Source organism: Syzygium oleosum, unplaced genomic scaffold, assembly GCF_021117445.2.
Source record: "Syzygium oleosum isolate NSW1041296 unplaced genomic scaffold, Sole_v2.1 Sole_v2.25, whole genome shotgun sequence".
NCBI classification, from domain to species: Eukaryota; Viridiplantae; Streptophyta; class Magnoliopsida; order Myrtales; family Myrtaceae; genus Syzygium; species Syzygium oleosum.
The window spans coordinates 4,730,693-4,867,780 of NW_026607509.1; the positions used below are offsets into that span (position 1 = coordinate 4,730,693).

At 41.8% G+C, this 137,088-nt stretch overlaps 19 protein-coding genes and 1 pseudogene across 34 annotated transcripts; 10 read left to right on the forward strand and 10 right to left on the reverse strand.

Moving 5' to 3' along the window:
* Positions 1-3,014: 3,014 nt before the first annotated feature.
* Positions 3,015-5,205, reverse strand: LOC115690929 (uncharacterized; annotated as a pseudogene).
* Positions 5,206-6,944: 1,739 nt separating this feature from the next.
* On the reverse strand, positions 6,945-8,283 carry LOC115690930 (embryo-specific protein ATS3B-like). Its single transcript, XM_030617430.2, has 3 exons — positions 8,064-8,283; positions 7,853-7,960; positions 6,945-7,462 (listed from the first exon to the last, which is right to left on the reverse strand). The coding sequence occupies exons 1-3, from the start codon at positions 8,184-8,186 to the stop codon at positions 7,127-7,129; spliced, it is 567 nt and encodes a 188-aa protein (XP_030473290.1). The 5' UTR covers positions 8,187-8,283; the 3' UTR covers positions 6,945-7,126.
* Positions 8,284-10,175: 1,892 nt separating this feature from the next.
* LOC115690967 (xyloglucan galactosyltransferase XLT2) lies at positions 10,176-12,442 on the reverse strand. The gene is made up of 2 exons (XM_030617487.2): positions 11,921-12,442; positions 10,176-11,732 (listed from the first exon to the last, which is right to left on the reverse strand). Exons 1-2 carry the CDS (start codon positions 12,270-12,272, stop codon positions 10,537-10,539), a joined length of 1,548 nt encoding a protein of 515 aa, XP_030473347.1. The 5' UTR covers positions 12,273-12,442; the 3' UTR covers positions 10,176-10,536.
* Positions 12,443-16,247: 3,805 nt separating this feature from the next.
* Positions 16,248-23,415, forward strand: LOC115690959 (K(+) efflux antiporter 5). Of its 2 annotated transcripts, XM_030617474.2 has the most exons (20): positions 16,248-16,609; positions 17,155-17,198; positions 17,690-17,757; positions 17,868-17,952; positions 18,048-18,109; positions 18,290-18,365; positions 18,470-18,544; positions 19,366-19,437; positions 19,547-19,630; positions 19,716-19,784; positions 19,867-19,944; positions 20,046-20,134; positions 20,406-20,502; positions 20,624-20,677; positions 20,834-20,929; positions 21,261-21,449; positions 21,525-21,602; positions 21,977-22,021; positions 22,713-22,808; positions 23,016-23,415. In XM_030617474.2, the coding sequence occupies exons 1-20, from the start codon at positions 16,381-16,383 to the stop codon at positions 23,037-23,039; spliced, it is 1,710 nt and encodes a 569-aa protein (XP_030473334.1). In that variant the 5' UTR covers positions 16,248-16,380; the 3' UTR covers positions 23,040-23,415. The 2 variants fall into 2 exon arrangements, with proteins under 2 accessions (XP_030473334.1, XP_056158812.1); XM_056302837.1 differs by lacking the exon at positions 19,547-19,630.
* Positions 23,416-24,799: 1,384 nt separating this feature from the next.
* LOC115690976 (cysteine and histidine-rich domain-containing protein RAR1) lies at positions 24,800-27,933 on the forward strand. 2 transcript variants are annotated; one of them, XM_056302838.1, is made up of 6 exons: positions 24,953-25,047; positions 25,125-25,446; positions 25,582-25,664; positions 26,555-26,712; positions 27,292-27,527; positions 27,636-27,933. In XM_056302838.1, exons 2-6 carry the CDS (start codon positions 25,294-25,296, stop codon positions 27,729-27,731), a joined length of 726 nt encoding a protein of 241 aa, XP_056158813.1. In that variant the 5' UTR covers positions 24,953-25,047; positions 25,125-25,293; the 3' UTR covers positions 27,732-27,933. The 2 variants fall into 2 exon arrangements, with proteins under 2 accessions (XP_056158814.1, XP_056158813.1); XM_056302839.1 differs by lacking the exon at positions 25,125-25,446 and having other exon boundaries at positions 24,800-25,047.
* Positions 27,934-29,929: 1,996 nt separating this feature from the next.
* On the reverse strand, positions 29,930-31,941 carry LOC115690973 (uncharacterized). The gene has a single exon (XM_030617493.2). The coding sequence runs from the start codon at positions 31,697-31,699 to the stop codon at positions 30,224-30,226; it is 1,476 nt and encodes a 491-aa protein (XP_030473353.1). The 5' UTR covers positions 31,700-31,941; the 3' UTR covers positions 29,930-30,223.
* A 5,615-nt stretch (positions 31,942-37,556) lies between these two features.
* On the reverse strand, positions 37,557-41,564 carry LOC115690970 (ATP-dependent Clp protease ATP-binding subunit CLPT1, chloroplastic). Its single transcript, XM_030617489.2, has 6 exons — positions 41,165-41,564; positions 41,038-41,073; positions 40,808-40,917; positions 39,618-39,797; positions 38,127-38,254; positions 37,557-38,047 (listed from the first exon to the last, which is right to left on the reverse strand). Exons 1-6 carry the CDS (start codon positions 41,389-41,391, stop codon positions 38,015-38,017), a joined length of 714 nt encoding a protein of 237 aa, XP_030473349.2. The 5' UTR covers positions 41,392-41,564; the 3' UTR covers positions 37,557-38,014.
* A 2,514-nt stretch (positions 41,565-44,078) lies between these two features.
* LOC115690923 (65-kDa microtubule-associated protein 3-like) lies at positions 44,079-49,801 on the forward strand. 4 transcript variants are annotated; one of them, XM_056302684.1, is made up of 13 exons: positions 44,079-44,328; positions 45,201-45,318; positions 45,426-45,632; positions 46,397-46,648; positions 46,729-46,938; positions 47,013-47,168; positions 47,272-47,431; positions 47,514-47,665; positions 47,772-47,859; positions 48,009-48,082; positions 48,185-48,259; positions 48,405-48,696; positions 49,144-49,801. In XM_056302684.1, exons 2-13 carry the CDS (start codon positions 45,247-45,249, stop codon positions 49,614-49,616), a joined length of 2,211 nt encoding a protein of 736 aa, XP_056158659.1. In that variant the 5' UTR covers positions 44,079-44,328; positions 45,201-45,246; the 3' UTR covers positions 49,617-49,801. The 4 variants fall into 4 exon arrangements, with proteins under 4 accessions (XP_056158659.1, XP_056158661.1, XP_030473282.2 ...); XM_056302686.1 differs by having other exon boundaries at positions 49,264-49,801; XM_030617422.2 differs by having other exon boundaries at positions 45,237-45,318.
* A 1,223-nt stretch (positions 49,802-51,024) lies between these two features.
* On the forward strand, positions 51,025-56,031 carry LOC115690925 (AT-hook motif nuclear-localized protein 6-like). The gene is made up of 5 exons (XM_030617424.2): positions 51,025-52,014; positions 52,660-52,727; positions 53,651-53,782; positions 54,739-54,900; positions 55,432-56,031. Exons 1-5 carry the CDS (start codon positions 51,657-51,659, stop codon positions 55,696-55,698), a joined length of 987 nt encoding a protein of 328 aa, XP_030473284.2. The 5' UTR covers positions 51,025-51,656; the 3' UTR covers positions 55,699-56,031.
* Positions 56,032-62,825: 6,794 nt separating this feature from the next.
* Positions 62,826-64,507, forward strand: LOC115690924 (protein EXORDIUM-like 3). The gene has a single exon (XM_030617423.2). The coding sequence runs from the start codon at positions 62,845-62,847 to the stop codon at positions 63,874-63,876; it is 1,032 nt and encodes a 343-aa protein (XP_030473283.1). The 5' UTR covers positions 62,826-62,844; the 3' UTR covers positions 63,877-64,507.
* A 3,776-nt stretch (positions 64,508-68,283) lies between these two features.
* Positions 68,284-70,876, reverse strand: LOC115690918 (protein LPA2). Its single transcript, XM_030617414.2, has 2 exons — positions 70,400-70,876; positions 68,284-68,620 (listed from the first exon to the last, which is right to left on the reverse strand). Exons 1-2 carry the CDS (start codon positions 70,842-70,844, stop codon positions 68,475-68,477), a joined length of 591 nt encoding a protein of 196 aa, XP_030473274.2. The 5' UTR covers positions 70,845-70,876; the 3' UTR covers positions 68,284-68,474.
* Positions 70,877-71,586: 710 nt separating this feature from the next.
* LOC115690915 (probable serine/threonine protein kinase IRE) lies at positions 71,587-80,817 on the forward strand. The gene is made up of 17 exons (XM_030617413.2): positions 71,587-72,302; positions 72,492-72,559; positions 72,666-72,842; positions 72,989-74,353; positions 74,607-74,779; positions 74,954-75,197; positions 75,852-75,944; positions 76,037-76,177; positions 76,266-76,358; positions 77,326-77,527; positions 77,617-77,702; positions 78,391-78,479; positions 78,931-78,982; positions 79,073-79,129; positions 79,206-79,376; positions 79,803-79,883; positions 80,222-80,817. Exons 1-17 carry the CDS (start codon positions 71,900-71,902, stop codon positions 80,309-80,311), a joined length of 3,585 nt encoding a protein of 1,194 aa, XP_030473273.2. The 5' UTR covers positions 71,587-71,899; the 3' UTR covers positions 80,312-80,817.
* Positions 80,818-81,701: 884 nt separating this feature from the next.
* Positions 81,702-85,660, forward strand: LOC115690958 (UMP-CMP kinase). Of its 8 annotated transcripts, none has more exons than XM_030617470.2 (9): positions 81,702-81,887; positions 82,507-82,560; positions 83,050-83,101; positions 83,505-83,622; positions 83,939-84,095; positions 84,323-84,403; positions 84,483-84,590; positions 84,897-84,962; positions 85,376-85,660. In XM_030617470.2, exons 1-9 carry the CDS (start codon positions 81,822-81,824, stop codon positions 85,385-85,387), a joined length of 714 nt encoding a protein of 237 aa, XP_030473330.1. In that variant the 5' UTR covers positions 81,702-81,821; the 3' UTR covers positions 85,388-85,660. The 8 variants fall into 8 exon arrangements, with proteins under 8 accessions (XP_030473330.1, XP_030473332.1, XP_056158766.1 ...); XM_030617472.2 differs by having other exon boundaries at positions 82,510-82,560; XM_056302793.1 differs by lacking the exon at positions 83,050-83,101 and adding an exon at positions 82,215-82,289 and having other exon boundaries at positions 81,837-81,886; positions 82,510-82,560.
* Positions 85,661-86,986: 1,326 nt separating this feature from the next.
* LOC115690961 (21 kDa protein-like) lies at positions 86,987-87,965 on the forward strand. The gene has a single exon (XM_030617476.2). It carries the CDS (start codon positions 87,044-87,046, stop codon positions 87,650-87,652), a length of 609 nt encoding a protein of 202 aa, XP_030473336.1. The 5' UTR covers positions 86,987-87,043; the 3' UTR covers positions 87,653-87,965.
* Positions 87,966-94,803: 6,838 nt separating this feature from the next.
* LOC115690972 (pectinesterase inhibitor 10-like) lies at positions 94,804-95,520 on the reverse strand. Its single transcript, XM_030617492.2, has one exon. It carries the CDS (start codon positions 95,489-95,491, stop codon positions 94,871-94,873), a length of 621 nt encoding a protein of 206 aa, XP_030473352.1. The 5' UTR covers positions 95,492-95,520; the 3' UTR covers positions 94,804-94,870.
* An 11,018-nt stretch (positions 95,521-106,538) lies between these two features.
* On the forward strand, positions 106,539-107,445 carry LOC115690965 (21 kDa protein-like). Its single transcript, XM_030617483.2, has one exon. It carries the CDS (start codon positions 106,611-106,613, stop codon positions 107,214-107,216), a length of 606 nt encoding a protein of 201 aa, XP_030473343.1. The 5' UTR covers positions 106,539-106,610; the 3' UTR covers positions 107,217-107,445.
* A 205-nt stretch (positions 107,446-107,650) lies between these two features.
* LOC115690966 (uncharacterized) lies at positions 107,651-110,583 on the reverse strand. 3 transcript variants are annotated; one of them, XM_030617486.2, is made up of 7 exons: positions 110,442-110,583; positions 109,656-109,788; positions 109,431-109,486; positions 108,876-108,999; positions 108,672-108,778; positions 108,094-108,163; positions 107,651-108,002 (listed from the first exon to the last, which is right to left on the reverse strand). In XM_030617486.2, exons 2-7 carry the CDS (start codon positions 109,735-109,737, stop codon positions 107,923-107,925), a joined length of 519 nt encoding a protein of 172 aa, XP_030473346.1. In that variant the 5' UTR covers positions 109,738-109,788; positions 110,442-110,583; the 3' UTR covers positions 107,651-107,922. The 3 variants fall into 3 exon arrangements, with proteins under 3 accessions (XP_030473346.1, XP_056158949.1, XP_056158947.1); XM_056302974.1 differs by lacking the exon at positions 110,442-110,583 and adding an exon at positions 110,357-110,426 and having other exon boundaries at positions 107,651-107,988; XM_056302972.1 differs by lacking the exon at positions 110,442-110,583 and adding an exon at positions 110,357-110,420.
* A 2,205-nt stretch (positions 110,584-112,788) lies between these two features.
* Positions 112,789-116,873, reverse strand: LOC115690922 (endoglucanase 4-like). Its single transcript, XM_030617421.2, has 7 exons — positions 116,351-116,873; positions 114,658-115,065; positions 114,457-114,549; positions 114,171-114,368; positions 113,950-114,058; positions 113,592-113,755; positions 112,789-113,316 (listed from the first exon to the last, which is right to left on the reverse strand). The coding sequence occupies exons 1-7, from the start codon at positions 116,582-116,584 to the stop codon at positions 112,987-112,989; spliced, it is 1,536 nt and encodes a 511-aa protein (XP_030473281.1). The 5' UTR covers positions 116,585-116,873; the 3' UTR covers positions 112,789-112,986.
* A 2,516-nt stretch (positions 116,874-119,389) lies between these two features.
* LOC115690945 (endoglucanase 4-like) lies at positions 119,390-122,355 on the reverse strand. Its single transcript, XM_056302909.1, has 7 exons — positions 122,176-122,355; positions 121,111-121,518; positions 120,922-121,014; positions 120,577-120,774; positions 120,357-120,468; positions 120,004-120,162; positions 119,390-119,760 (listed from the first exon to the last, which is right to left on the reverse strand). Exons 1-7 carry the CDS (start codon positions 122,344-122,346, stop codon positions 119,426-119,428), a joined length of 1,476 nt encoding a protein of 491 aa, XP_056158884.1. The 5' UTR covers positions 122,347-122,355; the 3' UTR covers positions 119,390-119,425.
* Positions 122,356-132,929: 10,574 nt separating this feature from the next.
* On the forward strand, positions 132,930-135,033 carry LOC115690953 (probable pectinesterase/pectinesterase inhibitor 33). Of its 2 annotated transcripts, none has more exons than XM_056302949.1 (2): positions 132,930-133,963; positions 134,285-135,033. In XM_056302949.1, exons 1-2 carry the CDS (start codon positions 133,027-133,029, stop codon positions 134,971-134,973), a joined length of 1,626 nt encoding a protein of 541 aa, XP_056158924.1. In that variant the 5' UTR covers positions 132,930-133,026; the 3' UTR covers positions 134,974-135,033. The 2 variants fall into 2 exon arrangements, with proteins under 2 accessions (XP_056158924.1, XP_030473318.2); XM_030617458.2 differs by having other exon boundaries at positions 132,931-133,963; positions 134,279-135,033.
* Positions 135,034-137,088: the final 2,055 nt, after the last annotated feature.

Consider the following 137,088-nt stretch of genomic DNA (forward strand, 5'->3'; position numbering starts at 1 on the left):
AAAATAATTTCTAAGCATTTGAAGGTGTTTGGTAACAACCCAAAATTTCCATTCCTGAAATTGAAAAAGAACAAATGCGTTTGGTAACTGTACAAAAAAAAATTATTAATAATATTTTTAAATATTTTAATATTTCTTTCTTTTTTTTCTTTCTTTTTTTTCTTTTTTTCTTCTTCTCCTTCTTGGCCATGGCCAAGTCGCCGGCCACAGGCCAGGGCAGGCGAGGGCGTCGTGGCGACAGGCGAGGGCAAGGGTTGGACCCTCGCAGCCTAGGCAAGGGCCACCCTTGCCGGATCCTTCACCGAATTCAATGAGGGCTAGACCCTCGCTGGCCTTTTCCAGCCCTCGCTCGAGCTAGCGAGCGCCGCCCTTGAGGCTCGCAGCCTAGGTGAGGGTCGCCCTCACCAGATCTGGTGAGGGCTGGATTATCGCTGCCGCCCTCGCCCAGGCCGTGAGGGTCCGCTTGTGGCCGGCGAGGGCTGCGATGCCCTCGCCGGCCTTGGCCTGTGGCCGATTGCCGATGGCCGGCCAGGAAAGAAGAACAACAAGAAAGAAGAGTAGAAAAGAAAAAAAAGAAAAAAAAATTTCTCTTCTATTTATGATTATTGTTCTTAGAATCAAGAAGCAACTTTTTTTTGCTTCTTGATTCTACTTCAGAACTAATTTTGGGAACAAATTTGTGCAAAATTGTGTCCGAGAACAAAAAATTTACCAAACAAATTTTTGTCCTTTTTTTGTTCCACGGATTAAAAGAATAGAATCAGTCACTATTTAGCAAGTTATCAAACGCACCCTTAGAGGCTTTGATGGTCCTCTCGGTACATTGCCGATGAGCCGACATTGGGGGAGGTTATCGATCCTTAGATGTTGGATCGATGTTGTAAAAGCAAGCTTTTGAGCGAAGACGAGTGGCGTGGCGATAGGTCACCCCAACCCCTTCCCAGGTCTTATATGTTTTATGGTAGTTTTTGGGATGATGTATTAAGAAAGTAATATTGATGTGAATATAATGACATATGTATAATATTTAACTCGCGCGACTTCATATATTCGATTTTGGTGATGTTTCATTTCGCTTTCCGCATGCCAATAGAAAACATAAATCAAACTTGAAAATGACATGTGTAGCATGCAACGCACCTAGGGCGTTATAGTAGACCTATCAAAATGAGTCAATGGATCCATTTCCTAACCCATATTTGATAGACCGAGCCATTATATAGGTTATAGGTTACCAACGAAGTTTATAATGAAAAAACCTAAAATTATATGGATATTAAATAGGTCCACAGTTTACCCAAGCCTAATCCACCTTTATGGCTTCTCTTCAGCCTTCTATTAGAAAATAATGGACTTCTCGGACTGTTCCAAATTCATAAAAGTCTTGGAGGGCCCGCAAGATGAGTTGAACTTCACCCTTTTTTCCCCATTATGTTTTAGTTTACTAATCTCGTAAGTTTCGTCTATTACTTATTGAAGTATATCTTCATTGGTTGCATTTGGTGTTGTTATTTTACGTATTAATCTAATTTTAGTTCTTATCATTACAATTCATGGTCAGCATAAATCATTTTCTTCAATATCTTTCATTTCTTATAATTAAAATTTCAATTCCTCCACATTATTTATTGCTGTAATTTTATAAATTTACTACCAAGTACTAACTTTATCTTATTCTTCATTGTGAATCAATAACAAAATTAAAAATTTTACGCAATATTGAAAGCCAATACTTTAGCATCTTATAGCCGAGATGGAATAGACACATGAAGACCGTAAAGTGGATTAATTAGATGGATACAGATTTTCATAGGTTGGATTAAATATGAAAATATTTTAGTAAATTGTTCGGATCAAGTATGGATTTGGTACGAGCTACTAGATTTGTATTGCATATAAATTGATCAATTTGGGTCATGCCATTTTCGACCCACCCATTTGACGATCATATGCCACTGTCATTAATAGGTATGGTCATCAACAAACAATTAATGTCAATGACCATATAGTCATTGATGCTTAGTTACATGCTTATTTGAATTGGCATCATGTCGATGGTAAAGACTTGGCCATTTTTTAATGTAAACACATGTTAACCAATGTGACGAGAGTACCAACCAACTTCATAATGTGATTATTGAAGAGGATCGACTGAGCATAAAGCAAATCATGTCGTCTTGTCTTTTTGCATGAGCTTCACGAGAAACTCTACCCATCTTCAAAAAAGGGTTATTGATCAACCGTTTAATAGTGTTAAAGACCCTTGCCTCGGCTATTAAAGAACTACCGCGACCTTGTCAAGGTGTTTCCATAAGCACTACCCAAAAGCTAAAGCACCTCATAAATGAAGAAGAATTTGGCAACTCACATTGCTAATACTCAACACACATTAAACGAAAAAAACAATGAAAGAAGAATTGAAAGTGACCATTAAACAGAAAAGTTCAAAACTTTCGAAGCAGAAAATTTTTAATTGGGCCGAAATGCGTATGATGAATTGGCGACTCAAATGACTGGACCCAAATGTGTTCTTAGGTAATTTTGGCCCATTTTGCTCTGCCTTTGCTCTGCCTCTTTAGGCCCATTTTTATGCCCAAAGAAAGAAAAAGAAAAGGAGATTATTGTCAGGTTCACCGTAAGCGTCATGTTTAATCGATGAAAGAATGATAGTGCACATGGAATTAATTTTGTAACTAAATTCTTTCACGTGTCAACAATCCAACGGAGAGCGCGTAAGTCACTTTTTTACATCGGCAATGGACGTAAAAAGGAAAAAAAAATCAAGACCGCTGTGGAGAAATGAATAGGAAAAAGGAATGAAACATAGAAGGAAAAAGAAATGCCGAAAGTAATGTTTTCTTTCAGCACATCACATGGATGGTCGAACCAATAAATTGGAGCATCCACACCTAGTAAAAGAAAAAAAATTGATGGATAAAAAAAATTAAAGCAGAGGAAGTAAAACGGTCATGTCATTTTTTGGGGAAGAGGCTAAAGATGTTAGACTCATATTATTATTGTTGATGCGAAGAACCGTCTTGCAACTTTCACTTGTATGCGTGTCCGTTGCTTGGGGTTACAATTCCTATACAAAGTGAGAGCTTCTTTCAAGACAGGCGCTCTCTCTTTCCCGCATGGATGAAGAGAAAGATTGCGACAGCCTTCCCCCGCCGCCGCCGCCAGCTCGGCATAACCATTCACCTTATCCAACTCCTCATATACTTTCGGCGCCACCCAAGGATCATACCCAGCGGAAGCCATTAGCAGCAACCCAATATGATCTGCTTCGATCTCCAACCTAACGAATTCGGAAGAAGGAAAAGTCTTCAGAAAATTAAGCATCAAGAGCTAACAAATCCAGTATGTCAGTGGCCTTGTGTGCAGAACTTTGATGTCTCGATTCTAGCAGGAATTTTAAACAATCAAAGGAGGTCCATACATGTTGCATGTGGCCATCCAAAACCCGACTATTGAAGAGCAGGTTCACACATGAAATTTATTATCATGCAAAATCCGAACAAGAGACTTACCACCCATCCAGAGAAGAAGAGAAGAATGCGTTTGCAAAAAGAAAGAGGGAGGGGGAAGAGAGAGAGAGAGACTCTGGCTAAACGGCCAATAGAAAAGAGAGGATCGATGGTGAATACGTACTTCCTATTCAATGGATGCCACAGATGATGAGACGACATTGTATCGGCACGGTCGGGCTTGGCGAACATACCAAGTATCCGCTCTAAAAACGTAAACCAAAGATCTTTTGTAACCTTCTCGGCCACGTGTCTAGCCACCACATGCGCCATCTGATACAGCAACAAAGATCTCAGCTTTTCGATGGGATACTGCGAATTCAATCTACCCAGGGGGAGATTCACTGTTCCATGAATCAAGTTGGTACCTCATGTGCAATTACGGTTGCTACCTCTGCATCTTTTCTGAAATGCTCCATTAGTCCTGTGAACACAGCAATCTTCCCATCTAGAAAGGCGCGTGCATTAACAACAGGCTCGTGCACCACCAAGACCTCCCAATTAAAGCCATCCGGATGTGAGGTGGTGGGGCTGCGATCCGCGCTCACGACCCTTGTTCCTGCTTTGGTCGACCCGCCTATCATCAAGATCCTCCTCAGGGGACCGAGTCTCCTCTAGCTTTTCATATATTTGGCCGCTCGGTGCCATCACAGTATCATGAGCACCTCTCTCGCTTCCCTCAAAAGTGTCCTGCATCGATTTATATACCAAAGTTTCACCGGGAAACAAAGTCGAAGAGCAACCAGCAGTCATAGGAAATAACATCTGGCATCTGTCACAGGATACACTAACGAAAGTTATTGTAGTACCACATCTGCACTGACCGCGAAAAGGTGAGAGCTTCCTGTTCAGTAACATTCTCATGGAACCACTAAGGCAAATTAACCCACAGAACTTCACCGACCGTCTCCCAAATCCCATCGGATATCTACAAAGACACAACTTTCCTGATCATCATTAACATCCGAATATTTGCCCGTCTCCTCGATCATACAACTACAATGAAAATCTGGATCTTCTAACAGAAGATAGGGAATACAGTAAAGGAGGACGGCGAAGAGACTAAGGAGTGTATTAAAATGTTTCAGTTCAGTCAATTAGTAGTCCTTTCTGGACAAACCTGTTCATTCCTTAAACCTCTCCGCGGCGCATCAATGATATCTTCGGCGATCGATCTGGCCCCGACGCTCCCCGGGTGCATCGGCGGCAATATTTTGCCCTCGTAACGAGCCTTGATCTCCTCGAAGTGCTTCCCCCCGAGTATCCTCTCGGTGTCTCTGGACAAGAGAACGAAATGCCTCCGCTTCGTGTACGGCACGTCCTCCAAGAACTCGAAGTACACCATGCCTACGAGGAAAACCGCATGACCCACCGAGACCACGATCGGCACGTTCCTAGGGTTCCGAAGCCACCGGTTCTGCCCTCGCGGCTCGAAATGCTGCGCCTGGTATCGATCCACGGAGCAGAATCGCTTCGCCCCGTTCGAAAATGGATCGCACCGGTTCCTGCCGATCACACCGTAACGGCCGAATCGGTGAAAAACCAGAGGACACGGAGCGACTCCGAGAGCACGTTTGGATAGGCCGGAAGCGAGAATGGACGATCCGGCTTCGATCCGGCTTGGCGCATCAAAGTTAACTGACTCTACCAGGATTTGATTCGGCGGAGACGGCGGAGGTCAGTTGTTTGTGAGCTGCAACTGAAGGAAGGAAGGAAGGAAGAGGTGGGAGTGAGGTTTTTGCCTTTGCAAAGCGATCACCCGCTTGTTTCGCGTTGCAGAAAAATTGATCAGGTTTTCATTTTGTTGCTTTTTCGGGTGACCATACCAGAATCGATCCTCAAACTTGAAGTTCGATCGTCAAGGTCAAAATCTTTTCATTCATGCTCTTTTGATTCGAATCAATTCGGTTGGTTTAACGACATGACAATCCAACTTAAGCCAATGGCTGGGCCAACACGTTCAAAATTTGGTCACCTGAATTGATTTAGCGGCCCTTGGAGAAAATTCAGTAAAGCCAGCATTTTTGCCCTTGGCTTTTCGCATTTTCGGAAGACAAGTCGCTCGCCTCTCCTCAGTCCAGTCGCTCCCCTCTTTCCAGGTTTTGGATCTGTTCCGCATTTGACAGAATATTTCTTGCGTGTGAGCGCTCTTGATTAGGTGAAAAGAGCACACTTGATGCGTGCATTGATGGCGTATCCAAAAGCTTCTGGCATTTGCTGTCCAAAATTTACTACCCTCGTGGACATATCATATGGACAAAAGGAAGTGCAGTTTTTTGTCAATTTTTGGGCACAAAGAAATGTCTATAATAATTCTAAATCACGCAAAGAATAGATTAATATATTGATTCGTAAGTCGTCTTTCTTTCTTTCTTTCTTTCTTTTTTGCAGCGAGGTTTGTAAGTCTAATTAATTGTGCATCTTTTCAAGCATACTCGCGCATGAGAATGATATTTTTATGATGATAAGATCGATATTATTTCATGGGCACTACATAGGGACATATATGTCCTTAATATTGATATGTAATTTCTACCAAACAATGAATTGGATATAATATAAGAATATCCGACTTTAAATCTGCAATTCACCAAACAGTAGATTGGATATGACAAAATTCTGGATTTCTTATCTTATCATATCATATCCAGTCTTATCCCGACTAGAAATTCGGACGACCAAACATAGCCTTGATGATTTACCAATATAGTCCTTCGGCGATTTTGTGGCCAAAATTATCCGGAATGACTATATTGATAAATTGTTAAAAGGTTTATGACTAAATTGACAAATTGTCAAAATATTTATGACTATTTAAGATTAAATTGGCTAACGTACAATAGGTTTATCACTAAATTGGCACAATTGAAATGTTTAGAATTGAATTTGCTGCCGTACAATAGATTTATGACTTTTTGGATAATTATCCTGATTTGCACCAAAGAAACGCCTATGAAAGGACTTAGCCATATGGTAAGACAATAAGCTTCCATCTTCATTTAAAATACCTTAAAATAATTTCCCATGAACAGCTATCCCATTCACATTAACCTATGGAATAGTTTTGGATTGCCCCTAAATCTGTATTTGAATCCTTAATCGGAATATGAAAGAATGTATCGGACCAAATATGTTTTTGTCAATGAACTTTTCTGTTTCATTGAACATAAGCAAAGACGAAATTGGAGAATAGGATCTAAACCATCCTTGTAGATCATGATTGATGAAGGTTGATCCTTACACAGAGGAGCTAGCAACCCAGATCAATGACAACAAAACCATGAAGAAGTGAAATTTGCCATTAACTACATACATCGAACCAACAAAAGACATCGCAAGAGAACCGCACCCACAATGTCTCGAATGTCGACATTGCAGCCGACGACGAGTCCACGAGCATTGTAACATCTCCTACGGTAAGAGAAGGACCGGCAGCGACTCTCTTATTGGGTTTCAATACCAAAGATGACTAGTTCACCATAATTACTGTACATAACTTCAGTCTAAGATGCCAATTCAGAGGCATGGTTTGCAATTGATTCGTGAACAATACATGGTGATATGCACATCAACAAAGCGCAAAGGGAACACAGAGAAGTCTAACTACAGAAGTACAGGAACGCACTGATTAAGAATCCAAACGCGACATGCATAAAGAATCTGTAGTTAGGTTGTCCACCAGAAGAAGCAGCACTGTTGCAGAGATTGAATCCGTACCAAATGTCACTTGGAATGAAGGTGCGGTAGTAAAACTTAACCGCCTTAGAATTGTCCCCGTAGATCTCCACGCTATCGGGTTTCCAACCGTCCGGTCCGCTCCTGTAGAAATATACGTAGCATATCTGGTACGCGCACGGCCCATTTATCTCAAATGTGTCGGAAGAACATCCTTCAAATGTTCTGGTCGATGGATCGTCCAGCCTCGGGGCATAGATCTAGTCATTCATCCATATATATTTGGGCAAAGTTATCATTTGCAGGGAATTAAGAGCAAGCGAAACGTCGAATTCCAAGGACAAAACAAAATCTCCAGAAAAGAAACAAAACGAATGCAGGAACTTCTTTAGCAATCATGAGTATAAATTACGACTGCTCCATTGGACACCAGAAAAGGCCTAAAGGGCTGAGCCACAGACCAGATAGCCTTCCCCTAATTAGATTTCCATGTAAACAGTTGCCCGGAATACAATTCTTCTCGTCAAGCACGCCATAAAATGGCCTAGAATCCAATTTCTCAATGCACAAAAAGCAATAAAACAGCAAGGTAAGGACTGCCTCACGACGCCACACGCCGCAAATGAACACAGAAACGTCGCGGAGCGAACCTGATTGCCGTAAGCATCGCCAAAGGCTATGCTGATCTGGTCCCGCGTGTACGAGGGAGAAGAGCAGCTCGTGGCGATGACGACCGTGTAAGAGCAGCTTCCCACTTTCTTCATCGACCGAGGAACAGAATCACCCCATCAAAATCGCGAAGGAAGGAAACCGGGGAACGACTCCGAATTTCTCCAATACAAGGTGAACGGAGGATTTTACCTGGATGTAACTCAGATTGAACGACGGCAGCGCGTGAGGTTGCCGCGGGAGGGCGCTCGACCGGGCTTCCGGGAGGACGAAGGAGAAGGCGAGCAGGAGGAGGGAAGGGACGGCGATCGCCATGGCAACCACGGGGATCGCGAAGCGAAAGCAGCTGGATGGATCGACGGCCGCGAGTCGAACACGCAATGGTCGTCAACGGCTCCTGCCAGAACTTGGAGGAGAAGAAATGGGAGAGAACAATATTAAGAGGATTTATGTGCAAAATTACAAAAAAATAATAATAATCATGTGGGGCCCATGGGGGACAAGGACTAGGAGGGACATTGCACGACCTTTTCTCATTTTATTTTTTTAGCGGTTCTGTCGTGCGGAGGTGGGAATCTAAGATTAGGGATATTATTATTCTTCCCGATGCATCAATCTAGCGCACCGTGGATTACGCTAACGAGTTGTTTTTTTTTAAGGGGAGTCTCTTGAATACGTTTAGGTTGCGAACGCTTTTGGGTTTTTTGAGGCACCGGATACATGTGTCCTCGGAATGATTAATTTTCTTGAAGACTAAGTTCTCTGGTTCCGTAGATTCTTGTAATGTTCGGGATTATATATCGTCGAACACACGTGATGGAAGCGGACGATGATGCCGCGACATCACGGTCCATGAAAATATTTTACCCATCTAGAGATCTCTTTGCAGGTTCCAAGAAACAGTTTGACTACGTCCGTTTGTTTTTTTTTTTTGTTGTCAGAAAAAAAATCAGGACTAAAATGTAATTATCTTCTTCTTTTTCCATCTGCAAAACAATATTCGAATGGTGAAGACGGAAATTCTTGTTTTTAGTAATGGGAAGTTGTGAGGAAATGGATGGGAATGCATGCCATCAAAGTCAGAGGCTCCATCACGTCAGGCCATCGTCACAAACCGCGCTGTTACACTCTAGTTCTACTTTTCATCGGACTTTCCTCGACTTCTTTTGGACAATCTTGGCTGTGTATTTTTGGGCTTGCCCTGGTCGGGCTGCTCGATGTCTAGCGCTCGTTCTTATTGGAATCAGGCCGTGTCTCATCAGTAGTAGCTAACGGGCCTTTAAGGCCAGACCCTTCTCTCCCAACATGAGCTTACACACCATGCGCATTCGATTCATTCTATATAAACAACGGTTACGGGATCGTGCCGGGTATGAGCTAGAGTGCTGTTAATTATCGTACAATTAAATCAAGTGACTTGGGATTAGAGACATGTAAAGTTAACAAAACCTCGCCATATGAAGTGAGGAATCAGGTGATTCCGCTCCGATAGAAGCCGGACGCTATGGTTCCCCGTTTGTCTTCTACATATCAACTGCAAAAGCGATTAAACTAATCGATCGCAAACCACGTTCCTCCCAAATCTGTTGAGGAAGCGGACAAGACAGGGGCATAAAAGAAGAAATGCAAGGCGTCGAATCGATCCTCGCAAACATTTTAAAACTGCACTATTATTTTATTTTTCGTCTCATTGCCATACCGTCCTCTGCCGCCTTCTCCCATATCTACAATTTTTGCCTTTGGCACAGTTTTAAAGTCGACCAGCTTTGGGACCGCACGGCGGATATGGTATGCTGTCCCTTCATCGACATCACGGCCATCGTCCCCCTCCCTACAGTCTCTGTAGGCCTCAATTGCAAGTCCGAAATCTTTGCACCACAAATCGGAGCACGTGCATGCTCAATCAAACAATGAATTATTGTTTGTTATTATTGTTACGTAGCCAAACCAGCCGGAATTATTATTGCTTTGTATCCAGACAACTTCAATTCGATTGATCGGATGTTTCCATGGATCGAGATATTCCCACCGCCAAAAGAAAAAATTCCCAGAAACGGATGACTACGTTGCAGCAAAATCATCGCCGGAGTCTCCGAAACGGCCATTAAAAAAAAAAAGAAACAAACCGAAGGAGGCGATGATGATTACGAGTCCGTTCACCAGAAGAAGACAAAACACGTCCATTACCAACTTCGAGACGTTTTACTTGCTTTACCAGATTCCCACGTGCCACAGCGCAAGATGTTCCCAACCACAAAAGATAAAAACCAAAACAATCTTTTTCTCGAAGCAATAAAATATGAATTCATCAACATCCGAGGCTGCATCGCCCAAGTGTGCAGTTTATTCTCTCTACAACAAGCGGCTAAAAAGGATACAGTAGCCTAAGAGAAAGAAAAGCAGAATTGACAGGAAAAGAAGGAAAGAATACATGAACGGTGGTCACTTTCTCACTTTTGCAGGAGAAGAAACAAAAAGAACGGAACAGAGCGGAAGAACCCAGTTGAATTCTTTGAAGATGACTATATATGATCTCTGTAATGTCTAATAATCTATCCTAGTAACAATCGCGAAGCGGGCTTTGAGAAATTTCTTCATACCTCGGCAGATATATGTACGTACTTTCCCTCTTCTCTTCTCTTCTTCTTGTCACTAAGTACAGTACTCACCGCCACTTAAACCCCCACTCTTCTTGCTCCTTAAACCTCCTCAAAACCCCGTCGATGGCCACATCGAAAGCGTCCTTCACGCTCCCCAACCCTTCTTCCGGCAACGCGTACACGAACTTGGGTATGTACTCGATCACTCTCTCTCGCATCCTCCTCACGTCCTCTTCGCTGTACCTCTCCAGGACTTTCCGGATGGACGCCCCGTTTTCCACCTCCTTCCGGTCTATGAAGACCGAGTAGCTCCCCGGTTCGCCCGGCAGGAACCACTCGTACTGGTAATAGGCGGTCCGCCTCCAGAAGAAGACCGGGATCGAGCCGGCCACCATGCAGTCGAAGATGGACCGGCGGGTGAAGCTGTCCCCCCTCGGCTGCAGGCAGAACTTGGAGCCCAGGAAGGTCTCCAGGATTTCGGACGTGCCATTGGAGCACCGTGACCCCGCGCAGTCCACGACCCGGCACGCGTCCGACTCGTTGCGGCACTGGCTCAGCAAGAGGCCCCGGAAGTCGTTCCTGATCGCGCCGCGCTTGGCCCCGGCGAAGCAGAACAGCGCGGGCCGCGGCCGCGCGCGGACGTGGTCCTGCCACTCCGCCACGTCGGACTCGGACCGGGGGTGGAATCCGGTGGGGTAGGGCACGCCGACGTCGAAGTAGTCCCAGGGGTTGCGCTCGATCAGGAGGCGGGTCATGTTCCTCATCCCCGCCATGTAGATGCAGCTGGAGCCCCAGTCGTCGTCCTTGGACCGGCGGAAATCCCAGGTGATGCGCCCCATCGTGATGAAGTGATCCCAGCCGTTGGATCTCTTGTAGGGCTCCTGATCCCGGACCCAGCGCAGCATCATCCCGCAGTGGCGGTCGCGCTCCTTGGCGCTGGAATTAGACCACAGGTACTTGCCCACCGCGAGCCCAGCGTAGAACGGTATGTAGAACGCCGCAGCCGATTCGGGCTCCATCGTCCTGCACCCGTGCTTCAGGATACGGTTGTGGAAGATTATCTCCGAAACGAACTGGTCAGTCCAGAACCACGCCGGCGCCAGCTTCTCCGGCACGATTCCGGCCAAGCGCCCCGCGGCGGGCTGGCCGAACCCTTGGTTGGCTAGCGCGTCGCATCGCGAGCTCCAAGGGTTCAGGTTGTCGCACTGCTTGAGAATCTCCAGGTTGAAGAAACTCGGAAGCTCGTACACGTAAATTTTCCCTGCCCAGACGAAAAGCTACCGCTATTACAAGATCGACATTTATGAGCAGCGCACTATGAAACCCTCGTGTCCAGAGAAATTAAATTTCGCACCGTCTTCATAATTTTGATAAGATACGGACAGAGAGGCGCATCATTTGCATAACCGATGCAATTAGAGCTGGAGACAGCGCAATTCGGAGAACTACCTGAACCGCATTGGTCGGAGTCCGTGGACGGAGGATCGGCCGGCGATGCGGAGGAGGAGGGGAGCCGAGCGGCGGTCATCGGCGCCGGGAAGTGGTGGCGGGCGTGTGGGAAGGAGAGCGGGAGGGGGACGGAGCGAGCCATGAAGAGGATCAAGATCTGGACGGAGATGACGGCGAGGAAGAGCCATGTGCGGGGGTTGTGGAGGGAGAAGTAGGGTTGGAGAGCGGAGGCGAGCGAGCTGAACGAGCTCTTGCGGCCGAGCAACGAGTCGGCGGCGGCGGCTTTGGCGTCGGAGGCGGCGGTCTTCTTCTTGTGCGATTCCGGGGAGGGCTGATCGGAAATGGGAAGCATCCCGGAGGGGAGGGCTCTGAAGCGAACGGAGGGGGGGCTCTTTGCCGGCGACTCGCTCACCGGAAAAAGTGGTGATTCCGTGGCGAACGATGAGGGATGGACGGTGATGGGGAGGGTGCGGATAAAGCGGGGCTATGAGCTTCCTTTCCGTTACTCGGTTTCGATGGGGTTGGGTTTTGTTTCGGTCCTTCAGGTGTGAAGGTAACCGAGGACAGAAGAATCGCCACGTGTAGGTCGGGTCTTACAGTGACAGTCTACGAGAGCAACCGACACTTTACGGTCCCTCCCAGGGCGGACACGTGGCAGTCGGTCCCCCCTTCGCATGTCCTCCCGCCTTGATAAGTCGCGAACCTTAGTACATTAGGATTTATTATGTGGAGAATTTCTTATGGACTACGTACCTTATTTCAATGCGACTCGGGATTGAGCGTACGAGATTGATTTAGATGTCGCGTCCATATATTTGCTGGTTTTATTCCGGGAAAAAATAATTTTTTACATTGACATCGATACTCATCTTTCAATTATTAATAATTTATTGAATGTCCGCTTAATGTACTCTAACCGTGGTGCGTTGTTGGTTTGAATTGACGCGATCCATACATCTTGCAATACGTGCTTTAAAGCTACAACACATTAAAATTTAGGGAGATGATTTCCTAAAAGCTACTATAAATCACTGCAGCCATATGGATTTTGGCAAGCATCTTATATAAGTTGCACACTTTTCCACGGTATTAACCGTCGCAGAAAAATCGTACAAAACAGGCTCTGGGCGATGAAAGGATGCAAAATTAAAATATTTCAAGTTAAAACTGATGTTAATCAAAAACTATATTTCATGCTTATGGACAATTGATTCGGTATTATTTTCTTCATTAATTACCACCGACGAGTGATGATGGGTGGATTCAAAAGGGGTGCAAGGATCGGACACGTAACATGACGCGAAGCCGAAACGCGGGGGCCCTTGAGGACGACGGCGCTTGCACACCCGTTCGTTGCTTTTGTTCGTTTCCCTTTCCTAAAGCCAAAACCGGCGGTGGCCGCCGAGGAGTCAAGTTTGGCGGACGCGATTGCGCGTCGCGAGCTGCCTGTATTTGAATTGCGAGTGCTGGCGTCCACTCCGACCTTAGTTGTCTCTGATTAAGGACGTTTTGATGGGCTCTTGATTAGTGACCGGTCTCGTTCGAGTTTGATGGTTGATTGTGGTAGCTCGCGGGATTGAAACTTTTGCGTAGTCAAAGTACGAAAAGTCGTTACGTTGCTAGGCAAATAAAAATCGAATTCCTAGTCGTACGACTGCGCAAATCATACCTAATGACGAGTCTTGCGAAATACTCTAATCATTCGAATGAGGTCGATGCTAAATTCGGGACGAACCGACATTTCATTAACCATTTTATAGGCGTGCGTCAACTCACGTATAGCTTAAAGTTTGATGGAAACGGAGGTCGCGGTAACTCGAAACCAAGTGCGGTGTACAGATTTGTCTGTGATAATCCGAGTCTGAACTTGCAATCAAGCTCGAGCTGAGCTTGAATTTAACTTCTGAGTCTTGAATATATCTCGTTTGGGCTATAGTGCAAGTAATGGACCATTTCAGATCAGCTGAACTGTGCTTAAATGCGAGCTATCCACTGAAGGACCATCCTCTAGTCTAGCATTGGAGGATTGCCGACACAAACAGTAGTTGGGTTCTGCGGTGAATAGTTGCACTCCGCATGCGATTTTTCGCAACATTAGTTTTCAACGAGGCGAGTATTAACGAGTTCACTAATGTTTATTGTTCCGATTGAGCAGCCCGCCATTACTCACCGAACTTTAGGGCGGATTCGTGTTTAATTGCCGTTGATCACACAGCTCTGATACTGTTTGATTAGTGGAATCGATCCACGCCCTGGAAATTAATGAGGCCATTCGATGATAGGCGCACGCGTGTCCATGATCTCGCAGTTGCTCGTGCCTTCATCGTCCGATGGGACGGCGTGTGATCCCCGCCCCGGCCAGCGCTGCCAAAAAAAATGCGTAAATTACTTGCGCGAGTTATGTTCGCATGCGACGGGTTAACAACGCTTGTTCAAGACGATCATTAGTGGCCAGAAAAATTCCAAGCTCGCCAGCCCACGCTTGGAATAAGTGGGGCGAGGTCTAATCAGACGAGTTATGCTGCGTTTCTTCATCTCCTGGGAATGGAATATCTCGTCAATTCCTCATTGTCTTTTCTTTTCTAAGTGCTCGCAAAAGTGGGGGATTGGGGCTTTAATCATTGTCCTTCCTCACGCTTTGTGGTGTCCAATGATGATTAACTATAGAGCATCTCCATCAAACTTGTCTTTCTCACCCACCTTTTGACTAAAAAACAATCGGGCCAATTTCGAATTTTAAAGGGGGAAGTAACTCAAATCCCAATTTCTCACGTTTGATCAACTCGCTCGAAAGCGTTTGTCCTTCGTGACGCGAAGGATCCGTTTGACCCGAAATTGCATGGCCCAGTGAAGAAGCCCAAGAGAGAAATCTCAATTTTTACTCGGCTTTCTGGTACAATCGGACATGTCTTGGGAGCCGAATCGTGGGACGTGCACTTCCCCATCTATTCGTCAGCCTTGTCATGGAAATAAAAGGCCCAGCCCATCGGCTCGACCGGCCGGATATCGTAAAGGCCTGAGTGAGCCACATAGATGAGATTGGATACCAAGACAAACTCGACCGGCAAGCTATAAGTTACTCCTTAGGACGTGAAAGATAAGATTTTTTTGGGGGTTTAATTTATTTCGCGCGAAAATAATTACTGACTAACATTACAATAATGAAATTCACGGCATCTTCAACATACAGCAATCATGGTCAATTGATTAAGCCATCTTGAAGGGCTTTCGGACGTCTATAGCACAAAAAAGGTAACATGTTTAAGAGAAACTTTCCGGGATATTCATAAGTTTTGCCATCCGTATAAAGGGAGCGCTCGCATTAACTCTGATTGTTATTTGTGGACTCATAAGACAGACATTAGATTTGCAACCCAAAGGATGACTGATCCAAGAGAAAAAAATAGTTCTTCACCAAACTAGTTCGGCTAATTCTCTCCTGAGAATTAGAGATTGGGGCATAAGTCGATCCTTCATATGAACCCATATTTTTGATTCACCCGTCACGTGGCAATTCCACTTATTTCGAGCCACTATATTCGAGCAATTCATTTGCTTAAGTTTTGTAGAGCTCTAATAGAATCTAATATTTAGCTATTCCACTATTCATGTCCACTATTAGTAGCACGCACGAAGACCATAACTATACTATACTTCTCCAGTTCTAGAGACCTATAAACTTAAGGATGAATTTAAAGTCATGTGCTTTTTTGCATGCTTTTTACACTAAGAACAAACGAGAGACCACAATGTCCTCTTTTTGAAGAACCTTCTGCATGACCACAATATCTGTATGACCTTGCGGATGAAGAAAATTTGACTTCGACGGCACGGGGATAACATGTAGTCGTCACCTTTTCCTTTTGGAGTTTGGCGACCTTTATCTTTCACTTTTTAGCATCTATTGTTTAATTACGCAACTCCAATTTCATTCTGTCAAAGGAACGCTGCTTTATTGATAATTCCGATGCACGAAATTACCGGCTAATTTTCTCAATTAGTAGTAGCTTGGATTAAATCAAATCAAATCAAATTAAATTACGTTGGGAAGGTTTGCCGCGATGACGAGTCCCTCTCACTTTTGCCGCAGGTAGGGAAAAAAAGTCATACGAGGGTGGTTAAGGAGCGAGCGGGAGAGACGTCATCGTCGCGCGCACGGATCCCCCCACGTGGACGCGACCGCACCGTATCCTTCCCCCCCCACCCCGCAACGGGACGAGCCCCTCTTGGCAACGAGGCGATCACCTGGTCGACGCCCAGATTTAGGGAAGCCGCACCAGCGCTCGCTCCGCACGTCGGTGTTTTTCCTCTTGTCCTGCTCTCCTGACGATTTCTTCTCCGTCGTCTCCGTCTCTCTGCAATTTTCGGAGGATTCCCGACGTGAATTAAATACGGAGAGACGGAATCAGAGAGAGAGAGACAGGGGGGGAGGGAGGGAGATTGTGGCGTGCCGAGGCGGGATGCGATTCGCGAGCTCGGGGCGGGCAATGCGCGGGCCCTGCCGCTGCATTGCGCTGATTTTGCTCTGCATGGTGGCCTCCGCCGCCGCCAGATCTGAGAAGGAGGTGCGGGAGAGGTTCTACGGCAGCCTCCTCAACTCGACCGCGCCGGAGTCCGGCGAGGGGAGCATCGCCAAGATGTTCGATCGGGTCCTCGAGAAGGAGTTCTCCGACAACGAACAGCCCGAAGGTGCGCCGCTCCTAACCTTTGCTCTGTTTCGAAAATTCGGGTCCTTTTTTGAGCTATCGGATGACTTTTTGCGTCGGTCGCGATGAGGCTTCGGATTGGTTTGATCAACTGAACCTGTTGGTTCACGTGTTTCGACGCCTCGGGTGTTAAAAACGCGTGAAATTAGCGATTGACATGTCTGGGCAGTTCTGCAAACGAAAGCACGGGAGGATACAGTAATCACTTGTCTTCGGGTTGTTGTATTCTTAGTTAGTGATGGGAATGATTTCGTATAGCAATGGATGGCCCTCTAGACGAAGTTTTCCTATCTTTTACTGCAACGTGATGATCTTTCTCCGTAGAGAGGATTGAGTTCAAACATAGGGAATTTTGTCTTTGATTTCTTCCCCCCAGTGCCAGAGGTTAAGCATGTACTATTGCGACTATTTTTGTTGATTTCCTAGAAATTTTTGGTTGATTGGTCACACATCTTTGCTCTTTTATGTTTAGTTTGTTTGCGATATAATGTAGCTGGTTTGTTTCATTGTTCTCTATGTTTTTTCTAGGAACCGAAGAAAGCAGCTTTAACAACAGTGTAGCTGGTCAGCAGGTGAGTTGATTTCTTATATTAAAATCTCTAGTAGTATCTCCCTGCATCAACATTTTCAAATCTTATATACCACAGCCTACTGAAGTCTGTTGTGCTCAAGATCTTTGTTTAGCTTGATGTTGCTCAATATAGGTCGGCCAGAGTAGCTTATGACCGGGAAATTTGTTTTTTTTTTATGAAGCTCAGTTTAGATGAAAAAGGAACACTATTCTTTTTTCTTTGACTGTGCTGTTCTTTTAAGAAGGAAGTAGGTTCGTGCTTTCTGAAGTTTACTGTTTTAGATGGCATCAGTTTGCTCTCGACTTGCAAGAGAAGTGTGCACATCTCTTCGAGCTTTCATGCATGAAATTTCTGAAGCAGTTCAACATAATTCTAGTAGATTGTTCTCATAGTTTTTGTCTGTTGGGCGTTGGGCACTTCTTGTTTGGATGATGTGTGTGCACACCTCTTTTTCTGCTTTCTTACTTCGTATACCAATGATGTTTCTACAGGCAGTGCTGGAGACTGTAGCTAAAATTACTCACGACAAGGTCAAAAGAAATGATACGCGAGAAACGAAGTATGTAAAAGTATTTGAAATCTCATGTAAATTGAATCTTTAAGCAGACTAATGAATAATCTTTGTTTGCCACGCAATACCACTATAATTTTGAATGCCGGTTATATCAGTGGTACAAAGCCATTTCAGCTTCAGGATGTTTTCTCCCTTGAAAGTGAAGATTCTGATGACACTACAACCTTAATTGACAACAAGGTATGCACAAAGTGTAGGAACTCATGGGAAAATTTAACCATCATTCTTCTTTTGGATGTTATTGCAACGAGCTTTCTTATTGTGGGCATTGGCAGGATAACGAGTTTGTGATGTCAAACAAGAAATCCAAATATCCCATACTTCAAGTTGATCTGAGGTTGATATCTTTTTACATCTTACCTGTCTGTTAAGCATGAATTTATGTAATTCTACATGTCTTGTATCGTGATGAGGAGGTAATATTGCAAATTAGGGCTCATAGATTTGGAGATCTCTCGCAAGTTTGATTTGCATGCCTATTGAATTTCTACTTATATTTTGATTGTGCTTTCTGCAGATTAATATCTGATTTGGTGGTTGTCATAGTTTCTGCCGCCATTGGTGGAATCATTAGTTCTTGCCTGGGACAGCCAGTAAGTTTATAAAACAGTATCTTAATATTCCTATTTATTTGCAGCCAATTTGTTCTGCCTCCTACAAATGGCAGAATATCATAATTCAGAATTGCGTGATTTAGGTAATTGTTGGTTATCTTCTTGCTGGTTCAATCATAGGACCTGGTGGTCTCAAATTCATTCACGAGATGGTTCAGGTATGCTATCATGAGTCGCTTAAGTTCTTCTTCCCTCAATCATTATCACTTCCTGAATGATTATCAGTTCTTTTCATTATCTGAGTCATAAGTCTCTTCTTGCTGATTGTGGTGTCCTCATCATCACACTCAGATTCTGAAAGTACGGTTAATGGTTCTCTCGTATCTCTCCATCTCGGCCTCTGGAATTTTGAGTTATCTTAGTTCCGGCTCCCACATTCTGCCTTGTTTTACCATCGGAGATACTTTAAACTCATGACATAATTACAATATATGTTTTTGTGTTGGTTAGGTATTATGCAAAGCAAATTATTTTCGAATAGACCCTTACTCTACTCTATTTGGCATCTCATCAGAGATGAATTTTTTTATGAGTTCATTGGAATAAGTTCTTTTTTATGAAAAGATTTCCATCTTTATTTTGTTTGTTCACTACTTTATATAGGCATTCGTAAAACTAGTATTGCTATGAGCGGCTAATTACAGAACAAAGTGAATTTTTGCAGCAGAGTGCTTTCTCTGGTCGAAATTCTTGAAAGCATTTAAGCTCAATCAGTGAGTTTGTCCATTTGTCCATTGCTGATATTCTAACATATGATGGTGAAACGACATTTCCAATTGTGATAAAGAATGTGAAGTCAATTTGTGGCCTCAATAATTCTACATTTATCTTGGTGTTTGTTTTTATGGTCAATTTCCATCCTTTACATGCATAGTGTCATTCTTCCGTTCCATAGGACTAAACAATTGGTTTGGTACTTCTGTATTTTATTAAGAACGTGACCTGAAATACTTTTTACAGATCGCTTTTCTTTTAATAGGTTGAGACTGTGGCACAATTTGGTGTCGTTTTCCTCCTTTTTGCTTTGGGCCTAGAGTTCTCTTTGACAAAGGTATGGTGCACACGGGTTGGCAGCTTTTGACAACAGTATTTTGCATATGGAATGTAAAACTTCAGTTGTCCTTATTATAAAAGGTTGTTCTACCTTGTTGCTCGTGCAGTTAAAAGCTGTAGGGCCTGTTGCTGTCCTAGGAGGGCTACTTCAAATTGTGATATTCATGTTTTTGTGTGGCATAAGTGCCATGGTACAGTAGCACTATGGTCTTTTTAATAATACCCGTCATTGCATTCTGACGAAATAGATTTTAATCTTATCAGTCAATTTTTCAGGTTTGTGGAGCTCAGTTGTCTGAGGGCATATTTGTGGGTGCTTTCTTATCAATGTCATCAACGGCAGTGGTACTCATCCATACATTGTCTTGATGCTAGTGTCCACATCCATCTAAATCTATGATTATGCATCTAACTGTCCTTTATGCAGGTGGTTAAATTTCTTGTGGAACGAAATAGCAGTAATGCTCTTCACGGTCAGGTGACCATCGGGACTCTAATTTTCCAGGTACTTAATTGTCATCTAATCTGACAAAAGAGTCGAGACCTAAATTTACACATACAGATCGTGGTGCTAATTTCTGTGATTTCTCGCCTATTTTGCTTCAGGATTGTGCTGTTGGGTTACTATTTGCTCTTCTGCCAGTTTTGGGCGGTAATAGTGGCCTACTTCAAGGAATGATATCTATGGGGAAGCTGTAAGTTTGGTTTCATTTCCTTTTTTTAAGTACTTTATGTGGTTCAATTTATGTTCAATACATGATAATTTGACAAATGAAAGTCTACATTGAAAGGGATTTGATGAAACTGAAACTCACATAGTTTTTCTTGGCGCTTTGTGCCCCTGTTGAGAATCATTATTAACATGCGTAACGTATACTTTACTCTGGCAGCTAATATCATTTGCCCCAATTGTCTATTCTTTTTACCAGCACCCTTATGTGGCATCTGTCTCATGTTTGATTGCAGGCTTCTTGTACTGTCCATATTTCTCACTGCTGCATCTGTTTTATCCTGGTCATTTGTACCCCGCTTTCTGAAGCTAATGATACAGTTATCATCACAGGTGAGGTTAAAGGAAATTCACATGTCTCCTTCTGTTGTATTTTGCATCTGAAACAGTATTCTGCTGTTATGCAGCTGTCTCGCTATTTTTGGCTCATATATTATTTTATTTCATGATGTAGACAAACGAACTATACCAGCTTGCTGCCGTTGCTTTCTGCTTATTATCTGCATGGGTAAGTGTTACAATGTCAAGTAACGAGAGGGAGGGAGGGAGTTTCCATTGCTTTACATAGCACATGCCCTGTAGTTCAGTTCTTTGATTTATGAAGATTTAGTAAAAGAAAAGATATCATCGCTTCTCATCCATGTGTTTGCTGCCATTTTCTCAGTGCAGTGATAAATTGGGCCTCAGTCTCGAGCTAGGTTCCTTTGTTGCTGGAGTTATGATATCCACCACTGACTTTGCACAGCATACTCTTGATCAGGTAATTGTCTTCTCGGGCCTGGTTTTTTCAGTTTTTCTGCAAGTGTACATTTCTTCTATTTTTTTCTTCTTTTTGTGCACAAAGGACTATGTCTCTCTCTATCTCTCTCTCTGAAGAAGGGAGCTAGGGATAGTACATCTTCATTACTCTCTGGGCGAGACATGTTCCTGTCGGTCAGAAATTACAGTTCGTCACCGCACCACACGAGTAGAATCATAGTATTTTGGGGTCAGATTGGGTTAGGAAAATCCAAGCTTGCTACCTCATCGGGTTATAAGCTGAGTCATTTACAAGGCAATTTCTTTTAACATTAAACTTTGTTATGTTACAGGTGGAACCTATTCGGAATTTATTTGCTGCTCTCTTTCTCTCCAGCATTGGAATGCTTATAAATGTACACTTTCTTTGGAATCATGTGGACATACTTCTGGCATCTGTTTTGTTGGTTATTGTCATTAAGACGGCAGTTGCTGCAATGGTTACAAAGGCCTTTGGATATAGCGTCAGGACGTCATTTCTTGTAAGGCATTCAGCCTAGCATCAATTTCTTACCAGCATCAAATGACCGTTGCTTACCATGTATAAGGGTTTGTAGGTTGGAGTGTTGCTTGCTCAAATTGGAGAATTTGCCTTTGTTCTCCTCAGCCGTGCCTCAAATCTTAATCTTGTTGAGGTGATTCCTTTCTTTATGATGCATTGTGCTGCTCTCTATGTTTAACTTTTTCCTTGTTAGTGCTGGTTTACCATTAGTACCTCTTTCAAAATAATTAGGAAGCAAAGATGCATATTAATATGAGATGGAAAAGATTTCCTGGTTGTTCCTTCAGAAAAGAACTTTAACCAAATTTTCATCAGTAGCTCTCATATGCTTCTCAAGTGGAATAATGGAATGTTGGCCTCACAATTCTTTAATTGGCTTTTTAACGAGAATCAGCATCATGAACTTCTGCGTTTTATGACATGTCCCGAGTGTCACCTATTCAAGCATCTTTTGCAGAACCGTCATCATTGTGATAATTTTTAAATTAAACATTTCCTGGTATGCAGGGGAAAATGTATCTTCTTCTTCTCGGAACAACAGCCTTTAGTCTGGTAAGTCTCCTTTTTGGCAAATGATTTGAGGGATCTTTTCTACAATGCCATGGCGTAAAAACGCGTGGTGAATTTCCACCATTCAACAACTTTAATGAGTTCATTGAACCGTTGGATCAATGAAATCCACAAACTGGTAACTTGGGGAAGCTATCGTTCGGTAAGCTTCTAGGATGTTAGGAATCGGTCAATTGTATGAGTAACATATGAAAATCCTTTCATCTGTGAAAGTTACAATCTACTTATATTGCTTAAGAAAGTAACTATTAACATGAGGAAATTACTAATATTAACTATTGATATGAGCAATTAGTTTTTCATACGGTAAGTTACTATTGACAACATGGAGAAGTTATTAGTAACTAATAGGTTGTGAATATTACATTTATTATTGCAAAGTTGGAGAAGTTAATTAAGCGCAGCTATAGTATTGGGTACTTTTCATCATGGAGAAGTTACTAACTGTGTGGGAAAAAAATTCTTATTATAGAAAAGTAACTATCAATCAGTTAGCAGCTTTTTACCTGATTAGTAAGGATTGTAAGTATTTCTTGGGCTAGTATTATTAATTGGCAATAATCTGTCATTTAGCCCACAGATTTGAACCGTTTTTAAGCCAACCGATTCGTAGAAATGCCTGATCTCATTGTTTCTGCATACCATGTTTCTGAATCAAGCAATGATCTTGCAGGTGACGACTCCTCTGCTGTTCAGGTTGATACCTGCAGTGATGAACTTGGGTGTACTCATGCATTGGTTCCCTTCAGAAAGCGGCACACAACCTGAGGTCTCTCTCTCTCTCTCTCCTTCTCTCTCTCATGTATATGTCGGGAGCAAGTTACAATTTTAGCTGCTGCGAAATGTTAGTCTTATTTGATGTGATAGGAGTTCACTTTTTTAAAGTGTGACAGTTGAATATTGGTCTGTTTTTCTTGTCAATCTTGTGTAATCGTTTGGTTACTGCAACACTCACTAAAATTGTTTACCCTCACAGGAGAAGGTTTCCAGAGGTGCATAACAGATTTCTGTAATAATTCTAAGGTTAACAAGTATTTTTTCGCGGGAGAACAGCACGTTGATCTCAATCAATTGTGAATACCGGGGCTTCAATGCCACACTTACTTTTCAGATATACATAAGGGTCCAGTTGATACTCCAAGTTCCACAATAGAATCGGAATCAGCTCACAGCTTCTCTGTACATACATAGGGATTTTGTTGGCTATAGTGTACATATTTCCATTCAGTCATGTCTGGGGAGTGGCTTTTGACCTTAATTTGTCGGCTTAAATCGGTCTGATCGTCTTCCATGTCGTAAACGATTGTGCTTGTGTGGAAAGGAAAAGAAGTTTATGGAGAATAGATTGAAATATTGATTATTTACTTTTTACAACATTATTCATAGCAGATGATAATAGTTGATATCCAAAAGCCAAAGAAACAATACTAAGTAGGGAAAAAGACAAATCGTTCTTAAATTTTGATCCAATGTATATTGTGGTTTCTGAAATTTAACCCGTTGCGCAATATCGTCCATGAACTCTTAATTTATTCAATGTAATCTTTAAACTTTTGATACATATTTAAATTAATTTCTGAACTATATGAAAATGTTTAATATTGTCTTTTAACTTAAATTAACGGAAGGATAACATTGGATATTTTCATATAGTCTATTGATTAGTTTGAACAGTTATAAAAAGCCCAGGGACCACATTGGATAAATTAAAAATTGAGAGATCACATTTTACATTAGATTAAAGTTTTGGGACTATTTGTGTTATTAACCCTACTAAGTATTGCGATCATCGAATACCAAGAAAACCATTCCTTCTCAGGATCAGGCATGGGAAATTCGCAAAGCCTAGCAATTTGGGAGACACTGAGTTCATCTAGGATCGTGCAAACGATGTTCAACTAACATCACCATAAAAAAAATGGAAAATGTGCTTCATTGTAACACATATAATTTCACAATTAGTGAGGATTAAGCACAAGCTCGAAATCCAAAATGGTATGTTGTAGATAGTTGAAGAAGAGACTGATTTGCAGAAACTTTCTGTGAAATGGAGGATAAAACAAATGGGCAAAGCAAGCAATTTTCAGGTCTCCAACTAGCCAAGGGTTAGATATGTTAAAATAGGTCATAAAATCATTTATTAACCTATATTTGATGGGCTGAATTGTTATATGAGCTAGTTATATTCAATTAATGAATCATAAATGGATATAATATGGGTGTTAAATAGGTTTGCAATTAATTAGATCAACCTATTTCTATGACTCTCTCTCTCCTTCACTTGATCTCTGACTTGCTCACTCCATGCTTTCACCTTAGTTTGTGTATGGGTTTTTCTAAATTTGGTTAAATATAAAAGTGTATTAGAAATATGAGTCAGGATCGGGTATGTGCCGTGAGATTTGTATTGCATGGAAATGGGTTAAAACCTGCTAAATGGGTCAATTTGAGTCGAACCAAATACAACCCGACTCAAACCTAATCCGATCCACACGTTTAACAGGTTTACTAAGGTGCCCCTCACTTAAAAAAGTTGCCAGCTCCACTCGAGTCGAGAGGCCCAATCGGTGCATCTCCTACGAATGGGCCTGTGCCTCATCACGATGAGGCCCATCGCTTGTTGGGCCTCATCTTCAACCCAGAGCCAATCGAACCAATCCAAATCCAATGGAAAAGAGAAGAAAAAGGTTGCTGCGGGGGGAATCCAATTCCGGGGACCCTGCCCTACCCGACCGAGCTTTTAGATCCTCGAAGCTTTTTACTCGTGGAACCACCTGATTCGACGCTTCCTCCTCACTTCGAGATCGGCGAAGAAGCTTGACTCGCATTGACTTCAACAGCTCCGGCAGCGGCGACGAAGAAGAAGAAGAGAGCGACGACGGAGAGAGAGAGAGGAGGGAGAGAGAGAAAGGGGGAGGATGTCGAAGGTCCGGTGCCAGAGAATCGGCTGCGACGCCTTCTTCTCCGACGACGACAATCCAGAAGGTTCCTGCCGGTACCACGCCGCGGTAATGTTCGGATCGATTCCATTGCCCTTTTGCAGTATGCTTTTAGGTCCCCCTAGGTTTTGATTCTGATATCTTAGCTGAGGCTGACCGGCCGTGAGCGATCGGAGACGAGTGGCTGCATGTTTCCTCTCGCCTTGCTACGATTGCGACGTGTCAAGCGCGTGAAGTCGTGTCCTCCGGCGTGGCGCGGAAATCTTCGTCCCTGAATCGAAGAGATTCGGAATTGCGGTTTGCTGCGAACCGTGCATGGAAACGTGTTTTGCTCTGTTTTGGTGCTTTGAATTTGGGTTATTCATTGTAAAGGGAGCCAGCGTTGTTTCTCTGCTGATTAATCTTTGTTTCTTCGTGCATCGCCGCCGCTGGTTACTCGCGACGGCGTGTTCCCCTCGTCATCAGGGTGTAAGTTTTCTTTTTGTCTCTCGGCTGCTTTTCCTCTGTCTCTCTATTAGTCGCGGCGCAATCTCCTTTGTCGTCCTTTTGTGCCTCCGTTCTTCGTGGCCTTGACTTAGATCGAAATGCTAATGATCTCTGCAGCCTATATTTCATGATGGGATGAAAGAGTGGAGCTGTTGCAAGAAGAGAAGCCATGATTTCAGTGAGTTTCTGGGAATTCCTGGGTATGTACGTGTTTTTACTTGCCTAACTTCGTGAGGCCAATGACTTAGCATGAGCATGTCAACATGCTGTAGAAATGCAATTTAACTGGTATTGGGACTTGATAGGAATGGCGTTTGCCAGTCATCCTCTCGATGCCGAGAGTCTATCAACGTTTGATAGTGTAATTGGGTAATCAGATGTTGGAAAAAGTTCCTCGTGTCTTTAAGTGCGTGAGTACGCGTAAAATAGTCTAATGGGATAACACTTTCCTGTGGAACAAAAAAATCTCTTGGCTTGTTTATTTCGAGAATTAGGATACGTATTACGTATGGTATATTTGTTTATCCCTATAATGTTGGAAGCAAGTTGAAAGCAATATAAATTGGTTCCTTTTCAAGATTAGTTGAGAGCATGAACTAGAACACAATAATGTCTCTGCTGTTTTATGTTTTAAATAGCAAAGAAAGTCAAGCACCTCCAAGTCAGGTCTTTGCTTCCCACTTTATTTGATGTTGAGCAAAGAAATTTGTCACCATTGTGGAAAGAGTACTAATAGTACTGTGATTATTTTACTTGTCCAAGATGGTGTAATGCACATGAGTGAATTACAACATGCCCTCTCATGTTGGTCAATGCATATGCAATTGCTCGAACTCGGACATGCATTCAAAGTTGTTTCTGCCGAATGAAAAAAAGTGGCACTTGCTGAAGCCCGTCTTTATGGCATCAATAAATTTTTTGGACGTATATGTATAGTATTTTTTGGATGTATATGTAAAGTGTGTCCCTTTAGAGAAATGTGATAAATGTAGCGGTTCCATTTGGATGAGTGAACTTTACATAATCGTTTTACTTAGAAGGGTTCCTTGAGCTGGATGTTGACGCCGGGGCATTTTTTCATTGATTTTAGATGTAAGACAGGCAAACACACTACTGAAAAGCCATCAACGAAGGCAGTTAAAGCTGCTAGGACTCCAAGTCCTGCCATCATTGCTGCTCCTGAGACTAATGCATCATCAAAAGAGTCTTGCTCGAGATGTCGGCAGGGTTTCTTCTGTTCTGATCATGGTACCTAATTCATACAGGGTTCCTTCAATTTTAATTGATAATATTATTTTGTTTTTATTGCAGTACATTTTTCACATAGAATTCCCTTTAATTAAATCGATAATATGCAAGTTCTTATGGAATACAACTTCTTGTAGAAGTTGAACCTTTTCGTTTAGAATGCCAATATAGGTAGACCTTACTCCCCAAGATTTTGGATGGAAAATGATAGTTGTCTTGAATAAGTTTGCAGCCCTCAGAATCAGTTCTTTCATATTATGAACAATTTCTAATGCTGTGCCTTAAGCTAAGATTTGATTGTTAAGTATGATGAAATCATATGGTGGGCTATTTAAAGTGAATGATGCAGCTATCTCTTCTAAAGAATGTCCTTGTAATTATTGATCTCATCTTCTTTGGCCTTAGGTTAATATGAGCATCAATAGAGAGATTTCAGAGTGCCATCACTTGTGAGACACATTTATGTATAATATAGATGATTACCAATGAGCTTACCATTTAAAGTTCTGTTAGTGAGAAGCTATTTTAGCCCATGGTACTTTCAGCATTTCATGCATCGAACTAGTGATTTCATCTCAGGTTCGAGAACCGGAAAAACGAACATTAATGTGGCAAATGCAAATGCTGAACCTGTTGATGAAAGAAGTAAGGACGTCAAGATCTCTGCGGTTCCACAAAAGAAAATACTCGACATAAACCAGCCGCAGACCTGCAAAAATAAAGGATGTGGTCAAACTTTCAAAGAGAAGGATAATCATGAGACAGCCTGCTGTTACCATCCTGGACCTGCTGTTTTCCACGACCGGATGAGAGGGGTATGATCTCTTTCTTTAGTGAAAAACTTCTTACTCTACCTATTTATATAGATATTGCTTCTTGTGTCGAATCATATCTTTAACCATTTTTCCATGTTTGCGCCTCAGTGGAAATGCTGTGACGTTCACGCTAAGGAATTTGATGAGTTCATGACAATTCCACCATGTTCCAAGGGATGGCATAATGCAGATCCGGCATCATAGGGAGCACTAAGGTGTAGCAATGAGGTTTTGTGTGCATTGTATTGGGAGTTGATATTGGACTGGAGTTTATTATCCTTTACAGTGAAAATTCCGCTGATTTCCTTGATTGACATGGAATTGGCCATGTCAAGAAGATATCCTGCTTCTAAAATGTGATTAACTTAACTGTCCCCTAATTTTCAGTTAGAATTCCCTTTGATCATTGCTGTGTTGCGAAGCACTATTCTTAGGTTCGGGGAAATCTTCTCTCCAAGCAGTTTTCCCGGGAAAAGTGTTAGAAAAGTCCTAAACTTTTTGCATTAGTACCAATTTAGTCATAAACTTTTTTTTTGTGCCAATTCAATCCTAAACCTTTTGTCTTTGTGCCAATTTAGTCCTTCCGGCTAATTTTAGCCGGATTTTGCTGACGTGGACACCAGCTGGCCTACGTGGCATCGCTGGCGATGACGTGGACAACTTTTAATAATATTTTTTGATTTTTTAATTTCTTTTTTATTTTTATTTTTTTTGCTTACTTCTTCCTCCAGCCGGCGGCAGCGACTGGCTAGAGGCCTCTGGCAAGCCGTGCCGGCCACTGGTGAGCCCCGTCGGCCACTAGTAAGGCTCGCCAGTGGCTGGGCGAGGGTCTAGCCTCACCAGCCAGCGCGAGGCTTGCTGGAGGCCAGGGGGCCTCTGGCGAGCCCTGCCGGCCACTGGCAAGGCTCGCCCTCATCGGATTGGGCAATGCCCGGCAAGGTCGTCGTGGCTTGCTCAAGGGTCGACCTCGCCAGATTTGGCGAGGGGAGCCCTCGCCGAGGCTCACCTAGCCTGGCCTGGGCGAGCCCAGGCCACGCCGGGCCTCACCTCGCCTGGCCGGGCGATGGCGACCCTCGCCGAGTGAGGGCGTCACACGACAAAGGTCACCAACAAAGAAAGAAAAAAAAAAAAAAAAAGAAAGAAAATAGAAAAAATAATTATAAAATATTATGAAAAATTGTCCATGTCAGCGCAGGCAGTGCCACATAGGCCGATCGGTGTTCACGTCAGCAAAACTCGGCCAAAATTAGCCAGAAAGATTGAGAATTGGCATTAGTTCAAAAGGTTTAGGACTAAATTGACACCAAAAAAAGGTTTATAACTAAATTGGCACAAATGCAAAATGTTTAGGATTTTTCTGACACTTCTCTCCATTTTTCCTAATCATTCTGGTTTGGGAACTCCCAAAACGAAGAGTCTTTCATCGGTTCTTGCTTGTCATGATGCAATTGAAAGTAATAATGAGGCATCGGTATGTTATCTTTACCCGAATTGACATGGTGATTGTTGCGGTGCTTCTTGGAGTAAGCATGTGGGAGTGGATTTTTATAACATTTTGATGGTGGTGATGGGAACTGAATTTACGACTGCGATTAATCTGAGCGTACAGCTCTGGAGCAAATGCTCATGCTCTATGCATTTTGCGTGAATAGATTAGTAGCTCATCTATATGGAGGATTCATTTAGTCTTTGAGCAGTAGGGCTTTTAGAGGACCCTTTTCAAACCAACAGGTCAGCTGCATTCTCAAGCAAACCGGAATTGATCATGTTCCACTACAGTTGTCTCATTAAGTACATGTTGCCATGTATCTCACTTGAGATCACACGATTCTAATGTTAAGAACCAGCTTTTCCCTACTTCTCTCTGATCAGATTCATTCGCGTAGTATGATTGATAACTGATAGGACCTTTTTCTAGGTCTGAAAACCGAACCTAATGATGAATAGGACTATAAAATATAGAGCCTTGCGAAAGAACAGAAGCACTGGCCGACAACAATTGTAGATAATGCTTACGAACTTTTTACTTGACCGTGGCGCTCTCTGGGATCATGCACATGGCAAATGTAATCATGTGGAATGGGCACTCTTCCCTGACCCTCGATAAAATAATACTTGGCCACTAGCAACTTGCCAAGCGATGTTCCCATGGACTCAAAAGCTTCCCATGGTGAAGCCCAATGCCCTAGTTCGTCCGGCCAGTGATTAAGCTGGCACTGTTCTCTTTGCCCCCTGGTGGGTATACGAATCAAAGCAAGAGCAACTGCTAATATCTAACCATTCAAAGACAATAATTGCTGTACTCATTTGAAATTATAGTCGATCGTACTTCAACAGAGACAAAACACCCACAATGGACCAAAAAAAATGACTCTTATCTACAAGATTTGACGGCACTGTCGTTTGGGGAACTAAGCTTCATTGGGCAAGCCATGCTCTGATTATATATTGATCCCTCAAAACCAGGTCACTTCTTTACACGGGTCCAATCGTATATCACCCACCACATACGTACAGATGATCAGGGCCGGAAACAAAACAGACCCCCGACGATCTGAACCTCAAAATGAAAGAAAGTAGAAACCAAGACAAACCCAGATCTCTGCGGCAAGTGGAGAGGGGGAGAAGGGATTCTTTTTGCAGCAGCGAGGGGAGGTGAGAATTTGAGAAAAGTTAAGGAGGGATTAAGAGAAAAACTAAGTGTATGCGACTGGAACATTGATCAGACCACCCAAGTTGGTGCACTCGAACAAGGCCTTAGCCGTCATCTCCCTCTCGAACCTCCATATGTAATTCAGCCCCACCAGCAGCTCCGTGATTGCCGCCTCCGTCTTCTCCGTGTTTGCAAAGTAGAGCGTCTGCAGCAGATACACGTTCGTCCTCTGCACCAAGTCGTTGTTCTGCTGCTCGATGCTCCTCTCGCTCTGCCACTTGATCATGTTGTGTGCCAATGGGGCTAACCACCCGAGGATCCTGGTCAGCGCGTCCCGCCACTCTGAGGCCAGCGCCGGATCTCCTGCGCGGCATATTCCGACGCCCCTCAGCCTCGCCCTCAGCGCCAACCTCACGCTGCTCGGCAGCATCGCGTAGAGGTCGTCCCTCGCGTCGGCACCGACCAGCTGCGGTGACTTGATCATCCTCTCCATCACAATGATCAGGTTCGCATAGTGAAGCGCGAGCGCCGCAGCTCCCAGTGTCGTCCCAGGCGGCTTCAGGAGCTTGGAATTCGACTCGAAGAAGGCATTGGCCGAAGAATCGTCAGTATCAGTTTTTAGGTGATCCTCTTGCTTGGTGCTTCTCAACGGTCCTGATATGCAGTGGTTAGGATTTTCGCTAGGATGGACTGCCGCCGAAGCCGACAAGCTGCGCGGTAGAGATGATGGATTGACAATGATGTAACGATTTCCGAGCCCGAAGACGAGCTTGATCCTGGCTAGGTTCGTGAATATACACGTCGCTAACGTCAGAGTCACCGAATCGAAGCTTCGGTTCCACAAAGATTTCTCTCTGAGGCACTTGATCTCCTGCTTCTGAAGCATTATCTTCTGTTGCAGTTCGATGATCTTCTGTTCTTTCACCGACAACGAAAGCGACAACAAAGACGAGTCGTGTTGCTGTTCGTGAAGCTGGAGAGATTTTCGCAAGCTGCTCTCTAGTATCGAGAGCTCCTCCATCTCTCGGTGCAACGTCGTGGTCGCGGTGACGTACCGATCCATCTTCTTCATCAAAATCTCCATGTCCTTGTAGCTCAGGCTCCAATGGTTCGAGTCGCGTCCGGTGTTCGCGAACTCGCCAAGAAACCGTTCAAAGTCCCAGAGGTTTGAATCTTCGCAACGCTTGCCGAGGACGCCGACGGCTCTTGCCACATGCCGGAGGCTCTCGACCATCTCTGCGCAGGCGAGGCCCAGGAGGAAGGCCTCGTCGTTGGAGACAATCTTGCGGACACCTTCAAGAGAGACAGACTCGTTGCAGAGGCGGACAACGTTCTTGTCCGAGAGGGACTGCCACAGGTGGAGGAGCTTCGACATGAGCCCGGCGATCTCGAAGGCCAAGACGCCGACGCTTCGCTTCTTGTTGCCGGCCAGCTTCGGGTGTGGCGCGCCAGACTTGACGGCGTCCAAGCCATGGGATATGGCGGTTTTCACCTTGATCACCCATGTTTCCAGAGCCATGTATGTATGATATGTAAGTACTTGCGTGACTCAAGTTATTATGATAAGAAGAAGAAGAAGAAGAAGAAGAAGAAGATAAGGAAGAGGATAATGGAGGGGGGTTGAAGTTGAGAGAAAGGCAGGTGCGACGCTCGTGGGATGTTTCAGCTTGATGAGACTTTGCGAGCTTCCCTTTTTTTAACATCCATTCCTCATTTTAAATTCTCTCAGAGAGAGAGAGAGAGAGAGAGATGTTACCCTAGATCAAGAAGCGACGCCATGTTTCATGAAACGACAACTCCTAACACACGATTCAAACGATAATCACAAACATAATACATTAACCAAGAATATCTATACATGTATTCTGCTGTCATTTCAGAAACTACTATTACTGGTTGCCAACCAGTGGTTGGCATTGTCACAAGTCCTGTCAGACCATTACACACAATTTCAGTATTCTGAGGAAAACAATCTTCTGATTATTAGATTATCAGATTGGCTTAGATTTCCATACTTGAAGTCTCTATATGATCAGTGCTTGGAATGCCTAGACTCTAATTTTATACTTTTTTTTAAAATTTGAAATGGTGCTTTGATTTCTTTAATAATAAAGGTTCGAGGAATCAAAGCGGCAGGGCACTTATGTTATAGGGTGCAAAGAAGCACTTTTAATCTTTAGATGCTGTTCTTTTCTAAAATGAGGCAGAGGGCCATGCCATTATCGTCCTCTTCCTTTTGATCTTTCGTAATGCCCTTTATGTTTTCTTTATTCGTTTGTGGTCACTAATATGTCATAATGACTCTAGGAGAAAGAACAGGAAAGGAAATTAGATCGCGCACTTCTTTTTTTTTCTTTCTAATCAAATTTGAGACTCTATCTTAAATACAGATGAATGGCCCCCCCTTAGTATTGTGTGGAATGATAGGGTGGACCGTGCATGAAACTCTTAGATTCTTATACAGTTCAAACAGTTTGATACTTTCACTTTATGAGGTCGAGCGCAAAGAACTAAAGAAAGGAAAACGAAAATTCAGAAACATTTGATTATATCAAAAGGAGAACGGCTATGCGGGGCTGATCCATTTAAGTGGTTCTCATGAAACGGGTGTAGCGATTAATCTAATCGAAAAGGGTTTATTGCGCACGGTCAAGGAACGCTTGATCGAGAGTTTGAGATTCTTACATTTTGAGGCTTGATGTTAAGAGATAACAGTCCCAATTGTGGCGCATATTTTCTTGTTCTAGCTAGTAAATGCTGACCGCGCAAGCAAAGAGAAATGAAATGATCTTCTTTGTCCTAAATAATTTTGGGATGTTATCTTGGAATCCATGATTATGACCCTGAGTGTACGAAAGATGGTAGGGTTTCGGCAGATGACAACCCACTAAGGACAATGAAGCCCTTACACACAAATCACGTTCGATTGGGAATCTATCACTTTCGATTTGATTACACAGACTATCCAATTTCCACTACTTCTAAGACCATATAATTTCGCTTGTGGACTAGATTGAACAACGAGTAAAAGTAAAAGTTCAAGACGGATGGTGTCATTACCCCTTTCGTTTATAACATCGTACATCTTTAAACTCTGGGTCATTTCTCATAATCATCTATATCTTTTCTTATTCTTCACAAAATTCACTCTCCCTCAAGCAAAACGCCCAAACAAAAGTTTACATCTTACCGTACTGTTTTTGACGTAGAATGTTGTGACATGTTTTTAATATAGTTTCGACTCATATTCAAGGATGACCTGGCTTAAGGTGATTGAATTTTAGACACAAATAGTGACACTAAATAGAGTTTAAAGAGGGGTTATTTACATGTATCCGGATGCATGCATCTCAATACAATTGGACCATTCAATTATTCGAGGTTTACCCGCATTACACATGAGACTACTTAATTCGGCGGTTCAGATGGATCGACACTGCATACACCCAATTTAAGATTACTTCAAAGCTAGATCATAGCCACGCGAAATACGTTAGAATGAGAAATCTCTTGCCATCGCCACCTTATGTCCTATTCTTGATAACAACCACGGAGGACATGAATGGAGGGCAGTGTCTAGGGTTCGAGGGAACAGTGCCTCATAAAGTTGACAAGAACCGTGTTCTGCAGATTATGTTATTGTGCTGAAAATGATCTACCCACTACAACCAAGAAGAAGAAGAAGAAGAAGAAGAAAAAGAAGAGATGAAAAGAGAACCCCACTCACTCATTCACCTCACATGGACACTGGACATGGACAGTGGAAAGTGGCTTTGTTGGGTTTTCGATAGATTTGGGCGTCATCGAGTGTTCATGCAGCTGTGTGGGAGGGTGATAATCTTCTTTCGACGATTTGACTTTTCGATATTTGGTTAGTTTTTCTTTCGTTTTTCCCTTAATTTTTCTTGCTGAATTTTGCAGCTGCCCTTTCTTTTTAACCTCTAACCTTTGTTTTTCTTCGCCGACCAAATGACTCGGCAATCCGCAAGTGCCCTTGTCTACTTGTCCCAATATGAACAGGCAACCGGTGCTTCACTCCCTTGCCTTTTGACTATCTCTCTCTCTCTCTCTCACACACACACATTTTTTATTTGTGTTTGACTGTACTGATGTGATGCAGTTTGCAACTACACCATTCAACTTTGCTTTCCCTTTCAGATTTCTTTCATGGCCAACGTAGAGAGCTTATACGTGCACGGTACAATCATATTATAGCAAATGTCCGGCGAAAATATTGCGAAAGATGAACGATGACTTGTGCCGATTCGGATGTCAACCTTTGGAGATGTTACATCAGGTTTTTTCCCCGGAGGTTAGCGGAAAGCTTAGAGTGTATCGGTTGTGAAGGTGACCGAAATAAAATTAGCGATCCGATTACAATTGTATCGAAATATAACGATCATTACGGGAATTTATTCCTCTCTTTCACTCCCATATTTGTTCTTTTTCTTTTGTTTTGATACTCTAGCTTTGCTGACCAAGAACTAAGATCAAATCTGAAGTGATGTACCCTGGTGTGAATCCATATAACATAGAAAAAAGGGTGAAAAGATCGGATGATAGACATGGAGGAGAACCCGCAGGCACCGGGATTTGCAGCCACTTGAGCCAGAAGAGCAATCAAACACCGCAATGCTGGTTTCGATGAATCAACAGACCTTGAAACAAATTGTTGGGAACAGAAGCCGGACCACGTCCCTGTTGCCGACCGAGCAGACACCCGCCGATCGCGCGTGCCCACTTGTTGTGTCGCAATTGGCCGAGATCGTGCCAACCAGGGAGGGGTCTAGATCTGAACGGCGATGCGATGCCGCAGTTCCAACTTCCCATCGGTAGCTTCGCATGCACAGCAATGTTTGACCGCAAGATTATTGCCACATAAAGAAACTATGCTTGGATTGACATGTACGATACAAGAAAAAAGAAAAGAAGAGAATCGTAGAAGATGGTACGTCTTTTAGTATAAAATGCAATGAACCCACTTCTCAAATGCCGTGATCTAAGAAGATTTTGATTCACTCCAGTTCATTATATTCATAAACTATATGTTTGTTAAATCTTCCCTTAAGACGAGAATTGGAGAACTCGTGCACACCCTTAACTTACACACTAAACATATCATTATCCCCCCCTAGAAAATACCCAAATTCCACGTGTCCATCCCCGGGGGGGCCACCATGGACTACACGTGTACATAGGGTTTTTTGTTTTCAGGGTCGATTCCAAATTCAACACGCCCGCACAGTTTTGTACGCCACATCCTGTTGTTGCTTCTGTAACAATCTCCATGTGAACTCTGCTCGCTTGCGGACATTGACCACTATGCAATTTGCATCATCTGGTGGAGAGTGGAAAGATGCGTACGCACCAACCTCTGAGAGAACGTGGGACAGTGGCTTCCATTGCCATCTTTTGACTTGGGAACAGATCTCTAGCTACGCTCGAATCCGGGATCCAAGGTCACCCCGGGCGACCCGAGCCGAAGTTGGCCGATACCCACCTAGCCGGGTTAGCCAGCTTCTCCATGAACAAGTACGGCAATCTCATATTTGGGTCCATTCAACTTATCTCGATTGCTTCTCTACGGTGCTCGTCTTGATCGTACATGATATAATCTTGATGAGTCGAAATTCCTTTTAGCATAAGCACGCCCGTTGAATTTTCGCATCGCGTCATACTCAGATTCACGGTGGAGGTCATTGTCATAAAAGTTGGACTATATCCATGAATGAAGATACTCGAGGGCAATGTAAAGGAAACGTGAGGCTCTCTTTCAACGTCAAAGCGCTCTCGATTGCCATGCCTTATCGAGGTCATACGTATGCAGCTGCTCTGGATCCCACTATCACGAGTGCTTCTTTTCCGAAATTTCCAAAGACTCCCCCAATTCGATTGTGGTTGCGCTTTGCAATGTGGAAAGAACTAGTGGGGAAGGAAAAAAAAAAAAAACTTAGTGCGGGGACGATATTGCGCACGAGAGCAGACACCTCATGGCCTCGCATTCATCGAATTAGAGGGGCTCGTGTTCCGCTTTAGCTTGACAGAGCCTTCAGGAAAAGAAATGGTCCCGATTTTAGCAGCTTCCATACATTCATCGTCTCTCAGCTACATTGACAGACCATGTGCACGTGCGTCATCATTATCGTACGTCCGTGGTAGACCAAATTATGTTAATCATCTCGCACGTGCTTGAGGCCCCCCCTCCAGCACACATGCCCGACATCCCAACTAAGATCAGACACAAACTGGCCTGGGGGTAGTAATTGCTCGTTAGATGTCACATGATTAACGGGAATTTCTCCTTTGGAAAAAGAAGGGGAAAAAAAGGAAAGGAAAGCGGTGCTCATGCCTTAGCCCACGCACATCCAAAGGGGTAAATTTGAGCTGTTTCTGGTCAGATCACTTTGGAAAAAGTTGGCCAGAGGTGTCATAATTTCGGAGATGGAGGCCACACACTGGACTGAACAGGGAATGTTCCACTCTTGTGTGTAGATTCTCGGTACAAGGCAGGTTTAATGATTTGGTTGCATGAAAAAGAGAGCTGGTGATATCATGCGAGATTCGGGGGGGCGGGGGGAGTGCTTGAATGTTCCAAAGGAAAAGGGTCTGTGTATTTGAAATTTTGAGCCTCTGAGAAATTCAGTTTCCGCTCTGAAATACTTCAAGGCGCAGCTTCGACCCTGAAGGGAGAAAAGGAAAAGGAAGCAGAGAAACTTTAAGACACTTGTCATTGATTAAGTTGGTGCAGTGATTCGAGGGCTTTAGGTGCCCTGTTTCTTTCGTGCATTACAGGGAGGTCCTCGCTTCCAGTGGACCGAAACCCCACTAATAACAGAAGAGGAATCCGAGTTGGAGCTCTTCCCCTCTAATCAGTCTTTTTAACTACGTGTCCAAAGAAGTGAGAATAACACAATCAATCTAATATTCAGTTAATCGCTTGTGATTGGGCCAATAATCTCCCCCGCTTTAATCGAGTTTCTCACTAGGGTGCCTAGTAAGCGTAAATGCAGTTTTGACTCGGAATGCAGTTCGTATACAATACTCGGCGCGATTGGCCGGAAAGGACTAATGACTACAAGAAGCCTCGAGGCAATCGCATTTTTTTTTCTAGAATTAGCTGAAAGAACATAACTAATTGAAAGTCCCCGTGTCACCTAATGTTCCACTGAGACGGGCTTGGAACAGGATAATCAGCTTCCTCGCTGTAATCAAGCATGAAGCACCCATACATCTTTTTCTAAGACCATGCTTCATGCCAATACCTGCACAATTTGGTCTTTCAGCAGCTAAAAACCATAGCCTCATAGACTGCACATTCTTTTCAGAAAATTCACCAGCATTTGCAATTACTCAATCCAAAAGCTGCACCAGAATGGTTCACAAAGACATAAAACATGCTTCTTAAATGTAATCCCCAATGCCACCCCCAACAACATTCAAGCAAGAGGGCTTAAAAAGAAAAGCAACCAAGTGTGATCCATTCATTTCTGTCCAGATTTTTTACGTGCTCCTAGCACTACTACACTGCGACAGGTCAAATTTTCGTCGGACAAGAAAGATATATGAAATTCATTTCCATTAACAAAAGGTTGTCCCCTTTTTCGCAAAAATGCTCTTGAGAAAAGCAGTTCTGCATCCCTACAAAGAGCCGTTGAGAATTGAACAGGAGACCCGCCAAGAGTGAGATGAGACATGTCTATTAAAAAAGCTTTGGCAGAATCATTTGAACTTCCAAGCATGCCTCAGTCATCTTAAACTTTCTGAACTTAGAAAGCTGACTCCCAGGGATCCCAAGGAAATAATCAAACAGCATCCCTCTTTACCATTTTGAGACTTACTTGTGGCTCAAAATCACATCCTTATCTATCTGCAAGGTACAAAAACAATCCTGTTGGTAATGAACATGATAATGAATGGACTATCAGTCATCAACATGTCTCACTTACAGATTTGGCAAGTTCCTCCGCTTTCTCATCAGTAAAACCCAAGGACAATAGGATCTTGTGACCTGCTGATTCCTTTTCAGACCAAATCCCAAGAAGCAGATGCGTTGTGGTTATTTCTCCAATTTCGCCTGAATTTTCCACAGCACTCAATAAGTACAGCCGGATAAAAACATTTCTTTGCGACAAAGTAGACACGCGAAACCTATTAGAAGAAGCTAAATTATCTAGTAAAACCACATCCGTTCAAGCAGAAAACTGAGTAGAATTATTGACAGCAAGGGTAGTCATGACAGATCGGACAAGCTGAACACCAGAACCCCACTTAGCAGAAGAAGGCTCTCTATTGTTCCATAAATGCTTTGGGGATAAGGATATAGGAGTTGAAATGAGCGGGAGTTTGTCTTCTAAATAGGGAGGATTAGAATCAAATCAACTGGAGTACGGACGCTGGTTTGATTTTGCAAGCGTGAATGCCTCAGGGTTTTGGTTTCTCAATCTAGCTCTTTATGGATCAGTACATAGCTTTGGTTATTGGCATAAGATCTTCAAGTTGGTTTGAATTTCGATGGACTACACTTGGATGGAAGAGAGAACATCGAGCTTAGAGGCAAAGGAGGACTATCAAATGTATCATGGGAAATGAAAAGAAGAACATCCCAATTATCTGGTACTGTTGATCAAATCACTGCTCTGACTTTCCATAATGCCTCTCTTGACAAGCTAAAACTCCACACGATTTGTATGATGAAAATATGCATCCAAATAATCTCAAGCAAAGATGCAGTCGCCTGATAGCAGCAACTAACGGATGATTTTTGATTGCTTCAACATGGAATACACCCAGTTGGGCAAATGCTTGATATGCATATGTGCTTCTTACAGCTTAAATTTTTAGAAGACAAGAACGCTCAATGGGGTATAAAAGCTTTGTCTCAAGATTCCCAATATTGGCATTCCCTCTTTCTATATCTCACCGTTACTCCTTACTATCCTCCACATGTTGTGTGATGTGGTTATGTCAACATCCTATTCTTCACATGTAAGGCCTGGCTTCCAGGTGAGGGGAAGTGTTAAGATATATACTTGATATACATCCTGGGCACGTTTCATAAAAGATTAAACTTTTAGGTAAAATAGGTCTTCAATGCAAAAGAAAAAAGCTGGTAAAGTTAAACATAACCTATCGAAATCACAACATCCATAGATTCATAAGGAGAAAGTACAAGTTCCATAGCATGGCCAGCACCCAGAGGTAGGTTACCAGGAGATGGCTAACAGACACACTGACTGCCTCACTTAGAACTGAGAACTATAAATCTCCACCATGTCTCCTACAATGGAAGCCGAGGAGCTATGCCCTCTTTACCCACCTAAGGGTTGCCATTGCTAAACTCCACCTCGAGGATTCAAATTGACCAAAGATCGTCCAACGGATAAAGCAGCCCATACCATTCTAATATAGCTACAAAAGGTGCATGAAATCGAAAATACCTGACTTTAGTTTTACATCAACAGCCCAATCAAGGGCTCGCTGCGCTTGCTCGGTCAATGGAGGATGCTCAGGGCTGAAAAAGTACATGTCAGATTTCCCTAGCAAGTTCACCGTTTCCTCTCGAACCTTGAAAAGCGTAATTCCATTAGCCCTCAAAAACTTTGCAGCTAGGCTAGTGCCTGAAGTAGGAATTTAATATTCTAGAGTTAGTCCCAAAGTTTCACCAAGGGAACTGCATATTTTAGAAGCATTTACAAGGCAGTGGGAAATATATGAAACTGAAGGGAACGCCCCCTTTTTTGTTATACAGTTTGAAGCAGCAAAGGAGCATGCTTGTACAAATGGCGACATCAATTTTCAGCAACAAGACTGGAAAAACCACGGTATATAGTATGACCAAATTTTTGTTGTGAAATTTGCCAACTTGCATGGCAAAAATGATTATATCACAAAAAAATAATGATAAATGGCATGATTTGATCAATTCAACCTAGGCCACAAGGAGAAATTGACACAATTCCACTATTAGCTAATGGATGGATTACAAAGTCCTAGCGTCTCATACTCGAACAAAGCCCAATAACACCCATCGATACTCATTTTTCAATAGCTCACTGTTTAATCTCTGTGCTCTCACAGAAATTCACCCAATCTCACAGAAAAACTCTCTATACAATCTTGTCAAATCCGAGCAGCCAACATGGGCACGGGTAGACTCCCCTTTCTTGCCTGCTTTATTATAATGGGGGGGGGGGGCGGGGGGCGGTGCGCAATTAACATCTTATGAACCTCCGATTTTGATGAACCAACAGCCAACCCTGAACACAAACATATTTCGAGCCTTCTTCTCCTCTTACCGAGCTTCCATGCACTTTGGTCAAATCAGTTTGTATTCAGGCTCAAAGTCAAGACGCTTACTTAAAATTTTTGTTTACTGCAAAACAAACCTATAGATCCCTCATGGATGAAACATATTATAATTCGTCAATCAAACCAGTTGTCGAGCACAACCTACACCTTTGTGCATGCATATAGATGATATCGCAATTTTGAAGTTTTGGTTCCGCCAACCCGAACTTCAATCAATCGTTCGTGGGTTGCTCAAAAGGATCAAGTTACAAATTCAAAGGTCCACAATTGCTCTTAGAAACCATTCAAAAGAAATACTGTAGCAAGCTTGAACACTAACCCTCGACCAAAATCCCCATGAGAAGAGCTTCAGTGCCGGTATTCGGATACTTGAGCTTCCTCGCCTCCAACTCCGCCATCGCAAACGACTTGATTGCTCTCGCCGACCATCTAAACATCATCACTCCATTCAAGAAACCCCGAAATTATAATCAACGATTGACAATCGCAAGTCAAAGACACACACAACACGCGCGCCGGCGCGCGCGCTCGGAAAGACTGTGAACTCACTTTGGGAGCTTGTCAGCGGATGCTCTCTCGGGTTTCCTGCGGAACCCAAAAGCCGATAAACAAACGCTCGATTCGAACCCAACAAAAACGTCTCCAATCGGAATTACTCGAAAGGTTGAAAATTTACCCGGTGGGGAGGCTCAGCAAGACCGTCGCCACGGCAGAATTGAACCTGCGAACGAGCCGTCTCGAGCGGAGGGGAACGGCGGAGAGCCTGCGCCCGTTGAACGAGCTCGCCAGGCAGCTGGGCCTCCGGCTCCACGCGAGCGAGACGGAGGAGTCGGGCGCGCTTCTAGGGATCGGCTGAGGATTCGAGGGCGAGATTGGGAGCGCGGACAGCGAGCGAGCGGCCATTGATCTTCTTCTTCTTCTTCTTCTTCTTCTTCTGATTCCTAGGACAATGCGAAGCGGAGACTGATGGCGAGTTTCGCTATCGCCGATGATGTTTTTGGCGGTCTGAGATAGCGGTGAGAACTGAGAAGAAGTAGGCTTTGGTTTGGCAAATGTTAGAAGAGCAGGGAGTTCTATCTTCCAGCTTCTTTACTACGGAGTCCGAGGTGTTCTCCACAACCAAAAGTCCACCGTCGAGGCGAGCCTTTGTCGTGCGAAAAATATTTTCTCTCATTTTTCGAAATTTGATTCGTCTAGAAAAATGAGTTAACGAAAAAATATTTTTCTACTTAACGAAAATTTATATTTTAATTCAAGAAAATAATTTTCTCTTTAAAAAATTTATAATCAATTTTCAAAATATCAGTAAGTATGAGCGATTGATCCGAAACTCTATGCTTGGGCACGGAAATCTCAACGTTGATTCTCAAGTCCCTTGCGTCTTGAACCAGGTCTTTGGTGCCCAAGCCTGCGACCTTGGTGGTGGAGCTTGGATCCTCAGCTCTCACACCCGAATCCATCGAGGTCAAGGCGGGGACCCTGGTGCCCGTACCTAGGCCCTCGATGCTCGCACTCGGGTCCATCGCACTCGTGCCCGAAACCCCAACACCCAGGTCTGGGCCCACAAAGGCCAAGTGCAGGATCTCGGTACCCGAGCTCGTATCGCCAATACTCGAGCCCGAGTCCACAAAGGCCATGCCCCGATCCACAAAGGTCATGTTCCCGTCCATCGAGGCCGGGCTCGAAATCCAGGTGCTTGTGCCTCGATCCTCGGCGCCCTGGTCAAGGTCCATCAAGGTCGGACCCATGACTCTAATGCCCTTACCAGTTTCTCGGTTGCTTATACGTAAGTTACTAACGCTCGAATAGTGTATGTTTATTTAGGAAAATCAAATCAAATTTTCCATATCAAACAAAAGAAAATATTTTCCAGTTCATTTTCAAATTTCAATCAAAACACCGAAAAAATTCACAAAAAACATTTTGCAGAGATGTCACATTGTCTAGGAAACGATCGAAGCTTTTGTTTCGCGGAAGATAGATAATTTTAAAAATATTTTTCAAGAACCAATCTCTTGTATCACTTACAAAAATAACTAGGATAAAAATACTTTCATCGTCGCGAAAATGTTGAGACATAAGTCATGTCAATAAACATTTTCTATTAACTAATTAATTCAAGCAACACAATAGATCATTTTTAGGCAAATGTTTTCAAATTATTCATTTTTCGTAAAGCAAACGCACCTACTGTAAAATATATGCAGTACCCTAAGGGTGCGTTTGGTAATCATTCTGTTCCCGGAAATAATTTCTGCTCAGAAATTATTTTTTTTATTCCATTATCGGAAACAATTTATAAGCATTTGAAGGCGTTTGATAACTGTCCAAAATTTCTCTTCTTGGAATAAAAAAAGAATAGAAATTCGTTTGGTAACTACACAAAATTTCTTTTTATTAATAATATTTTGAATTTTTTAGGGAAAATGACACAAACAGTCCCTACACTTTGACTCAATGTGCAATTTGGTCCCTAAACTTTTAATTTGTTCAATGTAGTCCCTGAACTTTAACCCAATGTTCAATATGATCCCTAAACTTTCAATTTGTTCAATGTGGTCCCTGAACTTTTGATACATGTTCAATATAGTCCCTAAACTTTATAAAAATGTTCAATGTAGTCCTTCCATTAATTCAAGTTCAGGGACTATATTGTATATTTTCATATAGTTCGGGGACTAAATTGAACATTTACTAAAAGTTCAAGGACCAAGTTGAACAAATTGAAAGTTCAGGGACCACATTGAACATTGGGTTAAAGTTTAGGACTACATTGAACAAATTAAAAGCTCAGGGACCGAATTACACATTGAGCCAAAGTTCAGGGACTGTTTGTATTATTATCCCAATTTTTTAATATTTCTTTCTATTTTTTTTCCTTTTTTTTTCTTTTCTTTTGTTGTTGTTCTTCTTCTCCTTCCTTGGCCCATGGCTAGGTCGCCAGCGCCAGCGCTAGCGATTAGCCACAGGCTAGGGTCGACGAGCCGTGAGGGTGCTCGCCGGCGAGGGCCTCAACACCCTCGCCGGCCCCGGTGGCTGGCAACCGGCCACAGGGCAAGAAAAATGAAGAAGACCGGCCACGAAGAAGAAGAAGAAAAAAAAATTTCTTTTCCATTTTTTATTCTTGTTCCAAGAATTAAGAATCAAATTTTTTTTTATTCTTGATTCTGTTCCAAAACTGATTCTGGGAACAAATTCGTGCCCGAGAATAAAAAATTTATCAAATGGATTTCCGGAAATAAAAGAACAAAATCAGTCTTTGGCAAGTTACCGAATACATCCTAAATCTGAACCGTCCAGATTCACGTGGAGTTTACTGTTTCTTACGGTTGGCAGAGTTGACACGGAGGCCCATATTTTCACCACGTACGGTGGGCCGTCGGCCCAGGCACGCGGTCCCTTCCTTTTGCTCCTGGACGATAGCGCTTATATACGCTCCATTCCACTCGCCTTCCACTGGAGCCTCGACCCTCCGTTAGCTAGCAGCTTCTCATTGGCCCCATCCTGGACACGCGAAAGGACAAATTCGCCCCCCCCCCTCCCCAAACAAACACCCCAAAAACGGTCACATTACAAACGAGTGGGAGAGACACTTGCCAAATTTTGAAATTTCAAAATCTGTTTCAACACTCGCAGCTCCCCTGCTCAACTTTGCAGTTTTGCTGCTCCTCCCCTCTCCTCAATCGCCATTAAAATACAAATCCCCCTCATCCGCTCCCAACGGTCATTTTTCTCCCCCCCCCCCCCTCCGGAAATCGCTTCGAGCAGTCGGCCGGTCGATTCCTCTCCGGAAAGCCGAGCTCGTTCGCCGGGACGATTCGAAGGAGCCGCGAGGTTCAGGTAATGTCTTCGGATATCACCACTCGCTTCGCCTTCGCCTTCTTGAGGCTCTGTTCGGTCGCGAGAGTAGAGAGGATGAAGCTGACTCGGAGATCGAGTGGGACGAAGTATTCGCCGTTAGGATTCGAATGAAACTCGTTCCGGTCCCGGTCGTAATTGCGTTCCGGATTCCGCTGGAGTCTGGATTCGGAGTTCTAAGTTCAGTCGATGGTTGTTTGCGTGGAAGGCGGATCTGCAGGAACTTAGATAATGGCGTGTCGCGTGAGATTGAGCTGGATAGAATGCTCGTGTTGGCTGTTTTCGTAGTTTTCGTACTTTGTCCAGCTTAGTGATTTCGAGAGATTTAGATGAAGAGCTGGACATTTTTGGTTTCTATCTTTTCGAATTGCGGTACCGGGGATGACGGCAATGATTGGCTGTTAGATGAATATATTAGCGCAATTTATCGGATAAAAAAGGGGGTCGAAAGGAACCGCCTAGCTTGTGCTCTTTGTCGGTAATCGCCGGAGCTTGATCTTCCTCCTTTTGGAGCAATATTACTAGATTAAGTAATAAAATCCGTATTTCCGCTTTTTTTTTTTTTCCTTTTATGATGTTCGTAATTCTGGCGGGCGAATGTGAATTGTCGATTTATAGATACAATGCCTGATTCGGTCCGAGCAGATCCAATCAAATAATCAGGATAGAGACAGAACCAAATGTGATGGAACGCGCGTCTTCATTTATATTTTCGGCAGCATCGAATGGAAGTACTAATGAAGGACTTCTGGATTAAGCTGAAAAATGGATAGTATTGAAAGCTTAGTGCTCAAACTTGTGTTGATGACGTCTACTTCTTGCTGGCTTTTTACCTATCATGATGTTATGTTCAGCTTCAAAGATTCCTGAGACAGCAACTGTGTGTGCAGTTCTTTGGCAATGTCTAACCTCCTAAATGACCCACTGTTCCAAAAGGAGACAACATGTGGAACACTTCTATACGAACTCCAGGTTTGTCAACAATGATGGTCTATTTTCATTCGCTATCTGAGTTCCGAAGATCAAATTGTGTCAAACCACATGCTAGTTCGATTTATTCACTCAACCCCAATGCACAGGTAATCTGGGATGAAATTGGAGAATCTGATGCTGATAGGGATAAAATGCTGCAAGAGCTTGAACAAGAATGTCTAGAAGTATACAGAAGAAAGGTCGACAAGTCAAACAAATCCAGAGCCCGACTAAGACAGGCAATTGCCGACTCTGAAGCAGAACTGGCAGCCATCTGTTCGGCATTGGGGGAGAGACCGTTACATACAAAGCAGGTGCATATCTAGAAATTGTTTACATAGTGTTGTCTCCTCGAGATATTAATTAAAGTGTCTGCATATGGCTAGTTTGTGGTGCTAGGAAGTGCACTCTCTGATGTATGCAAGCTCTTTTCTGTTGTATTGATTGATTTGACACATGTACCGTAGTTTGTCTAACAAGCCAGGGCGTTCAATCTTTCTGTCAGTGAATATATGCCTCTCATAAGTGAAACGCATTGCAAGGATCTGAAGAAAGTTGTAACAGCCTACCTTTTTGTTCATGCAGTTCAATCTCTGAGGCCTAAAACCATACCTTTACCCATACCCCACAGTCCTCCAAAAGTTTTCTTATTATAAGAACCCAACCCTGTGGCACACACCCCTCTCGCCTGTCTCTGCACACAAAACACATAGGAAAGGGATAAGCCAGAGAATTATGTGTTTGAGTAGAATCAGACTATTTGAGAAAATGAGACGACAGAATTTGTGCATGCTTGCGCTTGGATGGAACAACAGAATTCGGAATGTGAGAGTTAGAATAATGTCTGCTGACACGAAAATGATTGAAGAATTTGCAGCAATTACAAAATAATTATCGAGGTCAATTTGCTGATTGTTCCAGCAGAAAATATCTGTCACCCTTTTGATGATGTCTTCATCGGGTATAATCAGAAATTGACTGCAGCTTTTCTAAGATTTTCATCATCGCCAAGCTTTTATTGTGGAATAGAATTTGCTATTATACAAGAGAAATTTCAGTGGCATTCTTTTTCCATCAGCCTGACCAGAATGTTGGAAGCTTGAAAGAAGAATTCAAGAAAATTCTTCCACAATTAGAGGAGATGAGAAGAATGAAATGTGAAAGAAGAAATCAGTTTCTCGATGTTTTGGAGCAAATCCAGAGAACTAAGACTGAAATATGTGGATCCCTCGACCACACTCCTTCGAAAACAAGATTGGATGAGACAGACTTATCATCAAGGAAGCTTGAAGAACTCCATAGAGAGCTTTATGAACTTCAAAAAGAGAAGGTTCGCTGAGTTTATCTTGTCAGTCATTTTCTTAATACGGCGTGAATATACTCTAACTTTCCTCCTTTTCTCTTACGCAGACTGAGCGTTTGAGGCTGGTTCAAGATCATGTGTTTACAGTGAATGCTTTGTGTTTAGTGCTCGATCTGGATTGTAAGCAGATAGTTTCTGAGGTCCATGCCAGTTTAACTGACCCTGAAGGACCCAAGGATATAAGTGACAGTACAATTGAAAAGTTGGCTACAGCAATACACAAACTTCGAGAAATGAAGCTTCAGAGGATGCAGAGGGTAACTATTTATTTGAACTATTAATCTTGTTCATCCCTAGTTTTTGGCTTAAAGAATTTTTGACATTTGGGCAGCTTCAAGATCTTGCAACTACCATGCTGGAGTTATGGAATCTGATGGATACCCCAATTGAAGAGCAGCAGATGTTTCAGAACATTACCAGCAACATAGCTGCATCAGAACATGAAATAACTGAACCCAAAATGCTTTCTGAGGACATCATCAATTTTGTGAGTCACTTTTTTCTATAACATAATACTCCGAATCTTAGGCTTTGCCATTTGTTTAATGTTGCAAGTGGATCTGTTCCTGGATTAATAAGATATTGTGCAGGTTGCAGCAGAAGTAGCTCGTTTGGAGGAGTTTAAGTTGAGCAAAATGAAGGAGCTTGTTTTGAAGAAGAGATCAGAACTGGAGGAGATATGTAGGAAGACTCATTTAATCCCAGAAGCTGATACTGGGATGGAGTATGCTATTGAAGCTGTAGAGTCTGGTAATATGTCATTTTCTTGGATTTAATCCAGGTGCCTTCATTTTGCAATGGCTCATGGCTGTACATATAACATTTGGTGCAGGGGCTGTCGATGCTGGTTGCGTTCTTGAGCAGATTGAACTTCGAATTGCTGAAGTGAAGGAGGAAGCATTGAACCGTAAAGAATTGCTGGAAAAAGTTGAGAAATGGTTGGCTGCTTGTGATGAGGAGTGCTGGCTTGAAGAGTATAACAGGGTGAGGTGTCTTTGAATATCATTTAATTGATTCCTTCAGTTTTTTTGGTCAGTAATTGATTCCTTAAGATGCACTTTCCTAATTGTGACTGTTATTCGACATTCAGGATGAGAATAGGTATAATGCTGGAAGAGGAGCCCATCTTACTCTGAAGCGTGCTGAGAAAGCTCGTTCATTGGTTAACAAATTACCAGGTATCAAGTACAACAATGCTCTTGGCCTCCATCTTCTAGATGTAAATTATAGAGCGTCAAGGATTGACACGAGTCATACTGCATTCATTGCTTAACATATTTTATTCAAACTATCTTCATACTATGCCACTTCTATCATGGTGGAACAGCGATGGTAGAGACACTGATTTCAAAGACAGTGGCTTGGGAGAAGGAGAGTGGCATGGAGTTCTCATATGATGGTGTAAGGATTTCCACTTTAGGCCTTCAGGAATCTGGTCCCAACTACTATTCTCTTCAAACTTTTCTAGATTTTCTTACATCCTTGTTGTATGCTTCTACGCAGATTCGCCTCCTATCTATGCTGGAAGAATATACCATTTTGCGACAAGAGAGAGAGCAAGAACGACGTAGACTACGAGTATGAATTTGAACAATTCCATTGTATAATATAGATTAAGATTTAATCCGAGTCTTAATTGATTGTGGACTCATAAATGGGTTGTTTCAGGCTGAGTGTTCTTCTTGGTGTTTAATGTGATTGCAAATAATTTTTCATTTTTCAGGATCAAAAGAAACTTCAGGGTCAGCTGATTGCGGAACAAGAGGCACTTTATGGGTCAAAGCCAAGCCCCTCAAAGACTCAATTGGTCAAGAAAGCTCCTCGGATGTCGACTGGTGGTGCAAGCAGCAGAAGACTCTCACTTGGAGGAGCAACTATTCATACTCCCAAACCTGATCCATTGCATTCAATGAAAGCTACTCCTAATTCACGCCCACTTCGTAAGAGTGACCGTGTAAGCCAAGTCGACCAACTGAACCACTACAAGGACAATGGCCAAGCAGCATTATCAGCAAGTAAGTATCTTTCTACTGATACACTTGCTGATCAAATGAGATGATTATAATTCTGGAAGGGTAGCAAGTTAATTAATGTGAGTCTGCTGCAACTAGTGTGCTGCCTCCCTGACAATTAGATGAAGGTGACTTTTGAACAGAAAGATATGCAAACTTTGCGCTTTTTCGCAAGTGCATGCATTTGGAAAAATGTTTGCCTCTCGTTTCGTAGCCATCGAACTCAGTAGAATTCTTGCTTTCCGGAGAACTTATTTCTTGAAGAGAAATTTCCATGCTAATCTCATGAGATAAGAGAGCTAGGTAAACAAAGTCATTAACCAAATCAACTTACGCAAGGGTTATTCGTCTTGGAAAAGAAACGAGAGTGTCCGTCTTTTCTGCAAATTTCATCGTCTCCGCGTGATAACATTATTCAGTGCTTTTATATTTTTGTCAATTTTTGTATAGGTAGAAGAGGGTTGGATGTTGCTGGTCTCCCATTAAAAAAGCACTCACTTGATGCTGTAATGGCTAGTGAACCTGATTCACCAATGATAAGGAAACCCTTCTCTCCTGTGTCACCCGCAGTATCAACGAAGTTGAGCTTGGCAAACGTGATGGACAATGCAGCGGTGAGACAGGATGAACCATTGCAGAAAATCTTTTCTAGTAACAATAACGTGTTCAGTACCCCATTGAAGACAACTACCATGAACAATGACGAGAACCGGACTCCAAAAGTCATGGGAATTCCCGTTCCATCTACACCTTCCACAGTTTCAATCCCCATGCAAACAGCAGCTACACCAGCACTGGTGTCGCTGCCCTTGGGTGCAAACTTGGTCAAGGAGATCGCTGAAGAGATAGAGTACTCATTCGAGGAACGAAGAGCTGGGTTTGTGCTTCCTAGAGCGAATATGAAGCCAATGATCCAAGTCTGACCGAAAATACTTGGGGGTTTACTGTAATTAAGGTTGTTCTCTTGCTTTTGCGTTGAACTTGGTTTCTGTTTCTCATTCTTTGGTGTTTGGGATGTTCAGGTCAATTGTAATTGGCTGTACCGTCTGAAAGAAATTGATGTGCACCGAGCTTGTAATTCTTTTTGCATGGGAACTTTTTCGATTTCCATCAGCCTCTGCTATATGCATCGAAAAACTGCTCGATGCATCAAGTAATCGGAGCTCCTTTTTGAGATTAATGTTTATGAAAGTGCTCATATGTTCTTGTATGCCAAAACAAGGTTTTGGAGGGAATGGACTATCCGATCCTCCTTGGACATGAGCAAAGGCGCACTTACCCATCAAGCCATGAAAGTCCCTCGTTGAGAACTTTCACGTCACAAAAAGTGATTGTCATACAAAACTTTTGACACTTAAGTAATCTAAAAAAAAAACCTTTAGCACTTTAGTGTCTTTATGCTTAAAAATTGTAAATGTTAAAACGGATTATCTATGAAAAAAAATCCCGAATTGTATCTTCTTCGTTATCATATGAACTTGATACTTGCTATGTTACAAATTATATCTTGCCATGTTACAAATTAAGGATGACGAGGCGATTTCAATGACATTTTCGTACCTCTGTCCGCAAATTTGCAATAATCACTCCACAGGTTCACGGCAGTAGATTCTCAATTCGGAAACGGGGTACAATCAAAACCCTGACCATTCATATCTTTCAATTTAAGGGCCACTTCTTGCATTATCCAAATCATGATGGACCGGGCGAATATCGGCCGTCGATCATGCTGACCGATCATCCGGTCTCGTTGAAATCAACGGCTGTCTTTGACGCCATCCGTGCAGACGGGCTCCACCCAAGCACGTCCCCCACTCGTTCGCGGCTCTGAAACTGAGAATGGACAACAACAACAACAACAACCTGAGATATGATGCAGGCGCAGATGCAGATGCAGCGCAGCAGCTTGTTGAAAGATTCACAGCATGCTGCTCAACTCCCTGACACACTCCGCAGTGGCATCGACCGTAAATACCGGGGAACTTTGAGGGCCTTTTGGGGCCACCCTCGACCTGGTCAACTTTAGTTTAACTAAAAAGACAAAGAAGATGTCAGTGGTTGGAAAAAAATAGGCATGGCTCTGGCGTTAGCTTTACAGCTTTGTATATATATATTTCTTTAAGCGTACATATCTATATATAAATATAAATAAATGGGGCTGATTTTTTTTAAAAAGAAATGGAAAAAAAGGGAGGGGGGGGTTTTCTTTACCCAATCTGCAAATAGTATTTAATGTTCAAAATTCATTAGCCCTCCCATTTTATTTGATCCACCTTTATTAAACTTCCAAGACGGACGTGAAGCAGTTTCTTAACTGTAGTTTATACTTTTGATTTCGCAATTAAATAAACAATAATAAATTACCAATTTTGTTCACCCTGTTTTTTAATGGATTTTATTTTTTTCCCAAAATTTCTACCTTATTTATTCCTGCTTCTGTTCATGCTGGAAACCCCAAAATTTTTCAGAGCTTCTGGGGAAAATCTGGTTCCATTACAGGGGTCTGAATTTTTTTTCTCAGTATTTTCTGGTACCGTTTTGATAGTTTTTTCGGTGCAGTCAAGCTTCAGGAGGAGAGACCGGTTTTTTGGTTCCAAGAGCTGTGGAGTTTTTGAGTCACAGGACACTGGACAGTGTCTGCTGCAGTGAGTAAAACCCTGTTTTTAGAAACTTTTTTTTGGCAAGCAGGTTCTCCAGGGAGGGGTCTTTTGGGTTAATTTGAAGGTGTGAAAACTTTTTTTACAGCAGAGTGATTCTGTCTTGGTTGCATGGGTTTTGTTAAATCTGTAATTGAGCTTGATCTTTTGATACAAGATCTCTGTTTTCTAATCTGGGTATCTTTTGTGTAATGTGTTATTCTTGTTGTGATCAGACTGAAGGAAAATTCATACTGTAGTAAGTTTAGTTTCAAGCTTTAGGGTTTCTAGGGTTTTAGGTACTTGTCAAGTGTTCCTGTATGTGATATGGAGGGTAAAGAGGATGTTACTTCTGGGGTTACACTGAAGGGTGATAAAGCTCCAGAAAAATTTAGAGCGACTCCCCCAGTAAGTGAAGGTCCGGGACACGTTGATGATGGACCCACAATGGTGGTGGCTCCACCTGCTTCGACCGTGACGCCGGTCAGCACGGCCACTCCAAGTACAGACACAAAGAAGAAAAGAGGGAGGCCTAGGAAATACGGGCCCGACGGGGTGGCGTTGTCGCCTATGCCGATTTCCGCTTCAATTCCGCTGACCGGAGAGTACTCGGCATGGCAACGGGGTAGAGGGCGGCCAATTGACTCCGTCAAGAAGAAGCACAAGTTTGAGTTTGAGAGCCCAGGTAAGTTAATGCAGAGTTTTGAATGTGGACCATTAGTTGAGGATTACTGCTGTCATAAATTCTTTTCTTTGCAACTAAGAACGATTCTGGTTTAGTCTGTTTGAGTGATCCTGACTTTGAGAAAGAATAAGTTTAAAGGAGCAGCGCCCAATATAATGTGCATTTTAAGTTCCTTCTCATTTATGGGGCTGCTAAATAAAATAATAGCAAGCAAGACTCTGGAGGTTTTTTTTGTTTATCGAAAAGACTTAAGAGGTTTTAGCGGTGTTAAATTTCTCTGTCTTTAATGAATGTTTCAGAGTAGAGAGAAAAAATATGGTGTAGGCTACACTTGCCAGTCAAAGCGTATTACAAAACCCTTCGAACTCTTGTAATTTTGTTAATGAGCTAGTTCTGAATTACTGTTGGAGATTGAGGTCAGAATGCATTGGATTTCCATGGTATTCAGAAATAGAAAATCATCTGAGCAAGCCATGTTAATATGAATGAGTAAATAAGTGAATTACGTTAAGGCAGGAGATAGTTTAGCTTATTGTTATGGTGGCAGAAACTGTTTGTAAAATTACTTTTCATATTATGAAATTCCACTATGTAAATATAGTTTATTGATTGATAGCAATTTTTATAAAGCATCTTATTTTGTAGGGGAGAAGATTGCTTACTTTGTTGGTGCCAATTTCACACCGCATGTGCTCACTGTCAATCCTGGGGAGGTACGTTTTGAAAAAAAAAAAGTCTAATAGACTGGAGTGAGCAATAGTATCTGGTTCCACTTCATCGCAGAATGTTGCTTTGTTTAGGTTCTGTAAGAGACATGTGAATTAGATGGCATATTCTCTATCTTCCTAGCAGATGAGAATATACCTTCTGTGTAAGAATCTCTGTACTGTTCTTATGATTTACCTAACATCGATAGGTTTACTAATCTCCAAATCCAATTACAAAGCGGTATTCCCTCTTGGTGCTCCTATGATCGTTAAATGATACAATCGACTACGCCAGATGTACTTTTGTAGAAACCTATTGGTATTGGCTATATTTAAGTTGTGATTCGGCAAAAGGCCAAACATTTGGGTCATCTTTTTTGCTTGAAATGGCAGCAGATCATGCAATGCCTGAGATGGAAGGTGATTGCAGAGGCTTTGCTTCTTCTTTGCTTTATAAATATATATATATATATATATATATATATATATATATGTATATATCTCTTCTGCTTCGGAAGAAAGCAAAGAGCCCTGTGAAGGATAATGATTGGATTATACCTTTGCTTTAATTGCAGCATGTTTAGACACGCAGAAAAATGTAGAGGCTGATTTCATGAGTAAAAGTTTGTTTACTGGACATGTTTACTCAAACTTAAGGTATTCAACCACACAAATCTACGCAGTTAGACAGCATATTACCTTTGTCCTAGAAGAATGACATTCGATAATCCTTCTTTTGAAAACCTTCACAAGTAATAATTCTCAGAGCTTTGAGCATTAAGAGACTAAATCTATTTAGTTTGGTTTTTCACTTTCTTGTGGTTACCCTATTAGTTCAATTCAATAAGAACTTCCAGTAAGAGAACCGGGGATTTTCTTTTGGCTTTGTTTTCATTATCTATTGTCAATGTCTGTATCTACCTCTGCAGGATGTTACTATGAAAGTTATGTCATTCTCTCAGCAAGGATCTCGAGCTATTTGCATTCTTTCTGCAAATGGTACGATATCAAATGTGACACTCCGTCAACCAACTTCCTCCGGGGGCACTTTGACATATGAGGTCTGGTCCACTTACTTTAGCTAGATAAATGGATAGCAGTGAATTGAGATGTGCTTTTCATGCAGCTTACTGTGTAGTTGATTTTCTTGCATTGCCTTTATTGGGTCTAGAGATCTCTTTATAATGGAAAAGGTTGGGCAACGAGTTACTACTCCAATGATGCAAACTATAGACTCAAGATTGTTTGAGAATTTTAAATCGATCAGTTATGGACCAATTTTGAGAGTTTTGCAGAGTTCTAATCAACTAAAATCTCATTCAAGCCCTAGAACAAGGAATTTTTTTTAAAGGAGGTGATTGAGCATCAAGATTCCATTTGCTTTGAAACATCCATATGATCTAATATCCAAAAAGGAACTTATTTAGGAAGGAACATGAATGCTCTCCCCAGCTTGTTTTCTTCCTAACTTCTCTCAAATATAGCTTTATAATCCAAAAGCAGCGCCGTCAGAAAACTGGGGAAAGATAAAGAGGTTTAATAGAGACATTTGGAATGAAAAGGAAGGATAGAAATGGAACTGGCTTCCTGTAACGTGTGCTAAGGAGTAGACACGTAGATTGATGCAACCCACTGATTGGAGGACGGCGGACAGACGCATAGTGAGAGTGAGAGAGAGATTCTAATATTAGGGAAAAGAAAAGAGAATAGAAGTGAATGAATTAAGGGTGTGATCGTGATGTTTCTGACTACAATACGTAGTGTGTAAATATCTTCTTGTCAATCTACATTCACTGTAATGAGCAATCTGTTGGTAATGGTGGGATTTTATATTTCTCCTGAGAAAAACTATTGTTGGGAAGAAAATGAACGAACTGCATATGATGGATCGTTAGAAATAACAATCCTTTCATGGATTTTAACAGCTGAAATTATCTTGCTAGATATTCTAAGTACTGGGATTGAAAATCCAGTCCTTGCTTGACAGAGCTGACAGGCTTTTGTCCTTTACCTGCAGGGGCGGTTTGAGATACTATCGCTTTCTGGGTCATATATGCCAATTGAGAGTGGAGGAACAATGAGCAGATCTGGTGGGATGAGCGTCTCTTTGGCGGGACCAGATGGTCGCGTTGTTGGTGGTGGGCTGGCTGGTTTGTTGGTGGCTGCTGGTCCTGTGCAGGTAAATGCCAGCCCTAGTAAGCGTCTTTGCTGCGCTGCTATAATAATGTGATTCGAAGAGTAGTGAAGGTCTTGATTTTAGTAATCCATTTGATGGTGAGAAACTATAATTTTCTTTCTGGAGATATATGAAAGAGTGACAGGATCACTTAAGAAAGGAAGTAGGGAAAGTATTGGCCTGCACTGGTTTATAAGAGTAGTTTTACAAAAAAGGAAAACGAGAAAAGTTTAACAGAGATATGGACACTTATGAGAGTGCATGTGGAGAATACCCACCCCACCACCAACCCCACCACCAATTCCACCACATAAGCATCGTCTCCAGACATGAATGTACATAGCAAGAGGGATAGATCAAAGTATGAATGCAAAATGTGTGACCTTATCAACTCATGGCTGTTCAAACTTCAAACTACTCCAAAAAACATATTTTTGAGAATGTCTCTAGACATTTAACCAAATAGATGTGTGAGCTCCTTATAGCGAAAGGTTTCTCTGGGAACCAAGTTCACTGATGGTCTCTGATTTTCAGGTTGTTGTGGGCAGCTTCCTTCCAGGTCACCAGCTGGAACAGAAGCCTAAGAAGCAAAGAGTTGAACTCCCGCCAACGCTGACCCCGACTATTACGAATCTTAACAGTAGAGAAGAAATAGTTAAAAGTTATGGTGGAGGTGAGCCGATTGTCACGACAACTGCCGTCTTTAATGGAGAGAATTCGGTTCCTGTCCAAGACTTGAGGAATCCAATGACTGAGAATAGAGTCTCTTTCGCTGTTGAAGAATCTAACGGCCTTAGTTAGCTAATTCCCAGTGGCTCCCTGATCCTTGCCGGTGACTTCTTCACATTGTGTGTCCTCATATCTTCTTTCTTTAATTTCTTTGTGTTGCTCAGCCCTCTGTAGCATTGATGCTGAGCACATATTATCTCTGACAAGTTAGGGCGTGACCCGGTGTAGCTGCGAGTATTAGGTAGGATTTCCATTAGGCTTGTAACTCCTCTTGGTTGTGGTGTTGCTCGGTGTTGACCATTTTATCGGCTTTGTGTTTTTATGTCTTCGACAGATTCATGTAGATCAGGACAAGGATATTAGTTCAACGACCTCTATACATTAATCTGCTTTGTGTTCCGATTTCATTCTAATCCTTATTTCTTTGGGTGGCTGTCGTGTTGCAATGAGATCGTGTGCTGCTAATTTTGATTCTTTTTAGATGCAATTAGCATGATGCTATCAAAAGAGCCCTGAAGGGTTTTGCTATAAATTTGTGAGTAATGCTGACCACTGAAACATTTGCTTTGAATATATTGCGTCTTTGAGGTCTCATCTTTATATCCTCACTGGAATTCCGCAGACAGACTTGAAGCTCTTCATTTGCCATCAAGAATTGATGAGCCCTGAAGAAAAAGGACGAGGGAACACAAAGGTTAGCACTGTGCTTTCATATATGGATCGAGCTCCACCATGCTCCGCTCCGCTCAACCGGTACACGTGATCACGCATCATTGTCGTAGACATAAACATACGAGGTATTTGCAGCCACGAAAGATCAATCTGGGTGCGGTTCTGTCCAAAGATTGGGATCTGTCATCTCGCACGGGCATTTGCCTGGTTCCCACGATAAGCGACATACAAATCCATAAAACCGGGGGGATATGGGAATGTATCTAATAGACTAGAGTGAGCCATGTATAAGCTCGCGCTACTCTGCCGAATGGTCTGTTTAGGCTCTGTAAAGAGACATGAATTTAGATGACGCGTTTTTATCGTCCTAATGGCATGCTAAAGGTACCTCGGAATGCATTCCCAAACGTACTCTTGTCCCTTGACAATGGGGTCGGGACGCAACGCGACGGGACCTCGGTTTGATCCCATGAATTTTTCTCTAGCAAACACAAGAAACTAGGGAATCCTGTCCTGGTGGAGACATGCCCGCTCCGGATCAGAACTCAAAAAGCGGGACGCAATAATGGGACCAATCCCACCAAATCAGAAAAGTGACCAAATCACTCTCCTCACTTTGACCCAGAACATGATAAATGATGTCCCAGGACCAAAACCATAACGCTTGCTTTCAACCCGCTCGATGTCCGGTCGGAAGACCATAAATATCTTAGGGAACAAAAGTGAAAACGAGCACTGTAAAATCGGCGATTCTGCCTATCATATGGATTGGCATTGTTTTGAGTGATGGAGGCACGACATGATGTGTTCTTTCGGTGGCTTTTCTTTCCAAGAATGATCATTAAAGCTCGTCGCAATCACGGCACCAATTCTCGATACGAAAGAATAGTCCAAGCAAGGAAAGATTGCAAGTAAACGTGCCCTCGCAGGCAATGCACATCAAGCGAAACTGCAAATTATCCAAGGAGCAATGAAGGGGCCAGATAAAAAGTGATCAGTTGCCACGCAAATATACGACGTGGCATGTGAATTCGGCACTGTGATGTAGTTGTTTTTCGCATTGATTAGCCGAGCAATTTCATTATTTCCTTCGCCAAAGTCCAATCATGGCATTGAAGGGTGAAAAAGTCGTGTATGCATTGGTCATGAAGGGGGGGTGTACATATAATGGGCGACAGCTTAGACAGGTGCCTGCTGCACTGTACAGCTTTGACGTTTCTCCAACTACTACGCTCGACGACCTTTTTAGGCCCCCTTCTTTCAGACTCTTTTCCTCGGAGGGCCTCCACAAGTTTGGCGGTGTTTGGCTCGGATTGGGTCAAATGCAGAAATGTAAACGCGAAGAGCGTCGTTTGTCAACTCCATAACACAGCTGCCCCTGACGACTCCACAGTAGGCTCGAGGGTCCTCTGCTTTGGCGCGATCGTTGCCTAATAATATATGTCGTGATAGTGCATGCTTTGAGAAGAGCTTTATGTGATAGGAATGCTGCACACACGAAAATGGCAGAAGCCCTTTGTTTTGAGGATGGTCCTGGTGCAGGAGGACACCAGTGAGCCAAGGTCACCGATGTTTTGTCACGCCTCTCTCGCTTTCGTGCTGCAGAAAGATGCCCAAAACGAAGGACATCGATGCAATTCAAGGCAATGCAAAGTTTTAGTAGGGTCATTTTGCTGACAAATCAGGCGGTGCAGCACCGACTACCCTTTTGTCAGAAAAGAAATGCCAGAGAATAAGGGCACCTGCAGATAATTCCCCACGTTTTCGTATGCCTCGGTTTCGAAAAGATGAGAGCTGACTATATTCAAATTGATTTGTAAGATTAGTTCTTGGTTATCGCACATTGTCTGCTTATTTAAGCGCCTAATCACGTTCCTTGATATACTTGTGTTTGTTGATCTGATTTAATGTAACAAGCATCGTTCTTTAGGAAGTAAAATGCATTTGCCTGTGGAACGCGAGATTTCGTGGGATCGAATGGAGTGAGACCGCGTGAATATAAAAGAGCGACATATGACCCGTTGTCAAGTGATGTAAGACAAAATTTCAACACCCCCTTTAATCGGCTTAGGAGTGGCGTGCAAAATTCGATTGATGGGAAATGAACGCGCGTACATCGGTTATGATATTATGTTAAAAAGTCCGAAAGCAAATAAAGGCTTGGAAAATTTTGATATCAGATATCTAGTTCTGATATCACATAAGATTTTATGAAATTTAAAGCTCTAAATTTATAAGTAAAAAAAAGATTACGTGGATATAAAGACCGTGTAAAATTAGTTGTCATGCGCGTTGGATGACGTTTCAAGTGGCAAAAGTCGAAGAGTTTGATTTGTGAACTTTAATTATTGAGAAAGCGGGGGACTGCAGTTGAGATGACTCGTTGCCAATGAACTCCACCTATCTTTTTTGATTGGCTTAATCGTCCTAGCCCCGATCCCTTTAACCTTTGCTTGGGTACGTATCTGTTGATCTGCAATTATTGCTTGTTGCTGTCAAATGCACACTCTCCCAAGTCATGCTCCTCCTCCTCCTCCCTCCTAGGCATCAAAGCAATCGATGAAAAGACGGACAATGATGTTGTGTTGCGTGTGTGTGTGGGGGTAGAGTTTTATCAGAAATTCTACTCAGCTCTAAGTCACTTAAATGAAAGAAGTAATGCGTTTCAAACTTTCAACAGTGATTGGATGTTAAAATCTCATGATGGGAGCAAGCTGAAGCAATTATCGAAGGCTCCTATTAGCCTAGCCTAGGAGGGTAACGTAAAGAAAGTTAATACGAAAATGTACGGCTCAATGTTATAAATTTTTTTCCCGTTTACTATACACTCCAGTAAATCGTGAATTATTTTCTTGATTTTTCATTTCGACGTGAAATTTTTATAAATAAATTGAAATCTAGCGTGAAATTTTTTGTCCAACAAATGACATTGTTTTTACCGTTTCTTTGAAATCTTCCACGATTAGACTATAGCCGTTTTCAAGACTTTCTCTCTTCCTCAAAATGCTGTTTTTTTCTCTCTTTCTCTCTCTTTACGCTTAGTGTATGAAACTCGAACACCACCACAAAATTGCAGCGAGCACTTGGCGAATCGAAGCTCTCTTTCTCTCTCTAAAAATTTAGGGCTTTGTTTGCTCTTCTCTTATGTGCACTCGCTCGCTCAGTGTTGTCCTCTCTCACAAGACAAAGACTAGAAAAGGTGACAAAATAGTGGCAAAAATTAGGGCTATCGACGAATCTTGGAGGACAAAGACTAAAGGTAAGTGATTTGTTGTGTTGCATGAGGTACATTTGTTATTTTGTGTACACTGACTGACAAAATCGACAATTGCTTAGTCAATTTCATGTTATAGTCAAGTAAGGTGTTTGTTATGGTCATTGCTGTTGTATGTCACCTTCTTGCCAATTTTAGTTAATTAACTTATGTCAATTCATTTTGCAGGTTAGAAGAAAATGAAGAGCAATTGATGAGGTTTCTTAAAGTTTGGCACCACAAAAAACACAAGATGCAATTGACAAAAGGCTAAGGGACTATGGCTATGAGTTGTTCGCAGACATGAATACGAGCATGGCAATTTAGTATACATCAATTTATTGATGGTTATAGGGTCGTAGACCAGGAGAAGGTCTAGAGTGCTAATATTTCAAGGAGGACCAAGTCAAGAATCGGCTACATGTGGAACAAGAAATTAAAGACAAGCACAGATAAACCAACCAATGATAACTCGAGCACAATCCAAGAAGAAGCAACCGAGTGCAGCTCTAAAACAGAGAATAGAAAGGGCAGCTCTACAACAGGCACCACAGATGACCCCAACAACAAGTCCTTCTCAATCAATTGCCCTTGAAAATATCACTGTACATCTATCTCAGGCCTACAGCCACAGTACCAAGACCAAACGCCAAAAGACATGAATCTCCAAGCAAAAGAATAGCTGCTCCAAAAGATAAGATTATGGGAAAATGAACGCTGGAGACATGCCTATAGCTCTAGTTAGGGAAGAGCACAATGATCACGAATCAAGTCAAGAGTCCATTAAAAAAAAAAAAAGAGGAAGTGAGAAGGAAAAGGTTGTTCAGCTTGACTAATGGGAGATTTATGTTTTTGTTGTTAGGTGGCCATGTTTGTTTTAGGTTTTTGTTGTTAGGTGTTTGATGTTTTTACTCCATTTTGACTGGTGATGTGTTCAGTGGAAATACTGTTCGGTCTGAATGTTAAGATCAGCGTCTTGTTATTGATGTTAAAACGTCATTATTTTGCTGGTGCAAGGATTATCCTTTGCTGATACCCAGGTTGTGAGATAATGCTTCTTAGAAGCTGTTACAGGATAACGTAGAAGTGAGAGTGACCCATGGAATCTTGATAAGTTATTACAGGTTGTGTGTTAAGAAAGCGAAACCAACAACTTTTGTTTTTTCAAAGTTGAGAAACTTAAGTGGTCACTTTTCAAAAATCGATGAACCCGGGTATTCATTTTAAAAAAATTATGGCACTGAAACGATCATCCGTGAAGTTTTTGTTTTTGGTCGACAATCATTCATGAAGTTATCGAAACTTCTGCTGTCCTTCAACACTATACACAGAAACGACGTCGTTTACGTTCTCAAGTGCTGGCTTCAGCTTTTCGACACGTAACGTCAGATGATGTATTATAAATTAATGTCACGTTGACTTTTCCGTCAAGGCAAATCGCTAATGACACTTAAGTGATTGATTTTTTAAATTTGTAGTATTCAAGCAAGTAAAAAAATAAGTTACGGCACTCAAATGAGTGCCGTGTGAAAGTTATGAAACTCCCAGTGTATTTATCCCGCGAAAGTTCTATTGACAAATTAAATGCATCGAATGTCTAAGGTCGATCATGAACTCGCATGCTCCCTCACAATTTAGTTTGTAATCCACGACGTTAAATTGTTCGAGACATTCAAAATAATCGATCCTTTCAATTGGAACATGGTCAGTGGCATATAGCCAAGAATTGTCTTCTTTGTTTGTCTCGAGACAACTTTTATTGATAAAGCTATTTCTTACTTCATATTTGATGAGTTGGATTATTATATAAGTTAATTATATTCTGTAAATGGATTATAAAAGGGTTTAGAATGGTAAGACTTAAAATAACATGAATGTTAAATGGGTTCATAACTTATTTAAACCTAACCCATCTCAATGATTCTCTCTCGCGCTCGCTTACATCTTACTCTCGCTTTAGTTTGGGTATGAATTTTTCTAAATTAGGTTAGATACAAAAGTATTTTAGCAATATGAGTCGGGTCGGGTCGAGCATGTGTCACTAAATTTTCTTTTTCTTTTTTTGGTCATACATGTCACTAGATTTGAATTGCATAGAAATTGATCAAAGCGGATTAAATATATCAAATTGGGTCGGACCATTTTCGACTCCCCTCCCAAATGCGACCCGTCCGTTTTGACAGGTCAGCTCTTCATCAATGATTCCGATGGCTGATTAATCGCGACATGGATCGGAGAAAAAAAAACTCCCGCAAGCATGCACGCTCAACAATAATCCCAAAGCTAAAGCGACGAGTTACGTAAATCACGGCAACACCACCCCCATCAGTTTCCAGTGCTTGTTTCTACGGCGACTGCGATACCTCAGTATCAAAGCCACGTCTAAAGCAGACAGGAAATCTGCATCCCTCCAAAACTCGGAACACGATCTCTGCAAAAAGGAGGAATCGAAAGGGTTTTGCTCCCCGCATCCTTCCCTCCGTTGCTCGCTCGCTCTCTTCTTTGACCCATTTCCCGATTGGGCTCCCTCGTGCTTCGCCGTCGTTTAAGCAAAAGAACAAAAGCCGGAAGCGCGACTCGTAATTGTCGAAAGGGGGGGGGGGGGGGGAGGAGAAATTACGCAGCCCGCGGAGACGCTCCTCCGTCTTCGAGGCGGCCTTGCGGCCACGGAGGCGCGACAGCGACGCACGAATTCGACAGTGTCGGGCGATCGACCCACATAAAATCGACCCCCCCACCTGCGTCCATCGCCGGCGGTCCCCACGGACCAACCCGAACAACAACAGGAGGGGGCAAAAAATTGGGTCCCCCCCCACCCCCCGGAATTCCCCAAACTGCCCCCGGTCCAGGCCTCAATGACTTTTTCCCGCTCAAACCGAAGCGAAAAAAGGCGACCGCGATCGGACGGATCGTTCGGGTGGGCGACGATTGCCCCAGCCATCACGACCGTCCCTGACCCCACGCCGTAGGCCCCACCGGGCCCCAACCCTTTCGATTTTACTCCCTTTTTTTTTTTTTTTTAAAGGAATCTATCTGTCCTCCATTACCCGCAAATCAATGCCTCCTCAAAGAAAAAAAAAAAAGGAGAAGAAAAAACACACTTGCTTACAAAAAGCAAGTTCGAAATATTTGAAAATCGCGTCGTTCCTAAGATTTTTTTCTCCTACGCTTCCTCCCTTCCCCCCCACATATAAAACCACTGAAGTGGCACTACTCACACCCTCACTCGAACGAGACTCCGCTTTCGCTCATCTCCTTTCTACTTTACCCCCCCCCGAGACCAACCCAAAAACATGCGCATCTCGCGCGATGCCCGGCGACCGGCGGCGCTGCTTCTTCCGGCGGTCCTCGCCCTGCTCCTCCTCCCGGCGCCCTCCGACGCGTGGCGGCCCTGGCCCCACCTGAGGACCAACGCCTCCGACGTCTTCGGCGATTCCAAGAAGTACGAGGGCTCGTCGGAGTTCGTCAAGCTGAAGTACCACATGGGGCCCGTCCTCACCGCCAACATCACCGTCCACACCATCTGGTACGGCGTTTGGGCCCCGGCCCAGAAGAAGGTCATCCGCGAGTTCCTCAGCTCGATCTCCGCGACCGACGTGAAGCGGCCCTCCGTGGCCGGGTGGTGGAGGACGGTCCAGATGTACACGGACCAGACCGGCGACAACATCTCCCGGACCGTCCTGCTCGGCGAGGAGAAGAACGACCGGTTCTATTCCCACGGCAAGTCGCTCACGAGGCTATCGGTGCAGTCGGTGATCAAGAGCGCCGTCACGGCCCGGACCAAGCATCTCCCGATCAACCCCAAGAGCGGGCTGTACCTGGTGCTCACCTCCCCTGACGTGTACGTCCAGGATTTCTGCAACAACGTGTGCGGGTTCCACTACTTCACCTTCCCCTCCATCGTGGGCTACACGCTGCCGTACGCGTGGGTGGGCAACAGCGCGAAGCTGTGCCCGGGCGTGTGCGCCTACCCGTTCGCCGTGCCCGACTACATCCCCGGGCTGAAGCCGCTCAAGACCCCGAACGGCGACGCCGGCGTGGACGGGATGGTGAGCGTGATCGGGCACGAGCTCGCCGAGCTGGCGACGAACCCGCTGGCCAACGCCTGGTACGCGGGTCAGGACCCGAGCTTCCCGGTGGAGATCGCGGACCTGTGCGAGGGGATCTACGGGACCGGGGGCGGCGGGTCCTACACGGGTCAGATGCTGGAGGACGGAGACGGCGCCACGTACAACATGAAAGGGATCCGACGGAGGTTCTTGGTCCAGTGGGTGTGGAACCATGTGGTTAACTACTGCACCGGCCCGAACGCCCTCGATCAGTAATGTCCTCCTCCTCCTCCTCTTCTTTTTGCTTTTGGTCCCTTTTGTTCGTTTGTTTCCTTCTGGGTTTTGGAGGGTTCCTCTTCCTTTCTTTTAAAAATTTGAAAAAAATTCGAAGTGGGTATTTATCCATTTGGTTTGGATTCTTGTGGGGGGAGGGGGTTGCTGGGTCTGGTCGGTTCTTGGTCTGGTCTGGTAATGAATGATTAGCCGTGGTAGTTAAGTCTGTTAAATATGTAATAAGAACCGTATACTGTCCTTGTATACAAAAAGGGAAAGTCTTTTTCTTCTTCGTTCGGACGGTTGTTGTAATGGTTGTGGGTGATTGGGCATTTGAAGAGGGAGACAGTGGAGCGGGTGCAGCAATGAAGAACATTGCACTACAGCTGATGTGGGAAGCACAGCACGGCAAAGCAACGCCCTCCATTCAATTCAATTCAAATTCAATTCAGTTCAATCCCCTTCAGCTTGAATGAATGTTATTGCACGTACCTGGTACCCGCTTCTGCCAGCTCCGAAGGTGGTCTCTGTAAAAAACGTCGTGGTTGGGTTGGGGTGTGTTTAATTAGGCACGTGATATAGCCCTGTGCCACTTTTAATACGTGAAATGGACCTGATGCAAATCCTCCTACAATCCCCCTCTTTTGAGATGTCCAAGCCTTGCGTTTCCCATCTCTTTGCCAACGGCTCTCCAAACTCGTGTGACAAGAGCATCTAAATTTTCTGGATCTATGGTTCTTATAACGAGACTTACATATGAGTTTCGGCCTTGAAATGAGTCACGTTTGGCCGTTATCATAACGGACCCTTTGTTTAGTCGCGTATCCATGTAATATCATCAGCAAACCTCGACATTGGATGATCTTAACAAATTGGGTTTCGGCCGCGAGCTTACGGAACATGACTTGTTCTCTTAAATTGAGCTGAAGGTGTTGCGGATATCTTTCCTCCGTTGTGCCGATATATTTATAAAGTTGCAAAAGCCCTAATGTCATGTAGAAGCGGCAGGCAATGCCAATGGACCGTGACTTTTGCAGTCCCGTGGCCATTTTTATCAGAATTCCGTACTAGACCGATCAGTTCGTCACGAGTTTGGCCAAAAACTGAAAAAGGGCTTACGTCACAGGAAATGTCGCGTGCTGAAAAATGGGCGCCCGGCCACGCCTTAGCTCTGTCAATTATCGATAGACGGAGTCGGTAGTTTTTCTTAGGCAGTAATCGAAGTAGAACAAATCTTGATTAAAGACAGAATCGGATCAAAGAGAAGAAAGGTTGCGTTGACAAGTGAAATTTACGTGGCACGTTAGAACCTACACCAATCTCTCATGCGAAATTGGTACTAATCATCTACGCAGATGTATGAAATTAGCTCTTTCTAAATCTATGCTAATGTGATATCCACAGAAGAAAGGAAAAGAAGGGGGGAAAGAGGAAAGGACGAAGGAGGCTGGTGGGGGGGAGGGGGACGCTACAGGGAGGCTGAATTTTGCAAAACCTTGGGCAGTACGTTCGATTGAAAAATCTGAGAGGATGGACCCATTTGTCAGTACGTCCTTTCCCTTTTCTTCCCTCGGGTCACTTTTTTAGGAAATGCAGCCACGGAAGGACGTGTGATGGCCTCCTTTTGCTTTCCCAAAAACGAAAAAAAAAAAATCAAAGTTCGAAAAAATCCCCCACTCCATGAAATTGTGCTTGCCGAGTGCTCTTACTCGAGCGCAAGAAGAAATGAAAAAAGGAGAAACGAAAAATATGATCATTTATCTTGTGAAGAGAAGATACAGAAAACGAAAACAGCAAACTATTATGGGAACTCGTTTTCACTATTAGATGGAAGTTCTTAAATACGTAATTGAAATATCAAGGGACCTTCGAAGTTTAGGCAAGCATTATTAGTCTAATCCGAATGTTAACTGCAATCTCGCATCGCATCAATACGCAGTCATAATGCGTCTTATATCGTGTTAGCTTCCCTCCGTCGCATTGCTTTAAGTTTTTGAACTGGACATTTTAATTCCAAGAAAAAATTGAAAATATGGCGATATTGCTTGTCGAAATTAGCTCCAACCCCTGTATTTTCAACACCGGCATTGCTTATTGAATTTGGCAGAACTACCTAAGGTGGAAACCCATAGAGTCTTTCATAAAGTGTGGTTCCCTCATATTAAATGAAGACCATTTCGAGGGGAAAGAAGTCCTCGAACGACAGAAACAATATCATGGCTCTTTCTTAAAGCTCCATGAATCTTCAAGCCTAAGCTGCCAACATCGCTGTACCGAAAAATTTCATGCATAAGACCATATGGAGAAAACCGGGGTGAGTGAATTTGGGCATCAAAAGTTGTGCATAAAGCATTGAACTTTTGCTGTTTTAACGTTGCCACTTTTCTATTGTACCGAAGAGGAGAGACAGAGAGAGCATAGAACTATGCCGATTTCATATTGGGAAAGTTGCAAAGCTCATCCAGTCATCACCAGTACCCAAGCTTTGATGCTTTTGGAACCAGATAAGACAATCATAAGCTCCAAAGTTATCTCTCATGCGTGTGTTTCACTTTAGCTTTGCACCAACAAGCATCGAATATCAGAAATAGCATTATGCCGCCTATTGCAAAACAGGGAAGAAGCTCTCCAAGACCTGTTTGTCATAATAAACAAGCGGGTCCAAGAGTGGCTTGTTCCCCAGTATTGTACACGAAGGAAGGAATCCCGCGCCTCAACATTCCCTTAAAGATTGCATAAAGAGAACCCGGTGGTCAGCATCTTCTCGCGAGTTTAATACCAAATTCGAGCAAGACGACACTTAAATTTGACCTTCCAAAGACAATCATCCCTAATGGCGTGGCAGGTGGGATCCCGCTAATCAGGAGTAGGAGGAGTCTTTTCCTTATAATAATTAGCTGTCTTTAGATTATATTAGTTTATCTGCTCTAACGATAGCATAATGTTTACAGTTGGCACCAGCTGAAAATCAGCAGCGGCGCCTGAATATTCGTCTTTTGACCTAGGAAAGCCCCTCCTGTGACTAAACGAATGGCTCGCTTTTTTCCCTCACTGACCCAACATCATTGCCTTGTTAAATCACCTTTTCAGTTCTTTAATCCCACATATGGAAGTGTGTAGGCTTCCCCTTTATATTATTTGTTCAGGCCGAAGGAAACTTCGGCTGGCTTTAGACCGGCAGTCGTAGTCTACTTGTCGGTTTTTCCCGGAATATTGGCGTCGTTCATTTAGCAGCAGTAGCTCTCAGATGTGCTGAGGAAGGTTTGATAATTTGGCTCCAAGTGCTGTCGTTGGTTTGGTATCTTTCGAAGACAGCTAGGATGGGGTGAGGGAGCTATCTCGCTTCTTCTGCTGTATGGAGATTCTCTATGGCATAAGGGCAAATCTCATTCTTCCAGATTTTCGCACGTTTTTTATCGGTCCGGTTACCCCATTCGTGCGACCATTGCGAACAATGTCTCGATTCCGATAGAGACAGAACAGACATGACTGTACCCCGTATAGTGCAGGTATGTCCAAGCAATAAAACGAAATAGCCACTGACTAAGCATAAGATGACTAAACATAAGATGCCGCATTCAGACCCAAAAAAAAAAAAAAAACATAAGATGCCGCATCATCCCCTATAAAGTGGATATAAGTGGGTTCGTATGAGCACCGCCTCGAATGAAAGCTCGGCAAAGGATGTTATAATGTCCTACTACAAATATCAGTGTTACCGATACTGTACCTTTTTAAATGCATTCGAAAAGTGAGTACTGCTAGCACAGGAGCTTCACGCCTTATTGATGCTCGGACTTAAATATGGTCTTTAGACATTTCGAAGCTCTCTGGCTGATATAACTATATGACTGTATAAGTTAGGCATTGTTCGCTAATTTGAGTTCTCAACAATTTCAGCCCCTTGGATTATCTTTTTAGAAAAAGGCATTTAAAATGGGCATCAACAATGGCACGATTAAGTAACAATTACAAGGCTTAGTAACTGGAACATGCTGGACAAAGGGATGATCTGTGCAAAGACACGGGCAGCTGGGTACACCCAATTAATTTGTTTATGCATCGTTCGTTAAGGGTACTTCTATCAGACTGAACAGGTTATACAGTTAACAAAGAGTGTCAACAAAATAACTAGGTGACCCATCTTGCTCGCCAATAATACCCAAATGCTCATGACCCAAGAAGCAGAAGAGTCACTTCAATAAACCCGCATCTTAGATGAGTCCAGCTCCGAAATCTAATTTATGAGAGGCAAATGGACTAGGCCTACCACTCCAAGATTGAGGATATGCACGAGCTGCCTTCCACATTAAAATGAGAGCCACGGACCTTGATTGAGCTAGAGTGAGTTCACGCATCATCAAATAGCATGAATCACAAACACTTAAAACGATGATATGGCTAGGCTAGTGATCAAAATCACTTTATGCAGTACAGTATCCACCGAATGAAATTGCTATCGCGTTGCCCAAAAACTATCTTTGCTCACAAGACTCGTATCCAACATTTTAGAGGGAGGAATTCCAAATAAAATAAGGTGATGCATAGTCATAACTATCTACCGTCAGTCGTTTGTACAACCTGGAAGTATCAATTGGAACTCATTCTTTGGAATCAAGATTTTCATTCTGTAGGTACTTAGAAACGCCATATACAACAGTTCCAGCAACAAACAGGCCAACCGTCGGGGTGAAAGATGGATACAGATACTTCACGAAAAATTTATCCCACTCATCTGGCAAGAAGCCTGTAGAGTCGAGAGAGAAACAAAAGGTTAGATTCATGAACTGCATTTTAATGCTTCAGATCAATATCTTGGTAAGACTGGGAAAGTTGCATGTATCAACTAGAGAGGAAAAGGTTGACCGCTTTTTACATGCAAAAGTCACCCAAGAGCAGCACATTCTTAACTAACCACTTCGCTGAAACACATATTCACGCGAAAATTCTAAGAAAGAAAAGACACCAAAAAGGTGAAACAAGAAATAGGGCAAAGGCGAAGGCAACGTGAAAGGGGCTTTAATGAGTAGCTTGGACTGTCACCGAGTTTCTTCCTTCAGATCTATATCAATGCAAATCCGAAAATCCACTAGTTCCCAAATGCATGGAACAAGCTCACGGGTTAATGAATGAAAAGAACAAAAATATAGAAAAAGAGAAGCTCCAAGAAATGTCCTACTAAAACCTTCCAACCAAGATTATGGCACAGCATACCAAATAAGTCGATGGAAGCATATGATTCAGACCAAGCGCACCAACAGCAATCACTACAAACACCTCATATTCATGAACTTTTAAAGAATTATCAGCATGAACATGATAAATTGCTTCTTTCCTGTCATTCCAACAAAAGCATAATAGTTGAAAAGAAAGATATCCAGAGAAATTTGGAGGATAAACGTGGTCACAGACACTGGCTACTTAAACAGTAGAAAGGGGGTGACACTAAGCTGATGCTAATCAAATCATGATGCCTGGATATTTATCACACACTAATTTGAAAAATGTCTAGTAAGAAGTGCCCTTAAGACAGTAATTAAGGAAAAAAATCTGAAAGTAACAGTCAAGACAACTTGAAAATTGAAATTTGAAGCATTACAAGAAAATCATCCAACTCAGATAGAAAAAGCGACACTTCCAAAAGTGCATTTAATAAGTTTAAACAAGTTCCCTAAGAGCATTCTTTATCATTTTCGAATTGATTAAGCCAATGGAGCCAGTACATGCAGTACACCGGAGCATGTTTGCCGTTGTCCAGCTTCAGCAACACAGGCAAAATAGCATGCGATCGTGCTCATGTCTTGTGTTAATTTTCGCATTTATTGAATAGGCCAAAGCAGATGTAGAGGGGGAAATAATAGGTTATAATCCATGTGTTGCACTTTCGACTCTCTTGTCGGCCATTGAGAGCGGTAGAGCCCTTGAAGAGGACTGCTTCTGGCATATTCACCATGAACTAAGAGATCATTGATTAGCCTTAGCTAGCAGATTCTTAGCACTCAATATTGATAGATAACAATCACTCACTTGCTCACCATCTCTTTCTTTTTCATCAGCTCAACATCTCAGTCAATGTGTTCACTCCTTTCATTCATCTTTGAGGTATTCATTGTATGAAAGTAAATGCTGTATGGCATATGGGTCTGGGGACACTTGATAAATATCCCTAATTTTTCTCATTCATTGAATAAAAGCAAATGCTGTATTCCATTTCCCAAACATTCTCTACACCCCCTTATCAAATGTAAAATCTTTAAGAAGGTCTTCACTTATATAGCGACTCTACTTATTCAATGGGAAACAGAATGTAGCTTTTGAGCACGAATCTAAGGTCAGTTTATGCCAATTGGACTTTATCCAGAAGTGTGCGTTGATACACAAGGCCAGCATGCTTCTTGCTTTGGTGCATCCACTCTAATTTCAACTATATGCCTCTCTCTAACAGGACATCTCACCCAAACTCAAGGTCAATCTACTCGATCAAGTACAAATTAAACGACCGATTGAGCAATTACGAAGAAATTACCCGAAGCCGCGAGAGCAATGCCCTCGACGAGGATGATTCCACCAAGAACTAACCAAGCAAGAAGGAACGCACTCTCGTTCCTCCTCTGCTCCTCCGCTTTTCCCTCGTCCTCCTTCGAAACGAACGAAGGCTTTTCGACCGGCGTCCGCCTGATGATCGACGCTCTCTCTCTCTTCCCTCTCAGTTTTTTCTTGCCAGCAACCGCGGCGGAGCTCGGTTTGCTCGAAGACGAAGGGCTCGAGCCGAATCCCAGCCTCGGCGACGCGGACTTCTGGGGCGGGGCTGCGGTGGGGGACGGCTCGTCGGTCCCGGCGGTCGAGTTCTCGTCGCTCGACGGGCTTTGACATTTGACGGCGAAGCTTCTTCTCGCGGCGGCGGGAGAGAGGCGGAGACGATGATGGAGTTCGCCGGCGAAGCAAGGCGGGGAGTGCAGAGTCATCGCCATTTCTGTTACGGTTTTTCAGTTGGTTTGGGAGTTTTGTTGGGGTGGCTAAGGTTGCAGATAATTACACTGGGCTCCCTCCTAAAGTCCGATAATGACACTAGCCCCACAATTGTGTTGATTTATTTTGATTTTCGTCCATTAATTTGGCGAATTTGTTTAAACTTCCTGATCCTGTTGGCTGTTGACACGTGGGTTGAGCCCATTTGGATATCCCATCAGGCTAATTTTGGTTATTTTTCAAAGGATAAACTGCGGTAACTTATATTAAATAAAAGCCCGATTTTTAATATCTAAAAGCTCGATTTTTAATATCTAAAAGCTCAATAAAAAAAGCACTATTAGCCCTCGAAATTCTATGGTGTGCGCGTTGAGGTTCCAAACAATTTTTTGGCAAATTAAGATCTTGAATTAAAGTATTTCTCATCCTTGATATCAAACTATATACATAAACGATGGCCTGACAATTCATATTTAAATTTGATCGGATCCATAATAATATTAATTCAAATATTATCCTGAATTCAGGATAAATGGATCACAGAATTTTGCTAAAATGGGAATGAGAATTCATAGGGTTGATTCGCTGCATCCGACTTAATTGATTGGATTTGACTATCTGAATGAATTAATTGAAACATGACGTCAATTATCGTGGGCCAAAATTAAAAACTCGAGCTGTTTTTTTTCCCTCGAAAGGAGAAAAATCAAAGGGCCCGAAAGCGAAACGCGATTGGCCGGTCACTCGAGGTCCGGTGACGGGCCCGTCGCTCGAAACCCCCCACCCGGCGCCGCGCGCGCTTCAGTACGGGTTCGCGGGAAGCACGTTACGAAATGGAATCCTTCAAACTGAATAACCGTCGTGTCATCCTCTCAACGCCCCCATTTCTCGAGACCACTTCCTCTCTCTCTTTCCAGATCAAAGATGTCTCGAAGCATCTCCTCCAAGCTCTCCCTCTCTTCTCCTTCTTCTTCTTCTGCAGCATCGTCGTCACTCCCTCCCACTAATAACCTATGATCAATGAAGATCGCGGCCCCGCCGATCCTCCCCGCCTCCCATGTCGTCGACTCTAGAAAGCCAGGAGCCTCCGGCGACGCCGCCGTCGGCGTCCACCCCGCCGTCCGCCGGGGCCAAGCTGAGGAAGATCCCTCCGATCCCCGTCCGCCGCAGGGCGTCCGAGGCCGCCGACGATAGCGGCGGCTGCGGGGACGATCGCGACGGCGAGCCTGATTCGTCAATGCCTGCGCCTCGCGTGCCTAATTCGTCAATAATGCCTGCGCTTCTCCCGTCGTTGCTAGGGTTGAATCAGATCAAGACGAGATCTCCTCCGCCGTCGAACCTCAGGTTCTCGTCGACGTCCGTGGGCAACGAAGGGCGCAAGGAGAAGGGATTCAAAGCGGTTGACGCGAGGCCCAAGAGACCGGTTCTTCCACATCTTAGGACATCTTCCGAGGGCGAAGGTGAGTGCCGAGTAGTTATCGGTGTTTAGATTAGGCTTTGCGGATGGAGGTGTTTGCTGCGATGTTTGTCTATCGGCATTTTTAATGCGATTTTACTCTCGATTGTTCTGTTCGGTCATTGTTCTGATTGACTTGGAGGAAGTTTGTGTCTGTTCCTCATTTGCCTGAGTTGAAGAGTTGCTGTTGTAGGGAAAAAGGTGCTATGGAATCAATCGAAATCGTTTGACAAGCGACCATCTCTTAATCCTGCTTTGGAGGTAAAGAGTCCTCTTAATGATTTGTTTCTCTTTCTTGTTTTATGCCTGTCCTTGGAGAGTAACACGAACTCAACTTTGTCGCGATTTGCTTCGCTGCTTCCGTTAGGCTCATCATGCAGCTTTTGCTAAAGAAATACAGTCTCCTCGTTTCCAAGCCATACTGCGGCTTACAAGCGGCCGTAGGAAGAAGGCACCGCATATCAAGAGCTTCTCTCATGAGCTTAATTCAAAAGGGGTTAAGCCATTCCCTGTTTGGAAGCCTCGTGCATTCGCACACATGGAGGTACCGACACCAGCTTTTGGGTATTCTGTTCTCTTTAGTCCTTCACTTCCCTAAGCATTTCCCGGTCATTACTTCTATAGCCTTTACTTGCCTTGATAGCAGACTTTTTACATATTTATATGATTTATTCCTTATGCTGTCTGCAGGAGATCATGGTTGCAATCCGTGCTAAGTTTGACAAAATGAAGGAAGAGGTTAATTCTGATCTAGGTATTTTTGCTGGAGATTTGGTGGGTATACTCGAAAAGTTTTCAGGAACTCATCCTGAATGGAAAGAGAGTTTGGAGGATTTGTTGGTTATAGCAAGCAGGTGTGCGAAGATGTCGCCCAATGAATTTTGGATTAAGTGCGAAGCCATCGTCCAGAACCTAGATGACCGGCGTCAAGAATTGCCAATGGGGGTCCTTAAGCAAGTCCATACCCGCCTTCTTTTTATCCTCACTCGATGCACAAGGCTCGTGCAGTTTCAGAAGGAAAGTGGCTATGAAGAAGACCACATTTTGGGTCTTCATCAGCTTAGTGATCTTGGAGTCTATCCAGAGCAAGTTTTGGAAGCTTCACAGAATGACTTCAGCGGCCCATTAAGCGCTAAGGAAGGGAAAGGAAAGCAGATGAAGAAGTCACGTGGTCGGGAACAAGGTGTTTTAACTTCAGCACATGTTGAACTAGAAAACAATTTAAGTAACGGGGGTGATGGCATTGAAGTCAGCACCGCTAAAAGCATCGCTTCATCGACTAGTAGCTACAGAATGTCTTCTTGGAAGAAACTTCCTTCTGCTGCTGAGAAAAATCATAAAGGCTCTGATGCTGCTGAAACTCCTTCCAAAGATAAATCTGATCGGTTTGAAGGTAAAAATGAACCGAGAATTGACGGTGATTGTCATATTGACAATCTGGAAGCTCTAGTTGGCCTTCCCGAAAGTTCAGAGGGATTCATCGGAATGAAAAAAGTTTCTTGGGGATTGACATATGAGAATCTGATGATCTGTCGTATTTGTGAGGTAGAAATTCCTACGGTACACGTAGAAGAGCACTCTCGTATATGTACAATAGCTGATAGGTGTGATTTGAAGGGCTTAACTGTAAATGAAAGACTCCAAAGAGTTGCAGAGACACTCGAGAAGATATTAGAATCTCTGACACCTAGAAGCACACCTAGAAGTGCAGTCTCTCCACGAGGAAGTCCCCATGCTGCCAGAGCAGATACATTATGCATGCATGAGGAGCTAGATCAGTTGTCACCCCAAAAGAATGACCTGTCTTCCCGCTACTCTCAAGACATGCTCGAGTGTGTCCCTGACTCTCTTAATGCTTCAGTCATGGATAGTTTGAAAGCTTCACGTGACATGTCCTGTGAAGCTCATTCTTTGATGGTTTCTGGTCTTGGTTCGAAGACTTCCTCAGGGGGAAGCTTGACACCACGCTCGCCATTATTAGCAACATTGACAAGCCAAATTGAAATGCTGCTGAATGGAGGAAAAATCTTGTCAGAACATGAGAATTCTCAGCAGGTATGCAACTATAGACACTTATTTCAGAGTCGAAGCCTCTTTAGCTCTTCATATCTCCTGCTTTATGAAGGAGTTATATCAATAACTTTGCTGGCCACAGCAATGACCCATGAACACCGAGTCACGCCAATTATTCCGCTCTTATGTTCCTTAATCAATAGTTGCACTAGTCTTTCCAGACCAGGTGATTCCCTTCTACTAAATTTGTGTAAACCCAATTCTATATTTCTTTATTTGGGAGATTATTTGACAGATAAACAAGCTTCTGGATATTGCTCGTTCTGTTGCAAATGTGAACACCCTTGAGTACAGTACACTGGAGTATATGCTTGAGCGTCTAGAGGACTTGAAGTACGTCATCCAGGACCGAAAGGTTGATGCTCTTGTTTTGGAGACATTTGGTAGACGGATAGAGAAGTTACTTCAGTGAGTATACACTTAATGTTTCCTTTTGGGTTTCCAGTAATAGCAAAGTTGTGAATTGGTTCAGAAAGTTTGACTGTAACCATCTTGACACAAGCAAAAAGTGTTGTTTTTCTTCTTTTTTAATGCACTCTGAAACCGACTTTAATGTCAGCTACTGTCCTCTAACCTGCGCAGGGAAAAATACGTACATCTTTGTGGACAAATAGAAGATGAAAAAGTGGATAATTGTATGGATGATGAAGAGAGCTCGTTGGAAGATGATCCCGTTCGCAGCCTGCGTGCAAGCCCCATTGGTACAAGTTGTAAGGATAGGACATCCATAGAAGATTTTGAGATTATAAAACCCATTAGCAGAGGTGCATTTGGACGAGTTTTCCTTGCTCGGAAAAGAGCAACTGGTGATTTATTTGCCATAAAGGTCAGGATATATCATCCTTTTGGCAATTTGAAGAGGATATCTATGCATATGTTGCATATATGCCTGTTGAACTGGGCAGATACATCATAAATTTTGTGACAAATAGAATATTGGAGATACCATGCATCATGTGCTGCTGAACTTCTTGTTGTTTCTATGATTTTTGTGAGTCACTTGTTACCGTCTCCTGTGTACTTGGAGTCAAAGAGATTAATCATTTAATGTTATGCGCTCTCTTGCTGTATTCCTTTATCTTGATAGACAGAGAGTGTTCGCCCAAATAATCAGCTTGCTAGTGCATGAAATTGGCTTAATTTTCAATGCATTCCCCCCTGCAATCATTGAGAATGACATCAATCACTAGACATATTCCAAGAAAAACCTTATTTTAATCCACCATAGACATCCTTAAATAAGTTCAGTCCACTAAAGCACCTAAATTTATTATCTTCTTGGTTCATTCGGTACATTCACCACCCTAGTAGATGTAAGAGGTACCTGATAATGACTGAAAGAAAAAAGAAGATACCTGAAATGCACATATGTCTAGTGTTTGCATTTACTTATTTGATTCTCAAAAAGCACTCAATTTGTTAAATGGCTAAAAAGGACAATTAAATTCAGAGACGCCTTTAAACATGTCTATTCTGACAGGTTCTTAAAAAGGCTGACATGATTCGCAAGAATGCTGTCGAAAGCATTTTAGCTGAGCGTGACATCCTCATATCAGTTCGCAATCCTTTTGTGGTGAGCAGTTCTCATAGTGCTGGTTCACACTTTCTGAAAATGCATAGTTTCTGTGTGTAATTTCTAATGTACAAACTGTTTTTCTTGGGCAGGTTCGTTTTTTCTACTCTTTCACATGCAGGGACAATCTTTATTTAGTCATGGAGTATTTAAATGGCGGAGATCTTTACTCTCTGTTGAGAAACTTAGGCTGCTTAGACGAAGATATGGCTCGTATATATATAGCAGAATTAGTAAGAACGTGTTGTTATACAAGCTTCAACTCCTATTCCCCTATGCCTACTGTGTAGGTAATTGTCTCACGAGCAATACACTCTTCAGGTTCTTGCTTTGGAGTATCTGCATTCACTAAATGTCATTCATAGAGACTTGAAGCCTGATAATTTGCTGATCGGTCAAGATGGACATATTAAGGTCAGTATATTTCGATTTTTAATACTGAAGTTTTAAGTCCTTGCCTTGTATTAAAATTTGTTTGTTCTTTGGTTTGCATAGCACAATAAACTGTTAGTCATCTGTGCGTAGTTCCTAAATAGTTCAAATTAGAGCAGGCCACATATGTATAATATCTCAGCTAATTATTCTATTCCCAATCATGCCAATAGATAACTAATGACTTCAAGCAGTAGACTAGAGGAAGTTTGACGAGGTCACATATTCCACTTTTCCAGATGGTGTGATGCTGAGAGCTCACAATCCCATCATTGCCTAAGTTTCATAAAGTTTGTGTTTCTTGTCTCACCTGACTAGGAAAAAATACGTAGCTGAATCCACTTGATTATCATGAAGTGGCATTTTTTTTGCCTCTAGGGATGTTTGTCTCTCTAATCATAGATGCCGGCAAATAAATTTAATGAGAAGTTGTTGTCATGGCTATCTAAATCATGTCTGTTACGAGTTGGAACAGCTGAAAACTGGATTAGTCTTCTTTTCGACTTTGAAAAGATTGATTCTGGTTTCCTTTTACTGCAAAACCACAAACTGTTGGTTTTCTTTGGTCAGAACATGAGCAGCTTCTTCATTGTGCTCTGAAATGCATTAACATTAGTTTACAGAATTTGAATCTACAAGCTCTACATGATTTCGAATATATATGCCTGTCTTTGTCTTTCTGAGATTTAATGCCAGTTTTGAAGTTGCATTCTCTTTTTCCCTCAGCTATGACACACTAAGATGTTTCTCCTGGTCTCATCTAGACATCAAGAAAATATGCTTGTCAATGCTTCCAGATCCCTGTACTATCATTCAATTTACAATCTCCTGTTTGGTCCTTAGAGACTCTGCATATTGTTCCGTTGCTACTTGTTTGGAAACTTTTAACACATCCTCTCAGACTGCCTTGTTCAGTAACAGTCTGCTGTATCTAATCCTTTAATTACAGTTGACAGACTTTGGGCTTTCAAGGGTTGGGCTTATCGATAGCACCGACGACTTCTCAGGTCCACCAGCTTGTAATGCAGTATTTTTTAATGATGATGAGCCAAAATGCCCACATTCAATTAAACGAGAACAGAGGAAGAAACACTCGGTAGTTGGAACACCGGATTATCTAGCTCCAGAGATTCTTTTAGGCATGGGACACGGTATGAGATTATAACTGACTGGTTCAGAATGTATGTCACCAAGTGGGGAAAATTTAATTATTCCTTTGCAAAATTTTCTGTTTATCCAGGTGCAACTGCAGATTGGTGGTCCGTCGGGGTCATTCTTTTTGAGATGCTTGTGGGAATACCACCATTCAATGCAGAACATCCACAAGTATGCTACTAGGCTAAAGGCTTTAGGGAAATCGATGGTTTTGGACTTTGTTTCTTTTGGTATTTCTGTCCAATCCATATGCTGCTGCACAGATCCATCAAGATAATAATTATCAATGCTTTTATTCCCAAGGCATAAGGAAGGAGGGTGATATTTTAATGTTCTTGGATCATGTCCCTTTGATTATTGAGGAACTTCAAATGAATTCGGTAGCTGGTGAGCTGAAGTTGTTATATGGATAGTACATGTGGAATGCTGTAATTGCTTCCGTATAGGCTTTATAACTAAGTTTGTGGATTGCCTCTTAAAGAGAAAGAGTTTGTGAGTTAAGAATATATCTCCATTGCTGCTGAGTCACTTGCATCATTACTTCTGTTTATGACAAGTTTTTAACCCTCTCATTACTTTGAAAACATTCACCTGCATTCATTTTAGTAGGCTTATCTTGTGTTTGTGGACAGTTTTACTGCATTTGTAAGTCATTCCATTTGACAACGTTGTTTACCTGGACATTCACTTTTCCAGTTGCTCTCTTGATTCTATGGTCTTTAAAGAGTAACAGCAATCTATTTTTTAATCATCCTGCTTTTGTTCATGCTTTGATTCTATATTTGGATGCTATTGTAATTACTTGACGTTGACAAACGTATAGTCAATAATTTTGCTCACGGCTTATTTTGTGTTGCAGAAAATTTTTGATAACATCATAAATAGAGACATACCTTGGCCGAAAGTCCCAGAGGAGATCAGTTTTGAAGCATACGATTTGATCAATAAGTAAGATTGCGCGATCCATGTTACAATTTGCTCCATGCTTCTTCTGCTTTTATCTGAAGTGTCAGTCAAATTTTCTTTTGTGAAAGGAAAAGGTCATTGTTTGGAGGGTATCCTGCTCACCATGTCTTCCAACCATTCGAGCACCAAATCTAGATGAGACCCTCCGTTTAAGGACTAAATCTTTAATTATCTCAGATGACTGTCTTCACCTCTATGAGACGGTCATTTCATATAGATTTCTCCCCCACCATGCGTCTAATTAACAAGTTGTGCTGGAATTAGTGTTGGATTTTAAATACTATTCTTTTGGTCCCTTTATTCAAAGTTGCCTTTAGACGCCCTAACTAATGAACTCCATTTTGGTCGCTTTTCAAACAGATATGGATTAGTCTGCATTGGCCATATTTCTACCTCAATGATCAACTGATTTAAGTTTTTAAAAAAATTTCAGATTGCTCATTGAAACTCCAGTTCAGAGACTAGGTGCAACTGGAGCCAGGGAGGTAGTCTTCAGAAACTGTTAATCTAAATTTTCCTTGTACTGCAGTTCTTGTGAGAGGGAACACTGAGTGAATCTGAAACTTTTTCGGCAGGTGAAGAAGCATCCCTTCTTCAAGGATATAAATTGGGATACACTTGCAAGGCAGAAGGTTTTTTCCCTATATCTTATGTACATCAAGAATTCCTAACATGTGGAGGAGTATCACGACTGTTCTTTTACTGCAGGCCATGTTCATACCATCAGCAGAGCCACAAGACACCAGTTATTTTATGAGTCGTTATATATGGAACCTAGAGAGTGAAGATGTTCAAGGAGGTAGTGACTTTGACGAAATGAACGACACCTGCAGCGAATCATGCAGCAGCAGCTCATTCAGTAACATGCCAGATGAAGATGTACTTCTGCTTTCATTTTCATGATATTCCTCTCTGAATCTGCGGAGGCCATCAGTCAATGCACCATAAAAAATTAGCCTAAATTTTCTTTTTGCCCACTAGAAGTAGAAACATAGCCTCATTTTACTCGGGACATTTTCTACTGAAGATATGACTTGGTATAGAGAGGTTTCAACCTGATCAAAGTGCACATGCCAATCCGCACCTGAATTTCTGTGCCAATTCAGTTTGAACTGAGTAAATGGTACTCAACAATATCAATCTAACCTGAAATAATTAGGATTAAACTGTATTACTAGTTTAGCTTCATTGCAAGGATCAAATGTGCAAGAATTGAAAATCAAATAATGTGTTGTTTTCTCTATTTCCCCTGAATATAATTCCACCGGCTTTGATTGTGCCTTTTGTTTTATGCTTGTAAATCAGGGAGACGAATGTGGAAGTTTGGCAGATTTCAAAAGTCCTGCTCTCGCCGTGCAGTACTCATTCAGCAACTTCTCTTTTAAGGTAAGATCTTAACAGTGCTGAAAAAATGTGCAACAGCTCAAGACATCACAAATGTTCGGAATATGCATTTTATGAATGTCAGCAGCAAAAAGGGGAAGTGATATTAATTCGACTTTAACATAAGTTTGCAATTGACAATCCTAAGTTGCTGGCATCAGGGTTTTAGGACTATCATCATCAATATCATTGATATTGTTATCATTGTACTACCTCGAGTTACTTTTTGTATTTATTTTAAATTAAGGCATAATATGGAATATGAACACTATCCAGCTAAAGCTAAAAAATGTTTTCCACATTGACAATTCATCCTTAAAGTTATATGTCTCCACCTGCAGAACTTGTCTCAGCTGGCTTCCATAAACTATGATTTGATGGTGAAGAATAATAAAGATGCGCCAGAAGTTCCCAAACCATGCATTCCTTAAAGCCCTCCTGGGAGAATTAAGGACTACATCAGAGCATGATTTTCCTATGAGGACAATGGTTTTGGCAGAACCACTTGATGAGTTGTTCATCTGAACTGAGGTGATGATTCCTTTTGCGGATGAAACCTAGATATTCTGAAGGGTTAAGTTCAACACTATCTGCCTGGTATTTTTCCTAAAGGCGTAGAGGGACTGAGGATGAATTCTCAATGCTGCTGACAGCAGTACTCATCTCATATTCGAGCCCTGGGATTGTGACGACATCGTGGTTGTGTATATATAGAAGCATGATCCACCGAGTGAGTGAAATTTTGTTCTCCACTAAGTTAAAATGACATCGTTAACATCATATATAGCAGTTGTAGTTTTCCGCTTCTGTTGATACATGTAAAACAACAGAGCTCTGTTAATGTTAATACTTCTTCCTTTTGTACAACGTCAAATTCTTGCCTCGACCGAACCCATCATGGACTGAGTGATAATAACAGTTGGATGATGTGGGTCAATATGGGACCTATAATCACTGGCGTGAATTTCAGTTGGTCTATGGTGGATGGATCAAGTATAGGCAAGAAAATTACCCTACATTAATAAGTTGTGTCCAAACGTTGTCTCGTTCTCTGAGCTGCACAGGACTAAAATTTTGGTATGTTTATGCATTGAAGGACACAAAAAAAGTAGATTCATGCTTTCAGTCACTTTAAATTGGTGGGGATGCGGAATAGTAGGTACTGTTAACTGATAAACTGCCTAATAGTTTCTTTTGTCCAATGACGGATCTGTCTCAGACTAAACGTACGATCAAAATGTGTGGGTAAAGTATTGGGCGAGAAGTTTTGGTTGATCAAGGATTCAAGATCCAATGCAGTTACGGCAATTTCGGCAACTAGATGTGGTTTTCCAATATCGGACTGAAACATAGATACGAGTGAGTGTTCCTGCATAACTGAATCGTGGTCCAGTACTGGTCCGGTCCTGGTCCTTGGGAGTGGGGAGGTCACTTGGAGAATTTTTTTGGTGTAAGCTGAGGCCGGCTGGCCGTCGATATCGCGAAAGATCATCGAAGTAAAGACAATACGGATTAGCTATTCATCAAAGTCATAGCCTATGTGATTATCCCACTTCAGCTTTGGAACCATAACACAAGATTTAGCTGTTTTGACTTCCAAGCTAAAGCTTCTGAGCATGTTTTGGCTGTTGACCTCACACGTTCCTCGTGCATTTACAACACCATCACCGTTCACATCCAAGTTGTTGTCCATCCAACTTTTCGATTATTGGCGTTTATATGCTTGAATTAGGCCCAAAAGCAACCAAAGGCCCGGAGAGACAAGACGAATTGGGCCTCTGGGCCTTTTGCCTTTGTTTAAATGGTGGCACCCGGGACCAAAATGACTCCCGGAGATACACTGCCCAGTGTCCCCCCGTCCCCACCACATGTTCGACGATATTCCTCAGTGAAAAGCAATAACGCCCTTTAACCGCCATTTTCAGCTGCCGAGCCAAGGAGATGTGGAGGCGCGTTGCTTCGCTTTCCTCGTTGATCTTCTCCTCTAGACAGCCTCTCCGTGGCCAGGTACTTCCGTTCCTATGCGACGACGCTTTTTAGTTTTTTTGATCTTTCGCGTCGCCGGTCGGGCCACTTTGTTCGATCTTTCAGCCCCCCGCATGGTGGCTTCAATCTCACGATCCCGAATTGGAAATGATAGTTCGCATGCGCGTACGTACCTGCTCCGACGATGATTATCGTCCCATCTGAAGTGCGTGTTGCGTTGCGTTTTTTTCTTTCTTTTCGCGCCAATTTGACTCGGATTTTGTCACGACGGAGCTTTGGGCGTCGCTCGGCACACGCTTGATCTTAATCCGCAAGCCTAACGTTTGACAATCGCACTGGTGGATTACGGAAATACGTTTTGCTAGAAAGCCTGTGAACTTGAGGAATACGGAGTTTCTGGAATGAATTTGGGTGATACGAACGGTAGGCACGCTCTTGTTTCTAGTGTATTAGCGAGGATTTGATGTGATCCGTGTTTGTAGCAGCAGCAGCAAGCAGCTGATAGCTTGAGATATGCCCGGGCTTCTGGAATTTGGGGGCATAAGCTTTTTCACTTTGTATGCTCACTTTGTTGTTCTCTTGGAATATGGATTCTCCATGTGATTTTTTCTTTTTGGACTTGCCTTTGGCTACCTTTAAGCAGGGAGCATATTCATTGAAGGCCCGGGAATTTTTCTGTGCGGAGCCCTTCAAGGTACTCGTTTACTCTGTCTAATTTGTTTGAGATGTTCAAATACTGGGTACATAAATTCGTTCGGAATTAGCGCCATCATTTTGAGATAATGCTTTGGATTACGTAAAAATTGTCTCCCGGTCAATGTCACTGGGCTGGTTCATCGTTCTTCTCATCTTCACCCTTAACTTCTTTTCATGTATGCGGAACATCTATGGCGTCATTTGTTCGTGCCTAATAGATATGGGACATAGGTATTGAAAAGGATCGACAGAGAATGCTGGTTGAATCAACTGATTCTCTCTCTTTCTTTAAATGCCTGATAGTTGACAGCAGATTACCACAGAATTTGCGGCTATTATATTGTCAATGCATATGCTTGATTTGTTGATTATTGCATTTCCCGTGTGTGTACTCCTCTGAGGTGGATGGGATACGCAAGAATCTTCACATGCTAGACTCAAAACTCATTTGTTCCAATTGTTGATGGCAATTCTTCCTTGGATGCAGGGGGAAGGTTGTCCGTCAAAAGAGAAAAATCTATTTATAACCTTTGTCCTAGGTAAGCTAGTGAAGAGCTCACTTTTATATATGTGCTCTTTTTCCTGATACATGCACATTGTTGAAAGAACAAAAGCGAAAAAGAAAGAAAACAGAGTAAGTAAGAAGAAATCTGAGGTAAGTCATTCTCATTCTGGAGTGGCACACTTTTCAAGCTACAATAAGAAGGAATAACACTGGAGAAGAATCGATAACCATAATAGCAGGACCAGCCTTAGCTAAACCGTATGGCAGCATTTGCAGTGGATTTTCATCTATCGTCCCATAACAATAGAGATGGGTCCCGGTGATTCATCTTGAAAACTTTGGATACTATATCATCTCAATAGCATGGTTGATATCCTGTCAAACCAAATGAAATGCTCAGACATAGTTATTGGATGTGTATGTTTTGTACTGTGTAGGTGGCCCTGGAAGTGGAAAGGGCACTCAATGTGCAAAAATCGTCGAGAACTTTGGATATACACATCTAAGTGCTGGAGAATTGTTAAGACAGGAGATTGCTTCAAACAGTGAAGATGGGTAATGTGTCTTATTCTCTATGTTAAAAATGTAGCGTTGATATTAGAAATGTTCTTGTTAATAAGTGCCCCTAGCTAGTTAAGTTAACTAAAAATCGAAATAACACTCTACAGATGCTTTGAAAATAGAACAATTACACATTTTGGTAAAGTCACTTACCTCAAATAGCAAATTTCAAATTTCCAAAGCAAATTTAATAAGCCTTAACAAAGGGACCAAAGGGGCTGACCACAAAAAAAAAAAAAAAAAAAAAAGGGACCAAGGGGCACACTTTAATATATTCCTATTAGTAATATTTGTACAACTTACTATTCAGGGCCATGATTCTTGACACGATTAAAGAAGGAAAAATCGTTCCTTCAGAAGTGACAGTGAAATTAATTCAGAAAGAGATGGAATCTTGTGATAATGGTAAGTTTCTCATCGATGGCTTCCCACGGAATGAGGAGAACCGCATAGCTTTTGAACAGATTGTAAGTTCTATTGTCCATTTTGTCTCTTAATGTCATCTGCTAAACAAACTTTTTCTTTACTCCTTTCATTGGAATTTTATTTGTCATTGAGACCTCTAAGTCAAATCAGGAGGATCTCCTTGAGTTTGTAGTCCATTCACAAATCTATTATGCAGACTAGAGATTAGGGGTCAAAGTCTTAACTAGGCAGATATAGTTTTAACTATTGACTGCGTCTTGAACTACAGATTGGAGCTGAACCAAACATTGTTCTTTTCTTTGATTGTCCTGAAGAAGAGATGATAGAGCGGGTTTTGAACCGTAATGAGGTGCTTGTGTTTTCTATAGTGATATTTCAGTTTGCAAAGGCAATATGGAATGGCTTTACTGAAAGTTTGCTTTCCGCAGGGCCGAGTGGATGATAATATTGATACAATTAGGAAACGCCTTAAAGTGTTTGCGGCTTCACATCATCCTGTAATCGAGTATTACTTGAAGAAAGGAAAGTTATACAAGGTAGTTATTGAGTTTTTAATCACAACCTTTTGGTTTTGCATAGAACACTAAGGAGCTTGTTTACGTTTTCCTGCACATAGTAAAACAGTATTTTGTCGAAGCATTTCCATTTTCATTTGGTAAATTAATTTCATGGTTGGGTTAGTATTTCTGCAAGATATTATTATTCTAGCACATTCATAGAATTCATTGATAAAGTTGATATAATATTGAGCGCAATGACGTAAAAAAATTCATATAGCCCATTGCACTTTATGGGACAAGGCTACAATTTGTTGTTGCGTTCATGGAATTCATTGCTTGCAGATTGATGCTATTGGAACGGAAGATGAGATTTTTGAACGAGTTCGACCTGTGTTTGCTGCATGTGAGGTGGGTTTTGTTTGGTCTGCTTCGCGAACTGGCTTTTGACATGGTTTATCTTCTTTCTTTTTTCACATTAGCAGTTTTCTTCAATTCCATGCGTCACCAAATGTGATTTTATTGCCCTGGCACCGTGCTTGGAAATTATGTCAGATAATTCTCTTTTACCTTTTTCTTGTTACAATGTCAGAGAATTCTCTGTCGAGCAACTTTGCAACTAACTCGTTCACATTCATTCTCATAAGTTGTTCATATTCCTTTTTTTATGGGACAACTGTATGCTTGCTGTTGGGACTCGTTCACACTTGTTCACACTCATAAATTGCAACGTACGAGTGTCTTGGCGATTGTCTTCAATGTATGATCTCCACGTTATGATTTCTAATGCTGGGATATGATCATTCTCTTTTTATCTGATGCAGGGAGCACAATGAAGCTTTGTCTGTGCTGTTTGCAAAGTTCCCAGCGGAGATCTCAGATTCTAATTTTTGGTTGATAAAGAGGCAGCTTTTGCCTCCAAGGGAGATTCTTCTTTCCTTGAAACTTCTTTCCACCGCATTTGTCACAATGGTTGTATATAGCCCTTGTTTAGACAAACTGCATAACGCTTGCAAGGTGTTTACCTTTGAAACCGGGTTAAAGAACAGTTGCCGGAACCATCCGGTAGTCTATGCAAGATGAATCGAGATACACACCTTTGCTACCAATGCTCACAATTTCTTTCAGATGAATTATGCTCAAATTCGATTCTATTGCCAGAGAAAAGTTTTGTTAGGCCAATTATGGGCCCATGAAGAGCTAGGCTGTTTTCCTTCATAACTTGCAAAAGCTAGCAGCTAAGACGAAAGGAGGACGATTCTTCTGGCCCACTGAATGATTGTCCTTTGTGCTCAATTATACACCCTCATACAGTTGGAGCTGCATGATGACATGGTTGGAGAGAGCTTGGAGCCATCGACCCAGACAGCAGTGTCGGAGCCACTAGATCATCCTATCCATTGCTATTTTGCTTTGCAATGCAGGCCTCGTAAAGTTGAGAAGACCCTTTCAATATGGAGGAGAGAGAGAGAGAGAGGCCACAGTCTGCTTCGGAAACCGGGGGACTACAGCCGCCGTACACATGACAAGTCCACAACAGGTCCGACAACTGTCTGTCTCTAATACGTATAAAATCCAAGCCTGCACTAGGAACAATAATTTTTTAGAAAGAGCCGAATCTAGATCTGTAGCTAATCCGACACAAACACCCCGGTGCTTAATAATGCAGCAAATGGGGCGATGACCCCGCATGAGTCAAATGCAGACAAATGTCTCCGAATTTATTCCGGGTTATGTCGGTAGGCAAATTTAACGGGCTCGCTTGCTCTCTCTCTCTCTCTCTGTTCACAACGTACCCAAAAATAATTGCACGCCATCTAGAAAGTCCGAAACATTTGAACGTCTCGACTCCTCAATTTTGTGCTTTGATTGGGGGCTGGCCAGACAGAAGACATCGTTGAATTTTTTTCTTCCCATTATAATATATTGGCACATCACCCAACACTCGTGCTTATTACTGTTTTTTCTTGGCTCTAGCCGTCGGGTCCTAGCCCATCTATGTTGAAGATTTGGCCCGTTTTTTGAGCCAATGACTTTTCTCAAGCTTTATCTTTTCCTTTATTTAATTTCGTTCCATGGAATCACTCTACTCGGTAGCCACGATAAAAAAAATGATTATAAGGTTGAATTCGAAACACCTTCTCATCTCGCCCCTCCGACTCTGTAGCACTTGGAAAAGTTATCGAGTGTCACATAGGATACGCACTAGCTTGATAAGGCAGAATAGCCAAAAGATATACACATAGTTATCCCATTAATAAAAAAAGTGGCTTTATGTAAAGAAAGACTATGTGAGTAGGTCGTAATTTAATAAATTGTATGCATAGTTTCTTCTTAGCAGGTGACAGTTTACATTACTTTCGTACTTGGTGGGACCACCGTGCGTGAAAGATCATAGACTCCCCGTCCTCTCACTATATATGCAGTGCAACCCTCGACCTCCCCATCTTACTCCAACCTCCAATTTCGCCTAAACAAAGTCATCTGAGAAAATGGCAAGACCCGGCCTTCTCTTCCTCCTCCTGGCCTCGACCTTCGTCGCATACTTCATCTCTTCCACCGCCGCCGCCACCCCGTCTTCCTCCTCCGCCGCCGGCACCAACTTCATCAAGGCGTCGTGCAGCGCCACCAGCTACCCGGCGCTGTGCGTCGAGTCCCTCTCGGCCTACGCCGACACCGTCAAGCTGAGCCACAAGGAGCTGGCCCAGGCCGCGCTGGCCGTGAGCCTGGCCAGGGCCCAGGCCACGAGGGACTTCGTGACCCGGTCGGCGAGGCTGAAGGGTCTCAAGGCCAGGGAGTACGAGGCGGTGAAGGACTGCCTGGAGGAGATGGGGGACACGGTGGACCGGCTGAGCAAGTCGATGACGGAGCTCAAGGGGATGGGGTCGAAATCCAAGGGCCAGGACTTCGTCTGGCACGTCAGCAACGTGGAGACGTGGGTCAGCGCGGCACTCACCGACGAGAGCACCTGCATGGACGGTTTCTCCGGCAAGGCCACGGAAGGGCGGCTCAAGACGTCCTTCCGGACCAGGCTCGTCAACGTGGCTCAGGTCACCAGCAACGCCCTTGCCCTCGTCAACCGCTTCGCCTCCAAGCACTGAGCTTTCTCGGGTCGGAGTCCTAAAGCGCCGTCGTCGCCGTCGTCGTGGTCAATGTTGTTGCTGTTTTAGCTTTGGCTGATGGTGAGAGTGAGAGAGAGTGTGGTAATGTTTTGGTCGTGTGTAAGTAATCGGTGCTCTGATGGTTAATGTAAGGTCACAGAGGGTATAAAATCACTACACTATAGTTTAAAGTGTGTTCTTAAATCCATAATCGTTTCTCGTCCATTCCCCAGCGACGAAAAAGTTAACCAAAATGATTAGCACTGGAGACTTGAATTGGTTGGATACTGGGAGAGATGGATTGAAGTTATTTCTCCGCCATTCTCGCACCAATTTCCGAAGAAGTTGGCTAAATAATGAACTACAAGAAAAGTCCACTTGATATGACGTATGATATGCAGCTTTGGCTGGCCATGCTGGGTCCACCTCACTTAAGAGTTCTCGCGGCTGTTTATGTGTTTGGCTTGCGGACTGATCGACATCATCGTGTCTGTCCAGCTCACCATCTACCCAACTTGAACAATTGACCCGGATTCTCATTTTATGTAATAAATTGAATGTTCACGAGGGTTACTACTGTATTAGGTAATCACCATAGGTGAAGCGAAAACTGATAATGGCAAGCACGTATAAGAATATTTAACCAGGATCTGCTATTCGGACAGTTTGGAATTGCTGGTCTACCGAGAAACTAATGGCCACGCTCAATTATTGATCCAACCAAGGTACAACTTTCAGTCGCACCCAGATAGAAAGATAGATAGAGATGCTTTTCGCGAACCATAAGTAAATATCGATCTTAATACTTTGTCGGTAATAAGAAAATGACGGAGCGGTCCGTGTGAATCACACGACAGTTAAGCCATGGATATTTTGATTTTATATGGTCTGCAAGTGCACTGATTCTATTATAATGTCTAGAGAGCGCCACGCAACGACGGTTACCCATTAAGCAACAACGATATCATCTTTAAACTCGGACCAGAAATCACTTACTATCAACAGAGAGATCATCATGTCATAACCTTAACTACGAATGGCTCGACGTATGATCATACATACAACGCTTGGTATATTGCTCGTGATTCATAACGAGCACTCCAAGTCGCACGTCGGACCGACGTTGGAGACATCATCCCCTCAATCACGGCTGAGGGCCGGGAACTGGTGGGAGTGTGAAAAGAGCGGAGGAGAAGAGAGGTCCACCACGTGGGGGATGACTACCGAATGGTCAGTAGGTCGTTGCCATAAACAGTAAGCCTGTACGACAGAAAGATGAAGTGTCGGGAGAGCAGTTGAGCATGGGGAAAGCAAAAGTCACATGCGTTTCCCTGACATTTTTGGGAATGCCGAGAGCATAGCTCTCGCACTGGCCCCACCCTCTTTGTTTTCTCCAAGACGAAATATCTGCCTTGCCTCCTCATCTTTTTTCCTTGGGTACAGCAAAATCTCTCTCTTTTTCTTTTTCTTTTTTTCTTTTTTTTTTTTTAAATTTTCCCCGAGAGTTGAGGTGAATATTTTCGTATTTAAATCAGTCATCGCCCGCCTTTTCATTTATAACTAAATTTATACGTGGGTGGTGTTTATGTCGGGCAATGGAACTCGTTTTAGTTTTCTTTCGGATTAATACCACGAAAAATCTTAAATTAATATATTCGTGATAAATTTATCTTAAATTAATTTTTTAATTATCAAAAGCCCTAAATTGGTACGCTTGTGATAATTTTATCTTTCACTAGTTTTCGTTAAATTTTACTATCAAAATTTTTGAGTTAGATAACACGTGCCAGTTGACTAGTGTACCAATTTAAGATTTTATCCTCTGTTTGTCACAAGTGTACCGGTTTATAGTTTTTCGTGATATTAATCCAATTTAACGAAGGGTAAATTTATCGTAAATGTACTAATTTGGAGTTTTTGGAGGTCGAAAAATTAGTTTGGAGTAAATCTGTCACAAGTATATTAGTTTGGGATAGATCTATCATAATATATTGATTTGAGGTTCTTCGTGGTATTACCCATTTTCTTTCTTCTAGTTAGCTTGGTTTTTGGCCGACTCCAACCACAAGAAACTTCACATTTTCCCACCACGAACTCTTTATGTTTGAGTTTCAAGTGTGGAAATCAAAGGGAAGTTTCATTTCGTACGGGCACCAAGAAACAGGGCATGCGGATGGTGTGGCTTTTCGTACAGAAATATGAATGGGGATTAGCTTTTTGACTAAGCGCACCATCACTAATCACAACTTTTGCCAAAAGAGCTTACTTTAGGCTATGACATGGTTGGGCGGTTCCGTCGATTTACATTAACTTTGGCCTAACTCTTTGGGTTTGTGATCGGGTCGGAGTTACGAATACAATTACCAATCGGTGGAGTGCGTTGTCCACGTAATTTCATGAAACTTCGTGGGATGTTTCACGATCACAATGTCCAGTTTACCAGCTAAGATATACTTCCTTACGATGGTGAAAAATCAAATCATGGGCATAGTAAGTCATCGCTCCTCAAATGTGTACCTTTGGATGTTTCGTCTTTCGACAGATTGTCTGATTTCTCTCTAGAGCAGGCCCTGGCCCGTCTGAAAAGAGTTCTCTAAAACTCAAAATGGAGGCCCATCGGATTGAACTTTCCCCACCGCCAACGGGGAACATTCCGTCGCCTGTGAACATCCCACCTAATCTAGTCCCACATGTATTAACGTCTCTTTTCTTTGGTTTGATTACATAAACAACTTAACACTAATTTTCTATGCTGTTATTGTATTTACCAGTAGACTAATTATGTCAAGAATGTCGTATTGGGGGAAAAGAAGGCACCAGGGGTCCCCGATTTTTTTTTTCAAATATTTTAATCAGATCGTCGAATTATTTTTTTTTTAGCAATTGAGTCCTTAAAGTATATTTATTTTTTTGTTTGGGTTGGTCGTTCCGTTGATATAAGGACGGAAATGCTGATGTGGACTAACAAGTAAGTGTCACATTAATGTTGACTAGATGAATTGGTGCTTACATGTAAATTGTAGGTGATGAACAGAAATAAATATGAAATATTTTAAATAAAAAAGAAAAACACACCCAAAGATAGAGAGAGGTGGTTGAGGGTGGCTTTGACAATGCCCATGCATCGACAAGGGCCGCCAAGCCTGCGCCGATTGTTGCCGAGATTAGGGTACCCCAGACATGTTTGGTCAGGTTGCATGACCCCGGTGCGGGCCAAATTTGGCCTAGGTTGCACCACTTGAGCCAGATTTGGCCCGGGGTTATGCAATCAAGCCAGGTGACTTGTGATCCTAATCATCAATTGCCGGGGTCACACGATCCTCAGAGTCGCCTAGTTGGGACAGCTTAAACCAGTCGATAAGAGTCTTTTTATTTTTTATTTTTTATATGAGGATAGGTAGAGAAGGGGAGAAGGAAACAATGCTAAAAATTAGGAACCTCTCCATCCCACATAATTGAATCTTAAGTTTAGATTCCTACACCATTCGACCCTTTGAATTTGTTTGATTCGAAGTTTCAAACATTAATTCATTCCTCCTTCAAAAATTTAAAATAGTAGTTTGTTTCTTTGTGAGATAATGATATAAACAGTTTCTGAATTTTGGTTTAATATGTAATGTAGCGCTGAACTTTAACTTAGGCTCCGTTCGTTTGCCGAAAAATATTCTCCTTTTGGAAAATATTCTCCCGGAAGTCATCTTCCTGGAAAATGTTTTCCTGGTTTAATATGTAATGTAGCGCTGAATTTTAACTTAATGTGTAATGTCATCCCTAAACTTTAAATTTCTTCAATATTGTTTCTGAATTTTTGGTACATGTTAAATTTAATCCTTGAATTATATGAAAATATTCAATATTATCCTTTTATTAATTAAAGTTCAGAGATAACATTAAACATTTTTATACAATTCGGGGACTAAATTGGACACGTACAAAAAATTCAGGGATCACATTGAATAAATTAAAAGTTTAGGGACGGTATCACTCATTGGCTTAAAGTTTGGGAAAATTACCAAAACAGTCCTAAACCTATTGTAATTGTGCCAATTCAGTCATAAACCTTTTTTTTGTACCAATTCAGTCCTAAATCTTTTGCATTATGGCATTTCAATCCTACCAATTTTTGCTGATGTTAGGCGGTGTGCGTGACAATTTTTAAATTTTTTTTTTTTGAATTTTTTATTAATTTTTTTCCTTCATCTTCTTCAGCCTCTAGCCAGTCGCCATGCTGATGTGGACTTGGGTGGCCAGCGAACGCTAACGTGGCAATTTTTTTTCGAATTTTTTTATTCATTTTTTTCTTTTTTTTTTCCTTCATCTTCTTCAACCTCCAGCTAGTCGTCGGACTGGCGACTGGCCAGAGGTTGGGGCCGGCGAGGTCAGCCCCACCGGCTGTTGGCGAGGTTGGCCTCGCCCAACAACGGCAAGGACGAGCCTCGCTAGCCGGTTGCTTCAAGTGAGGCCTCGTCCTCGCCAGCAACGGCGAGGTCGAGCGGCCGCCCTTGCCTGACCTCGCTAGTTGCGGGCCAGCACGGCCGCCCGATGACCTCGCCGTCGCTGGCGAGGTCGGCCTCGCTCGAAGCGACCGGCGAGGACGAGACATCACCAGATCTGGCGAGGCTTGTCTTCGCCGGCCGCTGGCAAGGTTAGCCTTTCCTAGGCCGCTGGCGAGGTCGGTCTTGTCTTTGATAGTTTTAGGACTGTTTTGGTAATTTTCCCGTTAAAGTTTAGGGATCACATTGAACAAATTAGAAGTTTGAGGATCAAATTAAACCAAAGTTCTAAGACCATTTGTATCATTTGCCGTTTCTTTATTTGTTTGCAGACGCAGAGTGTGCACTTCCGCTTGAATGTAACTAAGCATCCACGGTGTGTTCTTGAATGAGTAGGGTATATAGATGTTTATGGCCAATGCATGCCTCCTGATGTGCGAAGAAATTGGATTAGCATCCTGATACAGTTTGCCTTGTGGCTGGCATTCCAGCAATGCAGGATCCTTACCGCAATTATCATTGCTGCCGACAAATCTGGTCTGAGATCTTGAACATTAAACTTCTTGAATTTTGTTAATAGCTGGACTTGCACATGAGAGCTCCATCAACTTCAAATCATTGTAATGACACGTATATAGGATTTTCTTTCCATACTGCCAAAACTGCCAAATTTTTATGAGTGTTGGTACGTATCAAAAAATGTTGTTAAAATAATGATTGGTGGCTATTTTTTTTTTCGGGTAACTTGTTAATAAACTTACTAACACTTTTATGAAATAATCAACTTATATTTTAAAGTTTCCAAATTAGTAATATTTGTACTAACTTAGCGATTTTTATTTGCATAACTTGCTAAACCTTTGAATAAACTAACTCTTTTAGAAATTACAAACCTAGAATGATTTACCAACTTTTGTCAGATTAAAATACTAACAAATTTTGAGGTAACAATTTTCATTTGAGTTACCTATTGGCGTTTAAATGTTTTTAATTTACTATTTTTTAGGATTAATATTATGAAAAATCTCAAACTGGTACAGTTGTGACAAATTTACCACAAAATAATTTTTTGACCACCAAAAATCACAAACTGGTACATTTGTGACAAATTTACTCAAAAATAATTTTGTGACTACCAAAAACCCAAAACTGGTACACTTGCGACAAATTTACCCTTTGTTAAATTAGATTAATATAACGAAAAATCACAATTGATAAATCTGTGATAAACGGCAGGAGAGAACCCAAAACTAGTACACCCGTCAACTAACACGTGTCATCAAACTCAGTAATTTGATGATAAAATTTAACGGAAACTAAAAGAGGGTAAATCAGATATACCAGTTTGGGGTTTTTGGTGGTCAAAAAATTAGTTTGAGATAAATTTGTCACATGTGTACCAGTTTGGGGTTTTTTGTGGTATTAACCCTTTTTATTAATTGAGTTACCAAGTTTTATTTGTCTTGGTTAGTAACTCATTGTGGCTACCAACTCTGTTTAGAGATTACACCACCTAAATTAGTGTGATTTACCAACTTTACTACATAATACGAGGTTGCGAATACTCATTGGTGCTACTTATTTTTTACTTTTTCACTATAGTTTATGAACTTTTATGAGTAATTATAACATCCTCTGGTGTAATAAACACAAGTTTACACAAACGATTTTCTAAACCATTGATAGAGAGAGCGTCGGTTGTAATCCTTAAATCAATGATGGATAACTCCGCTTATTTAAAATTTCCTTTACACAGGCAGTGCATGGTCTAATTCTTCCAGCTTTTATTTGCATTTCTTAGTAATGTAATGCCTTAAATTCACCATTTTTTTTAGAAATTACCACATCAATTAAAGTGACTTTCCAACTTTTCTCCAAGTAAGTTACCAACTACTTTTGGATTACAACGTTAGTAAGAAAGATAAATAAAAGATAGTTTAAGATAACGAATATCAATAATTCGTAGGCTGTTAATAAAAGTTAGGAATTTCGTGAACCAATCGGTAAGTTACTAATAGGTTGCCGAAAAATCATGTGGCAATAAATTTTTTTACCAATAATTTTTTTTGACAAGTACCGATTCTTTCATAAATCTATTCGCATGTAAAAAAATTTATTTATTTTTTAGGAACGGAACAATAGAATCATCTATTGGATGCTTCTCACAAACAATGAGAGTTTGAGGTTCTACGGAGCACTCATAATGTATCATTTCCTTGGGATGATCACCAGACTTGGATGGTACTAAGAATCGAGTCATAGGTTAGCAATACTGGGCAACGGTTGGGTTTTCTTTTCATGCACTTAACGTAGCTATTTTAATAGTGGTCATCCCACTTTTTATATCTCTCAAGTTATTTTTACATGCTCGATTTCTTTCAAGAACAGGTCTCTCTTCTCCTTACCAAGCTTTCGATAAGATTAATTACTCTGATTAAAACAGCCTTAGCTAGGAACAAGACAATTCCATTCCATGGTCCCACACACGTTTTCTTTCTTTGATCCACCGTGGATGTACGAGATTGAGAGACACAAAGAGGCGAGCAGTACTCAAGGACAATCAATTCATAGGGCATGATCTACCAGGAAAATGTCGATTGTCAGTTGAATGATTATTGACATTTTCTTGCGAAATGGAAGGGAGCAGTCCTTATGTGATAGAAGATAATTATAGCAAGAGAGGAAGCGACATAAACTTTGTAATATGAAAGACCATCAATAAATATTAATATTTGAGGCTGTTGATGAGGGACAGCGCATTGCTAGTGATCCTGGCAACGTCCACAATGCTGCTCCGAATCTGGCTCTTCACGCCCGCACTCACCTTCCTCCCGGTGGACCCGTCCGTGCACGTGTTCTCGTCCGTGATCGTGGCGCTCACCCACGTCTTCACGTTAGCCATCTGGAACTCCGCCTTGTCCTTTGCCGTTGATGACGATGGCCCTCCGATCCGGGCCATGGCCTTGATCGACTGCTTGAGCTCGTCGATGGAGTCGCCGAGGTTCTCAACGCAGTCTGCGACGATACCGGCCTCGGCCTTGGTGAGGCCTCGTTGCTTGGAGAGGGCGGTGGCGAGGGAGGAAGCATTGCGGGCGGCCTGGAGGGAGACGGAGAGGGCGCAGTTACAGAGCTTCCAGGGGTTGGAGCGGACGACGGAGGCGTAGGAGGAGAGGTACTGGTTGCAGAGCTTAGGGTACGTGGTGGTGCTGCATGAGGTCTTGATGAAGTTGGAATTGTTGTCATTGCTGGAGTAGAAGGAAGAAGAAGAAGCAGCAGATGTGATTGCACTCATGTTGGTGACCAAGAGAAGCAAAATGGCAAGAAAATGGAGGTTGGAGGCTTCCATCTCTCTCTCTCTCTCTCTCTCTCTCTCTCTCTCTCTCTCTCTCTCTCTGCGTTGGGTATGGAGATCAAGATACAGATGTGGGCGGTTCTTATATGAGAGTGCTTCAGGTTGATTTTTGGTGGATTTGCATCTGGAACAACATTCAGTTTTGAAAGTTGTACTGTGAGAGAACGTGCATGTGACAGTGGCCGATAAGTAAGCTCGGTTTTAGATTCTTTGCACATGCTACGGACGATTTTAAATTAGCCTGTGATTCGATTTTAACGGTATGTTTTGCGCCTCGACTAGCACGAAATCTCAAGTTTAATTCTTACTCAACACAATCATTACGGGTTAAGTCATGGTTGTGAATCCTGTGGTCCGTACGTAAGTAAACTATTTTTCACCAAATCAAGAATTATTAATCCGGTGCGAAAACTTATCAGCGTATTACTTGATGGAAGAAAAAAAAATGGGGGGTATCACAATTTGAAGTGTGAAGTCACATGTGATAGTGGGCGATAAGTAAGCTCGGTTATAGATTCTATGCACATGCTACATACAATTTTAAATTAGTCGTGATTGATTTTAGCGGTATGTGTTGTATCTCGACAAGCACGAATCTCAAGTTTGATTCTTACTCAACACAATCATTTCGGGCTAAGTCATGGTTGTGAATCCTCTAGTGCGAACGTGAATAAACTATTTTTCGAAAACTTATCAGCATGTTACTGGATGGAAGGAGAGGAAAAAAAAAAAAGGAATATCACAATTTGAATTGTGAAGGTCAAGAAAATGGATGAATAATAAGTATCCACGCACGTGCCGCCTCATGGTTTCCGGGGTCTACAAGGGGAAATGTGAACGAAAGTGTGAAAATGGGAGTGAATGTCCACTGATCTCATTGTTGATCTCAGCTTTCATATTTTGTGGGGTTGGACAAACGAATGAATTGTTTGCGGCCGAAAATCCCCTTCAAGGAAGGCTAAAAAAATCAATATTTAAGATAGGTCTTAGAATTTACAAGTCATTATTGGAAGACATGATTTTGGTAGCAAAGTAATTTGGTAATTTAGTTCTAAACAGTGATCCGACTTTCAAGTAGCCTATAATTTGACTTAGGAGGGATGCTTTCCGTATGTCGAACTCGGTGTCCTAGACGGGTTCGGAACTATGGTCATGTTGATAGGGTGATCCAAATTTCGAAAAAACGAACGTGATGCATGAAATAGAAGGAAAATCACTCTTTTAAAGTTTGCTAGTTCATCTAGTTGATAATAAGCAGTTTAGGGAAAATCGAGTCATTCACCACCATAGATAAACTTGACGATCCTTCATCGATCATATATTAATGATACAGAATGAAGGTTGAATTCTAAAATTGAGTCGTTATTATTGTAAGTCGAGAGAATCCATGTAATTAAAAGGAATGATAGCCCGAACTAGAAGCTGTATGAATACATTTCACGCACTGTGATTGATTCAATTCAAGGGAGCATACGCAAAGTGAGTGCACACGATATCAATCTTCTTAAAAATGGGAAAGCTACACGTTTGGACACGCTTCAAGTACCGCAACAAGCTGCGAAAGAGAAGGGAATGACAAAGTCAAACGTTTGGAATCGCGGGCAAAGCACCGCACATGCCTCCGTAGATCGCTGCACGAAGGGAGGCCGGTGTTCCCGGTGAATTTATGATAGGTTATGTGGCCATTACGCGTTGGAAAATCTGTTATGAAAAAATATGAATAAATATCCGAGACGTGCAAGTACTGTCTTAAGGCTAATTCCGTTCATCGAAATGTGAAACTCGGTGTGATAGACTCTAGCGGCTATCTCCAAGGATATAACAGATCTTCCTTTTTACTTTGTACCGAATAAATAGATGGAATAACAACAACAAAGTAATATGTAAAACCCAGCAAATAAATGGAAAGAAAAAAGAGAATTTCTTGTTTTTTTATATGTTTTGATTGTGATTTGGAGATTTTCTTTATAGGCAAATGGAAGCAGAAGGTTAATCAAGAAACAAATGAAATTAGATGTTACAAAGCCGTTAAAAAACGATAGCTTTTATATTTTCAAAATTATTGAAATATCTACCAATCCTTCACATATTTCAAAAAATTTTGAAAAATAAGGAAATATAAGAGCTGGGGTTAAACTCAATGAAATGTAATGCATTGAAACTGGTGCCCTTTGGGCTATGAACCATACCTAGAAAGAATGATAATTCACAAAATCATCGGTGAAGTTTGATACTTTTATGAACCAAGAATTTCTTGTGTGAATTATAATATTCACAAATCACATTAAACCCCCATAAATTTTGTTGTTCAACGTGGTCGTATGCTATCAAGCCATGCGCGTGCCTGATTTATTCATAAGTGCTCTAGAAATTTTGTCAAAATTCTCATAGAAGCGACCCCACTTCACATTTACATAAGTGATTTAATCAAGTGTATTAAGCAATTTAATACACCACCAATAATAGCTATGTGTTTTATTAATTGCGTAGCTCAACCTCTCTTCCATTGCAATCTTACACTTTTCTCACCTTACTAGGGACCATAATTTTAAAAGTGCATCATTAGATCAACAAGTGATTTGTTATTACCTATATGAAACTAATTCATGGGATCGCCAATCACATAGGTTGGGTTACCATCACTATTAATTTTCCTCAAGTGGCTTAAGTTACATTCCACTCGATGTATAATCAGAGGATCGACTGAATTCACTTCTAACTTCATATAATCAATGGACATAATTCCATCTTTAAGCAATTGCTTTACCACATCACGTCTTAATTAAATGTGTCTCTTTTTACCATTGAAACTTTCATTCTTTATAATGGCTATTGTCGCTTGGCATTCACAATGTCTAGAGACCTAAGGTGTCAGTTTCATTCTTAAAGGTATATCTGCTAAGAAGTTTCTTAACAACTCAGCCTCATTTCCAGATGTGAGTTTGAGAAAAACTTTCCCTATCCCAAGAATTTGAGCAGTTCTCAAATCACCAAGATAAATAATATCTTCTCCTTCTCGTACTGGAGTGGAGGCGGATAAGGCATTTTATTTGTACACAAAATTGGCTTGAAAACAACACCTAGATTTACCATCTATTCTTTCACATTGACCACAATATTGGCTTGAGAAATGATCGCAACAATTACATCATTAGAATCATTTGTTTTAACCAAGTTGACTTTTGGTTTAACATGATTGTCATTTCCCCCACAATTTTATTGGCAAAAGGACACTAGAAGTGCCATAACTTGTGTACGGCGATCACTTTGGTGCCATAACTTTTTTTCGAATCACTTTGGTGCCAACTTTTTTGAAAAACGATCATTTTAGTGCTAATGCTGACGTGGCTCACCGGAAATCCGATGTGGCGCTGACACGGCTCGCCGGAGAGGTCCAGTCAGCATTAAAAACAAAAAACGACGCCGTTTAGCCCGCTGACGTGTACATTTTTTTTTTAAAAAATAAATTATATTAAATAATAATAATAATAAAACCTGCAGCAGCGGCGAGGGAGCCCTTGCCGCTGCTGCCGCCAACCCACCATCGCCGGAAGGGTGGCGGTGGTGGGCGCGTGGTCGGCGGGTCGCCTGCCCCTGGGGCGGGCCCGGCGACCCTCGTTGAGCCCGGCGAGGGTCGGATCGCGAGGCGAGACCTCGCCGTCGCGACCCGTGACGGCGAGGCGAGGTCTCGCCTCGCCGGATCCGGCCCTCGCCGTCGCGACCCGGGTGATGGCGAGGTCTCGCCTTGCCGAATCCGGCCCTCGCCGTCGCGACCTAGGTGATGGCGAGGTCTCGCCTCGCCGAATCCGGCCCTCGCTGGGCTAGGCGAGGGTCGCCGGGCCCCGGCCAGGGGCGGCGATCCTCTCTGACCATTGCGCCTACCACCGCCGGCCCTTCCCGGCGGTGGTGGGTTGGCGGCAGCAGCGGCGAGGGCTCCCTCGCCGCTGCTGTAGCTTTTTTTTTTTTTAAATTAAAAAATTCGAAAAAAGCCACATAATTTCCACGTGTACAAGTCAGACCATTTTTTTTTAATATAAATGCCATGTTAGCTTTTTGGTCGGAATTTTGGACGGAGTCACTAAAGTGATCTGTTTTCCTCCGACTTGGCACCAAAGTGATCCGAAAAAAAGTTATGGCACCAAAGTGATCGCCGTACACAAGTTATGGCACTTCTGGTGTCCTTTTGCCCAATTTTATTTGGCTGATTTCCAAGTTACAACACCTCCACAAGAGGTGAACATGTATCCAATAGTGGATTTTATCTTGTTTGAATCTAAGATCTAATTAGCATCACCATATTATTCTGATACATCGAGGAATTTGCTATATAAAATGCCATTGTTTTGGTGGTTGCTTTAGACCACTTAAAGATCTAAGGAAGAATACATCCCTCAGGTTACGCTATGTAAATTCTTCTTTTAAATTTCAACCAAAAAAAAAAAATCTTCTTCTAAATCAATACACAGCATTATACATGTCCATCTCATTGAACATGTTTATGCACCTTGAATAACTTGAAAATCCACCCCAACAACCTCTTACTCGGCGTATTTCTAAATCAAAATCGACGTGTTCAAGCTATGAAAATGCAACTATTCAGCAAAGAAGCGATATAAATTCCAACTAACTTCCTCCTACGTGGATATATTTTCTTATATTACCAAAATATTTCCAAATGAGACCAAACCCTCATTATTTGAACAAAAATGCATACGAACAGCAAGCATGAACACCTATCAAACAAATTCAAACCATGGACAACTCAAATGAACATGAATCCAACCAATTCAAGACATGAACATCAATTGTGATGACGAACTCAGCAAGTGCTAATCATGGACAGGATATGTAGCCATGAATCCAATATATTTAGAACATGTACAGCAACAAAACGTAGTAATTTAGTATAATTGAACCATGTACATCACTATTTAATCAAAAGGAGAGTAGTTCGAAGCTTCGAGGATCAACTATATGCAATCTCTGACTACAATTCTCATTGTCACTTATGAAAAAGAACTTGAACGAAATCATTTGAATATGAACGACAAGTATCTTATCAATACAAGTCACGTTTTTAGCCGAGATGACTCGGTGTCAACAACACAACACCAGGTATTCTGGTTAAACAGAGCAGCAACTCAACATAAAGTTGACGAATAGAGAGCAAGAAAGGCAAATCAAAGTCACGATCTAAGTCGAGATGATAACATGTTCCATTTTCTTTTTGATCCCATGTGAAACGGAAAGATAAAATAGTTAATGGTTTTGCTTAAGAAGACACATAGAAGCGAAATATAAAAACAAGGTAGCGAAGAAAATCTGAACATAAAATTGATTCTAAAATTCAATTAAAACAGAAACGACATTATTATTGAGAATCTTAGTTATCCTTAAAATTGTTGGAAAAGATGAAAAAATAAGAACAAATATCCGATGCGTGCAAGCACTATTCTTAAGACTAATTCCGCCCTCTCGGAGTACGAAACTCGGTGCCACAAGCTCTGGTGGATATGCTCAAAGGATATAACAGATCAACAACATTATATGTAAAAACCCAACAAATAAATGGAAAGAAAAGATAGAATTTCTTGTTTTTGGTATATTTGGATTGTGAGTTGGAGATTCTCTTTATAGGCAAATGAAGCCGTTACAAAATGAATGCTTTCAAATTTTCAAAACTGTTGAAATATCTCACATTATGTGCCTTTAATCCTTTCCATTACCATCCACAATCGTGATTTGAGGGAAAGGTTGATGATGGAGTCATCTTTTCATCACTCACAATAGAATATCTCCATGCGATTCGCGAGTTCAATAGAATATCTCCATGCGATTCACGTGGGGTGCGATGAAACTCCTCTTCCCTTGTACCCCGCAATTTGTGTTGTAGCTCCAGACATTCATCTTCTTGGTTTTATAGACTAACCCTCTGATACTTTCCAATCATATCTCAAAGCATACTATATCTTAATGTTGGTGACATATTTATTGGCAACATTTTATCTGTCGCATTAAGCCGTCAGCCATAACATTGGGATATAATAATCACTGTCATTATCGGCGCATCAATGCCGGTTTGTCCAAAAGGCGTGGCGACATGCTTGTTTGGCGATGCCTAACCTTTTTTTCTTTATGTCAAGAACAAGTGAATTTCATTACTTAAGTAATTACTAGATGAGTACAAGAAGAGTGCATCTCGACATGATAAGAACCGAAACAGCTTCATGATAGACTCGCAGTAAACAATCACATCTTTGGCTTTACTGAGGTGGGTCGACATCTACGGTCAAACATGCAATAGGGTCAAAGTTATCTGGCTCTAGATAGATTTTATCGTTGCCTCTCCCTTTCAGAAATTTGAAATATTAAAGCACGCGATAGATTTGGTAACATATATGACCAGAACAGAACGATGTCGATAATCTCTCCAGCTCGTTTGGGTGATTTGGGTAAATAATTGTTGTAGAATGTCCTTCACGCGAATCCGGGGTATATACACTTTGCGAAGTAGAACCCCAAGTGAGAGGTGCATGGACATTTTTCTTGATCTCTCCAACATGTTCACGAGAATGACAGTCCCGTGAGCGTTACGGGGAAATTACAGAAAAAATCCTAAACCTATTGTACGGGTTCCAATTCCATCCTAAACCTTTCAAATTTGATTAATGTAATCCTAAACTTTTTGACAATTCGTCAATTGAGTTATTCAAGCCAATTTTGGCTGGAAATCGTTGACGTGGATGCCGGCTATTCTAAAGCCGGTGCTGACGTGAACGATTTTTAGATAATTTTTTATTGAATTATTGAATTTTTAATTTTTTAATTTTCTTTCTTTTTTATTGTGGCCAGAGAACCTCACTGGCCTAGACACGGGCGAGGGCCTTCGTGGCCGGGGAGGGTTGCTGGCCACAATAAAAAAAAAAGAAAACAATTATAAAAAATTCAATTTTTCAAAAAAGAATTGCAAAAATTGTCTACGTCATTGCTGGCTATGTCACGTAGGAAGACCGGCAACTACATCAGCAATTTCTAGCCAATTTTTTTGGCAAATCGTCAAAATGTCTAGGATTAAATTAGCCAAATTAAAAGGTTTAGAGCTAAATTGACATCCGTACAATAGGCCTATGATCCTTATCGAATTTTCCCGAGCATTGTGTCCTCAATCCAATCGGCCCCAACTTGTTGGATCACTCCTTCGGATTTCATTTCTCACGACAAGAAATTCCGTGAAAGATATGTTTCAAGATGCTCGATCAAATCATTCAACATTATTCAGGGCCGTGCTCATTTCTCCGATGCGCCACCGGTCGTGGCCTCCCTCATATATATGCGCCTATGGAATCTAATTGATCGTGGGCGTTAATCCGGTCACTGAAAAGAGCAGGATCGCTCATCAAATCATCATGGAAGATAACGTAGGAAAATTAATGATGGGCCATTCGGCCACCCTTCTGGTGTGTGAAATGAAGAAGATGGTTCGAGCTTTGATATTTTTCGTCTCGTGGGCAAAAGCACAGGCCATGTCAACATCCCTCAACAACTGATGGGCCCAAACGCAGATTTGTCCGCTTCGGCCGTGCCACGTGGGATGGCCGGCGTTAACTAGACCGTCACGCAAGCTATTTCCGGCCAAAATTAGCTGGAAAGATTAAATTCGAAAATCGTCAGAAGGTTTAGGAGTAAATTGGCACGATGAAAGGTCTAGGACTGAATTGACAAATTGTCAAAATGTTTATGGTTAAATTTGTTAGGATTAGGTACAACGAAATAGAGAGTAAAGTCTTTAACCAAAAAAAAAAAAATAGAGTGTAAAGTCAAGAAACATAAATCGAGACACGAGGATTATCCTGGTTCACATTTAAACTAGGGCTACATCCAGCAGAGGATTCCATTATAATTAACACCTCCCACCTCTCTGTTATAACTATCAATTACAATAGAAATATATTATATATAGGCAACAGTTATTCACGGGAGCTCAGACTACCAATAAAATACGGGCCAAAACTATAAAAGCTCTTTGGCGGCCAAGGGTGCTGCCTCCTACGACTGCCCTGGACTTCCACCCGCTCATCGAGGAGCGGGATCCCTATGCCTTTCTATCGTTAGGGACAATGAACCACGCCCCAATAAAATTGGCCAAATTGTAGGATTGAATTGACGTAGGCACAATAGGTTCGATACTTTTTTGATTATTTCTCCGCGACATGCTTGTAGGGCGTGCTAATGTCCTCGATGCAAGTTCGCTATGACAAACGGACGTTGGATCGAATTGATTTGATTGAGCCATGTGAAGGGGCTAATATGCGATGCCTAGCCTTATTTTTTTGCTCTTCTTTGTCAAGAACAGGTGAATTTCATTAATTAAGTACTAGGGAAACTGTTTTCTCATAGACTTGCAATCTTCAATTAGATCTTTGGCTTTGACTGAGGTGGGGTCGACATCTTCTGTTGAACATCTAAGAGGGTCAAGTTACCTGACTCTAGATAGATTTCATCGTTGCCTCTCCCTTTCAGAAATTAAAATATTGAAACACGCGATCGATTTGGTTAACATATGACCAGAACAGAACGATGTCCATAATCTTTCCTGCTCATTGGGTGATTTGGGCAAGATGACTGTTATAGAATGTCCTTAACGCGAATCCGGTGTACATACACTCTGCAAATTAGAACCTTTCGAGAACAACGGTCCCCGCGAGTGTTGCGTCCTTGATCCAAACGGCCCCTGACCTTCCTGGACCGCTGCTTCGGATTTCTTTACTTGCGACGAGGACGGATGTCCCCGAAAGATGTCTTTCAAGATGCCCGATCAATCATTCGACATTATTCGTTGCCGTGCTCGTTTCTGCGACTCGCCACCGGTCATGGCCTCCCTCATATACGCCTGCGGAATCTGATTGATCATGGGGATTGATCCAGGTCGCTGAAAGAGAGGGATCACTTATCAAATCATCATCGAAGACAACGTGAGAAAATCATTGATGGGGACATTCAGCATCCATAACAACCGATGGGACCAACGCAGATTTGTCCGCTTCGGCTCATAACGGAGCAGCCTTTAGTTTAAATACGTTTTTATTCAGTATGATTTCGTGCATGTTCCACACCTGCACGAAACAACCATATGTGATAAAATATTGTGATGATGCGACGTTGATAAGTTTGTGAACATGTTATTGTTCAATAATGAGAACGGGGAATATCTTATAATTTCGCACTCGATACAACGTATTAAATTCATAATCTTCATAACGCTAGCCACGGCATTGCGCTTGAATTGTTTTCTGACACATCAATCATCCCGCAAGACGCGAGCTTATGGTCCCCGACCCATGTGGGAAACGTACCAAATTTAGGAAAAGGTAACTAGAGAATCAATGCCTTCCATGGCCACAATTTGGGAAAGGACTTTTGCTCATGCTGTACACTCTCCGAATATGGGGGACACTCGTGTAAACAGTTCCTCGATACTCCTCCTCGAACGATTGAACCGTTACCCTACACATCAGCCCGTTTGGACGGTATACTAACGTAGGACAGACATGTATGGCGAGCTGTGCTGACGGACCCACATCTTTGGACTTTCCGAATAGCATAATCAATGTCCACAGCTTGAAGCAGTGGAATATGACAGCAAAGTCAATAGTTTTCTACGCCATAAGTCTTAAAAAACAGAGAGGTTAGTCTATTGTGAAGGAGCATGGATTTCGAGTTAAGCTTCAGGGATTGAGACTAGTGAAGTTGCGTGAAGTATCTTCACGCCCCGAGACCTCACATCGATGGTAGGGGTGAGCGATTTTAGGTTCCAAGAAACCTGAAACCTACCATCGGGTACATATTCCTCATTTTTTGGAACCTGAAACGTACCCGTCGGAACTTGAAATCAAGAACCTACCCTGTTACAGGTTCCGAAGTAGGTTCCAGGGTCTAACAGGTTCTTTTATTTTATTTTATTTTTAGTTAAACAAAAACGAAAATGAACGCAACAATACCGAACAAGCTTGTCATTCACCAAAGAGAATACAAATGACTAGTTTTCCTGACGTTACGGTTCAAATAAATACAGCTAAAATAAGAAGTCATTGCGTGAATCGATACTATGGGTGAGTAATTACATGTTCTGTACAGGTTATACCTGGAACCTACCCATGAGAATAGGTTCCTCATTTTTTGGAATTTGAAATCTACCCTATCACAGGTTCCAGGTTAGTTCCAAGTTCCATCACTTGTTACTTCGATTCACTGACTACAATTTATATTTATACATACGATGAATATGAAACATTAACAAGTCATAAAATGAAAGCTCAGACTAGTAGTTCCAAATTATACACTCATCATCTAACGCCATGAAACACCACAGGATCACGTGAAAACATAAATCAAGAAAAAACCACAAAAAACTTATTTAGGTTTCAGGTTCCAGGTTCTACCTATCTAGAACTTGAAATCTACCCATCGAAATAGGTTTCTCAATTTTTGAAATCTAGAACCTACCCTATATATCTTGGAACCTGGAACCTACAGGTTCTCACCGGTTAGGTTCTCAGGTTCTAGGATAGAGCCTGGAACCATGATCTCCCCTAATCGATGGGAGTAAAGAAAACAAAACAAAGCGGTCTATAGAGACTGAAATGAGCTTTCACACACCTGGTAGCCGCCTTCCCTCTTGGTTGCTGGTGACATTACGATCACCATTGGGGTGACTGATAACTTCAAGCTCCACAAAAATCTTCGCTGAGTAGATCATATCTGGGATAAGCATGATTCGGGTCATCCATACGTCCGCGAGACTAGTTCGATACTCCAATTCGGCATTTTTGGAAATGAGAAACTTACTCACGGAAAAAGCTTTGGCATTTAACTTCGATTTGGGGAAGTGCCTGCTCGTTTGCTCAAACCTTACGATGGCTGCATAGCAAGTTCAAACCCAAGCACCTGAAAAAACCAATTTTCATCCGGAAAGGATAAAAAAAAATCAGTTCAAAAAGTAGTTTTGGATAGCGACATCTAATCCTCTATAAGTTTGGAACTCTCTCCCCCAGTTGTTAATTATCCCACACCCTTCATACCGAGAGAAAGCCAATATAGTCATAGAGGGAAAATAATGGGAGCCTCGAAAGCAAAGAGTTTTGCCACGACCCTTCTATTTTTCTTAGCCATCGCATCCTACACCTCCCCAAGCTCAGCCCTTAGAGACCTTGCCTCCGGAGCTAGCACTGAGTTCATCAGAACGTCATGCAGCAAAACGAGCTACCCTCAACTCTGCTTCAGCTCCCTCTCGAGCCACGCTGCCGCCATCCAGACAAGTCCTCAGATCCTCGCCTCCACGGCCCTGGACGTGACCCTGAATGATGCGTGCTCGGCGTCGGCCATGATGGCGAACCTGTCCCGAAGCCAAGGCTTGAAGCCTAGAGAGGCGGCGGCCATGCAGGACTGCGTGGAGGAGCTGAGCGACGCGGTCGATGAGCTCAGGAGGTCCATCGCCGAGATGAAGGATACGAAAGGACGAGACTTCGAGCGGAAGATCAGCGACGTGCAAACTTGGGTGAGCGCCGCCTTGACGGACCAGGACACTTGCTCCGATGGGTTTGCAGGGAAGTCGATGGATGGGAAAGTGAAGACGGTCGTGAGAGCCCGGATTGTGACTCTTTCTCACCTCACTAGTAATGCTCTGGCCTTGATCAATGCATACGCCTCTCTTCATGGATAGCTACGTTGTATTGTATTGCTCCTACTACTGATGTGTGGCAAACGTGGCACCATGTACGTTTAGCCGCTGTGAGCTTGATTCTAAGGTCTTAGGATATCATTAAGTTGAGATGCTTCTTAAGTAGAAGTACTGAACTTAAGTTCTTCTAAGTTTTCTTTGTTATATGGAATTTGTTTCCGCCATGTAAACTTTCGTCTTTAAGTGCCTCGATGAAATTTCTTTCCCCTTATATTTATCTTGCTCATCTTTGAAGAAAAAACTCGAATGATTCCTTCGAAATGGACCGGCCGGCCACAACTATCAGACATAACCACACTCAAAACTGTTCTGTCAACTGAACGTAACTGAATAACCAGTCTTTGTGCTCTCCCTCTTGGTGTGGTTAAAATATGCAACAAGACATCAACAAAAGAGCCTGTGATGGCCAAAATCGCTTCGAACAAAACTGTTGTCTCTTATTGACAACCAAAGGTCCTCAAATTGATACTGAGAGGTAAACACTGTAATCCGAAACTTTCAAATGAAAGAGCATCCCCAAGCCAATTCTACAGCCTGCTCAGAAAAGGAGGGTGCTGGTTTCTCATCATTTGACAACCATGAGCTTGAACATCATGCTATTTGACAGATAGTTCACAAGCGCGCAAGGGGAACCTAAACTTGCTAGTTGAATTGAAAATGGTTAGTACATTGAAACCAAAAGACACCCTCAGGAAGTTTTCTTGGGTGGGGACATGTTGCTAATGAGTGATACCGTTGTTTTGACAGCAAAAACCTGCACCAACAATCCTGTGAAATTTAATTGCAACATCATAGTGAGTACATTCTGATATATGAAACAACTTGATTTAGATGAAGAGCCAAGGGATCTGGAGCTCACCAAAAAGAACACGTCCCACCTCAAGAATTTTGAACTTCTTTGCTTCCAAGAGATGAACATTAAGGATGTCCTACATGGGAATAGATAGAGCCGTGAGAATAAAGAACTCCAGCATCCACTAATTGTATCTACAGAACATATAAATATGAAATCAGAAGCGTATAGTTTTATCTTGTTCCTATACTAATTCTTTCTAGCTACATCTGTATCTATGCCCATCAAAAAGGTAAAATTGATCAAAGAGTTCATCATGGAATTTGTTTAAACAAAGTTTTCTTCTAGTCCATCTCCCAAAATATGCAGTATGTGAGCACGAACTGTGGAATGCTTACAACATACTCTCTTTTTTTTTTTTTCACTCATGAGTTCAACTATTTCTTGAGTTTTGAATTTTCTGTCCTTAACTTCATAGCTTCCCCGTCTCCTTTTTTTATGTTTTATTTTTCTTTCCAGGTCTCTCTCTCTCTTAGATGCTTATTCCTAAGAGCTTATGACTGACAATTTTCTTCTCTATGGAAAGCAACAGTAAGCAATTTGTTGATAATTAATCAGAACTATGAGAGGACAAAACTCTTTACCTCCAATCTTAAATCAACCTTACAAAGACAAGCGATTGATAGAAGTATTGCTGCAGCTGCTGCAAATATGTAAAACCGTAAGAAATTCACTCGACTTCGTCTTTGACCTGTCAACACCAAAAAAAAAAGAAAAAAGAAAAATTAGGTCAGCATTTGAAGCTAATGCACATTGAAACTCAAGAAGAAGTTGAAAATTTCAAGTACCTAATTCACCAACAATAAGTGACAGCAAGGCCATAGCAAGAGATGATATAGCAAGTGGACTTGGGACATTCCCATTTGAAATTGATAGAACTAGATGCACTGCTCCCATTAGTTGAATAACAGCCTTCAACAAACAGACTAAGCTGTTAGCCACATTCTGAACACAAGGTAAGTATTCAAAAGATACTTTCATAAAATGGAGATAATGTTACCAGGAGTTATGGCAATAATCCAGTGAATAACAACAATGTAACCCTCCATGAGAACATCCCACAAAATTCCAAGAACACGATATCATTATATGGCTTATATCCTATCAGCTGGCAACTACAGTTGCAGCCACGCTTTAAATATCCTCTGGAGTGTAAGACAATATACATTTAACCAGTCCAATTGTCACTCTTCAGCAATAAACGCGAATAAGGACATAGACGAAGTCTTAACACAGTACAATGTGGATTTTGTCTATCGAAGAAAAAGGAAAACACTTGCAAAAGGGAAGCATGAGAAGTGAAAAAACAAAAAGACAGCTAAAGATAGATGAGGGCAATTTACCTGAATTGAGATCAATGCTCGTAAGCGAGACCTGCCTTGTGCTACTTTCTGATACCCTAGCAAAAAGCACAAACATTTATATGCTAAATTTCTGAAGATCTAAACAGAAGGAATGCAAAAGCAAAGGAACATGAATTCATAAAAACACTTACCAAATGATAAGCAGGAGAATAACTATGAAATGAAAACAAGGTGAAAGAGCAATATGGATTAACGGAAGCTTACGGGAGTCAACAACCATGCGGTAGGAGAAATCCGAACCATCAGTTCCACTTGGCCGACCCGTTGAAGACCTCCTCTGCTGCATTTTGATCTTTTCCTCCCTATCGGCCCTTGAAGGTGTTGCTAAGACTCTTTTCTGCAAGCAACGACATATTTTAAATGGAAGAACTATCACTGTGAAATTTGAGTTTTTGTATTTCAACATCCATCTGGGATCACCCCAATATGCTAAAAGGGCCCCTTTCTAATAAAAACCGGACGCAATAACTAGAAGTTGAAGCCGACTGAAAATTAAGCAGATAGTTTCTACAGGCTAAAGATTATAACACAGAAATAAGGACGACAGTTGACTTAAATACAGTATGTTCCGCGCAACACATTTTGCTCTAAGCCTAAAGTTAAAGTTCCTACCATCACTGAAACTAAAATCTTTGATGGCTTCTACCTAAAGGGCATATTTTAAACCAGACCCGTTTTACAGTATCAAATCTGGAAATGCTGGAAAGAAGAAAAACAAGAAAATAGAGCCCAATGGAGAAAATGCAGAAAACAAGGACGAAGCAGAAAGTGGGAATTGCCCCATTGCGCAGAATAGGCAATACAGAGTGAAGCAACGAAGAAGAAGACGATATGCCTGAAACAATCACTAATCGGGAAATGAAAAACAGATCTGAATGAGATGAGAAAATTAGCAGATCAATTACCAATTTCCACAAGAAACACGACACCATCAGGAAATCAACACATCGGAAAAGAAGACATCTGCAGTTAGAGGTACAAGAGGCTTACCGACAATAACTGTCGTGCGCGCAATCTCGAGGACAATACCAATCAACGCGAGGCGTATGGGCAGAGGCAGAGAGACTAGAGAAAAGAGGCAGAGAGGGTTTAAGGAAATTGCTCTGTTCTTTCTCTTTCTTTAACTAAAGAAGAAGAAGAAGAAGCAAGAGCTGTTTGTTTTCAATAAATTTTTCTTTTCTAAGTTCGAAAATAAAAACCATTATTTTTATTTTAGTTTATTATATCACGGGAAAAAAGTGTCAATATATAGGCCGATATTATCTGTTTCATACAAATTGAGTCAACTGCAAAATTTGGGAGCCCAAAAATGAGAGTAAACTAAGGAAATCTATCCTTATGGCAATAAATCCAATGGGTGGCTACATAACTTATATAAGATGCTTGCCTTTTAGGCTTCGGTTATTTTTCGAAAAGTTTGCCGTTTTTGAAAAATGTTTGTCAAGAAGATATTTAAAAAAAAAAAAGTAATACCTTAGCCAAAAAAAAAATTATAGTAAATATTGTCTAATGTTTGACTGAAATAATCAATTAGAAATTTTATTTTCGTTATTCGAAAAGAAAAACATGCTTTTTATATTCCTGAGTTATGCACTATTTGAAAGCTTGTGAATTGGACACCGAATGCCAATATGCATGCGGTTGCATGCGGTCCAACTGGTAAAGGGATTGTGGGGTAGAGGTGCTAACATTATAGGTACGAGGTTCGATTCCCGCACTCTGCACGAGGCAAAGCAAAAATCCTAGAGTGAATAGAATTTGAGATATAACAGACATACAAAAAAAAAAATTAGACACTGGCAATTGGAGAACCAGGCACGAGCACTAGGCTCTTGGGCTCGGCCTCTATGGACCCGCATGAGGCCTCTATTGACCTAGGCCCGGGCGTCAAGGACCGGGCACGCGCCTAGGGGTCCCGGGTACAGGCACGCGCACGCGCTGGGCAGTAGTCTATGGTCCACAAAAGTAATTAAAAAATGATCATTGACTATCTATATGTCATATTTTTTTCAAGAATAGAAGTTCAAGTCCAATCTTGGAGACCTCTCTAAGTGGAGTGGAAGGTAGTCTCTAGCAAAACCTCCTGAAATGCGCAATCACACATTTGCCGTAGCAATTTATCAACCCTAGTCCACCCTTTTGTCAAACCTATCTTTATTTATTTCGCCAAATATATCATTTATATTGCTTACAAAAATAAATGAACGAACAAAAAATTTTCTTATTGCCCGTGAAAATTTTTAGACATCAAATTAAGTGCTATGAGCCATTATTCATAAAAAAAATATTTGCAAATCATTCATTTTTCACGAAAGAAACGAGCAGCTCCGACCGATCTTTAATATCTTTGCATGGTTCACGCATTTGCTTAGATGGGCAAACTCTCCGTAATCATCTACATCACAATGACCGTTCTTCTTTTGCTAGTCTCTCGGTCCCTGAAGTCGCCCTCCAGCCATGGCCACAACCACTGCCGCTTAAAGCTCCGGTCCAACTTCACCTTCAAAAACCCCGGCTCGCAACCACCACGAGCTGCTCCCGTTTGATCCGCTCCCGGCAGAGCTCGAGCGGCACAGGGAGGACAAGCTGTGAGAGAGGCAGTAGTTCAAGCACACGCACCCATGGATCGGTCGTGCACACGGCGGAGTCGGCGTTGGGGGAGGAGTAGTAGAGGGAGTGGAGAAAATGAATTTCTTTTCTCGGATAGGGAAAGTCATTTTCCCCTATTTTAGAAAGCTATTTTTCGCTCGGTTTTTTGCTCCCCAAACATAAAAAAAATTTGGAAATATTTTTTTTATGGAAATATACAGAACCTAGCTAGTGCGATTAATTTTTCAATGTAGGTGATCAATTGGGTAAAGAAAAACAGATCTTAAAAAAAAAATTAAACACAAATTGAGGGACCATTGAGAAGAAAAGTTCACAAACTCAAGGACAAAACAAGTACAATTTCTTTCTTTTGCCAACGTATAAATGCAATCGATATAGTAGAGAAGGTCCAATTCCAATTAGGCTCACGAGTAATTAAATTATCAAAATTCGAATACAAATTATCTCACTTCTCTATTCTATAAAAATGATTTTGAGTAAGTTATTCTTTAGACAAGATATTCAGTAAAAACAGCTAGTAGTTGACGAAGCCTAGGGAGATTTTTCAGTTCAAGAAGAGGTTTCAAGCCTTTGGTGATATGCTTTGTTCATGTAATTCCTGATCTTATGAAATGACTAATCACGTCATACCATGCAATGCATGGTACGTATCTGCTGAAACGATGAAAGAACACATTTATATGTCAAAAACCCAATAGATTCGAAAGATAAGCACATATTGAGTTGGTCTAACTGACTTCATTTTCTCCTTTGATTTCACCTGTTACAGTCGTTCACGCAACTGACCTACACCTGTGTACAATGCATCTAATCCTGCTGATCTGAAAGAACGAGATGGTGAAAGATAAAGGAATCTGAATTTCAGGGGAAATGGTCGATGAGTTCCTTAGGCAAGTTCCTGTTTCATTTCCTTGCATTTTAATGTCTATGGCTCTATCTGCCCTTTGAAGAAAGCCAGGACACCAACGAGAGGAGCATTGATATACGTTGTCGGCTCCGAGTGTGCAATATCGACTCTAGAATCGTTGTACTGATCCTGGATGTCAGGACCTCCAACAATGGCCCCAGTCAGCAGGTTCGGATTCGGGCTGCTGCTCTCGAAGTACAGCGTCCCGTCCTTGCAACCGATAAGTTGTGGGTGTTGATCTAGGGACGGCAAGGAAGAGCCTCTGTGATGGAACCTTTGAGGGAATTTCCTGCCGTATCCCACCATGTACGACATGTTCAACGGGTTGCTTCCTAGTATATAGTCCACCTGCAAAATGGAACGACCACAGATTAATCTAGTGGATCCTCCTAAATCTAGTCTCTTCCTGATCTTTGATTTTGCCATTCTCTGTTAAACTTGCCGATTAATTAAACGATTTTACTTATTGTACTAAATACACGCCAACGTTTCATAGTCGACGAGCATGTGCACTAGTCTTATGACGTCACATGGTTTGGTTCAACTGCAACCTGCTCATTTTTCCTATGTTCCCTTGATGCGGAGGAAAGAATATCACATGGAAAATAATCAGCGAGGTGTACCTGGCCTTTAGCTACTTGAATGAGCCTGGCCGGAGTGGCCTTTACATCGCCACATTGAATGACCCGATTGGCGCGGTCCATGTAGCGAGCATAAACGATAAGAAGAAAGGACAGTGCCGTGGCGTGCTGCAAGTTGCTCCCTCCAGGTTTGACTAGGAGTCCCCCTGAAAGAGTTGGCAGATTAAGCAACAGTCCCTCACTCGAGGATGAAATGAAAATATGTAGACATAACCAAGTTTGACTATTGGATAGAGAATTCAGCAGTGACGGTTACTAAATGCGAAGTCACTAGTTGTCGTTCATCGACAAGGTTAGCAGAAATTAGAGAAGAAACGTGAACCAGGAGTGCGAAAATTACCAGGGGAGTAGTTGACGTATTTGGTCGGCGATTCAGGCAAAACCGAACACACAAACTTGTCGGCATTGAGCACGAAGATATCACTATAGTGACTATTCTTCATGACAGTCTGCAGCACAAACAGTGGGAAGCAAAAGTAATGCATAAGAATGAAATACACGGAGCTTTTCCCTGAGTGATTTTTTAATAGCGGTGACGGAGTGGAGATTTAAACCGATGACCTTGGAAGCGAGGACACTGATACCGGCATGCTTCGTGTCCCACCCAAACTCGGCAAAGCTACCGCCATTACTAGAAAGGGAGTAGATGGTTTTCAACTCATAGTGTTCCAGATTATCTATGTTTGCCGCAACATAATTCCAGTACTTACGTGCCTTGGTCGCCCTATATAACCATGATGCTGCCCAAATCAACTCGTCCTGTAATTTTCAAGTGAGCCTTTCCAAAAATAAAACTCTTTGATAGGTATATGTATCAAAATACGAGTATCTTACTAACGACGTGTACCTCATAACCGCTGAAATCACAGTAAAATGGGCACACCCATCGTCCGAGATGGTCGTTGTACGACCCCTGATACTTATCCGCAAACTTAAACACCTGATCCATATATAAGATGTCCTTATAAATTCATCTTCCAAGACTAATATTCACGCTTCTACAACTTTTGTATTGTTGTAAGAAGGGATGTTGATACTCGGTGATTACCTCTTTAGCCCGACTTAGGAGCAGGGCTGAATAGTGAGGATCGACCGGCCTGAAAGCCAAAGAAGCAGCGGCCAGAGCGGCAGCGATCTCGGCCGAGACTTCCGAGCCAGGGAACTGTGCACTCACGGCATAAGGGGTTCGAGGGGTGTCCATGTCCTCGGGCCTCTGCCAGCAGTTGTGGTCTCCGTAAGGTTCGCCGACTTGCGCAAACACAATCCCGGGCACGCTTGTGGCCTTGAGGAAGTAGTCGGTGGCCCAGCGGATCGCGTCGAGCGCATGCGGGAGATCCGGGCCCATGCGCCTCCGGAACTCAGATACGCCCCAAGCGAGCATGGTGGTGGACCACGCCATCGGGAAGTTGAACTTGACGTTGTCCCCCGCGTCGTAGTAACCGCCCACCAAATCAACCTGCGAGACAGATTGAAAGAATACAGTGACACAAACTCAAGGCAAACACTACAACTGATAACTAGTAAACATGCTGCTAGATTTATCAGAAAATAGTCGACTGGAACATTGGAATCCTGCTATAGATGATTAGCGACGAATTGATCCGAATATCTACCATGACCTTACATCATTTGGACAAATCTGATCTTTCTATGTACACACTCATGTCAATTTCGACTAGACACTCCACTTGATCATTCTAAAATTAGCGCATTCTTTGCCCAAGAAATCATAATTACATCTAACATGTCATATTGGGGAGAGGGATGTGAATATGTTTAATAATAACGCATGAAAGTGCAATAAGACGGGCAGATTTCTTTCCAGGTAGAGGTGAGGATTTTGATAGCCTCCTCCAATACAATAAGCTTGAAATGAAATTGGGACAATGTACTAAATTAAGTCAGCCAAGAAAATATTCATGAAGGCTCTTATGTCACATGCTTGAATCTCAAGGACGAAAAATAGAGAAGTGCACTTATGAAACCCACTTTTTCCCTGACAAGCTCAAAAAGAGCTATTTCTTGCATGAATTATAGCAAATGTTGGCAGTTACTTTACTCTCTTTGCATAAATCAGTTTGCTGTTTGAAGTTGGTCTTGTCAAAGCATGCATGTTTCTTACAAGCCATAAACACAGAGAAAGCAAAGTAGACGCGTGCACTGATTTCCTATGCATTCACGTCGACCAATGGAAAGGGATTTTCTTTCCTTAAATAATTGATTCTCGTACTATTTCCCTAATTGGGCTTGTTATGTCGCGAAAAAGAAGAAGATAAACAATAGAACTTAAAGTAATGGTTCAAAATGACGATAAAATGACCGCTATGTTCTTACCACAAAAAAAAAAAAATGACCGCTATGTTCGTCGAATGCCATCTATAAAATGAGTTATTTCTCAGATAAATCCAAGACTTCATTTAAACACTGTAGGAACGCATGTATTATACATGTACTATATGTTCGAATCCATATCTTAAATCGCAATTCCATAGTTCAATTTCCCTTTCTTTTTTGCAACGTGTGAATAACTTCTCGATGGTCCTGGAGATTTAATCTCGTAGACATCGAATGGCCCGTGGCTGTTACTAATAGGGGACGTTAGACAGCCAGGGTTACCAAAACCAAACGGGCCAAAGCAGTACGTTAATGGAGAAAATCATCTTTAATATGGTAATCTGGGTCAGAATTGAGAGCATTTATGGTAACAAAACTTGATTTACTCAGAGAGAAGATGAACGTACGCCGATTTCGAAACCATCGCGAAGACCGGAATCCTTCCTCCAAGTCATTCTCTGGGAAGGAGGCAGCTTGCCCGATCTCTGGCCTTCGAAGAAGAGAATGCTCTTGCTCAATGCATCTCCATAATCATGCCCCGAGACTACGGAAACCGCCATGACCGCCATCAACATCATCGTGGTTCCAACTCTGACGGCATCGCGGCTTCTTGCGATCCCCAACATGTCTGTGTATCTCATTGGCGTGAATGGGAAAGAAAACCGAACGATGAGGACCAAATGAACGACGAAGTATGGTGATTGGGGTTTATATACTGAAGCAATGATGCAGGTGAAGTAAATGAGATGAGCGAGACGTGGCTTTGATTTGGGTTTGATTAGGCTGTACTCAGAGGTGTGTGAAAGAAAGGGCAAAGAGAGAAAGAGTGCTCGAGGCTTGTGCAGATGGAATATATGGGTGTCACAGGCGCTTGTGTAGCCTGCGTATACGGCGTCTATCTTCACTGCATGAGGACTTATAGCATTTGAGGGAAACAACAAGGACTCAATTTTGAAGACATGTAAGCTGCATTTATTTCTCTGGATTTCTAGTCAAGATACGACAGATACGATAGGTATGAAATCAAGAGATTTTGCTATGTTTTGGTGAATGAACTTATAAATACACAAACGAAAATGGTAAGAATATCTACCGATTCATTACCAAAAAAAACCACAAATGCACAAATGGAGACAGAATCTAAATCTTTGACTATAATTTAGTTGATTGCAACATTCCCGAACCATGGGTTTGACCATAACAAGGAATGTAAACGAGCTATAGCAACATCGACAGTATAAATTAGTGAGCGAATGCCAAATCTAGTAAGAAAACGAAAGCATAATCATCCAACTTCATGAATCTAAAAAGTATAGTGCTTCCATTCTCTTGCTACTTTCATGGAATTTCAACGTGATCCCGATAGTTACGGAGGAGAAGGAGTTTTGACCCTTTCGTTGTTTTCGTGGAGTTTTGACATGAACTAAAGAATTATGGAGAAATCGCGAAATTTCAACCTGAATCAGAGTTATAGAGAAGAAGGAGAATGAGAGGGTGATTTATTTTTTTAGAAATCTCTTTACCCCTCATTCTTTGAGAATTGCAAAGATTCTTTTTTTGTACATCATTTTTATTTATTTTTTAATTATTAATTTTCCCTCTTTTTATATTTTTTTCTTTATTCCCTTCCATCATTCCTTAATTAAAGTTTTATTATACAAATAAACCTAAAATATGTAATCTAGATATATATATATATATATATATAGAATATATATTATAGAATAGAAAGAAATTCAAACATATAAATAAAATAGGAATAAATAAAAACGAAAATTATTGTTATTTTTGCTTTGTTCTTTCTATTTTTCTTTTTTAATATTATAATTTAAATAATATTTAATTTTATAAACTTAAGAATTTTGGTATTCGAGAACAAATTACACCATGGACATAAGAAATCATATTCTCCATTATCCCATCTTTACATGGGATATTTTTATCGGGATTATATTCCTCTTATATCTAATTTTATCCTGTCAAGAAGAGGAACCAAACACGGGATATTTTATCTTATCCCGACTTTTGTCCTATCTACATATGGGTCATGCGTAACGTTAATATTATTTGTCATCTTTGCATATTATTAAAGGATATGACTTCAAATCACTACAAATGATACCTAAGCACATAAGTTTATTGTGCATGATATATAACATGTATACATTTTGTTATCCTCACATTATAAAAGACAAGGCTCAAGCTCACAAATCTCCTCTTAGTTCAGATCCTATAAAAGCTGTATACCTTGATTCCATTTCGACACAGATTTGAGATTTCCTTGAGAAAGGTTCTCCGCAGAGATGACTTCGTTAAATTGGTGATGCATACTAAATTGGATGATACTCACGAACAAATTCAACTAGCAACGAGAAATTTGCGTACCAAATTTAAGTTATTGGACGTGAATGATGCTAGATAGAGACCACTTTGATTAAGTGCGAATCCATAGAGATTGCATTTTCAATGTTCAAGAAAAGGTGAGGGCGATTTGGTCGCCTCCCTTGCTTCATGCTGCTCATACGGTTTCTTGTTCGATAAACTAGCTAGAGAAAGAAGCCGTAAATGTTGCGACAACAGTCTGTCATTTAGGTTATGAGGATTGTACTCGGCTCCACTTGGGTTCATTCCTTTTCGAGGTTCAAGCCTTCGAATTGAACAGCACGACAATGTGAACACCGGGGCTTTTAACCTCGGTCACTACTCGTCATGTGCTAGTGTTGCGCTAATAGTCCTTCTACTTTGACATAATGTGCAATGTCATCATCGGACTTTTAATTTGTTCAATTTAACCTCGAACTATTTTTACATATTCAAATTAGTCCCTAAACTTTCAATCAATTCAACTTCAGTGGCAAATCTAGTCCTTAAATGGACTTAAATGGTAAATCTAGCCCTTCCACATTGGACCAAAGTTTAAGGAGTATTATATGGCATCTTTCCTATTTTTTGGTCGTTCCCCTTCCAAACTGTGCATCCAAATATGGAACATTAACAAAGCTCACATGTTAGCAATAGCATGTAAAGCGCAGTTCCAGTCAAGTACTTGCTAGGGTCATATCGCTCCTTACATAAAATTTAGTAAACAATGTCGTTCACATGACGCATGTCTTGATTAGTTACTAAAAAAATTGAGGCTCCACGAATTCGTTTCATCACCAATTGTTCACTTGCCACATAACTCGCTTCATAAAACTTAGTACCACGTTCTTAGTGCATACAGTCTCTATCTCTCCCTCCCTTCTGCTTCCTCTCAGATTTTCGAAAAATTAGTATTTATCATTGAGCTGGTTCAATGACTTCCTTCTCTCCTTTGAATTCACCTGTTACGGTCGTTCACACCACCGTTCTGTTTCAGAGGAAAAGGTGAAGATAAAGGAATCTGAATTTCGGAGGAAGTGGTTGATGAGTTCCTTGTGCAAATTCTTGTTTTATTTCCCCGCATTTCAATATCTATGGATTTACAGACCAAAAAAAGATGTCTATGGCTCTGTCCGCCCTTTGAAGAAAGCCAGGACACCAACAAGAGGAGCATTAATGTACGTCGTCGGCTCTGAGTGTACAAAATGGGCTCTAGAATCGTTGTACCGATCCTCGATGTCTGGCCCTCCAACGACAGCCCCGGTCAGCTGGTTCGGATTCGGGCTGCTGCTCTCGAAGTACGGCTCCCAGTCCTTGCAACCGATATGTTGCGGGTGTTCATCTAATGATGGCAAGGAAGAGCCTCTGTGATGGATCCTTTGAGGAAATTTCCCGCCGTATCCTACCATGTACGACATGTTCAACGGGTTGCTTCCTAATATATAGTCCGCTTGCAAAGTGGAACGACCAAAGATAGATATAATGAGTCTTCCTAAAATTACTCTCTTTCTGATCTTTGATTTTGTCATTCTCTGTTAAGCTTGCCAATCACTTCAACGATTTTGCTTCTCGTACTTAGTAACGAGCCATGAACTACGGCAAATATAGACGACAAGCATGTGCACTAGTCTTATGACCTCACATGGTTTGGTTCAATTGCAACCTGCAATTGTATTAATGATCGTGAGATGTACCTGGCCTCTAGCTACTTGAATGAGCCTGCCCGGAGTGGCCTTTACATCGCCACATTGAACGTCTCGATTGGCGCGGTTCAGGTAGCGAGCATAAACGATAAGAAGAAAGGACAGAGCTGTGCCATGCTGCAAGTTGCTCCCTCCTTCTTTGAATAGGAGTCCCCCTGAATGAGTTGACAGATTAAGCAACAGTTGCTCACTCAAGGATGAAATGAAACTATGTGGACATACCCAAGTTTGACTGTTGGATCAAGAATTCGGCAGTGAAGGTTATTAAATGCGAAGTCACTTCTTGTCGTTTATCGACAAGATTAGCAGAAATTAGAGAAGAAACGTGAACCTAAAGCATGAAAAATACCAGGGGAGTACTTGACGTATTTGGTCGGCGATTCAGGCAAAACCGAACACACAAACCTGTCGGCGTTGAGCACGAACAGATTGGTATAGTTACTATCCTCCATGACAATCTGCTGCACAAACAGTGGGAAGCAAAAGTAATGCATAAGAATGAAATACACGGAGCTTTCCCCTGATTTATTTTTAATAGCCGCGACGAAGTGAAGATTTAAATCGATGACCTTGGAAGCGAGGACATTGATACCGGCATGCTTCGAGTCCCACCCGAACTCGGCAAAGCTACTGCCTCCATTAGGAAGGGAGTTGATGGTTTTAAACTTACAGTACTGCAGATTATCCATGTTTGCCACAACATAATTCCAGTAGTCAGGTTCCTTGGTCGCCATGAATAACCATGATGCTGCCCAAATCAACTCGTCCTGTTATTTTGAAGTGAGCCTTTCGAAACTAAAACTCCTTGATAGGTTATACTCTAGAGATTTCAGGGATAATGGAAAACTTTACCGTAACATTACACGTACATAAATTTTGTAGAAAATACATGTATTTTACTAACTGATGCGTACCTCATAACCGCTGTAATCACAGTAGAATGGGCACACCGCTGATCCAATACTGTCGTTGTACGACCCCCTATACTTATCCGCAAACTCAAACACCTGAAACACATACCACATGTCCTTATAAAGACTATATGCATGCTTCTACAACTCTCTTTGTTTTTTAAATAAAGGATGTTGATACTCGGTGACTACCGTTTTAGCCCGACTTAGCAGCTGGTCCGAATAGCCACGATCGACCGACCTAAAAACCAGAGAAGCAGCGGCCAAAGCGGCAGCGATCTCGGCCGAAACTTCCGAGCCAGGTGACTCTGTACTCACAGAATAAGGGGTTCGAGGGGTGTCCATGTCCTCGGGCCTCTCCCAGCAGTAGTGGTCGCTGTAAGGTTCGCCTACTTGTGCATACACGAGCCCGGGCTCAATCGTGGCCTTGAGGAAGTAGTCGGTGGCCCAGCGGATCGCGTCGAGTGCGTGCGGGAGATCCTGGCCCATTTGCTTCCGGAACTCAGATACGCTCCAAGCGAGCATTGTGGTGGACCATGCCATTGGGAAGTTGAACTTGACGTTGTCGCCGGCGTCGTAGTAGCCGCCCACCAAATCAACCTGCGAGACAGATTGGATGCATACATCATTTGGACAAATCTGATTGTTTCTACGTACACATCATGTCAATTTTTACTGGATGCTCTGGATGATCATTCTTTTTAGCTGTGTGACAATAATTTGTCAATGGTCATATTGCTTAATCTCGTGGACATTCAATGGCCCGTTACTAATAGGGGACGTTAGACAGCTGGGGTTACCAAAACCAAACGGGCCAAAGCGGGACGTTAAGGGACAAAATCATATCTAGAAAGCAAAAGTCCGTGACATATTTTCTCCAAACTTTATTATGTGACGTCAAAAATTTAAAACTTGTATCTGTGTAATGAGTTTACTTAAAAATCTATCTATATGGAAGCTAAAAAGCAAATGATGGTGTTGACATAACGTCCATGGCTGACATTATTTTAGCTAAAAAATCATCTGACCGAAGTAAATGTGTCACATAGATATGAGTTTGAGTTTTCTATGTCACATATTAGGGTAAATGTGTTATAGTATGTAGACTTAAGTTAATGTTTCACATGGGACATAATTTGGAGTTTTTTGTAGTTTTTCTTTTCCCTATTTAAAATGGTAATCTGGGTCAGAATTGTGAGCATTTCTGTTAACGAAACTTGCTTTACTCGGGACGAAAGAGAAAGAAGATGAATGTACGCCGATTTCGGCACCATCTTGAAGACCGGAATCCTTCCTCCAAGTCAATCTCTGGGAAGACGGCAACTTGCCCGATCTCTGGCCTTCGAAGAAGAGAATGCTCTTGCTCAATGCATCTCCATAATCGTGCCCCGAGACTTCTGAAACCGCCATCACCGCCATCAACACCATCGTGCTTCCAACTAGGACGACACGGCTGCTTCTCGTTGTCCCCATCACGTCCCTATATCTCCTGCGTGAATGTTAAAACAGACCCAACGATGAGGACTGCATGCATGAATGACGAATTATGGTGATGATGAAGGTGAACGGAACTAGATGACAGAGACGTGGCTTTGGATTTGGTTTTGATTAGGCTGTACTCAAAAGGGTGAAAGAAAGGGCAGAGAGAGAGAGAGAGAGAGAGTGTGCGAGACTAGTGCAGAGAGAATTGGTGGGCGGTTCAGGCGCTTGTGTAGCCGGCATATAAGGCGTCTATCTTCACTGCATTTGGACTTGCAGCAACACTATTCCTTGTCTTCCCATCCTGCCTTTGATAAACGTGACCCTAATTAATGAAGGAAATAACATGAACTACATATATAGTACTTATGGCAATGTTTCCTTGTTTTCCCATCCTGCATTTGATTAAGGTGACCCTAATGTAGAAAATAACGAGGTCTTTACATGTATAGCAGGAAAACATATATGAAAACATATAAGCTGCCTTTATTCTTATGATTTCTAGCCATGACAGGACCGGATAGGATGACTATAAAATCTAGGGACTTTACTATATCGTATCAATTGTTTGGTGAATATAATTTAAAAATACACAAATGGAAATGGTAAGATTCTCTCACGATTCACTATTAAAGAAACCACGATTGCACGAACAAAGACAAAATCTAAATCTTCAACAATAAATGAGCTCATTGCAACATTCCAGAACCGTGGCTTCGACCATAACAAGAAATGTAAACGGGCTACAAGACATTGACAAGATAGATCAATTAGTGAATGCCAAATCTAGTAAGAGAGAAAAAGCATAATCATCCACCTTCGTAATTCTGAAAAGTATAGTGCAACGACTCTCTCGCCATTTTTGTAAAGTTTCTATGTGATCCGGAGAGTTATGAAGGAAAATGAACTATGACTTTCTCGTTGTTTTCGCGGAGGTTCGACATAAACCAAAGAGTTACGGAGAAGTCGTAAAATTTCGATAGGAATCAAAATTACAGAGGAGAAGGTAAGGGTGGTTTTTTTAAGAAATCTCTTTGCCCCTCGTTATTCGAGAATTAGAAAGATTCTATTATTTTACTTCTCTTTTATTCACTTATTTTTTTAATTATTTTTCCCTCTCTTTTTTTATTTATTTCTTTACTCCCTTCCTTCATTCCTTAATTAAAATTATATTATACTAACATACCTACAATATGTAATAAATATAAATACTAAACATATATAATATATATTATAAAATAGAAAGAAATTTGAACGTGTAAATAAAAATATGAATAAATAAAAATGAAAATTATTTTTATTTCGATTTTTATTTTTAATATTATAATTTAGTTATTATTTTTATTTAAATGTTATTTGATTTTATTAACTTAAGAACTTTATTATTAAAAAAATAGCTTTTATACCATGGGTATAAGAAATCATACTCAGCTTTATCCAATCTCCACATGATTTTTTTTTATCAAGACTATATCCCTTTTATATCCAGCCTTATCCCGCCATGAACATGAACCAAATATATAATAAGACCTATCCTGACTTTTATCTTGGCTGCATATGAGTCATGTGTAGCATTGATATCATTTGTCATCTTTGCATATTATTAAAGGATATGACTTCAAATCACTACAAATTATACATAAGCACATAAGTTTATTGTGCATGATATGTAACCTGTATGTTGACACCTAAATTTCGACCAACCATTAAATAATAATTTGCATAGAAAATTAGGGATTAAATTTTAACCCCTAAACAAAAATATTAAAATTGCATAGCATATAGTTTAAGTTCATAAAGATTAGTTGCATTCTGTATCGGACCGGTGGTGGCCAGAAAGCTGAAAATTCATCGCTTAAACCGAGCTCGAGCACTTGGCTCACTCAAGGGATTGGGGACCAAAATTCACAAGTCTAAAAGGCTTTGGTTATTTTAATTTGAGCTTAAATCAGGCTGAATTAATTTAGCCCATTTGGAATTAAAATAAAATTAAATGACAAAACCTAAGTCTAAGCCCATTAGGACTAGGAAGCCCGGTTAATTAATCTAGAGTTGCGATATAAATATGTCGTTATGCGTCATAATCAAGTGGGGGGCTCTCATAATTTTCAGAGAACATAATTTTTGAGAGCAAGGGAGGCCACACATATTGAATACACGGCCACAAGAAAGCGAGAGAGAAGAAAAGGGAGCGTCCGCCCAAAAGGTTCTCGGAGGGGCTTCGTTCATACAGAGATACACACGTACAGGCATATATTGAGAGGACACGACTACTACATTGAAGGAATCGGCCGAGCAATTGAGAGAGCATAGAGAGAATAGAGAGTGGAGGAGCATAACACACCCAAGGAGTTCTGTTTTGTTTTCTTGCAGGTGAGACACTGGACACTCGTTCATCATATTGGAGAAGTCGCCAAAAGGGGTCTTCACCGTACAGAGAAAAGACAAGGAAAGAGGAAGAACCAAACAGGAAGTGGAAATTGAGAAAGTCAAGTGATGGGGAACACATTATACTCTGCCACGTTGGCAGACCAAGAATTGCATGACTAGTTTTCTTCACCACACGAGCAAAGAGAAGACATTCGGCCATCGTTCCTTTGCAGATTGTTGCTGTGCACGGTCTCATCTCCATCCGTGATTTCCATTGGTGTTCGTTGTCTCTACATCCTTGTCACCGTGATTCCAGTGTGTTGAGCCGTCCTTCATCACGAGTTGCTCCCCACCACAACGCCGACATCGTCCGAAGTTGCTGCCATCCCTGACGTTCGCCGCCCTCCCGTGGTGAGCTGCTGCTATTCCGCGACTTCCGAAGACCGCTCGTCGCTGCTATTGTCGACCCGCGCAAACTCGGTCAGTACCGCCGCTGCTGTCCTGCAGGGAGTCGCTGCCCGCCATCGATCCGTCGGCCACCGTTCGCCGCTCATCACGATCCGCAATCCCGATCCGCGAGTTCGAATTTGGAAACTATCCGCAAATTAGGTAACGATCTCATCTGATATCGTTTTGAATATTTCATTACATGATATGGGTGATATTGTTATCTATTATGAATTTTTGTTAATCTTTGGGTGCGTATGTGATATCCGCAAATATTTAAAAATCACCCAAAGTTAGGAAACTTTCCTAACTTGATAACGTGTCGGGACGACTATCCGATCTCAACCATGAGATACGATACTCGGTGGCACGGAAAATCTTTATCCTATCCATAACTATTTGGATACGATAATAGATTTTATTTTGTTCCCAAATTCAAATGAATTGCCTTCCATCAATATCCATAACCACATGGATATGATCGTCGGTTCATATCGTTTCCTTAATTCAAAGATAGTAAAACAAATCTTGTGGATTGCTTGGACTGGTTTGGATCGTGGTGATTATCTATCTATTTGATTTATTTCTTTTAAAAAGAAAATTCCAAAAAAAGATTAGTTAGGATTTGAATTGATTTTATTAGAAGATAATGATGCATGTTTAGGATAGGTTTAGAATAACTTTCTTTGAATAAGTCAATAGGATAACTTTTTAATTTAAATTAGGAATTAGAGTAATTTATTTCCTAGTTTAATTTAGATATTATCTTGATCTCGACGGTTCATTTTAGGGTAATTCTTGATTTCGAATTTTCATAAAAATACCAAAAAGAAGCCACTTTAGGATAGATTAAATCATTTTCTCTAGGATGGATTGCATGTTAATTTGAGTAATTTTTAATTCCGAATTTTATTTGAAAATACCAAAAATAAATTAATTTGTCTATCATTAGAATTAGGTCACGTCGTCGCATGACATATAGTTTGCATGTTAGGCTGCATTAATCGCATGTTAATTTTTGCACGTCATTACATATAGGTTAGTTTTCATTTAAATAAGTAAAAATCCTAAAAAATATTGAGTGAACTGCTTGTTAATTAGAAATCATATTAGGATTGTTGATGTGATTTTCTAGCTAACAATGCAGATGCTTACGTTGCTTCGAGGTAAGTAATTCTTCCAATCTTGCAATTTATTTAATGTTTTGATTATTGGGTGTTACTTTGGTGGTTTGCGCACCCGCATGATCACCTCACATGCTAGTGACTAAGTTAAAATGGATCCAGACTGCATGCATAAACATTTATTGAAAAGAAAAGGTACCGAAAGGGCGTTAGACTAGATCTAGCGTAACCAAGTCCCCGAGCTTAGAATCTCTGGTTCGTAGGAATAAAACATATCTCCCTATGTTTTATTTAGGTTTCTAATCGACCTACCACAAATAGATTAGTGGCGACTCCAAGAATGAAAACTTTTGCATGTTAAAAACTTAAACACTAAATTGCGAATTGGTAGGGCTTGAGAGGGCCCGAGTTAGGTTTAGTATTAATAATCTATTAGCCTGAGAAATTTAGGTCGCAACAGACTTCAAATCACTACAAATTATACATAAGCACATAAGTTTATTGTGCATGATATGTAACCTGTATATATATTTTATTGTCTTCACATTAAAAAATACAACACTCAAGCTCACAACCACCTATTAGCTGAGATCCTATAAAAGGTCCATACCCCGATTTCATTCTGAAACAGATTTGGGATTTCCCTGAAAAAAGGGTATCCGCTGAAGACTATAGACTACGTTAATTGGCCTGATGGATACTAAACCCGGTGATACTCACGAACAAATTTCGACTTGCAGCAAGAACTTTGCCTACCAAATTTGAAGTTATTGGAAAAGAATGATCCTAGATAGAGATCACTTTGATTATTTTCAATGTTCAAGAAAAGGTGGGGGTCATTTGGTCGCCTCCCTTGCTTCATGCTGCTCTTACAGTTTCTTGTTCGATAAACTAGCTAGAGAAAGAAACCGTAATTGTTGGCCCAAGAGTCAAGTCATTTTAGGTTAGGAGGATTGTACTGGGCTCCAGATGGGCCCCTTCCTTTTTGGGTTCAACCCTCCACATCGAACCGCACGATGATGTGATCACCAGGGCTTTTAACCTTGGTCTTTATGCTTCATGTGCTAGTGATGCACTAATAGTCCTATTACTTTGGCACAACATGTAATGTCATAACCAAACTTTTAATTTATTCAATGTGTAGTTCTTGAACTATTTATAAATGTTCAACCTAGCCACTAAACTTTCAAAGTTTATGAAGTATCAATGGCACCTTCCCTCATTTTTAGATTTTTCCCCTTCCAAATTGTGCATCCAAATATGGAACATTAACAAAGCTCGCAAGTTAGCAATAGCACAACAAGTGGAGTTCCAATCAAGTACTTGTTAGGGTCATATCACTCCTTACATAAAATTTAGTAACCAATGTTGTACCACATAACGCATGCCTTGATCAGTTACTTAAAAAGTGAGGCTCCCCAAATTCATTTCATCACCAATTGTCACTTGCCACATAATTCACAACATAAAACGTAGTACCACGTTCTTAGTGCATACAGTCTCTATCTCTCCTTCCCTTCTGCTTCCTCTCAGATTTTCTCGGTCCACGGAGACCCATGAAAGGAAAATGCCCCAAAATCCATGGGCCATGTGTAAAAAGTCCCTGAACAATAGCTATTTAATCTAGGGATGTCGAACCTTTAGAGAATTTGATCCGTGAAATTCCAATTCTAAAGAGAAAGTCTTAACAACAGGAAAAATATAATTTTTGTCAGACCCTTTCTAGCAGTTTAGCCCATACACATCGAATGAATCGAACACTGAAAAATAGATGTGTATGGCTGTGAGATACGGCCCACTATATATGCTCGGCCACTTCAACGATATCTGAAACTGGAATTTCAAATAAAATGAGATATTATTATTGTTACTCCCCAAAATTCTGCATGCCAGCTCCTTGAAGAAAGACTCATTGCCTAATCAAGGCCAAACTTCAAGATTGGCAAACATGAAAAAAACATGGACCTTGTGTTATCGAGTATTAATCATACAATTTACAGCTTTAAAAGGATCATAAAATAAGCTCACGTGGGACTCTGAATTAATAGCCCATAGCACAAACTCTTGCGATTTGGTTGACTGTGGGTATCTTTATTCATGCTTACAACGGTTTCTATATAGCCGTGAGCCTCTATGGTCTCACTTCCACTTTCTGTAAAACCTTTTCCCCAAGTTCTAGATTTCTGAGTGTGGATATCTTTATTCATGCCTAAAACGTTTTCTATTTAACCGTTAGCCTCTATGATCTCATTTCCACGCTTTGTAAGACATTTTCCCCAAGCTCCAGACGGTTGTGGATATTTTTATTCATGCTTAAAACGTTATCTATATTGTCGTTAGCCTTTATGATCTCACTTCCACGTTCTGCAATACCTTTTTCCCAAGTTTTAGACATACTCTGCAAGTTTTGGACGCAGGCCCCGTAAGCCGATTTCGTTTTTAGACGTGTCATTATAGTAATGACCCTCTAAGATCTCAATTCCACGCGTACTAAGAACTGTTTACCACGTTTGTTTAATTCTTTTTTAACACCACCGGTATCAAATTCTTGAAACAGTTTTCGTATTCATGCCAACCGGTTTGCCACTATATCAATTCGATTCTAATGTACCAATTTTCATTCTCCTCTCCAATACCATCCATCCTTGCCATATATGTCAAATTTTTGTGCCAACATTGGCCAATGTCAATCTCGCACATGTCAATCTTCCCATTGGCCAAATCTATGCTAATCTCAATTGGGTAGGATGACATCTTATAATTATAAAGCTGTTATCTTGTTTAATATGGTCAATGACTCACAAACCAATGTCTATCTCGAAATGAACAATTAGGGGTGTGCATCGGTCCCAGTCCAATTCGAGAACCACACTGGACCAGCTAGTTGTGGTTAGTTCCCACAAGAATCGGTCCGGTTTCCGATTTCTAGGGAGAATCCATATCAAAGTATTTACAACAAAAATCATATAAAAAATTAACACCTTCGATACCAGAGTGTATAGGGTCGGTTTCCGATTATAGGGTGAGAACTAACCCACCCTAGAACCATGTTCATCCCTATTGGCCATAAGGGTGAGCATGGTTCCAAGGTAGAACTGGGAACCGAAGAACCGAACCGGTTCCCATCAGTCCGATTCCAAGTTCCAATGCGTCTTGATCCAGTTCCCAATTTCAAGGAAAATCACATTGGGAAGTGAACCGGGGGAACCGAGATACCCTAAAATAGAAGATGCTAGTGAGGCTTGGCCGCTTGAGTGAATAAAGAAAATTCCTTCCTCAGTTCCTTGCTCGTTGTCATCTTCTTCTCTCCTCCTCCTGCTTTCATCAGATATGAGAGAGAAGAGATCGGTAGTGGAGCCTCAGGCTCCCAGATCCAACTCCTTGTCTTCCTCTTTCTCCTTCGAATCCCGCATGGGCTGACAAAGCAAAGATTATAGCCAGTGAAATGAAGGTGGGGGGAGTATACCTGGGCCTGATGGGATAATTTAAAGGGGAAACACTCACAACTCACACAACTCAAGAAAGAAAGGGGAGACGGATAGGCTTTTTGTTCACTTTATTTCACCTCATGCGAAACATTTACAAGACTCACCTTTTATAAACTTGTTACATGACTCTTGCACTTAATGACTCTTTAAATATTTCTAGTATTCCAAGGAGATAGATTTCTGGAAATTTACACAAGATTAACTAGACCTAGAAATACGAACAGTCAATATATAGAAATATGAACAAACTCTTTGAAAACAACACTACAATAAAGACTATATTTAACTCATCTCTCTTCTAAATCAACAACTAGTTAGTGGATCGACAGCTCCACCGAATCAATAGCCTTCGCATCGACATCTTCAATTTGGTTTAATTGCTAACAGGACCTGTTGTCGTTGAAGATGGTTTTCCGTCTGCTCTTTGGACATCCTTTGCTTCAGTCTCACCACCACTTTTGTTGTTTTGATGTCTTTCTTTTGCTCTTTCGAACGAGAGCCAACGGGGCACTCCTTTCTTTATTGGAACGGATGAAATCACGTAGCTGCGGATGTCCGGTTTACACACGACTGATTGACATGGACGATGCTGCCTCATTGTCCTTTCCTCTCTGTTTTTCGCCAAAGTAGCTTCGTAAAAATAGTAAAGCGATATACTTATTAGGGGCTATGCTCCTTACATTTTTAACTGTTACGTATAGAGATAAAATGCATATCTCAATAATACTTTCTTGTTGATAACCTGAATTTGACCTCGAAGATGGCTAAATGAAATATTTAACATTCTAAAAGTTTGAGTTGGGTAAGTGATGTTTATATATTTTTATATTGTAGTTCCTTTTATATCTAATGTGTGAATTTTTTATTTAATCTTTTCTTTTTTTTTTAGATATGGATTGTCTTATGAGGAGATTATCTTCGTAAATAAAGTTTATGATTTGAAGTGGGATGAATATATGTGGTGAAGATTTTCAATAATTATTTTTGTTTAATTAATAGTAATTTTAATTTAAAACTATTATTAAGTGATTAACTATTATTGCTGTTTCTTTTGATATCCTGTGGTTAGACTTTGGAGCAATTTTTCATAGATGATTGAGGACTGCAGTTCAATAATTTAGATTTTATGTTACGTGTTTTGAACTTTTAATTGTTTATTTTACTTGACGTGTTCATCTTTTATGGTTTGTTGCTATTGGCAAAGTAGAAATTTTTATGTTTGTTGTTACGTTCACTTTTATTTTGCTTAACTAAAAATAATACAAAAACGGGAAATTGGCAGGTTCCCAAGTAGATCCTAGACCGACCCTAGAACCTGTGATAGAGTAGGTTCCAGGTCCAAAAAATAGGAAACCTGTATCGATGTGTAGGTTATAGGTCTGCTCACCCCTAATGGTCAATACCTATTTTTGGCCATTTTTAGATGCTAACCATTGTACTAAGGGAAAAATCCATGTTTTTGATATCTCTGATCGACTCTATCGAAGCGAGTAATAATTTTCTTAAAGCAAAGCTCAAATTCGGGATTGAATTGAATCTAAGAACTTAGTGAAAGTCAGCTCAATGAGTTGTGTCGTGGGTCATTCTTGTAGTTAGTAATTTTCGTTGGAGCTCCATCATGGAACGATGTGGAGGATCGGTTTGCGTAACATGCAAAATACGGGTCACATGGGATCCCGAAGGAGTCGGGGCTGATGGGTCACACAGCTCTTTGTTTTGGGGTTGACAGAATTGAGAATGGACCTCTTCCTTTCAAGGTGCTGTTGCTTAGTTCCCCGCATAATCTATCACATGCTTCAGCACTAATCCTACTCTAAACTCATTTCATCTTTACATTTCGATGCAGATTCACTCGGACCATTGCTGATGTACGGAACATGTTACTTGAGGTCAAATAAAAGGCGACGCCGCCAGCAATGCATTGAAATTTTTGGATTTTGCTTGCATTGTATGTTATTATCTCTGCATTTCTCGCCCAAGAAAAGGATATTTAATGGTCGGTATATGTGTCGTGTACGCGGCAGCTTCAAGCTCAAGCTATATATCTGGGCAAAGATTACTTTCTGCATCACCTCTCCTTGCCGTCCCATATTCTGATCTTGACCGATTGTGTTGTGCATCGACATTTCACGCTTGAAGGGAAGTATCATCACTAATATAAAGGGATAATGACACAAATAGTCCTTGAATTGTGGCTCAATATGCAATGTGATTCCCGAACTTTTAATTTGTTCAATGTGGTCCTTGAACTCTACCCTAATGTGCAATATGGTTCCTGAACTTTTAATTTGTTTAATATGATCTCTAGACTTTTGGTACTCGTTCAATTTAATCCATGAACTATATGAAAATGTTCAATATTGTCCTTTCATTAATTCAAGTTCATGAACAATGTAGAACGTTTTCATAAAGTGCATGAACTATTAAACATGTACCAAAAGTCCAAGAACCACATTGAACATATTAAAAGTTCAAGTATTACATTACACATTGGATCAAAGTTCAGATACCACATTGAACAAATTGAAAGTTCAGGAATAACATTGCACATCGAGCCAAAATTCAATGACCATTTCTGTCATTTTCCCCAAATATAACAAAGATCTCCCAGTCCATTCACCAAATTATGAAGATAGTGGAACTAATACTGTGATTAAGGAACCTGCAGAATAAATGATTTATGCCCGACTTTATCATAAGCCAAATCGTAATGATCATGACTAGCTATATAACCTTTCGTGATTATCAAAAAAAGAAGAATCTATTAATCATTATCTATAGGCTCTCCCCTAAGCGGTATGAACTTGATTGATATTGGACTATAGTAAATAAAGATACGTTTTCTGATATTCTATGTATAATTAGAGTATATCTGCATGTATCTATCTCTCTCTCTCAATTGGCTATGACTGAAGCAACAGGTTAATGTGTCACCCGCACACGCACAACGTAGCCAAGTCAAGGAAGACATCACGGGCGATTGATCTCTTGAGTTTATCTTGCAATCGCAACTTATTAACCGTGTCATGCTCCATGTTTTGTCAAACAAGCCGGCCTATCATAATCCCACTCATACTTTCGTCCTCAAACCCTACTTAAAGAAACCTCCTCCACCAAAATGACGACCCTCTTTTTATTTTTAGCACATCTCTCTCGATCTAATCAAATCCAAAAAGAAAAACACAGTATACACACAAGACATGGGACTTATTCGTGCGACCCATCTCCCTGCTCTCATCTTCGTCTTCTTTGCTTCAACACCATTCACCGCTTCATGCTCTCAACCGCCGGAGGATAACAATAATAATGCCACCACCGGCGACATAGACTGGTGGTGCGATACAACCCCACATCCTCGACCATGTAAGTACTTCATGAGTAACGCAGGCGACAGCCACTCCAACACGTCCATGCAAAGATCCGGTTTTCGTAAAATAGCCGTCGACGTGGCCATGCAACGCGCCCTCGAGGCTTACCAGCAAGTCCTCCATCTCCGGTCTGATTTGGCGAACCACCACCAACGTACTGTCTGGGTGGACTGCCTGAAGCTCTACGACAACACCCTCCTCCAGCTGAACCGGTCCGTCCAGGGCCTCCTTGGGTTGAACCGGACCTGCACCGACTTCGATATCCAGACCTGGCTCAGTGCCGCCCTCACCAACATTGAGGCCTGCCGGCTCGGGTTGCAGGATCTGAACGTCTCGGACTCCATCATGATTCCCACCTCGTCTGCCAACCTGTCGCAGCTCCTTAGCAATAGCTTGGCCGTCAACGGGGGATTGCTCGGATCGGAGCAGCCCGAGACCGAGTACCAGGAGTTCCCAAGCTGGGTCACCAACCACGAGAGGAAGCTGCTTCAGTCGACATCGCTGGCCGTGAGGGCAAACCTTGTGGTGGCTAAGGATGGCTCGGGGAACTTCCGAACGGTCCAAGCGGCGATCGACGCAGCGGCGAAGCGGACGTCAATGAGCTCGAGGTTCATAATTTACGTGAAGAAAGGGGTTTACAGAGAGAACATAGAGGTTGGGATCAACAACAATAATATTATGCTGGTGGGTGATAGTATGAGAAATACCATTATTACGAGTAGTAGGAGCGTTGGTGGGGGTTTCACCACCTACAGCTCTGCGACAGCCGGTACGTATGCATTAAATTTTTTTGTTTGTGGTAACTTTGTGGCATTCAATCGTTGTTGTCATGAATGACGAAAGCTAAACTCGTGAACTTCGTTGCGGTTTGACTAGAAACTTGAAAATTAAGTGATCTCCTGCGATATATGGACATCGATCGAGTAAGATAGCTAGTCCCCTCTGACCTACGCAAAGTACATGTTCCTTGGATTAGAATCTTGTCAAATATTTCACACAATCATCTCTGGTTTCATAGATTAATGTTCTTAAGATAAGGGAAACAATTTAATTATGTGTCCATGTTTTCGAACGTGTCTCTCAGGAATAGATGGCCTAAGCTTCATTGCCCGCGACATCACATTTAGCAACACCGCAGGCCCGCTAAGGGGACAGGCTGTGGCGCTCCGATCGACCTCAGATCTCGCTGTTTTCTACCGTTGTGCCATCCAAGGATACCAAGACACGCTCTTCGTCCTCTCTCAACGACAGTTCTATCGACAATGCTACATCTATGGCACCATAGACTTCATATTCGGGAATGCAGCGGTCGTATTCCAGAACTGCATGATCTATGCTCGGAGGCCATTGAAGGGCCAAGCAAACATTATCACCGCTCAGGGCCGAAATGACCCGTACCAGAACACGGGCATTGTGATCCAGAATTCACGGGTTATGGCCGCACCGGACCTTCTTCCAGTACTTCAGGCGTTCAAAACATACTTGGGAAGACCGTGGCAGCTATACTCTCGGACCATATTCCTAAAAACCTACTTGGGGTCTTTGGTGAGCCCGGTGGGTTGGTCCTCGTGGGACGGTTCTAATTTTGCACAAAGTACACTGTATTACGGAGAGTACCAGAACTTTGGACCCGCATCTTCCACGAGATATAGGGTAAGGTGGCCAGGTTATCATGTCATAACAAGCGCGAATGTAGCGTCTCAGTTCACCGTGAGCCGCCTCATTGCCGGCCAATCGTGGTTACCAGCAACTGGCATACCTTTTACTCCAGGTCTTTGATAATCTCGCTCATTGTGAACTTAATCTAAACAATAATTCTTCTCTATGGTTATCTTTTTGATTTCGAGAACAGCAATATTCATTTATGTATTCATTATTGTACATGTAAAATAATGAACTTTTGGGGCGATTAATGTTGCTAATAGATTTTTGCTGGTTGTTTAAGATAAATGTTGGTATAGAAGTTATTGCATGGTCTATAGTCTATACGGACAAGTATCATCTCCATCGTGAGTTATGCGGGTCCATGACTATTAATATAGTCTATTTTTTCTAGGCGTTTTTAAAGCAATGGAGATATAGTGACCAATGGCAAATGGACGTGAGGCCTGAGGTGTGGAAGGAGAAGCATTCTTTCCTTTTTTGGCCCAAAGGAAGAACACGAACTATTTGCAAGAAAACGACAAATATTCTACACGTGCTTGGGTCGGCCACAAGGCCCATTCAGCGTAACAGCAATAATACGAATGAGCTCCACATACCATATATCACGTCTCATCCACAAATACATAAGCTATCAATCAAACCCACAATATTCTCTCGTTCTTAAGTTGCGTGCGTCTAACTTTGTCAAATGGGTGCATCGCTCTTCGTCCAAGATGCACTAAACAAGAAAACTTTATCGAAGGTGATATCATGTTAGTATGTCACGTGATATAAACTTTTGACAACAATTTTTTTTTCTTTAGTAAGATCGAGTTCATATTTGTCAATTTAGAGGTAGCTGGTCCAAAATCATCAATTCAAGTACGGTAAACACCAAATCCAAACAGCATTATCTTGAGTTTCTTAGTTGATGACTTTTGAGCGTTGGATCCGCCCATAGTACATACATACCATCGTGCTATCTCTCGCTTCATCTATCATTTCTTCCCGGTGTACTGTAATAAGGACCCTTTAGATGTGGCTAGCTAGTTTTCGGTCTCAAGGACTCTAGCTATGGTTTCTCTGCAGAAAATATATGCAGGTTTACACATATATTTTAGTAACATACCTACATATTTAACTAATCGATAGTCTCCATTGTTTTTCTTCAATGTCAAACTTGTTTGGTGGAAAGAGGAGGCGACGATACTTAGGCAAGGCTCGGCCTCACAGACCTCAAGCTCGCCGGCCTCGGGTGAGGGCAAGAGTAGCCTTGCCTCGCCAAATCTGGCGAGGCAAGAGCTCGTCGGCCTTGGGCGAGCAAGGCTGGCAAGGCTGACCTGTGGCCGGCGATCGGCAGAGGAAGAAATAAAAACAAAAAAAAAAAAGAAGAAAAAAAGAAAAGAAAAGAAATGTAAAAAATAATTAAAAATTCGATTTTTTTTAAATAAATCAATTATTTAAAGGAGTGCAAAGAGGAAAATCAAATCAGATTATCCATACCAAACGACGGAAAATATTTTCCAGTTCATTTTTAGATCTCAGCCAAACACCCAAAACTATCATCATTTTCCAGAAACATCACATTTTTTGCAAAACGAGCGGAGCCTTAGTTTAACTTATCTTTCTGATTCTAAAGTTCCCATGCAAGCATGCATTATTTTTCTGACCACAACTCCATAGCATCGTTGAATTGTATGATTGATTACTACCAACGGCATCTGATCTTGTTTTGTTTTGTTTTTTTAATCATCGAACCAACTGCCACTGATCTATATACGTTCTCTTCACATAAATGCATTTTCCATAAGTGGAAAATCCAGATCCATCCTTCAAGATCTCGTAGAAACATCGCTGCGTCAATAATTGTAAATTTGTCAACAACAAAGAAAAAAATATGAAGAATGATAGCTCGACGCGGACCGTTGATTGGAGGGAATACTTAGAATTTCGCCGCACGTTCCTTCATGATCAAAGGGCCATGACGCGTAGGCGCCGCTAGAAAGTCCAAAGTCAACCACGTGGAAAAGTCAAACGAGGGCACATGCATCGCGGATCGATCCTTCTGTGATTTGCCCTTTCGCAGCTGGCATGTGGCTCTCGATGCTTGAAACAATCTCCCTAATCTTTCAATTAATGTGGCTTGATTAGCACGGTACTGTCTAATATGCGCAATTATATAAGTCATAGTACTTATAAAAGGTACGAGAGCAAGAAACAAGTGGGTTTTGGAGACATGTGCCTGCGTAA

Bases quoted from the DNA above. Each gene is read 5' to 3' on its own strand.
- LOC115690930 (XM_030617430.2), bottom strand. From the start codon at position 8,186: ATGGCGATCGCCGTCCCTTCCCTCCTCCTGCTCGCCTTCTCCTTCGTC. The intron at 7,961-8,063 runs GTAAAATCCTCC...CGGTCGATGAAG, and splicing joins TCAATCTGAGTTACATCCAG to AAAGTGGGAAGCTGCTCTTA. The intron at 7,463-7,852 runs GTTCGCTCCGCG...ATGAATGACTAG, and splicing joins GCGATGCTTACGGCAATCAG to ATCTATGCCCCGAGGCTGGA.
- LOC115690967 (XM_030617487.2), bottom strand. From the start codon at position 12,272: ATGCTTCCCATTTCCGATCAGCCCTCCCCGGAATCGCACAAGAAGAAG. The intron at 11,733-11,920 runs GTAGTTCTCCGA...TCGTCTGGGCAG, and splicing joins CTCCGACCAATGCGGTTCAG to GGAAAATTTACGTGTACGAG.
- LOC115690959 (XM_030617474.2), top strand. From the start codon at position 16,381: ATGCGATTCGCGAGCTCGGGGCGGGCAATGCGCGGGCCCTGCCGCTGC. The intron at 19,785-19,866 runs GTACTCATCCAT...TCCTTTATGCAG, and splicing joins CAATGTCATCAACGGCAGTG to GTGGTTAAATTTCTTGTGGA. The intron at 19,945-20,045 runs GTACTTAATTGT...ATTTTGCTTCAG, and splicing joins TCGGGACTCTAATTTTCCAG to GATTGTGCTGTTGGGTTACT.
- LOC115690976 (XM_056302838.1), top strand. From the start codon at position 25,294: ATGGAAACGTGTTTTGCTCTGTTTTGGTGCTTTGAATTTGGGTTATTC. The intron at 26,713-27,291 runs GTACCTAATTCA...ATTTCATCTCAG, and splicing joins TTTCTTCTGTTCTGATCATG to GTTCGAGAACCGGAAAAACG. The intron at 27,528-27,635 runs GTATGATCTCTT...TTTGCGCCTCAG, and splicing joins TCCACGACCGGATGAGAGGG to TGGAAATGCTGTGACGTTCA.
- LOC115690973 (XM_030617493.2), bottom strand. From the start codon at position 31,699: ATGGCTCTGGAAACATGGGTGATCAAGGTGAAAACCGCCATATCCCAT.
- LOC115690970 (XM_030617489.2), bottom strand. From the start codon at position 41,391: ATGGCCGCTCGCTCGCTGTCCGCGCTCCCAATCTCGCCCTCGAATCCT. The intron at 38,255-39,617 runs GTATTTTCGATT...TGGAAAATTCAG, and splicing joins TGATGTAAAACTAAAGTCAG to GCGAAATTGGAGAAATAACC. The intron at 38,048-38,126 runs GTAAGTGAGACA...TGTACCTTGCAG, and splicing joins CGGAGGAACTTGCCAAATCT to ATAGATAAGGATGTGATTTT.
- LOC115690923 (XM_056302684.1), top strand. From the start codon at position 45,247: ATGTCTAACCTCCTAAATGACCCACTGTTCCAAAAGGAGACAACATGT. The intron at 45,319-45,425 runs GTTTGTCAACAA...CCCAATGCACAG, and splicing joins CACTTCTATACGAACTCCAG to GTAATCTGGGATGAAATTGG. The intron at 46,649-46,728 runs GTTCGCTGAGTT...TCTCTTACGCAG, and splicing joins ATGAACTTCAAAAAGAGAAG to ACTGAGCGTTTGAGGCTGGT.
- LOC115690925 (XM_030617424.2), top strand. From the start codon at position 51,657: ATGGAGGGTAAAGAGGATGTTACTTCTGGGGTTACACTGAAGGGTGAT. The intron at 52,015-52,659 runs GTAAGTTAATGC...CTTATTTTGTAG, and splicing joins GTTTGAGTTTGAGAGCCCAG to GGGAGAAGATTGCTTACTTT. The intron at 54,901-55,431 runs GTAAATGCCAGC...TCTGATTTTCAG, and splicing joins TGGCTGCTGGTCCTGTGCAG to GTTGTTGTGGGCAGCTTCCT.
- LOC115690924 (XM_030617423.2), top strand. From the start codon at position 62,845: ATGCGCATCTCGCGCGATGCCCGGCGACCGGCGGCGCTGCTTCTTCCG.
- LOC115690918 (XM_030617414.2), bottom strand. From the start codon at position 70,844: ATGGCGATGACTCTGCACTCCCCGCCTTGCTTCGCCGGCGAACTCCAT. The intron at 68,621-70,399 runs GTAATTTCTTCG...TCGACTCTACAG, and splicing joins CATTGCTCTCGCGGCTTCGG to GCTTCTTGCCAGATGAGTGG.
- LOC115690915 (XM_030617413.2), top strand. From the start codon at position 71,900: ATGTCGTCGACTCTAGAAAGCCAGGAGCCTCCGGCGACGCCGCCGTCG. The intron at 72,303-72,491 runs GTGAGTGCCGAG...TTGCTGTTGTAG, and splicing joins GACATCTTCCGAGGGCGAAG to GGAAAAAGGTGCTATGGAAT. The intron at 77,703-78,390 runs GTATGCTACTAG...TTTGTGTTGCAG, and splicing joins TCAATGCAGAACATCCACAA to AAAATTTTTGATAACATCAT.
- LOC115690958 (XM_030617469.2), top strand. From the start codon at position 82,426: ATGCTCACTTTGTTGTTCTCTTGGAATATGGATTCTCCATGTGATTTT. The intron at 83,102-83,504 runs GTAAGCTAGTGA...TGTACTGTGTAG, and splicing joins ATTTATAACCTTTGTCCTAG to GTGGCCCTGGAAGTGGAAAG. The intron at 83,623-83,938 runs GTAATGTGTCTT...CTTACTATTCAG, and splicing joins GCTTCAAACAGTGAAGATGG to GGCCATGATTCTTGACACGA.
- LOC115690961 (XM_030617476.2), top strand. From the start codon at position 87,044: ATGGCAAGACCCGGCCTTCTCTTCCTCCTCCTGGCCTCGACCTTCGTC.
- LOC115690972 (XM_030617492.2), bottom strand. From the start codon at position 95,491: ATGGAAGCCTCCAACCTCCATTTTCTTGCCATTTTGCTTCTCTTGGTC.
- LOC115690965 (XM_030617483.2), top strand. From the start codon at position 106,611: ATGGGAGCCTCGAAAGCAAAGAGTTTTGCCACGACCCTTCTATTTTTC.
- LOC115690966 (XM_056302972.1), bottom strand. From the start codon at position 110,383: ATGGTGTCGTGTTTCTTGTGGAAATTG. The intron at 108,164-108,671 runs GTAAAGAGTTTT...ATTCCCATGTAG, and splicing joins AGGTTGATTTAAGATTGGAG to GACATCCTTAATGTTCATCT. The intron at 108,003-108,093 runs GTGAGCTCCAGA...TAAATTTCACAG, and splicing joins GGTGGGACGTGTTCTTTTTG to GATTGTTGGTGCAGGTTTTT.
- LOC115690922 (XM_030617421.2), bottom strand. From the start codon at position 116,584: ATGAGATACACAGACATGTTGGGGATCGCAAGAAGCCGCGATGCCGTC. The intron at 115,066-116,350 runs GTACGTTCATCT...TCTGTCTCGCAG, and splicing joins GCGATGGTTTCGAAATCGGC to GTTGATTTGGTGGGCGGTTA. The intron at 114,550-114,657 runs GTAATCACCGAG...TATATGGATCAG, and splicing joins TCCTAAGTCGGGCTAAAGAG to GTGTTTAAGTTTGCGGATAA.
- LOC115690945 (XM_056302909.1), bottom strand. From the start codon at position 122,346: ATGGTGTTGATGGCGGTGATGGCGGTTTCAGAAGTCTCGGGGCACGAT. The intron at 120,469-120,576 runs GTCATCGATTTA...CTGTTTGTGCAG, and splicing joins TCAATGTCCTCGCTTCCAAG to CAGATTGTCATGGAGGATAG. The intron at 120,163-120,356 runs GTATTTTTCATG...CAACTCATTCAG, and splicing joins ATACGTCAAGTACTCCCCTG to GGGGACTCCTATTCAAAGAA.
- LOC115690953 (XM_030617458.2), top strand. From the start codon at position 133,027: ATGGGACTTATTCGTGCGACCCATCTCCCTGCTCTCATCTTCGTCTTC. The intron at 133,964-134,278 runs GTACGTATGCAT...CGTGTCTCTCAG, and splicing joins CTACAGCTCTGCGACAGCCG to GAATAGATGGCCTAAGCTTC.